Below are 105,739 nucleotides of genomic sequence, written 5' to 3' on the forward strand. Positions count from 1 at the left end.
CAGGAATCTCATTTTGTTAATTGTGGTGGCCCTAGAAGCTACGTTCTCAATAAATGCACGTCACAGGAAGGATTATGATCGGTTCATCAGGTTGAGTCATCATTCTTTTAAAAGGACCTTCTCCCCAGGCAAGGGCTTTCGGCTGCCATCCCAGGAATTTCTCTCTCCTTCTCCTAGGGTGAAGCATTGTTTGTTGACCCTCTTCGCCGTTAACTCAATGCTTAACACCTGCTTGAGGCCCAATTACCCTGAGAAATCCGAACATAGTTCTTCAGGCTGGACCTCAGCCTTCTAGTTCTCAGATGTTGGAATTTGCTTCCCAGCCTCATAAAAACAATAGCTGTGGGTTAGGAACGATCCAGCCCCAGCCTGTCCCTCCACGTCTTCCCACGAGCAAGGCAGCCATTGGCCGATGTGCCACGATGGGGCTGCAAGTGACCCAGCAGCAGCTTAGTCTCCCACTGACTCCAAAACATCTGACACCCAAACACGCGGAGAAAGAGGCTCCACTCTTCCTAAAAGGGCATTTTAACCATTAACTTGTTTGTTTTTAAAAAAATATCTTCACTCCCCAAAAGTAATCTAATAATTCTAGAATGTTAGCCAGGGGAGTCTAGAGCATAGAAATAATCAAACTAATGGCTTTTGAACCTCAAAAGTTTTGTACTAAGTGATAAAGTGAGACAGGAGAGGTCATATATTATATGCTTCCATTTATATGGAACATTCAGAATGGGCAAATCTGTAGAGACAGAAAGTACGTCAATGGTTGCCAGGGGCTGGGGGAGGGGTGCATGGGGAATGACTAACACGGGTACGGGGTTTCCTTTGGGGGTGATGAAAATGTCTTGGAACTAGATAGAAGTGCCGGTTGCCCAACATTGCAAGTGTACTAAATACCACTCAATTGTACACTTTAAAATGGTTAATAGTTGATCTTATGTGATTTTTACCCTAATTTCTTAAAAAAGAGATGACCTTTTGCATCTAGTTTTAAAAAAAAAGGTTTATGTTTCTTGAGCACCTACTATGTGCCAGCCCTGTGCTAGGTGCCTACCTGCATTATAGCATGTAATCCTCACAATCAACTCTCTGAGACAGGTGCAATTTTTATACTTAGTTTACAGATGAGGAAACAGAGGCACAAAGAGGTTGTATAATTAGTCCAAGGTCACATCATCAGTAGTTTTCAGAGAGGGATTGAAACACAGGCAGTCTGCTCCAGGGCCAGCACTCTCTCTTGATCACTGTGCTTTGTTCATTCACTGCCTTCAGAGGGATTCTACTCCTTAAGTTTTGTCAAAGAAGAAAGGAAGCTAATATATATGGGTGGGAGGGGTGGGGCTGATATTTTTTGCCCCCTCTTAACATCCCACAGAATAAGCATTGCCATCCTTTGATGTGACCCCTTCAGGGTTTCAGGTAAGTTAGTCCAATTGCAGAAGACTATGGAGTTAGTTTCCTTTAGCCTCTGTCACGTGCATATCTACTGATGAATAACTAGTAACTAATTTATGACATGTTAATTACCTTAGTCCTAAAGGGGAATGCAGACACAGGGACAAGCCCTATAGCTGTATCTAAAACTATTATTCAATCTCCTGTTAATGTGATAGACAACATTCTATTTCTTTAGGAAATTTCAGAATGCATGACCCCAGACAGGGTCCACAAATCTAACCTTTGCTAACAAAAGAGGACAGCAATCGCTCAGAAATCCCATTTGGTCCTAATTCAGCACAGCTTTAGGAAATAATATTCTAAACCACAAATATATATTTGCCACGCCACCCTGAATCTCTATGTCTTATTCCAACCCATTTAAACTGTAGTAGCCAGAGAGAACAGGACGTGAAAAGATATGCTCATAAGTTCCCATGAGAGCCTGGTTAAAGCTCTAGCGCATCTTACAGAGTCGGCTGCAAGCCTACCCAGGGAACTGCAGAGTTCCTTCTGCATGCATGTTCAGAACGCTGGCTGCACGTGTGCTGCATGCTGCTGGGGCCTAGGAGAGGAAAGGGAAAGCAGGGAAGAGGTGAGCAAGGTTTGCAAACTCAACGCTCTCAGATATCACAAGCACCACACTAGTGAGTGAGTCTGCGTGGGTGCTGTCTATGTGGGCTGTAGCCACCTGGCTCCAGCCTATAGTTTTCATGCGAAGACAGATGCCCAGCACCATCAAACCTACCATTTTTTAAAGAAAAGCCCCAAACCTAGATATATATGTAAAATCTGCTGATTTTTAACTTTAAAAATTTCACCATCCTATGTAGACCAAATAAAACATGTTTGTGAGCTGGGTTAGTGGCATGGGTCTGCTAGTTTGCAGTCTCAGCTCTAAAGTGCTTTAAAAAAAATGCAAGTTAGAAAACCATGCAACATGATAAGCAAACTATTTTGAGATCCTCTAGAAGGGACTGCTAAATGGAAAGAGAGGTACACTGGACTCAGAAGCAGGGAACTTTGTTTTGAATCCAAACCCTGTGTGTGATTTATTGGCTGAAGGACCATGAGCAAGTTGCGGAACTTAGGTGTGGGTGAACATGGTCACACCTGCCATTCTTCCTATGCAGGACTGTTATAAAGAACAAATCAAACTATCAATTCTGGAAATTGTATCATAAACTCTAAAGAATAGTGCAAATAAAAACTTTTACAATGTAAACTTCTTAAAGGCAGAGAATAACTCATATTCAGTATATGGTGCCTGCGTTTAAATGCAGACAGTGGCACTCAGTAAATATTAATTGACTTGGCATGCCTTCCTGTTATAATCCAAATTTAGAGAAATAATATGACCTACAAAATAGTTTGGGTGATTATTAAGCACAATAATTCCATAATGACTGCTTAGTGCTAAAACTATTGATCAGAGTTCCCAGACTTAGTGAAATGACGTATTAATGTGTAGATTTTTGTCTGGTAGAGAGGCAAAGAATTTCTGTCTGGTGGAAAAGATAATCTACAAAGGTTATCATTTATTGTTCTGTGGGTCATTAACCAGTCTTGTATTAATTCAGAATTCTTATCCTAATTCTCCTTAACTAAATTGCTTATATTACCTACTTCTTCAAATGCTCTTTGACCCAGTCTTAACATCTTACTGGTTCCCTCATTAAGTAATGAGTTCATTTTGTATTTGCACGAGAATTATAAGTTTACCCTTTTGAAAATTATCCTTTAACATTAGCCTGCCTTTTCCTGGTTAAATTAAGTTCTTAGCAGTTTTTCTCCACTTGTTTTACTAATGTTCTCCAGTTTATATCTATGTTCTCCAGTGCTAGCAGTGTTGAAGTTTAAACTGGGCATGATGTCAGAAAATCATATGTCATTGACCCAACTCTTTTGTGATAAAAGCAGACATTGCAATTCAATTTATTTCTCCATTCACTCCATTTTTCCAATAAACATTTCTGGAATATATATACATATATATGGCACTGATGAGGATACAAAGATACATACAGATTACCACCCCCCCCATCCTGCCACACACACACTCCTTAGTGGAACTTAGAAATGAGTGGGAGCAGATTTGTACATCAGTAACTAGAATGCCAGAGGATACATTTAATAGATGAAGGGTTATGGGAGCTTAGTGAAGGAGTCAATGACAAATTTGATTGGAGGCATCAAAGAAGGCTTGACAGAGAATGTGACATAGTTGCTGGACCTGGAAGGATGAGTAGCGTTTTGAAAGATGGTATAGAAAAGGGAAGGAACAGCAGAGAATCCAGAGTGTACTGGGGGCAAGTGCTCCCACATACTTGAAACATGCATGAGTTTTGTAGAAGAAAGTTACCTAGAAAAGAATTTGGGGCATTTTGGGGTATATTATTGCACAGCAAACTACTCCAAAACTCAGTAGCTTAAAACAACCCTTGTTTAGTATTTCTCATATGTCTATGGGTTGTCTGATCTAGAGTGGACTCAACTGGAGTGTTTCTGCTTCACGCTGCTCTTGTCCTGCGCTGGGCACAGCAGGCCAGCCTGGGGAATTTCCTCTCTTGGATGGCAGAGGTGCAAGAGAACAAATCACAAGGCCAATCCAAAGCCAAGGGGTGAGGAAATATATTCTGACCTTTTCAGTGGGAGGAACTGTAAGGTCACATGGCAAAGGACATTGATACAGAGAGGGATGAAGAACTGGGGCCAATGATGCAATCAATCTACAGTAGGGACAGAGAGTAGAAAATCCTGAATGCCATAATACAGAATTAAACTTGGTTCTAGGCCAGGGGAAGTCATAACTGTTTTTTAAGCAGGAGGGAGACATTCTCAGAGCTAAGTTAGAAAGATGATCTGCCTGGTAGCTGGGTGGAGGATTAGAGAGTTTACAACCATCTGATCTAGGGTAGTGGCTGTGGGAAAAGGGACAGAGGGACAAATTAAAAATAGTTATTAAGTAGAATAAAGTAGGTCATCATTTGAAAGAAAAGTAAGAAAATCAAAGACACCACTCAGGTTTCTAAATTGGTATGGTGAAACCATCAATGAAGATAAAAGCTACTTTTATTGAGCATTTATTTTGTGCCAGCTACTATTGCAAAGATTTTATGGATGCCATTTACTAAAGTGCCACAAAAAGCTTATGTCATAGTGTTAGTTACAGTTTTCTATCCCTATTTTATGAATGAGAAAACTGAGGCTTAAAACCTTTGAGTGGTTTTGTCCAAGCTTTTATAGCTAGTAACTGACAGAGCTGGGGTTTGAAGGAAAATCACTTTGATTCCAGAATATGAGTTCATAGCCCCTGTGGGCTGCCTCAGTGGGACAAGGACAATAACAAGGGAACCAGCTTGGGGGAGGAACTAGCATTTGATTAGGGTAGGGACTGTGTTAGTAACTTTTATATTCCAGCTCTCCATACTGTTTTTAAGTAACAAAATTCAGTGTATTTATAGATGTAAAACAACATCTTGATATTTGAAAATACCTGAAGTTTGAATAATTTCCATATTAAATTTGCACAGAGAATCAGATGCTTCATTTTGACTCAAAGGTGCATTCATTTGGAAAGCATTCAGAATCTGTCCCTCCCCTGTTCAAAACCCTTCCAAACTGTCTTGCTGTCATCCCCAATTCTCCGGGCTTCTCCCGAGGCTGAGCAGTGTTTCCTACATGGATTCACGGTTTCTATTTCCCACAGAGCCTTTAGTGGGCGTTTCTGGACTTCCCAATGGGATTATTTGAGAATGGCGGTGGGTGGGGGCGTGGGTGGCGCGGGGAGCAGAGAGCAGGGAATTAAAGCAGCAAAGAAGGAGCCTGTGGTGGGGGATTAGAGAAGCCAGGGGCGCAAGGGGATGGGAAGTTCTGCTCAGCTCCAGCCCCTCCCCTGCTTCCTGCAGCTCCTAGTTCACTCCACGCCTCTCTCCCTGATCCTTATCCTCGGAGACCCGTCTGGACGCTCAGCCTCCGCATCTGCAGGGTCTGCATCCTTGCACTCAGCCAACCTCAGATGGAAAATATTCAGGGAAGGCGGGGGCGCGGTGGCTCGTGCCTGTAATCCTAGCACTCTGGGAGGCCGAGCGGGTGGATCGCTCGAGGTCAGGAGTTCGAGACCAGCCTGAGCAAGAGTGAGACCCCCCCGTCTCTACTAAAAATAAAAAGAAATTATCTGGACAACTAAAAATATATATAGAAAAAATTAGCTGGACATGGTGGCGCATGCCTGTAGTCCCAGCTACCCGGGAGGCTGAGGCAGGAGGATCGCTGAAGCCCAGGAGTCTGAGGTTACTGTGAGCTAGGCTGACGCCACGACACTCACTCTAGCCCAGGCAACAAAGTGAGACTCTGTCTGAAAAAAAAAAAAAAAAGACAGACAGAAAGAAAGAAAGAAAGAGAGCGAGAGAGCGAGCGAGAGAGAAAGAAAGAAAGAGAGAGAGAAAGAAAGAAAGAAAGAAAATATTCAGGGGGAAAAAGCAATCAAAAATAACAATGCAACAATAAAAATAATACAAAGAAGACAACTATTCACATGGCATTTACATTGCATTAGCTATTGTAAGTAATCTAGAGGTGACTTAAAGTGTGCAGGAGGCTGTGTGTAGGTTATATGCAAAGACTGCACCATTTTATATCAGGGACTTGAGGATCCACGGATTTTGGTGTCCGTGGGAGGTCCTGGAACCAATCTCCCTCAGATACTGAGGGACAACTGCACTCCCAAAGGTCAATCCAGCTCTCCCAGGATAACTGATTTCAGTCAGGATCTTCTTCCCCCGTTATCCTTCCTGGAGAAACTCAGACTCAGAAGGACGGAGGTACCTGGATTTGGGCCCTTTCTAAGGTGGAACAGCATCTGAGGACAGCGCAGAAGCAATGAAACCACATCCCACCTTTTATTGCACAGAATAAATAGCAATTATTATTGCCATTGCAGCCACCAGTTGGGGGAATATAAAATGTGCCAGTTTTATATCTAGATATAGATAAACGAGATTTAAAATAAAAGGCAGGATGAAAATATGTTTTATTTATAACTCTATATACACAAACATATATCTATATATTATTTGCCATTCAGCCTTTTAAGTTTCATTTATTTCACTAAATATTTTAAAATGTCAAATATTTTATTTTTATTGGGATTTCAATTCTATTATTTGAATAGCCCTCATTTTTGTTTTCTCTTTATTTTTAAGGCTTTTCTACTCATCAAAATTAAATTTGTTTTTTTAAAACAATATACATATATAGTATATGCATGTATAGAACATATAAATATCATATAAAATCCATACATATGTATAAATATATGTAAATAATTCTCCCTTCTTCTGGTTTGTTCATTCATTCATGCTTTAACACTCTGAACAGTAAGGCTGCCCGGTGGCCCACATGGGGCATGGTGTATTGTGACGGTTAATTTTAGGTGTCAACTTGGCTGGGCCATGGTGTCCAAATATGTGGTCAAACATTATTCCAGACATTTCTGTAAAAGTTTTTTTTTATTTTTTAAATGAGATTAACATTGAAATTGGCAGACTTTGAGTAAAGCAGACTGCCCTCTAATTGGATGAGGTGGGTGGGCCTCATCCAATCCGTTGAAGGCCTTAATAGAACAAAGACTGACCTCCCCCTATGTAGAAGTCCAGACTGCCTTTGGACTTGGACTCAACTCTTCCCCAGGTCTCCAGCCTACTGGTCTACCCTGCAGACGTTGGACTTACCAAGCCTCTACAATCGTGTACACCAGTTCCTTAAAATAAATTTCTTTCTATTATACACACACACACACACACACACACACACACACACACACAGTTGAGCCTTGAACAACATGGGCTTGAACTGTATGGGTCCACTTATACTCAGATTTTCTTCTGTCTCTGCCAACCCTGAGACAGCAAAACCAGCCCTTCCTCTTCCTCTTCCTCCTCAGCCTCCTCAGTGTGAAGGTGATGAGGACAAAGATCTTCATGATGATCCACTTTCTATTAATGAATAGGAAACATATATATTTTCTCTTCCTTATGATTTTCTTAATAACATTTTCTTTTCTCTAGCTTACTTTATTGTAACAATACAGTCTATAATATATACATAACATACAAAATATGTGTTAATTGACTGCTTATGTTATCCATAAGGCTTCTGGCCAACAGTAGCTATTAGAACAAATAGTTAAGTTTTGGGGAGTCAAAAGCTATTCATGGATTTTTGACTGCACAGGGGTCAGCACCCCTAACTCCCGCCATGTTCACGGGTAAACTGCACAGACTGTTGTTCTGTGTCTCTGGAGAAGCCTGACTAATGCAGGTTTGAAGATCTTCCCTCCCCACTCTCTCTAGGGGATATTTCTCTAGTTCTTCTAACGTCTCTCCCAGACCATCCTAAGACACTACACAAAAGCAAACTCTGACCTTGGAGGACTCAGTAGATTCATAGTCCAGTCATGCCTTGGGCCCTCTTTTTCCTGCCTGAGGGCACCCCAGCTTCCAGTGATCTTTCCTGACCTGCTAAACCATGCAGGCCTTAGCAAGACACTGAATGTTCTTCAATACAAGGTCTGCAACAGACATAGCTATTGTATTTGGGGCCACTGAGCCAACCGCATGTCCCAAGCCAGCCGTAGCATTCCAGCCCTGGGGAAGTGCCTTCTTCCCACACTATTAGGCTGATGCTATTGAAGAACCAGTTCGTGTGGAACCTTCTCACACCAGGGCCATGGCAGGATCCTGTCACCACTGGATACACCATCCTGCCTCCCATCTGCTTATGATCTAAGATGGGTCCTCTTCCTTCTCAGCAAAGCCACAGGCCTGTGGGTGCATGGCTCTTTCCCTCCCTCTTCCTGCAGTGTTAACAGTGAGAAGGCAGCCCTACTAGGAGGCTCTTGGTCCCCCAAAAGGGTCTACATTTCTCCCCAGGAAACCTCTCAGGATTTGAGGAGGCAGCTGAGGGAGGGCTCCTCATGTCCTGGAGCTGGCACATGGCAGGCACTTAACACAGTTGATGGATAAACCAATGTGTACTATGAACACTGTGGGGACTGATGGTTCATTTCATGTACACGTAAGATGTTGAGTCATCTGGCAAGACCCTGGTCAGAGGTCATTTTCTCCTGGTTATGTGTCCCAACCAATTCTTTCACAACCAAATAGATGGTATCTCTTGTGTCTCCTGAGAAACAGGACCTTCTGTTCACTCCTACCCTCTGCAGGGTATCGCCTCCCTGGTGATAGCCCAAGCCAGCCCCAAACGTCTACAGGTCCCTTCCCAGTCAGTTGAGATGGGACTTGGACAAAACATGCCTGCTTACCAGATCTCCAAACACGACTGTGGCTGTGGTTGCTGCCAACCTGCATTGTAAGTCTGAGAGGTTGCACATCTTCAGGTCTAGAACCCACCTTGGAATGGGACCCTCAGCAATTAAGATTCTTTCCCTAGGACATAATCAGTGGGATCCTCAAGAGACCCCGATGTGTTTGCCTGGCATTTCTATTAAGTTTTACTTGCCTAGAATAGACCTGAAACGTTCAACTCCCATATTCAAGCTGCCAGGGCTAAGATTAGACAGCGGCACAGGAGGATGGGTGCCCTTCTGTCAGGTGATTACAATTTATCCCTCCCAGTCCACCAGTGCATTGTCCATCTGGATACAGGGCCTCTCTCTGATGACCTTCTGTCTTCCTTATTCTCTGTGTCCCACAGCAGTTAATCCATCTTTAAGGATCCCCATGCTAGAACTGACAAAATGACCCCAACTGGAAAAGGGGTTATGAGGGGAGAGGGGATTTGTTTTACTGGGAAACTTTCTCTTAAAAGACAGATGTAATTGCTTAAGTGGACTGTTCCTGACCAACCTTTCTTCATATAAAGAATTTGTTAATGCTAAATGGTAGCACCTGATGTCATTCTGGTATCACCCCTGTATCTACCCGTGCTAGAAGCATAGACATAATTCTATCATAGTCACAGATGCTGCTGGTACTTCCTGGACCCCTCAGGCCCTCTTGGGAAGTGCTGCTGGGTGCTTCAGCCTTTCAACAGCCAGTCTCTGCATTTCTCTGCCCAAGGGAGGAGTCCTGACCACACCTGCCCCCCAACACACACACAGAGCAGCCCTCAACCAAGGCTGAAGGCAGCTGGAGAACAAGTAGCCCAGCTTGCTCATGCCTTGAATGGGAAAACTCTAAGGCACACTTTCCATACCGTTCACCAGCATTTCTTAGTGAGATTAAGTTTGTCTCCCAATGCAGAGTTTCTTGCTCTTCCCAAATAAACCACTTATACTCTAAGCCTGGTCTTGGGTCTGCTACCCTCGTTAAAACCTCCCTCCAAACCCCCCAAAATCACTGCTGTTCATTCACCAAACAAAATCACAGTTGAGAGAACCAGTGAGCTTAGGGATGGACTGAGGGTTCCATGGCACTTCTCCACCTGCAGAGGAGGCTGAACTGCTCCTTAGGAGGTCTGACTGCTATCTGGAAGGTCTGAGTCAAGGGCATGGAAGGAGTAGCCCAAAACTTCAATCAAGCCCCATGTTTCATTCCTACAAATTCGTGTGGGGTTTGCATTCTGATATATCATCTACCCTACATGTGGATGTAAAACACCCCTCCCCCAATGTGGGAGTAACATGGATTCCTGGAAAGACAGACAACATGTTTACCTTAGGGTATCATGCATGTTATATTCCTATCTGGGAGGCACTGGCCCGAAATACTCCAGAATGGATCTCTGGATTAAGCCAGACTGCCGAGTGGTGCTTTTACACTGCCATTTTTGGTCTTTTCTCAAGAGCTTTTGCTATATGGCTCTTCCAGTTGTGCTACTGCCCTACATAAAAGAACACGGTAAGAAAGAGATCTCCAAACTCAACTGGGCAAGTATGCGGTTGCAACATGAGACCCTGCCAAAGAATAAAACCAATGCGGAAAGGAAGAGAATTCCTGAACAACTTTCTCCCCCTATGGATGCTGAATCAAGTCATGTACCCAGTCACATCTCGGGTTCCACACCAGCTTCTGGAGAGCCGCGCAGTCCTGAGAGTGTGTGGAGTGAATACTACCCTCACTCATGGCTCCAGCTTCCCTATTTTGGTATTCTTCTCCCCTTACCTCATTTGCTTAGCACCAGCATCTTGGTTACAGTCCATGTGTCTTGTAGGCAGCCTTAAGTCCTTCCCAGAACAAAGCAGAATGTGAATAAAAAGGGGTGGGGATTGTGCTGGTGGTCCAGGGGGCACTTTACTGGGTGATCCCAGGAACAGAGGTGCTGCTTGTCTGCACCATTTAATGTGTCACAAAACTGCTGGAACCAGATGACAGCCCAGCTCTTGCTGAAAAGCCTCCTTCTGTCCCCTCCCTATGTTTGCCAAAGAGCTCATTCCTGTATTTAAAGGACACACACGAAACTAACTCAGCATATATTTAACCAGTGTATTTTTTGAGTTGTAAGAGTTCTTTAGCATATTAGCCCTTTATCAGATGTGTGACTTGCAAATATTCCTCCCATGCTGTGGACGGATTTTTCACTTTCTTCATGGTGTTCTGTGATGCATGAAAGTTTTAAAATTTTGATGACATTCAATTCATCCATTTTTTTCTTTTATAGCTTGTACTTTTGATGTTATATCCAAAAAGCCATTGCCTAACTCAAGGTCTTGAAGATTACTCCTATATTTTCTTCTAGGGATTTAATACTTTCAGCTCTTGCATTTAGGTTTATGAGTTAATTTTGTATAACATGTGTAACTCACATATCTTTGAGTTAATTTCTGTGTATCATGTGAGGTAGGGGTCCATCTTTATTCTATTGTAGCACCATTGTTGAAAGACTATTCTTCCTCGTTTGTTGAAAACACCATTCTTTCTCCCATGCAATGATCTTTGCACCCTTGTTGACTATTAATTAACCAAAAATGTAAATGTTTATTTCTGGTCTCAATTCTATGCCATTGATCTGTATGTCTACCCTTATGCCAGTACCACACTGCCTTGATTATTGTAGCTTTGTAGTAAGTTTTGAATCCCTGCTTCCTTGGCCATAGATATTAATAATTGAGTCTTTTGCCTCAGCCATGCCCTGAGTTAGTGAAGGTAATCCTGTATTTCATTTAATTCTTACAACCCTGTGGGGTAAGAATTATCATTTCAACTTTAAAGATGAGTAATTTGGGGCTTACATAATTGTAATTGCTTTCCAAAATTTATATTGTCTTTGCTCTATAGGCCCACATAAGGGTAAATTTACAGATTAAGGTAGGGGTTTATCCTTCTCTAAATACATTTATAAGTTCTTACGCCTCTTTCTGCAACTGTTTCTGAATAGGCCTCTTCTAGACCCTGAATAGATCTTATAATATTTGCCATTCTTACCTGTGACTGTTAACAGTTTTTCTTACTGCAGAATTTCCCAAGGCTAGTCATTATTAACACCTTAGTGACATTGACTATGACACATCTCTTCCTCTGTGAGTTGGGGTCTTCCTGCTATACAGCTCATACCTGAATTTATCAGGGTATCTGGGAATATTGAAATGTTTATGTGGTCAGAGGCAGAAATTCAAATCAAAATCGACAGAAAGGGAGAATTTGTTGGAAAAATATTGAGATATCCCATGTAATTGAAGGAAGAGTTGAATAGCTGGACGGCAGGAAGTGTGACATGCAACTGGACCTCAGGAACAGCTGGAACCAGGACTTGAATGCCACCAGGACATATACACACACACACACACACACACACACACACACAGACACACACACACACACACTGTCTCTCTCTTTCTCTGGGTCATACCTCTGTTTCTCTCTGCCTGTCACCCTCACTCCCCATGCAAGCTGGATTCCTTCGCATAGCCCAAGACAAAGCCAGAGACAGCTCACAAGATACTAGACTCCAATCTCTCACCGCCAAAGAAAACCAACTCTTTTTCCTAGCACTGGTTTGGAAAATTCCAGGCAAGGACTCTGATTGGCCAGGTGAGGCCGTGTGCCCCTCCAAACTGTTTAAGTGACCTTTATTGTAACAATGAGGGTGGGTTTTATTTGGAGAAAAGACTCTTCAGAAGTTTACTTTTGGTTTAAACAACTTGTTTTCAATTTATTATTGTTCTACCTCTTACAGAGCTTTCATTCTATTTATAAATCTAGCAATTGTTAACAATCACTTTTTAAAGGATATTTAAATATTGTTTGGTCTGTTTAAAAGCTCAGTTAATTAAACTGTTTCAACTTTCAAACATAATCAGTTTAATATATTATATTTTCTTCTTAAATATTTTAATTGCAACAAATTTTCCTGAGCACTTAAATAACTAATATAAAATAATAAATTAACCTTATAAATAAGGGGAACCTAAAATTCTCTTAAAGATGTTCCAGTACTGTGAATGAACTTCATAGGATTTTGGCATAACATTGTAAATCTAACAGTTACTCAGTTGTTTATTTTAAACCAGAGTTACAAGACTGTCACTCTACTAGGTCAAATTCTCTTCCATATTACAAACACACAGAATACCAAATATAGACAGTCTTTCTAAACAACAAAATATTAATGCCATGGTTTTGATCCCCTTGAACTTTTTTATACTTAATTTTAAATCTTCCCCAAATTAAAACTGTACCCACTAAGGAATGCTAGTAAAATTCCAGAGAATGCAGAAGACTTAATTCTAAATTTTCCCAGGGTGAGAAGATGTTCACCTACTAACGAAGTTTCATCTATCCTAAGATATACTTTTTTCCTTTTCACGTTTTCACATCTCTGAAATTGGGATGTGTCTCATACTCAATGGCACCGCACAGTTAATTTGCAGCAGTGAGTCTTTCTTCGTGATGCATAAACTAATAACAATGGTGCCTTAAATTAGATAAGACATGGTGCCATAGCCCATCTTAGTTAACTGGGATTACTTAAATCTGGAAGTTAAGGCTGGTTGTGAGACATGGAGCTACAGATGTCCAGGTGTCGACACCTCTGTCCTATTGATGTGCCTTTTTTTAAATAATAGTTTCTGTGGCATGGCTTCAAAACTTAAAAAGAAATGTGAGTGGCATAGATGATCAGCTAGATTCAGTTTATTGAAATTCTCGAGTCTCTGCCTACTCACAAAGTTTACAAGTTCGCCTCAGCTGATCATTTGGTTTTGCACTTGTATAACTTTTAGTGTACATAAATGTCTTTTTTTCCTATCCAACTTTGAAACTGATGGGAACCTATGAAATGTGTTTTTTTTATGTAACTTATAAGATATTTGAATTTGATGGATTCTTCTATTCTTTCATGTTCTGGATATTTAGTGTTATTCTACTTTTTTCCCAGCCATAAGTCCTGTATTATTTGAAACTATGATAATTATTCTCCTTTCAAATACTTGCCATTTCTTAGCTTAAAAGCCTAGAAAAATATTTAAAGTGTTTAAACAGACATTCTAAGCTTATTTCTAAATTTAATAGAAACTGTTTTGTATGCTTTTGATAATTTGAGATAAATATAATGTTAAGAGATTATGTCATTTATTTTATTAAGAGATTTAAAAGCAGGAGTGGATTTTGAACAGTTTTATTAAGATATAGTTTAAATACTATGCAATAGGCTGGGCGCAGTGGCTCACACCTGTGATCCCAGCAACTCTGCAGGCTGAGGTGGGAGGATTGCTTGAGCCCAAGAGTTCCAGGCTGTAGTGAGCTATGATTGCACCACTGCACTCCAGCCTGGGTGGCAGAGCAAGACCCTGTCTCAAAGAAAATACAACAAACAAACAACCCCCCCCAAACCTCAAATACTACACAATTGACCCATTTAAAGTCTACCAGTCAATGGTTTCTATTAATAGTATATGCACAGGTATGTGTAACCATCACCACAGTCAATTTTAGAACATTTTTTATCACTTCAAAAAGAAACTCCATACCCTTTAGTTATGCCCCATTCCCCACCAACCCTAAGCAACCACTAGTCTACTTCCTATCTTTATAAATTTGCCTTTTCTGGACATTTTGTATAAATGACATCATATAATAAATATGTGGTCTTTTTGTGATTTTGTTTTTGATTTAGAGGAATGGATGTTGAATTTTATTAAATATCTTTTTAGAAAATATTAGGAGGGACATCCTACTTTGTGGTTTGGACATCTCCCCCAGATTTGTCTGACTTTCAGTCACAATAATGAAGTCATTCTACTGCCATGAACCAACCCACAAGAGAGGTGCTAAAGGGCCTCCTTAGGTCAGGTGCCTGCCCCAGACCTGATCTCTAGACAGAGAGGCAGAGTCAGGCAGGAACATGGCAGCCCTGACCAGGACACGGCTGGAGTGGGGTGAAGAGTAGGTCATAGGAATGGGACAGGCAGACAGAATTGAAGGTGTTTTCTTTAATCAAGCCATTCAAAGACCCTCCTCCATGCATTCCTGAATCATGAATGAAGGTGCGTGCAAAACGTTGCTGTAGTGTATTGGGAAAGAAATGGAATTAGAAGTCAGAAGGCCTAGGTTTTTGCTTTGGCTTTGCAGTTTGACTTTAAGGAAGTCACTCTGTCTCTGAACTGCAAGTTCTTTATCTTTAAATGGGTAAAAGTTAATTGCCCAGCATGGTTGTTGGTGGTATTACATGAGGTAATGTGCCTGATCTTATACAAGCATTAGGAGACGTAAGTGTCCAGTAACTATCTTCTGACCCTGTCTTAGTCTTGATGTCCTGAATGGTTGCTCCATGGGTCACTGCCTTCTGGAGCTGTTCCAGATTTCACTCTCAGTTAAGTCCACTCAGCGTTTCTATCCAAGTTCTATCCAACTTTGTGCTGCCATTGGAGTCTCTGTGTACAAGGTCCATGGTTGGGGACTTTATTTTATGATGTCGGCCTCCAGGGTCTTCAGAGGTTTTCCCCGGACTGCATCCACCCACCACTTCCAAGAATGCTGAAAACCAGGCCCCCTCTCCACTGTGCCCCCACCTGTTCCTTAGGTTTCCACTCACCCTCCTGATCCCAGCAAAGACGGTTTGGTTGGTGGTTACAGACATCTTTCATAGCTAAGCTCATCCTTAGTCATAGCCTAAGCTGCAAAACCTCTGAGTTGAGGAGAGGACATGGTTCCTGCTCTCTGGGGTTAGAGTTCCGAGGCTGATAGATAACACAGCCTCTGTGAATGGGACACCTGATATTCCAGCGGCAGGTAGCTTGACACCAGGGCTGCGGAGCCTGGGTTCTCTTTCAGCTTCATTTATAAACACACACACACACACACACACACACACACACGCACACACTCATCTTTCTTTGTATTTTCTTAGGTGACGATTTATAGTCAGGATATTCCTATTCAAAGGGGACCAAGGAACTGTTTTATGACAAGAGAACAAAGATCTACATCTTACTGGCATTTAGAAGTACATGTTATAGCTGAAAAGACCTTGGACATAATCTAGGCTAAACCCCTCCCCACCCTCCCTTTACCCCACTTCCATTAATGGAAAAAACTGAAGCCCATAGAGGTGATGTGACTTGTCTAAGATCTCTAAATAAGAGGAAAAGCAAAGACCATTTACTCATTTATTCATTTGATAAAAGTTTATTGATTCCTATTTGTCAGACACCACTCTAGGAGATTAAAGGAGATTATAGACTATAGGATTATGCGACACAGAGTCCTTGCCCTCATGGAGCCCTTGTGGACCTTACATTTGTCATGTTGTCATGGAGACTATAATAAACAGTGCTATGTCAGATGGTAATAAGTAGCAGGAAGAAATCCAGAATAAGGGGATAGGGAGTAGAGAAGGAGGGGAAGTGCCCCATTTGATAAAGATGTCAGAAAATGTTTCTCTATGAAGTAAACACAGCAGAAGAGCAAGACATATCAGGGGAAGAGCATTTCAGACAGAGAGAACAGCAAGTGCAAAGGCCCTGGTGCAGCATGGGACCAATATGACCAAGATGTCTGGATTTGCCATGTAGAGCTCCTTCACCAAGCCACACTGCCTCCAGTGTGGAGTCTTCTAGTGTTTCAGAAAAGATTAAGTCTTGACCACACCACAAAAATACCAACTACCATTTATTTACTGATTGTCTCCCACATTTGGAGTCTAAACAAGGATCTAAACAAGAAATCAGGATATCACAACATGGTGCAGTGAGAGCTACGAGGGAAGCAGAGAGTGATATGAAACACAAAGCAAGGACACCTCACCTGCCTCTGGGGCCAGGTGGTGGGGGTGTCAGGGAGGACTCCCTGAGGAAATATGAGCTCAATCTGTAGCCTAGGGATGAGTAAGAGTGTCCCAGAGAAATGTGGGTGTGGGTGTTGGGCACTGAGTATTCTTGACAGAGGGAACAGCATGTTTAAATGCCCCAAAGTAAAAAAACGAGCCTGAGACAAAAGACTGATATGCATCAGGACGCCTATTTATTAATTAGAACAAGGTGGAGGGTGGGTGTGTCTGTAAAAGGCTTTCTAATGCACAGAACTCACATGTGCTACCAAGGGCAGCTGTTTCTTGGATCAGAATAGCTGGACAGGTGATTTCATACCATAGAACCGCTTAGAGAACATCCTCATTTTTCTGCTGCCCTGTGGACGGCTGAGAGGCAGATGGGAGGGACTATGGGTGCAAGAAGCACAAAGATGAATACTTTTCCTTCTGATCTTATCTCTTCTTTTCTGGCCTAATTAAAACAAAGACCTACCTGATAGGACTATTGTATTAGAAATAACGTACACAAAGCCTGGGCATAGCAGGCAGTCGCAACCAGTAGCTTGGATTACCAGGAGGCCCAGGTTGTTCATACACCCTAAACTTCACTTTCCTCAGTTCGAGTTTTCTGTTCCAGGAACAACTTCCGTCAGGATGGTTAACAGCAGTTATGCCCTCTCCTCTCAGGGGAGACCCCACCCCTTTCTCCTTAGATGGCTTTGTGGCCTTCAGCAGGCCAATGGCTAAGACATTTTAAATTCAGTGAATTTGTACATTTTACACAGTTAGAGTTTATCAGTCTTGAAAAACACAGCATATGGGGATATCTATAGCTCAGTCTGTGTGAGCTGAGCCCAAGCCAGGTCCCTCTATTGTGTCTCTTCCAGCCTGACTGGAAGGAATGCCATCCTCTATCTTTGGGGACCCAATGTCCTCTCTTCCATGAATAATGGCTGGAAAGAATACACACACACACACACACACACACACACACAGACTTGAAATCCCTACCTGGGAAGGGAATATTGTCTCTGAGATATGGCTTTAGAGGACAATTTGTGCATCTCAAACCTCAGGAGGGTTACAGCGGTCCCCAACCTTTTTGGCAGCAGGGACCATTTTCATGGAAGACGATTTTTCCACAGACTGGGGTGGGAGGGAAAGATTCAAGTGCATTATATTTATTGTGTACTTTATTTCTATTATTATTACATTGTAATATAAAATGAAATAATTATACAACTCACCACAGGTTGGGGACCCCTGTTTTACTAAATACATCTCCATGGGCCTCACCCCTCTGCAGACCTTATACATTAGCATTAATATGTCAGCAACTGGGAGCTCTGAAATTGTATATAGTTTTTAAAGCTTTCCTGATAAGTCTGCCAAGCCCCTCAGACCAAGAGCTCCTCAGTAGGGGGACAGGCAACCTGCTCACGCCATTCCAAGAAAACCTCTCTTGTTATCATACAGCTTTTTCCTAAACATCTGTTTCAAAGAGTATATCTTCACATTTGATTTAACTGAAAGTGCTGTTCAAGGGATTTCCCTAGAACAAAGAAACAGTCTCCACTTAAAGGTGAATTTCAGCTTTGACTTCTACAGAAACTTGAAACTACAGGATGTTCTGATATTACAAGGTTACACACACACACACACACACACGTATTCATAGGACACACTTTATTACACATATATGTATAGCTTATCGCCCTTATAAATTTATGGGCCATAAATAATTTTTAGGGCCAGCTGGCTTGAACTGTCTTTTCTGGGATTTGCATTATAGGAGGTTTTCAGTATTTAATTTCAACAAGAAAAGTATGGCTGTAGCCCTTCTGCTTAACAAATAAGTTTGTCCTGGGGCCAGAGGTGTTAGAAATCCTTACCAACCAGCCTGTACGATTATTTCAGGAAAACATAGTGCCTGATTTGCCCAGCTCTGCTCAGAGTTTTTTTTTTTTTTTTCATTTTCTCTTTCTTAATTTAAAAATAAAAGCTACACAGCCCTTTCTCTGCCAAGTGAAATGTTATAATTGCTGTTAACATTCATCCATTACCCCCATGTGATTTCTCACACAACACAGTAAAAAAAACCCGAGACCATGGAACCTGAGGCCTTAAAGTTTAGAAGAGTGAGTTTAGGGTTTTGTCCCAGGTATTTTGGGTCTGTAAGTTTAACTATTCCACACCCAAATTCACCTTCTGTTCTTAGTCCTTGTTCTCTTGCTGGTCATCTGAGAAACCTTGGTGATGAGAATGGCTGAACTTCAAAATCGCATGCCTAGGGAAATGCAAATGATTGCATGGCCCAGCCTCAGGCAGATGAAATCTCATGCACCTGCATTTTACAGATGAAGAGTTGAAGCCAAGAAGCTCCTGACTTGTTCAAGAGTGCAGTGTGGAGGAGGGGCTAGAACTCAGAACATCTGGCCCCTTGGATGGTGCCTTTTCCATTAGAATCCGGTGGTCTACATCCTTCCAGTGCATAAAAATCACCTGGGCAACAGTGCTTGGCTTGGGGGAGACCAGTAAAGTCCCTCCCCCATGACATAGTTCCACGTAAGCTTCCTTTCAAGCCAAATCTCCTACCTTCCCCTTCCAATAAAATTGCTGGTCCTGGTCCCCTCCTATATAAAAATTCCCATATAAAAATTCTGGAATATGAATAGTACCATATACTAATATTAATTTATGGTTGCTAAAATGCAAGTTTCTAGGCCTCCAATGTGGAGTGTCTGATTCCATAGGTGTGGGGGGAAGTGTGTGAACTTGCATTATGACATGCCCCCCTCCACCCTCCAGCATGGTCCTGCGGTCCGTGGAGCACAGTTTGAGAAGCTGCTCCAGAGCCGCCATGTTAGCTGTGGGCTTCTGGAGTCCACACTACCTTAACTTGGAGAAGCACTTCTCCTCTTGTCAAATGTAACAACTCGAGGCAGATTGCCAGGGAACATGATGTGAGGAAAGAGTTCCTTCAGCAGCTCCCACTCTGACAGGGAACAACCTTCTTTAATTAGCTAACAGGTTGGGTCTTTTGAGACATGTGGAAGGAACTAAGGCATTTATTTAAAGGTGTCCAAAGAAATCTGAGTAGAGAGCCTGAACTCCTCAGCGGAGGAGGCTCTGAGGGCAGGGAGTGGAAAACGAGGTACAGGGAGGAGAAGAGTTTGTGGGAAGTATATAAAATGTTCTTGGAATTTAGCTTTTATCTTGAGGAAAACTGGTAGCTGGGTTTCACCAAACAATACAGCTATTGTTTCCTTGAACTTTCACTTACATTAATTAAGAATCTGGATCAAGTTTTCCACAAGTTCTTCCTTACTTTATTTTTAATTTTTTTGGTAACTGTTTCATTGAGGTATAACTCACATGCCATACACACAATTCACCCATTTAAAGTATACAATTTAATGGCTTTTAGTACATTCAGAGAGTTGTGTAATCATTAGTACAATCAATTTTGGAATATTTTTTATCACCTTAAAAAGAAACCCCATGTGCTTTAGTTATCACCCCCAATCTCCCCATTTCTCCAGCCCTAAGCAACCACTAAGCTTTTTGTCACCATGAATTTGTCTATTCTAGACATTTCACATAAATGGAATTACATGAGATCTTTTGTGACTGGCTTCTTTCACTTAGCATAATGTTTTTGAGGTTCTTCCATGTTGTAGCATGTATATGCACTTCATTCCTTTTTTACTGACAAAAATATTCCATGGATGGATATTCTACATTTTGTTTATCCGTTCATACACTTGGTTGACACTTGGGTTGCTTCACCCTTTTTGGCTATGGTGAATAATACTGCTATTTGTGTAGAAGTTTTGGTGTGGATATATGTTTTCATTTCTTTTGGGTATATACCTAGGAGTGGAATTACTGGGTCAAATGACAAATCTATGTTTAGCCTTTGGAGGAATTGTGAGACTATTTTCCAAGTCCTCATTTTATTTTTTCAAGTTAACCTGAACAATGGCTCTGAATCATCCTATAATAGCTTAGTTACATAGAGCTTGACCAGGTATAACTAAAGACTTATTGTAAGCACTGTTTGGGGAATGCAAAGAATCAAGCTTGGTTTACAAAAATCCCAAGCCCAAATAGTTGAGGGTGTCATTTGACATAACCTTAAAGGTCGGGCAATGTTACATGAATTCCTGTGTATGGTAACTAGAAAAAGAAACTCACAGCTATAAATGTGGCCAGTAAAAAAAAAAAAAAATGACAGCAAAACAACCCTTAATTAGTAGCTTTGGAAAAGGTTTAATGATCTTATAAAATGAGTAAAGCTATTAGATAAAACCATCTATGGATTTCAGTTCCAACATCTGCTATCATCTGTCTCTGCATAGTGAAAAAGACTTGAAAAAATTTAAGAGTAAAGTACTTAGAAATGCTTTAAAGTATTTAAGTATAAAATACAAGAGAAGCGCACCAATCATAAGCGTAACTCCATGAATTTTCACAACATGAACCTCACTCATGTAATTAGCACCCACATCAAGAAACATCGTCACCAGCAACTCTCAAAACTCCTTTTCCAGACATAACCATCCCCAAGGGATGCAGGATATCCTGACTTCTAATACCAACATTCTTAGACACAAATACATTTTTAATAGTACGTTTCAGGTGTCAAGGACTAGCTAATGGAATAGATTTGTTTAGCTGGGAGAATTTCTTAAGACTCAGTCAGACTTACTACTTGCATGGTGTAATACATTCTTAAAAATTAAATACCTTTAAGCTTGTATATAAAATAAAGGGTATGACCTCAGAACCCAAGAAGCTTTTAATTTAACATCATCTGCAACTTAAGAGCATATACTATAATTTGTTTTTTTAAAGAGCATGAAACAGTAGACTTTAAACATTTATTTTAAAAGACATCTTCTTTCCCTTCTAGAATTTGAAGGTTATTCCTGACAGCCGTCTGCAAAGGAAGTCCTAGGGACCATTAGTCACAGGAGCTTTAATAATTTAAAAATTGTATATGTAAATACACGCATATTGGCAATACATCACATTGTGGGTTGAAGTAATTACCAAAATAAATATAGCCTTCACAAGCAGAGCATAAAAACTGATACACGGTTCCTGGGGCAGGAGGATGTTAAATACCCCCACCTTACCGATAAGACAAGCTTTCTAATGCTGGAACTAACTGACGCTGCTCTGGTTCTTATCTGGAAAAAAATCCATTATAATCATTTTATGTATAACACTTTGTTCGCATTAGAATTCTCATAAGGTGAAAAGGTAATACTATTAGGGGAAATCATTTTGCAAAGGCGGATCATTTTTCTTTTTTTTGAAAAAGCTCTAAAGATGTCTCAAATTACCAAAGTAGATTAGGATTTTGTTAGGATATTTCCTTGGAAGCTTGGGATTCTGTGTTCCACCAGGTGATGCCTAGTATGAATCAAAGCGAGGAGGACTGAGAGTGTCTAACCCTTGACATGCGCTCGGGGCCGCCCCAGGTACTTTCTTTTTGTGTGGATGCTGGATCTTTCCAAGGTAACCTCGTCCTCTCATTCTGCCTGGGACAGGGGAGCCGGGAAAGCACCTGGCCCGCCCACCCCCTCCAGACAGCCCGGCCGCAGCGCAGTCAGCGCCCGGAAGCCCACGCGGATGCGGTGTGGGCAGGTCCCGCGCCTCTCGAGCGGTAACTTGGCTGGGCCTCGTTCTTCCCGAAGTCCTTGGCTTACACCTCTTCCCTTCGAGTCGCCCCGTAGCCCCTCCTCCTGGCACCCCCTTCTCCGGAGGCGGGCGGGGTGGGGGCAAAAGTTTAAAGCCGGGCTCCCTTCTCAACAAAGCTCGCCGGGGTCCCTCTCTCGGCTGGAGCGTAGGGGGGCCGAGGGGCCACGGTGCTTTCCTTGCGCTCCTCTCCAGCCCCAGCTCGGCGGGTGGGGACAGACTCTTAGACTGTCGGCGGCCAGCTCCGACGCGCCCCGGTCGCCGGATCCCTCCCAGTCCGAGGGACTTATTTAAAAATTTGGAGTAGGGCAGCACCCTTCCTGGGCCCCAGGGAGCGGGCGCAGGTTCGGCGCTGTCCCCGAAAGCTGAGGCGCACCTGCCCGCCGCGCAGCGCGAGCACAGGGTGCGCGTGGCTGGGAGCGAGGGTGCGCCCCGGGCCAGCTGGAGGCGGACCCGCCGGGCGGCAGTTGGGTGCGGCCGGTGGGAGCCGGGGCGGCGGCGGCAGCAAGCGGTTGGGCGGTGCGCATTTCCTTCCCTCCCCCTCGGCCTCGGCGCCCGCCCGCGGTGCCCAGTGTGCGGCGCCCTCGGCTCCGCTCCGCGTACCCTCCCCGCCGCCGCCGCCGGCCGCTCCCTTCCCCGCCCGTCCATGTCCCTGCCTGTGGTGCTCCCGGGCTCCTGCTGCCCCGTGGCCGGGCTTTCTGGCGGGCCCCAGGCCGGGGGCCCGGGCGCCGCGGCCGCCGCCGCCCAGGAACCGCCGCTGCCCCCGCTGCGGCCGCGCTGGCCCCGGGGCGCGCTGCAGCCCCCGGCGCGGCCTCGCTGCGCGGCCCCCGGCGCCGCCGCCCGGGTACTGGCCGCGCCGCCCGCGCTCTCCTCCCGCCGAGCCGCCGCCGCCGCCGCCGCCGCCGCGGCCCCGGGCTCCGCGCTGCTGCCTGCCCGCCCGCTGCTGTCGCTCGGGCTGCTGCAGCTGATCCTGGGCTGCTGCATGGTGGCGTTCAGCTTCGGGGCGCTGTCGCTGAGCAGCTCCCCGCAGGTGAAGAACTCTTGTCCGTTCTGGGCCGGCTCCTCGGTGAGTACCGCGTGCGCGCGCGGGCGCGCCTCGCGCTCAGGGCCCACCCCGGGGCCGGGGGCGTCTGGCCAGTCCCCTCCATTGCCCCGTGGTTGGCCTCCAGGGCTGCAGTTGGGGAGCACAGCCCCTCAGGCCACTTGCAGTTTCTGGAGGCGTTGAGGCTGGAGAAAAAGATTCCAAGACAGTGGAGTTCAGGGGCGAATTGGGTTGCACCTGGGCGGTGTGTGTTCCTCCCAGCTAAGGGGTTTTATTGTCCCAGTCAAGCTCGTAGAATAAAACAAAGATACCTGGCTCTTTGGTAGATTGGAAAGATGGGGTGGGTGGCAGGAAAGTGGGAGGAAAATGATTAAACTTCTTTTGGCCATTGCGTATTTAGTGAACTGACAGTGTCTGCCCCTGGGGGGCAGGGATTTTGATGTTTTTTCCACTGATGTATCAACAGGGCCTGGCAGGTAGTAGGTGTATTTGCAGGATAGATGAAGTGACAGGTCGACTGGGGCATGTCACTTGTTTTATTCTGCATCTAAGACACACGTAAATGTGAAATGTGTAGGGTGGCTCGACCCCCAGACGAGTTCAGGAGGTAATGAGAGGGTGTGTGTAAACGGCGCTTGTACCTGGTCATTACAGGAGGGCCCCAACTCCCCTGGGTCCCTGGAGCCATGCAGGCTACTGCGCAGAATTTAATTCTTGAGAACCCGAACCTGTCATTATGGATGAGCTGGCCAAAACTTCAGCTGGCGGGAGATGCCTGCCCGGCTCCAGGACGTAGGCCTGCCACCTCCGTCTGGGAAGGCTGGTCCCAGGGCAAAAGGGTGCTGGGACTTGGGAGGAAGGCTGCTGCCAGTGAGCTTGGTGGCTGCTGGGTGGCTGCTCGCCCCTGCCTCCTAACAGTTTCACAACTTCCAAGGCATTCCGCCCCTTGAGGTTTGCTGAGTGTTGATAGGCTTGAAAACATGTCTTTGTGGAATGATTGTGGAAGATGGGTACAGTAAAGTAGACGGCCTTTCTACAAATGATGTAAACCTGAAAGTCTGGCAGTGCCCGTAAATTTTACCAAGATCTGTACCAAGCGTATGTCTTGAATGAATAAAAACTATACTTTTTCAGGTCCATACATACCCATATTCAAGACCAAAATTTAAGAATGTAGGGAGAACAATTAGACCCAACGTAATTGTTTGAATAAGAACATTAAGAACATTAGGTTCCTTGAGCCTAGCCTGAAATTTTATACTTCAGCCGGAACCAGTTTGCTCTCCTTTTGAAATGCTTTGATGTTGGAGGATCTTATTGGGGTACATCCTGTGCTATGGTGAGGGAAGCTCACAATTTGTGCATCATGTGGACAAAATACCACCCTTGTGGCCCTGCCCCTGGACTCTGCGGCCGGCCTCTATGAGTGTTCTGGAAGACTCCAGAAGGTTGGGTATTCCAAAGAGGGTAGAAATTAGATCCCTTATGCTCTCTACTACACTTTTCAGACTAAATTCAGCCAAACAGTTGGTACGTTTCATTTCTCTAAATACCATGGGCCAGTAATGAATCTTGCATAAATTTTTTGGGATTTGCTCTTTGTAAAATCATAATCTATTGTCTTCTCAAAGATAGCTACTTTAGGATTATTAAAAACTATTTTTTGTTTTCTAAAATTAAAACCTGAAATCAGTTTACTATTGTGAATTATTTCAGAAGTAAATGCACTTAGATCTTTCAGTCAAACCACAGTTGGATTTGATGAAATACACACAAAAAAAGGCCATCAACTAGAGGATGAAGGCTAATATCCTGGCCTGTTGTCTGGGCATATCCTTGGATCCTTGGGCAGGGAGAGAATCAATGATTTGGAACTAACAAGTTCTCTTCTGCATGTCGTTCCCCCAACTCTGTCCCCTAGGTCTGTATGCAACCCTGTAACTGTTGGTTATATTCCTATTTTTTTGACCTCACAATTTACAAAGTGACAACAGAACCAGTGATACCGTATCTATAGAACAACTAAATAACAATTGTAAGAGAATGGCATTAGATGCCATGATTCTTTTGGTGTTTTTAGGAAAAAAAGTCTGATCATGTTTTGAATTTATGTCTGTGAGAGAGGTGGTTTTTTTAAAAACCTTGCATTGTGGAAAATTTTAAATTTATATGAAAAACACTGTACAAGGAACCCACATATACCCTTCAACAATGATTTCATCTGTACCCCCTTCCTGGGCTCTGCTGTGGGCCCTGTGTATTCTAATAAACTCTAAAAGGATGGGTATTCCAAGCAGCATAGGAATTAGATCCTTCATGCTCCCTAGTTCATTTGTCATATTAAATTCTCTTATTATTTTGAAGCAAATCTCAGGCATCACATATTTCATCTGTAAATATTTCAATGTGTTTATATTTAAATCTATCTATCTATATAACTAGCATAGAGAGATAGCATAGAAGTGACCAGGAAGACTTAAGAACTTCCCGCTCCACTTCTAACCTTTTATTATGAATAACTTTAAAATCTCAGCAAATGTAGAAGAGTGTAAAACCCTCATTTACCCATCCCCAGCTTCAGTAGCTAACACACGGCCACTCTGTACCCAACACCACTCCCCTTTTGAACACCCATTAGATTAGTTTAAGGCAAATTCCAGGTATCATAACTTCAGCCATTAAATATTTTAGTAAATATCCCTAAAATAAAGGGGCTTAATAGAACATCACAATTAATTTGAAGATAGCTAAACTAAGGGTTTTATGAAAAAAGCTGAAAGATTCTGAGGACTGCAGAATTTAAAAAAAAGCTTTGAAATATAGTTCACATGCCATACATTTCATCTATTTAAAGTGCACCTTTCAGTGGTTTTTAGTAAATTCAGAGTTGTGTAACTGTCCCTACAATCGATTTCAGAAAATTTTCATCACTCCAAAAAGTTATTAGCCATTACTCCCCATTCACTCCATCCTCCCTTCCCTGGGCATCCACTGATTAATGTACTTTCTGGCTCTATAGATTTGTTGATTTTGGGCATTTCATATAAATGGGATCATATAATATGCGGTCTTCTATGACTGACTTCTAAGTCATTCACTTAGCATATTTTCAAGGTTCATCCATGTTGTGGCATATATGAATATTTCATTCTTGTTTATTGCCAAATGATATTCCATCGTGTGGGCATGCATGTTTATTTATCCACTCAGAAGTTTTATTAGCTTATGAAACTAGGTGGTTGTGTGGAAGTGCCAGCTGAAGTCTAAGGTTACTTCAAACCCACTTAGGAACACACTAGAAGAATATCCTCATATTTAAACTTCGAATGACTCTTAGGCACTTTGGCCTGTTATATCAACTAAAGTGGAAAATCTTCTTTTGACTTCACTAAAAATGTTGCTTATATATTTGTTACAAAATTAGGTTGAAGAGACAAATATATTAATTTAAAAGGACTATTTTGTTAAACATGGTATAGTTTAAGGATATTTTTCTATACATGCCTTTCTGTAAGAGTTCTCTCCCTGAAACCTGAGGTTTTTGAGGCTTATTACTTTTGTCTTAATCTTGAGGGTATATTTTATCTCCTTAAAAAATTTGAGCATTAACAAGTCCTGTAAAGTATCTTTTTACATAGTTTACATTCATACTTTCAGCAACTTGTAGCAAGCATTTTTAATGTACTCTGTGTTTTTGAGCACTCTGTAATCGTTTGTTTTCCTCCTGGTATCACTAGTTAATGACTCAGTGTATTATTATTCCCAAAGTTCATGAAACTAAGAGATCAGCCACCTTTAAAAACAACCCGAAGTTTGGCTGTAGGTGGGTGGCTGAGTAAGGATCTCAGTATCAGTGTTCAGACAATGCGGTCCTAGCACTTAGCATTGGGGGTGCTTGATTTGGGTATATGTTTAGTTAATATTAATTAGAGTCCACTGGGATTGTGGGAGACCCAGCCTACCACACTGCGCTAGATTTAATTAAAGAGTAGACAGAGTTGCCATGGTCTGTCTCTCCTACTTCCAAAATAAAATTCCTAACTTTTATGACATATATGATCCTTGGGAGATATTTCAGGCAAGTTATAGAGAATTGGTTATTGTTTTTTGTTCTCTTCTCTGGGTACCCTAATGTCCTTTTTATCTACATACATTTATGTCTCTCTGCTTTAAGTCACTGATCTAAATTCATGATCACCCCTCCATTGAGTACATGATTCTTCAGCAAGATTCTACTTTAATATAAAGGGACAGACATTGGTGAACTTTAGGGTTTTAAAACAGTTTTAAAACTGTTTTAAAAAAATTGCAATGACTAAACATAAAAAAGAATGAATGGGCCAAGGGAGAAACTAATGTGAAAATTCTGACGTTTCTACCAGTTAAACAACAGTAAATATATATTTTCTATTATACTCATCAAATATTACTTTAATATTTAAGGGATATTTTAAATATAATTTGGGGGATGAATTTTATTGATTTTCTTTGGCCTTTTATTTGCATAACAGCAGAATCACATGAGTTCTGTGCTTTGAGCAAGTCATTGAGCCTCTGAGCATCAGTTACTCATCTGTAAAATGGGTGGGATGATTCTGGCCTCAGGACTGATTTCATGAGGGTGTAATTAGAGAACATATAGGAGAGTGTTTTGATGATGATGAGGACCTAGCACCAGGCCAGGCATATGCTGGAATCTCTGTCAGTGTGTGTGTGTGTGTGTGTGTGTGTGTGTGTGTGTTTAAATTTTAAAGTATTATGGGGGTACAAATGTTTTTGGTTACAAGGATCACTTGAGTCAAGGTTATAAGTGTGTCCGTCACCTGGTTAGTGTTCATTGTACCGATTACGTAGGTTTTCGCCCATCCTCTCCCCCCGCCCCTTGATTGGTTTCCATTAAGTTTTACTTCCCTCTATGCACATGTGTGCTCATCAGTTAGTTCCAATTTAATAGTGAGTACATATGATGGTTTTTTTTTCCCGTTCTTTAGATACTTCACTTAGGATAATGGTCTCCAGTTCCATCCAAATTGTTGCAAAAGGTATTAAGTCATCCTTCTTCATGGCTGAGTACTATTCCATGGTATACATATACCACATTTTGTTAATCCACTCATGAATTGATGGGCATTTGGCTTTATTCCACATCTTTGCAATTGTGAATTGTACTGCAGTAAATAATTGAGTGCAGGTGTCTTTTTGATAAAATGACTTATTTTCCTTTGGCTAAATACCCAGTAGTGGGATTGCTGGATTGAATGGTAGACCTACTTTTAGTTCTTTGAGGAATCTCCATACTGCTTTCCGTAGAGGTTGTTCCAAGGAATGTTTTTATGGGGGACTCATCATCAATCTCTATCAATGTTTTTTAAACATCAAGGCAATATTTAATCAAAGTAAAATGAACAGGCCACTTTTTTTGTAGGACATTACGGTAATCATCACATATGTGTTAGAAATCTTTAATTGCCCACTTTCTAAGTTTTTTTAATGAGTCATGCTAGATAGATAGGGAAGAATCACACACACACACACACACACACACACACACTTTTTTTTTCAGTTGTCAGTGTAAAAACTATAGGGCAAGATAGGTTGTTGAAAGGTTTGATAAATTATTTTGTGTAAACATGGAACATTTACAACATGGCTCTTTTAATCTCTATGTTTAGATACAGCAGCTTTTGACAAATGATCCAGAACATTTTTGCCCTGAGGCATGTTAATGGATTAGCAAAGGAAAATAGGGCAGTAGAATTATAAGCTTTTGATCTTAATGATTTGATTTTTAAGCTGGAAAATTAAGGCATATTAACCATATATTGTGGGTAACAACCACTCTTGCCTGGAGTATATCAGAGCCCTTTTTTGCAACATCAGAAAAAAAGGCCTCTGCTTTTTCCTATAAACTACAAGGAATGGGTTACAAGTGAGTAAAACAAAAATTGTAATAAATCTCATTATAATAATATAGAGAGAATTTGGTGTTAGAAAATAGGTTCTCGCCTGTTCATTTAGGACAAGTTGCATCTTGCGCTGGGTGGAAAGAATGTTGATAGAGTTGCTTTTCGCTACTGGTATATTCTATTTGGAAGCACAGGGAATGTGCTTAGGTTTACATTGTTAACTCTGAGCAAGTGCATCTTCTATTTCTGGTCTCCATTCATTCATTCACTCTTGCCGTAACTGACTGAGTGCCTTCTAAGAGCCTTCAGTGGTACTTAAGTGAGTACTCACAGGCCCAAGCCCCAAGATAGATAATTAAATAGGTACTACTAGCATTATGGTGTAATGGGAGCCATGGAAGGTCACTGTTAAGGGACCTTCTTGACTCCTTGCTGGTGGAGTTCCAGTTCTTGCTGCCACTGAGGGAGGTGGAGGGATCGTATACTCTGCCTCCTTCTTTTCTCCCTCCCCCAACCCCTCTCCCCATTCATGACTTCCAGCCCTCCTTCAGATGAAATGTGAGTCTCATTCCCTAGTCTTGAGCTCTTAAAAGATTCATCCCCAGCTGCAGCACCTCTGTTCCCACCATTCCAGAGGCTCACTTGCCAGCCCTACTTCCTGTTTCCGTCTGTCCCCCTCACCACTCACAGGGTTCCCCAAGTGCCTTAGGGCTTCATTGGGCTTGAAGAGAGGGAGAAATTGAGCAAAGGCAGGTGTGTGCCTTTGTTGCAGGGTTTGGGAATGAGGAGGATGCAGCTCCAGCTCCCACCTAGAACTGGAATGTAGTATCTTAAAGCATCCCTATGAAGAAGGATGGTTTACAAAAATCCTGCTGGGATTTAACTTGAGTTTGTGCTGAGTCTATAAAACAGTTCAAATGGAAATGACATCCTTAAATAGTCTGTCTTCCAATCCATGAACCTGGTATATGTCTTGACTTATTTGAGTCTTTATTTAATGTTGTTCAGTAAGCTTTATATTTCTCCCCACTGAGGTCTTAAGTATCTTTGGCATGTATACTTTGAGATTATTGCTATTTCTTATTTGTCATATGTATTTTATACATATTTTTAAAATTACAGTTTCTGTAGTTTGTTGCTACCATATGCAAACAAAATACCACCTCCCAAAGGAAGAAATAAAGATAGCTTATTCTTTTGTTTCAGAGACCCTTCATTTGAAATGACAGTTGTATCTGTCATGAGCTATTAAAATAAAAAATATAAATACCTTTCAACTTAGAAACCCCACTCCTGGGACTTTATGCAACATAAATAAATGCACTTGTTTTTAAAGATGTATGTTCATGATGTTTACTACAGCATTGTTTGCGGGGGCAAAAAACTGGAAATAGAGTGGATGCCCATGAATATGAGAATGACTGAATACATTAGGTACAGCCATACAATGGAATGTTATGGAGCCATTAAATTGCATGAATTAGAGCTATTCCAGTGGACATGAAGTGATTTCCATGAAGTATTTATTTAGAGAGAAAAGGAAGAGGAGGGAAAATTGTGTCTTTTATGACCCATTTTTTTGCAAAAGTCATACGCCTGTGCATGTGTGTATACACATGTACCTATGTGTATAGTGATAAAACTTTAGAGAATAATATACATTTACAAAATATGTAAACCTGTTAGCTTGTTAACGTAGAGGAGGGTGGGGTGATGTGCTTTGGTAAAAGAGGTGGGAAGGACAGTTGAGGCGTATCACTATTTTATGGGTTTTTATGCCCTGTGCTGGACACCTCCCCTTAATACTGTTCTAGTGGAAAAAATATATTTCAAAAAGCTGCACCACAGGTTCTGTATTAAGGGAGACTGACGGCATAAATGTCAAACACTAACTGATAATTCACATCATATTTATTTTTTACTAAAGTGGGCATTTTGTGTCTAACCCAAGGGCAGTCAAATTTTCAGTTATGTTTTCGTAAAAACAGCTTGCATTTCCTCAGCAGAGCTGGCAGGTGGGAAGCACACGCACGTGTGGACACACACGTACACACAAGCACGTGTGCCTGTACCCTGGATCGCAGGTTTCAGAGGGGCCACTCTTATCATAGGAAGGTAAATGTTTTGAGCTAGAAGAAACCCACAGATGGCTTCTGGAGGCTACTGACCTGCCTATGATATAGATTTATGATACCATTTATCCTTACAGGTGATACTTTCTGGAATCATAGGATTAACAACTTGGAAAAGGCCTATGATACTCCTGGTATGTACCGATCTTACAAATTGTTACCCTGTATAAAATGTGCTATGTATGAAGTTTGTTTAAATAAACTGTTGAAGAAATGCTTAAGCTTCCGTTGTTCATTAAAAAAATAAGTTAACAATGGACAACATTAGAAGTCATATGATCTTATAACACTAAATTAAGGTGCTAATTTTGCTGGTTTTCTGATTCACTTTAAGCTTCTTAGGTACCCAGTGCTATACATGTGTTTCTAGCTCAAGGATTAGACCCAATCTAAGAATATAATTTTTTATAAAACTCTTTACTATGGACAGTTTTAAACATACGCAAAAGTGGAGGGAATAATATAATGAACTCCCTGTACCCGTCACCCAGCTTCAGCAGTAATTAGCTTACAGCCAGTGTGTTCAGCTCTATCTACCCATTTCCCCCCCATATGCTTTTTCCTTCCTTATTGTTTTGAAGCAAATCTCAGATATTAATCATGAATATGACTTTTTATTGTTATAATGTTTTGGTTGGACAGCCTCAGAATTTTGTTGCTTAGATTTGCTATATTGTCCATCACATACATATTATATTTTCTTGGTAATACAGACAGACATATTACTGGTGACGTTTTTGTTGTTATTAAGGCAAAATTCACATAAAGTGAGCCATTTTAAAGTGTACAATTCAGTGGCATTTTTAGTACATTCCCAGTGTTCATCCTTTGTTTTTATTTGCTCTGTCATTTTGATTCAGGGAATACTATAAAAAATAGACAATTGCTGATGGAGTTTTCAACTTTCGAGGATACAATAGAGGGTCTAGGAAATTGCATTTGAATTGAAGTATACTTAACATTTTTTTTTTCTATATAACATCTCTTCTTTTTATTTTTCTCTCATTCATCTTGAAATGGGGTTAAATAATTTTCTTAAGTCATTTTTTATATATACTTAATAGTTCATCTTAAACAGACCACTGTTTGTTAGACAATGGATAATCAATACAAAACTACTTACATTCTTGGTTACAAGGAGAAGCAGCACGTTGTATTATAGAATCTTTGAATGTCAGAATAATGGATCCCAATATTGTGCTGATGATCTTGAAAAACTGAACTAAAATGTTTTCAGGCCCACAAGATGACATAGGCAATATTTTACAACTCCATCAATGATAACATTGAGCGAAAATCCTTTAGTAATTTTTGGAAAGAGTAAATTATCAATATAGCATTTTAATATATTAGATAACAGAATAGGAGAAAATGAGGCTTTGGGTATGTTTTGTGGCCTGTGTTATAAGTGGCTCAGGTTTGTTTTGCAACAACTCTGTAGGTTTACAGTCTCTGCAGAAAAATTTTGGATGTTGCTTATTATTTATGCTAAGACCAGATTATAGGAATTTTGCACTATCTTTTCCCATTGGATGATATTAAAATACTCAGAAATACAAATCTCAAGCATTGAAATTGAATTAAAATAAGAAAATCTCTAATGATATTTGTACTTTGGAAATTCCAAATGGTGAAGAGAATATGAGCATGTGTGTTCTTAGGTAGAGTTTAAGAAAGTCCACCTTTTAAGACATTTATTTCTTTAACATTGTTTTGTTTTGGAAATGTGCCTTATATATTTATTATGTGAGCTTAAGCAACCTTAAATGAAAATGACCCTATCTTTATTGCATTCCTTTCAATTTATTTCTCATCCTTGTTGGTAAGTATATGTACTTTGTCACAAAGTTGTAACCAGTGTATACATACTATGTTGGGCTCTGCTTTTTTCTTTAACATTAAATTTATTAAGTTAATATCAGTTAATATTATGTTTTCATGTATAAGGAGTCTACACTTAATATCGCTAAGCAGGTTTCTGCCGTATTTTCTGTATCGTCTTCAGTTTCTATCCTGTTGTTGGACATTTGAGCTTCTATATTTTGGCTGCTATGAATTATAAAGGTCACATAGAGATTGTTTTGAAATGTTAATCTGCATCAATTTATAAAGAAGATTAATTTTTTAGGAACTATACAAGGAAAACTTTTCTGAGTCTATCAAAAATCATTTGAGCCTTTGTATCATAAATGAAAAATCATCAGTTCACATGAATCTTGGTAGTATATACCATTATAACGTGTGCCAAATATTTTGTTAAAAAAGGAAAAAATCACATGATAAAATGAAAGAAACTGGGCATGCAAGTCAGATTCTTCTAGTCCATCCTCTTAAGAGCTATGCAAGCCACTTAACTTTTCTGAGTCTGGTTTTCTTTTCTGCACAGAGGTGATAATTTAGTGATACCAAGGGTGGTTCTACCACATCTCTCCCTTAGTGGATATTTTTCTTCTTTCCTTCCTTTCTTGTTTCCTCTCCTCCTCCTCTTCCTTCTTCTTCCCTCCTTCCTTCTTTCTTCCTTCTTCCTTCTTTCTTCTTCTTCCCAATCCCCTGTCCCTCAGCTTCCTGAGTTTAGGGAATGTGCCATTGGATGGTTTTTTGGTGAGAAGCTATGTTCCACCAAGGAAGCCACAAGGGTGCCCTATAGGCTGTGTTCTTACAGACCTGGCTTGGCTGATCAGAGCTCTGTCCCCCTCCCCTTCACAACCCATGCTGTAGACACAGTGGCACCTTCTGACTTGGGACTTTCTTCTCCTAGCTGGTTGCTTGGCTGGCTCCTTCTCTTCTCCCTTTCAGCTCAGCGGTCACTTCCTGACAGAGGCTGTTCCTGACCATCCTGATTGCAGTGGTCCCTAGTCCCTGCCCCTTCCATAGCTCAGCAATGAAGCTGTTGGGTCCACAGGCTGTGATTAGCCTATGTACTTGTTCTTTACTATTTGCTGTATGTCTCCCCCAGGAGAGAGAGAGTTCCATGAGGACAAGTACCTTGTCTCTTTACCTTCTATCTCTAGGGCCAATGTGCTCAATATACATTTGTTGTTGACTGTGGAGATAATTTGGCAGCAATAAGAAATTTAGGTCCTGGGTGAGTTCTCCAAGTTTCTCTTTTACTTTTGTCTTAAGTTTCTCTCACTTGCTTTTGTTCTCTAAAACTGGGATTCGTACCCTTTGAACTTCAAGGTTGTTAGGGAGTATTTTGGTGGTGGAGCTAGGGAGGGGAAGGATGGTCTTCGTCAGGGCCATTTGAGAGGCAAGCTGTCCTCATTTTGAGCTGCTGTGTGTATACCAGTCTAGAACACGTGGATATTCCCTTTTGAGAACCATTTACACTTGTGCTGCTTCTTTTGTGATTGTTGCTGTGATTACACTAGGTTTTTTACTGGTTTGAACAAAGAAGGATCAGTTTGACCTAGTTCCTTCAAACTCAAGTTTGCATGGAAACTCACAGTTGAAAGCTTTCCTTCACTGGGTCCTCTTCCTTCTACAGATAGCATATGCATGTGTTCAGAACAGAAATCATGATATTGGAAAGTAGTTTGTAAATATTTATAGCTATTTATGGCTGTGACTAGGATTAAGTGAAGGAGTATGTACATGTGTGTGTGTAGTATTCTAGGTTGTGTATTTTCCATAAAAAGCTAACATTTTCTGCCAGGCATGGTGGCTCATGCCTGTAATCCTAGCACTCTGGGAGGCGGAGGCAGGAGGATCACTTGAAACTGGGAGTTTAAGACCAGCCTGAGCAACATAGTGAGACCCTGTTTCTACAAAAAATAGAAAAATCAGCCAGGCGTATTAGTGCATGCCTGTAGTCTCAGTTACTCAGGAGGCTGAGGCAGGAGGATCGCTTCAGCCCAGGAGTTGGAGGGGGAGGGGAAAATTAACATTTTCCATTTTTAAAGTATGTTTTTATTTCTTGTGGACATCATTCCTTTTTCATTCTAATAAAATATTTATGTTTATGCATCACATACAGTGCTAGAAATGGCCTCAAAGATTGTCTGGTCTAGGCACCTCAGTAAATAGAATTGTCTTTTTTTTTTTTTTTGAGACAGAGTCTCTGTTGCCTGGGCTAGAGTGCTGTGGCGTCAGCCTAGCTCACAGCAACCTCAAACTCCTGGGCTCAAGCAATCCTTTTGCCTCAGCCTCCCGAGTAGCTGGGACTACAGGTGTGCACCACTATGACCGGCTAATTTTTTCTATATATTTTTAGTTGTCCAGCTAATTAATTTCTATATTTTTAGTAGAAATGTGGTCTCGCTCTTGCTCAGGCTGGTCTCGAACTCCTGAGCTCAAATAATCTGCCCGTCTCAGCCTCCCAGAGTGCTAGGATTACCAGAATTGTCTTAATAGGATATTTTCTTATTTTTCTGTGGTGGCATAGGTATTTTTTGTGGCAGGTATAATATTTTTCTTTGGCAGTACATTTAGTAAGAATCACCACTGTGAAAGTCCAGCTGGCCCACTGCCTATGATTTTAGTTGCTTATGAAGTGGTAATTTGAGTGATTGTTATTTTTTTTCCTGTCAGTTAGGAACAGATGGGATGACACAACCTAGAAATGATAAAAGGACAGCTCTGTTCTTCAACATCAAGAATGAAGGTTCTTCCCCAGTGATGTGCTTGTGTCACTTGTGGTTTATTCTCAGGTGTGGATCCTGTGGATTTGCACCCCAGACTAAGAGTAGAAGAGGGTAAATGTAAATACACTGGCTAATTTTAACATGGTCCTTCAGTTTCTTTTCCAACTTCAAGATTATATTATTTGGAATAAAACCTCCTTACCCAAAGAGACTGAAAAATGGCTTAAGATATACATAATTCTGTTTTCTCCATCTCACAATCCAAGTAGGCTAGGCTGGTAATAGTTCTGCTCCATAAAGTTCCAGCATGTTCTTTCATATACAATTTTATAGATAAGGGCACAGTAGCTCAGGCATTAACTGGCTTGTCCAGTCCACAACAGATGATCTATTATGAGAAAGAACCCAGGAGTTTCGGCTCCTAGTTTAGTGCTTCTTTCATTGTAACATTTCACCACATCTTCCATTAGCAAGTTGGTAGGTACTTTGCTGTTGCCAACAATGGCTTCTTTTGTCTTTTTTTGGTGTGAAGTATAAGTTAAATTTTTTTCTTATTTATGACTGTCCAGTTCTTTTTCAAGATCTGAAGTGACAAAAGTTTTGGGAATTTTATCCTTCGCTCAAAAAAGCCAGAAGCAGAAATGACCAGGGCTACACAAAGTCCAGTGTTGAGTCTCAGTCCTGTCCATTTCAGTCCGTGAGTGGCCACGGAAACAAATCTAATCAGTTCCCTTATTTCTACAATGGGTATACACCTATCCCTCAGGACTGTAACGAGGAACAAGACATAAATGCTTATTGAAACTGCAAAGTGTAAAATGGAATCTCAGGCTAGACAAGCACATTATGGATTATGTTTTATCACCCATTGAGAAAATCTCCAAGAGCACATCTGGTCTCTCGGTTTGGTGTGTTGTTAAGTAACCCACGGCAGCAAAATGTACACTTAGGTATTGTGAAGGCACCCTGAGCTGGGTTCTGGCTTCTCTGTGACCACAGTGGGGTTAGTCTTTTGGCAACAGAACTTTGATTTCTCCTCCTGATCATCTTCTCCCAGGAACTATGCATTGAGCAAGAACCTAGGATCTAAACAAAACAAAACAAAACACCCTGGGATCCTCAGAAATTGAAAGCACTCTTGGGCAGTCCATCTCTGGGCAGCATCAAGACCCAGGCAGTACCTTGTTTTGCAAACTGACCAAAGCTAATTTGGGTATGCTCTAATTAGGAGGTTTAGTTTGCTAGCAGCAGATAATTGCCAAAGCTTAGAAGTATTAATAACTTTCCTGCAAAGTCAATTTTAAAATGAAATTGATTCTCAGATCAAATTCTGCCATGCGTATACTTATTAGCCACCAGACAAAAAGAAACTGCTCACACCCTCTGTTCTGAAGCTTAAAGGATAGAGAGATAAGATTTGTATCATGCTTACAGAATAGGAGTGGACAATGTTTTTGTCTCTCATTTTTGTATCCACTTGTCTTGAATACCACTGTTGATTCCCTGAAAACCTGTTGATCAAGCAAAGCTGTTTATGAGACCTAATTTAGTAAGGGAGAACACCTCCTTGCCAGTCCTCAGAAGAGGCGAGTCAAAAAGAGGATATTTATAGAGTTTTAGGGCCCCTGTCGGGCAGCGATTTTAAGGTGAGTCTTGCAAGGCAGAGAACTGGTTGGGATTGGGCAGAGTTTATGACATAGAATAATCCGTTATTATTTGCAGTTTTGCTTTCCCTGGTTTCAATTATCTGTGGTCAACCATGGTCTGAAAATATTACATGGAAAATTCCAGAAATAAATAATTCATCAATTTTAAATTGCTTGCCGTTCTGAGTAGCATGAAGAGATATTTTGCTGTCCCACCCAGGACATGAATTATCCCTTTGTGCAGTGTATCCATTCTGTCTACGCTCTCCGCCAGTTAGTCACTGAGTAGCCATCTGAGTTATCAGATTGTCACAGTATCACAGTGCTTGTGTTCAAGTCACCCTTATTTTGCTTAATAGTGGCCCCAAAGCACAAGAGTAGCGATGCTGGCAATTTGGATATGCCAAAGAGAAGCCATAACATGCTTCCTTTATGTGAAAAGGTGAACGTTCTCTACTTAATAAGGAAATTAAAAAAAAATTGTATGCTGAGGTTGCTAAGATACAGTAAGAACGTATCTGCTATCTGTGAAATGGTGAAGAAGGAAAAAGAAGTCTGTGTGTAGTATATATAGGGTTTAGTGCTATCTCTGGTTTCAGGCATCCGCTGGGGGTCTTGGAACATATCCCACACAAATAAGGAGGGGCTACTATGGGTTGGGGGCACAGGGAGAGAAGGGTCTGGATCTGAAAGAAAGGCTTGATGAATAAGCTGTTAGTCTTGATCAATAAACTATTTTAGTTAGTTCACAGTCTTACTTTTGAGGAGCAAGTATTTCCTGGAGCAAGTAGCTATAAGTTATTTTTGTTTGTTCACAATATTGTTTAACATAGGGTCAGAAGAGTCTGGCTGGTCCCAGAATTGATTAACACAGGAAAAAGAAATTATGTTGGTTTTAGTTCTCACCACAAATTTCACAGAGAACCCGTTTTTAACAACCATTATGCTAATTATACAAGCTAATAATTTCACCAATGACATCTCACTTCCACATTCACTATAGCAAAGTCGCTTGGATATTGTTGGGAGATATAAAGGCTTTTGGAGTTTGGCCTTTTCATAAATGCTAGCTGACCATGCTGGAATATGAATTTCTGACTGTCCTTAGGGTGTAGCTTGGCCTAAGCAATATGTACATACTATCACATTGTCAGTGCTGAGGTATTTTAAAGGGCATTACAGACAAACTCTAGCAGTGTGTGCGTACCTGGGTTGCTAAAGGGAGCCCTCTGGCAGTCCTGCATCCAGGCTGTCTGGGCCCAACAGACCGGAGTGGTCAATTTCTGAATATGACTGTGAGAAAATTCACCAACTGTGAATGATTTGGTGCAAGAGGGCAGATTACTTTGAATTGGGGGAATATCTTAAAATAGATGTGTTGTTATATGAAAAGTCGCAGAATAGTATGTATGGCCCTATTTATGTGTGTATGTGTGTTTTAAAAAACCCTGGGTGACCACACATATGTGTTTGTGTTTTCTGGAAGGATGTACAAGAAATTGTTTACAGTGGGCACCTCTGTTGAGTGAAACGGGAATGGAAGGAGAAAGGCTTTTTTCCTTTCCAGTTTGTGTTTGGAGAGGACAGTATTGCATTGTGTGACAAGGAGACTTTTAGTTTAGTTGTGTTTTCTTTGATCTTTGGCCACTCTGTATCTGCAGTATCTGAACTCCCTTTTTAGAGTGGGTGTCCCTGCCTTTGTGGGAGTCCTGGTGAGAGGCAGGGTCTGCCTCTGGTGGCGGGAGCTTCTGAGGCCACAGGCTTGCGCTTCTGAATGCCAACAGCCGGAGTGTGAGCCGTGACCTCCACCTGCTGGAGCTCTAGCCCAGGACTCGGGGGCTGGAGCTGTTGATGTGGAGAAGCCCAAAGCAGCTTAGAGTCCATTAGCCTGAGGAGGCAGCTGGCGTCCAAGGCTGGCAACAAGGAACCTGATTTTCCCATGGCGTGACCTTGGTAGACGTTCCAGCACCCTGCTTCCTCGGCCCCTTCCCGGGTTCCTGAGCTTGGTTCCTGTGGGTTCTGTGAGCTACTTGACAGCCTTGTGAAAAATCGCTTTTCTTCTTTCCTCTTAAATAGACTGCGTTGGTTTCTCTTATTTGGAACATAATCAAGAACTCTGACTGCTTAGGACCGTGATTTTTCTTCCGTGAATGTAACTTTTATAATAATTTAAAAAATAGTTAAAAATAAATATATTCATTCTTAAACATTTGGGCACTTATGGTAACTCAGTTGAAAACGAAATCTGGTGGGCACTCAAACTAGATTGATTTATGGTGGGTGCCTGGCATTGGTGGGAAGTGTCGGGTCAGGGAGGCGGAGGTGGGGGTGGAATTGGGTCTTACTAGCTGTAATTTCTCAGTGAAGATACCACAGAGTTGCCTGGTAGAGATCTTTAGTTAAAAGAAAAGAATGATCTCCAAACGGACATTGTGTGTTAGCAGGTATTTTGTATGTTGATGGAGGGGAAAGAGTATAGGTTTGGGTCAGACCTGGGTCCTCTAGTTATTTGTGTAATTTGGGGCATAATACTTCACCTCTCTGAGACTATTTCCTATTTATTTTATCTCTATGTGTCTATATTTATATTTATAAAGCTATTATCTATATCTCTAACACATCACTATGACATTTTATAATTTACGAAATGCTTTTTAAGAGGGAAAAATCTTTTTTATTTAAAAAAGGAGGAGCTCACTAGTCTTCTTACTCATATTAAAAATAATAATTTGGCTGGGCGCAGTGGCTCACGCCAGTAATCCTAGCACTTGGGAGTCTGAGGCAGGAGGATTGCTTGAGCCCAGGAGTTCAAGACTAACCTGAGCAACATAGTGAGACCCAGGCTCTACAAAAAAATAGAAAAATTAGCCACATGTGGTTGTGCACTCCTGTAGTCCCAGCTACTCGGGAGGCTGAGGCAGGAGGATTACTTGAGCCCAGGAGTTTGAGGTTGCTGTGAGCTAAGTTGATGCCACTGCACTCTAGCCCAGGCAACAGAGTGAGACTCTGTCTCAAACAAACAAACAAACAAGCAAGCAAGCAAAAAAATTAGAGTTCTGTGCATTTCTCCCAACACCCAAAACTTATTATACTCCCCAGAATTAATCATTTCAAATGCTTTCTGACTTTAGTATTCTTGGCAGTTGTCTCACCTTGTTAAAGCAAGGGATTTGTCACACTTATGCTAACCCACCTTCCCTCCTCTCCTATTTTTTAAAAAATTATTTTTATATCTCCTATTGATGACTTTATAATTTTAAATAACACACTTCTATTACTTAAATCCTTTACTTTGGATAGTATCTTTTGACTCTTTTATAAGGTGAAGAAATTAGCACTTCTCTCTGCTTCTTTCCCCCTTCAACTTCCCAGTTTTTGATAGTAACATTATTACATTTATATTGTCAGTGCTTAAACATTTATGTTTTGCACTTAAACTATGTCTTTGAATTGTTTCTCAAATAATGAAAACCAATAATGGCATTTATAGGATTTTCATGTGAATGTTACTGTAATAGGACGGTAGAATTGGATCCTTTGTTTCCAGATTCACCTGAGGCCTCGATCCAAGAGATGCCACCTGCTCCCACGTTCCAGCGTGTGTGTTAGAATGTCTCCAAGCAGGACTTGCAGAGCTGCGTGGTGAAAACCAGTTTTGTAACCCTTAACTGATCTCCATCTCCCAGCCTATAAAAAGATTAGGGCTTAAAGAGACACATGTTTTGAAGAAAGTTACTGAATTGCTATGGCATTTTGAGTCCCACCTTTTCATGGGGGAAAGGAGGGTGCTTAAAGATAAGCACCTGGAGAACCTGATGTCCTGGGTGTTTGCCTGGACTGGCGTCAGACAAACACGCCTGGGAAATCAAAGAGCTGGCTGGCACATGCTGTAGCCTCAGAGTTAAAGACTGCAGTTGGAGAAATAACTGTACGTTCGCAGACCAAGCCCAAGGGCCCTATCCTTCCAGCTGACCAGATGGGCTTCACAGGAGAGAACAGGCCTGGGGCGAGTTACATTCCGCCCAAAGGGGCCGCAGACAGTGAGCAGCCCACAGCAGAAGGAGGCTGGGTGCTCATTAAGGAACTGTAGGCACAGCAGGAGGTATCTCAGAGGAGCCAATGGGAACCCATTCGGGAGGGAGTCCCCTGGAAACACTTGCCAAGACCAGATATGAACAGCCAGGTGAATTCTCCTTGCCTCTTACCTTGCCTACCAACATGGCCCTGGCCTCCCCCTTACTCCCTCGTATCCAAAATGACAGAACTCTGGTTAGCAGGTTGCAGGAGAAATGCACACACACACACACACACACACACACACACACGCACACACACACACACACACACACACGAAATAGAGAAGGCTGCAGTCATGCCCTTGCCCTTCCCACTGCAGGCTTGCTTGCTGCCTACAGTAATAAGCCTGACACCAGGGAGAGAAGCTTAAGTTCAAATGCAGTTCCAAGTTTTGACTGGGACAGAGGAGGTCTGTACACATTTTAATTACTAAAATGAGTCCTTTTGTGACTTCAAGTGACTGAAGGACTTTCTGTATCTGTCATTGACCAGAGAAGTCATGGGCCTGGCCTCAATTTTTTTCTTAAAGGGTCAAGAATAACTAGCCCTACAAAGCAGCCTTGAACAACATTGGGGGAAAAGAACAAGGTAGTTTTCTGTTGACGCCATGAACCCAGCTTGTTCAAGAGACCAGGTACATTATTTACTGCAACACCAGGAAGAATGATTGATTCTAAAGAGAAGAAAATATCATGTCATTCAAAGGAAGACTGTTTCCTTTGCCAAGTCAAATGCATTATTCTTTCCTGTCCTCTAGTATTTGCTCCGTATCATGCCCTATCTTAGTTTGCTTCATCTTTGGACCATGCCTTTGATGGATAGCTTTACATTTTTCCTGGAGGTTCTAAACGATTTTTTTCTTGTTGATAAAAAAGGCACCTAATCTCGGAGATCATCTGTCTTCTTCTTTTTTAAATAACTTCATTGAGATATAATTGACAGACTATAAAAATTCACTCGTATAAAGTGTACAATACAGTGTATATTCACAGGTATGTACAAACATCACCACTATCAATTGCAGAAAATTTTCATCACCCCAGAAAGAAGCCTGTACCCATTGGAAGCCACTGCTCATTTCCCCACAATACTGTCAACCCTAGGAAACCATTATTGTACTTTCTTTCTTCATAGATTTGCCGATTCTGTATATTTCAAATAAATGGAATCATATAATATGTGATCCTTTGTGAGTGGCTTTTTCACTTAGCATTTTTTATTAGAATAATATTTTAAAGGTTCATCCTTGTATATCAATACTTTTTCCTTTTCTATTGCTGAATAATATTCCATTATATGGCTATAACACAGTTTATTTATCTGTTCATCAGTTGACGGATACTTCCACTTTGGCTATTATGAATAACGCTGCTGTGAACGTTAGTGTACAAGTTTTTTTGTGGATGTGTTTTCATTTCTCTTGGTTCTATGCCTCGGAGTAGAATTGCTGAGTCATATGGTAACTCCATGTTTTGCATTTTGAGATATTGCTAAACTATTTTCAAAGTGGCTGTGTCATTTTACCTTTCCATCAGCAGCGTATGAAGGTTCTAATTTCTCCACGTTTTTGCCAACACTTGTTGTCTGGCTTTTTGATTATAGCAATTCTTATGAAAATGAAGTGGCATCTCATTGTGGTTTTGATTTGATGTTCAGTATCTTTCCATGTGCTTATTGGCCATTTGTATATCTTCTTTAGAGAAATGTCTACTCACACCTGTTTCCTATTTTTAAATTGGATTGTTTGTCTTTTTATTGTAAGTCCCGTATCTGATACAGATGCTCCTAGACTTGCAATGGAGTTATGTCCTGATAAACCCGTGGTAGGTTGAAAATATTGTAAGCCCAAAATACATTTAAGACTCTAACCTACTAAACATCATTGCTTAGCCAGTCTATCCTATCTTAGATGTACTCAGAACACTTACATTAGCCTAAAGTTGGGCAAAATCATCTAACACAAAATACTTATTTTATAATAAAATGTTGACCATCTCATGTAATTTATTGAATACTGTTCTGAAAGTGAAAAGCAGAATAGTTGTATGAGTACTTGAAGTACAATTTCTACTGAATGCTTTCACACTATTGTAAAGTCAAAAAATCATAGGTTCAACCATCATAAATTGGGGATGTATGTATATGATTTGCAAATAATTTCTTTGATTCTGTGGGTTGTCTTTTTACTTTCTTGATGGTGACTTTTGAAACACAAAAGTTTTTAATTTGTCTGTTTGTAATTTTGTTGCATATAATGTTGTATTTAGTAATGCTTTGTCTAACCCAAGGTCATGAAGTTTTATTCCTATGTTTTTTTTTCCAGGATTTTTATTGTTTTAGCTATTCTGCTCACTGTTTTAATTTTTGTGTACATGGTAAGGCAGGGGTCCAAGTTTATTCTTTTGCATGTGAATATCCCGTTGTACCAGCACCATTTGTTGAAAAGACGACTCTTTTCCCATTGAATTATCCTGGCACCTTTGTTGAAAATCGAGTGACTCTAAGTGTGAGGTTAATATATCTGGCTGCTTGATCATACCATTTCTGCTAGTTGTTCCACTTTTCCCCTTGGACATTTCTTGCCGAGACCACTAACTTCCTGTTCTCATTTGGGCTTAATTGTTTTCTGCACAGATGTCATCTGCATATTTCTTTTCTTTGCCTTCTTAAATTAGATCCATTGTTTCATAGATCTCATGCATTTTTTTCCCTTGAATTCCTTTTTTTATTGACAGAGAACATTCTCAAATAATAATTTTCAAAAAGAATTGAGGGAAGGGAACCCTTTCAAGGTTTGAATATCTTGATGTAGTTTTGTTTTTACCCTCTTATTTGAATAATTATTTGGCTTGACATAGAATACTCGGTTCAAAATAATTTTCCTTCAAGATTTGAAGTCATGCCTTTTGTCATGGACGAGAAACTTGATGCTGATCTGACTCTTCTTCCTTGGTAGACAACTTTTTCTCCACCCCACCCCCTAATCTGGAAACTTTAGCATCTTTTCTTTGCCTTTATATTGATAAAGTTTGATTTTCAAAAAGAATCACCAATCTCAGGCAAATATAAAATGAACACATGTCATTAATGAAAGAACACTGGTTCAAAGAGTATTTGAGAAGCTAAGTATTACATTTATAGGCGATTTTAGGGGAAGATTGCTGAGGTAGATACAAAACTCGTTAATGTACTGCAAGGCCATAAACTGCAACTTCTGAGCGTTTCTATTCCATTGGACAGAACTTATTTTCACCTCTACTGAAATAAAATCTACAACTTAACTCTGTCCCTGGAGAGTTGTAAAATAGCCAATTACAAACATAAAGAAGTAAATGGAATACCCAGTAATCTCTTCTGCCTATTTCTAAGTTTCAGATAATTTTCCTGACGATCTTCTGAAGTTACATAAACATATGTCTAGGAATGGGTCTTTTTTCCCTTCATCCTTTTGAGTAGTGAGCTCTTTTGATTTGAATATATGTCTTTTTTTTTTTAACACTGAGGAATTTTCTTTATTGTTTCCTTCCCTCCATTTGTTCTGCTCTTTCTAGAACATCTAATAATCAGATGTTGGACCACTTGGGTTGAACCTCTTTGTTTCTTAACTTTCCACAGTCTCACATTTTCTAATATTTTGTCCTGTTTATTTATGTTCTGGGTGTTTTCTTAATTTTTGCTCCTGCCGTTCTATTGAAGCATTTATTTTGATAATTAAATTATATTTTTAAATAATCAGGAACACTTTTTTGATCTTTGATTTGTCCTTTTTTATAGCAGCTGTTCTTGTTTGATGTGTGCTGTATTTTTCCCTCTCTCTGAAAATGCATATGAGATACACTTAACATTTTTCTTTCCTATTCTCTGAGTAATCTGTTTTCTTTTTGGGGGTCAGTGGTGCTGGTTGACATCTAGGTCCTTCTTTCTTGTGCTGTTAGATGTTTGAATGTCTGCTGGTCCCTGCTGGTTCCTTCTGGTTATGACTGAAGAACTAGGCTGGTAATATTTTTAATATTTATAATAATAATAACACATAACTGAGGTATATGTACTGGTCCGCTAATCCTATAGGTGTTATTAGTTTCCTTATTCTGAGGAAACCAGGGCACAAAGAGGTTGAGTAATTTGCCCAAGGTCGTATAGCTGGAAGTGGCAAAGCTGGGCTGCCCTCTCAGCTGGTCTGTCTCTGGAGTCCGAGTTCTCACCCACTGCCTTGCTTGTGCGGGTCTGGTTCCGCAGCAGGCTTGACTGGGAGGGAGAACTGTCTGAGAGTTGTTTGCAGATGAGTGGACCAAAATGATTGACAGGCTTCATTTCAGGGTGTGCTTGGGAGAAACAAGCAGATGACCCCCAATATGCCAGAAAGAAGAAGAAAACACCCACCAACACCCGGGATTGGGGGGACCACTGTGCCCCCAGGCAGATTACTCTATTCCCATTAAACAACAACTCTCCAGTTTCCTCTCCCCTCAAGTCCCTGGCAACCACGATTCTACCTTCTATCTCTATGACTGTGGCCATTCTAGGTACCTTATATAAATGAAGTCATAGAATATTTGTCCTTTGGTGTCTGGCTTCTCTCACAAAATGTTTCCAAGTTCATCCATGTTGCAGCATGTGTCAGAACTTCATTCCTTTTTATGGCGGAATGATATTCCATGGCATATATGGGACTTCGCCTCTTGCCGTGAGGAACGGCCTGTGAGCACAGGCAGGAGAGGACTGGGTGGCCATCTCTGCAGGCGGCTGACTCTGGCTAGCAGATTCTTCTCCAGACCTGTGATCTTCATGGCTGGGGAGTCATAAGATCTGGTTCTTTAACTTCCTGAACCTTGAGAAGCTGAGAGCAGTGGAGAAGGGGCCAGAAGTAGGGAATGAAAGAAAATTAGAGAGACACAGAGGAAAGGCTAAAACAATAATGAAGTAAGGAAAGTGGAGTCTCAAGAACCATAGACCTGAAATTTTGTTTAAAGCCAACTTTCTGCTGCCTCTCTAATCTTCAGATCCAAACTTACTTTTGGCATCTTATTTCCAAGGAGCATAGCAGATCGGGTTCCTGGCTTGTTTGCCTTCTTAGAACAACAAATCTCATGTGTCACGTGATCCGCTGACTGTTGCTCTTGAGACTTGCATTTAGGAACTTTCCTCCTGTTGCTTAGCCACACTCCTGACGAGAGCATGTTAATTTAGGGGTGACAGAGCTGTCCAAGTTGGATTGAGGAATTATGGAGCCAGCCCAGTGCTGAGGGTGTCCCCTTCTCTGCCAAGCCTGACTGGTTGGCTAGTAAGAAAAGTCGCTTTCCTGAGAAATGAGGGACAGTGTGCTGAAAAGGGGTCTAGGGCGAGTCTGCAAGAGACCCTGGGAAAGGAAACCCCTGGTAGGGAGAATTTGCTTTTCACAAATGAAGAGGCTTGAAAGTGCCCCTGAGATTTATGTTTTCACCAGGAATAAGCCACTCCTGGTTGTAAGTGCTTTTAGCTCTCCTCAAAGCTGTGTCCCCAACTGATCAACATTTGTGTCTCACTCTGGAGGGGAAGGCAAGAGACCTTTCACCCCTGTTGACAGAGGAATGGGAAAGAAATGTTATTATTATATCTCAGATGCTTTATAAAAAGAAAATCAGGGGACAGCTCTAATATGAGGAAAACTGGCACTTCAACATCTTTGAGAGGAAAGAGCGACAGCTGGTTCTGTTCGTAGCAACAGGCCTGTGTTTGGCTTATTGGCAAGGAGAGCTGGTCTGGATATATCTGCCAAATTTCTGGAAGAAGTTTAAAGGATGTCAAGGGACTGAAGTTAGAAGTAGATTCTCTTGGGGACCGAGGATTAAAGGGGCACAGACAAAGCAAGACAGCGTGTGTGTGAGCTCCTAAAATAGGTTGACAGTAGTAAGAGTGTGGGCTTTGTCAGTGCTTGTGATTTACGATGTTTTGTTGGTTGCCCTGGTGCTGGGTAGTCAATCCAAGCATTCACTTTGCTAAACCAGTTCGGAAAGGTTTTAGTTTGGTGTCTTGTCTTCAGGTTTTTTTTTTCCCCGAGTGACATTGTGTTGTGTTCAGATAACTTTGTTCATGATTCTAGAGCTTTGTATTGAAATGCTTCCCCAAACTGAATTGAAATTTAAAATGTTAAGAGTTAAATAAGTGGTCATATTAAGCTATTAAGGGTACTGTGCCATTTGTCTTATTAACCAGTGATTAAGGAGTGGTTTGGAACTTGGACTTAATGTCTCAGAGGACATGATTGTTAAAATGGTGGTTAGAGTCCCAGCAAGACCACACCATAATCTTGTTTCAGTGGGAAAATATAAGCTGGATTCTAAGGACTGCTACCCTCTCTTCTTCCTTTGAAACAATGGAACAGAAGTCCCAGCCCTTCCCATCTTCTTCCCCCAGGAAATGGTGAGCTCCTACCAGGAGGGGTGGTGGTAGTCATTTTCATGCTAACAGTGGCAATGTGTCATGTTTTCATCTTTTAAGGCCTTTCTCTATATGTTCAAGAATATCAGTAAGAATGCATGATACCTGTATATAGTGTTTATCAGAATGAATTGATTTTCTATTATTTGTTCATCGACTGATTAATTCATTCATTCACTCAATATTATTTACTACTATCTATATTTTTGAGTCGTTGGTTCAGATTTTGTACCCCACTGTAGAAAAATGTATTTTTATTTTTTATTTATTTTTGAGCAGTCTCAAAGGCTGCATGTGGGGGAAAAAAGGCATAGTGATTAAATGAGTACCAGTGATATTTTCTCTGGAAATTAAAAGGTTAATGTGAGTGTGAAAGAGAAGGATTCTGAGGTGGTATTAGTATCTTTTAAATTAAAACTTTCTGCTTTTTTAGAAGTTTCTTTTCATGAGGAAATAATTTGGTGAGATGTTGATATTTAAATAAAAGCAGTACAAACACTCATTCACTCTTAACATTTAGGGAAAATATGCGTTATTTCTGATAGTGTAAAAGGAACATTGTATTTTATGAACATGTTTAATTGTTAAGGGAAGCTTTTTTTTTTTTTTTTTTTTAGCATTAATAGAGCATTTCTCCATTAGAGCACTGTATGTTATGCCCAGCAGTTGTAAGGGAGGCAAACCGAGGCGGGAAGGCTGTGTAGACACACATCCCCCAGTGAGCATACCTCAGAACTTGGGGGGAGAAGGTTAGGATTAGGGACAGGTGTGGGAACGAACCAGGGAGTGGGACAGTGAGGGCTAGATGGGGCTGGAGAGTGCATGAAGTGAACATGAACAAAAGGGCCAAGCTGGAGTGATGGGATGGGAAGAGAGAACAGTGGCCATGGTTCCTGATTTATTAAAAGTTTGTGAGTGGACAAGTGTATTTATTGAGGAGAGACATATTAAATATGGTCTGTGGCACTGCTGTGGGTAGTTTTATGGACATTGTCTTTTTGTTGTTCTTTGCAACAGCCATTTGAGGTAAGTATTGCTCTATTTTACAAGTAAGTAAGTGACAGCCAGAGAGATTAAATAATTTGCCCAAGATTACTCAACTGGCAAGTGAATTGGCTGGAAATTGAACACATTTATCCAACTCCAAGTTCATCTCTTTTATTTTGTTTTCCGTTTTAAATTTAGTTTTCATTTTTATCAAGAGCATATATGCACACAGTTTAAAGGGTCAAGTAATGCTTTAAGTCTTAAAATCTTCAGTCCCTCATCCCCTTCTCCAAAGGCAACCACCTCAATCGTTCTTTTGATATTTATCTTCATATTTCTAAATCAAATGCTGATATTATGCTACTTGTTGATTTTTCAGTGTTATGTATTATAGACAATTAGGATATCTTTCTCTTTTACAACACTTTGCCTACTCCCACTTGTCCCCTACATACTTTTTATATTCCTTCTCTCAATATCTTGATTGTAGTCACAACAATATTCAATGTTTATTTTAACTATGACTTTTCCTCTTCTGTAAAGTATTTTATTTTTTCTCAAGTCAACAGTGGTCTTTCCTTCCCTATTTGCTTAGTGTTTCTGTGTATCTGTCATTGATTCAAATGTCAACTTTCCTCTCATGGTTAAAGTCTCTTTATCAGATATGCAAGCACATCCACTGGATATTGTGTCACCTCCATCTTCTTAGAAGATTCCCTCTTGGAGCCTTCTGCCTTGCTCCTTCTGGACTGGCTGCCTAGTGGGCCCGCAGAGTACTGTCATCTTTATCCCCACCTCACCATTGTGCTGGGGAATTCCTTTTACCTCTCTTTTGGGTGGGATCCCTGTTTCCTAGATTCCATAGCTTCTTTTTTTCTTAGTTCCTCCTCATTTTGGTGGAGCATCCTCTAGTAACTTTCTAAGAAGAGAAACACATCTTTTAAAAATTGTATATAAATTGCAAAACTATAAAGACATTTTTATTCTACTCAAACTTGCTCAGTAATTTTAGTGGAGTACAGAATTCTACATTGGAATTCTCTCTTAAAAATCTGAAGGCATTGCTCTGTAGAATTTTGGCTCTCCAAAGGAAAATCTTTCAGTCTTTAGCTGTGGTTGAGGAAATATTTTCTTCTGGGTCTACATCTGTGGTCAGAAAAAGGAAGCAGGAGTTCTAACTGACATTTTTAAAGGGACAATTTATATATAATACGATGCACAAGTCTTAAATGTATAGCTTGTTGAATTTTTACACGTGTACACCTGTATAATCATCATCCAGGTCAAGATACAAAACTTTTCCCGCACCTTATCAAGGTCCCTTATGCCCCTTCCTGGTCAATTTCCCTCCCTTTCTTCAGGGGTAGCCCCTGTTCTGATTTTTTTCCACCTTAGGTTAGTTTTATGTGTTCTTAAACTTTATACAGAATCATACAGTACGTGCACTTTTGTGTCTGGCATCTTTTGCTCAATGTAATGTTTCTGAGATTCATCCATGTTGTTACACGCATCAGTGGTTTGTTCGTTTTATTGCTGAGTTTTATTTCACTTATGAGTATACTGTAAATTGTTCATCCATTCTTCTGTTCTTGGCATTTGGGTTGTTCCAGTTTTTGGCCATTATGAACAAGTGACTATGAACATTCTTGTCATGTCATTTTGTAGATATATGCTCTAGTTTGTCTTAGGTGTATACCTAGAAATGGAATTGCTGGGTCATAGGGTGGTATACATTTAACTTTATTAGAAACTGCTGATCTTTTTCCATAGTGGTTGTGCTGTTTTTAATTGTCCCTTCAATAGACTTGCAGTCAGTCCTATTTTTAGGCTCACTTTTATTTCCAGAGGTATCTGGTGCCACCCGTTTCTGAACATCTGGGGATTCTGAAGAGTAGATCCCACTGAGTTTTGGTTTTCCTCATTGCTGTCAGGGGATTCAGTCTTCTGAGGACCACTGAATCAATTCACACTCGTCCACCAGCTTTCTGACTTCCAACATTTGTTGCTGTTCTCGTGTTCTCTCCATCCTTAAGGATTCCTGCACTTAAAATTTTTCCTTTCCTGCCATTTTAGTGGGTTTGCAGGAACTAGCAGAGCAAATGCTTGTGCTCAATTCACCATTTTAACCCTGCTCACTTTTCAACTGTTCTGCCTTCCCACGATTACTGCAGCTACTTATTTATTTAAACATGCATAGGGAGTTTAAGTCACAACTTGAGCTTGGAGCAGTAGGGAAGCAAGGAGCAAAATTAAAGTCCTCAGGCAGTAGGGAAAGGTCAGCCTATTTAGAGAATAAAATCTTGTCTCAAAAAAGATACTCAACGATACCAAGCTGTGATAGACGTAATTATTTAATGATACTATGTGGTAGGGATTATGAGGAACTTTCAGCAGGTAGCAATAGGCAAATTGAGGGCAACATTTCTTCTTGATAGCCCCAGGTTTATCAGACATTCTTTTATTCATTTACTAAATTGTTACCTGGAATGAACTGGGGGCACAATTGCAAGAGTTCAGAGCTGAGGTGAATACCAAACACTAAATTGAAAAACATAATACCTTTTGTGTAAAGGCATCTAGCATAAATATCATAAACTACTTATGCTTCAAGTTAGTAACAAAAAATGAAACGAAAAGCAGAGAGCACTTAACTCAGGTTGCCAGTCCTTTTGAGAAGACTCATTCTTTGGATCTTGGATTTTGCATCTTACCCTTAAAGACCACAGGGCAATGTGGGGCAAGCCCTCCACTTTTTCGCTCTCACTAGCTCTCTTGATCTAAAATGCAAGTTCTAGAAAGACATTTCTCTGTCAACTCTGGGCTTTTATTTTTTTTCTTTCTCTTTCTCTCTTTTTTTTTTTTTTTTTTTTTTTTGAGACAGGGTCTCACTCTGTTGCTTGGGGTAGAGTGTAGTGGCGTCATCATAGCTCACTGCAGCCTCAAACTCTTGGGCTCCAGCAATTTTCTTGAGAGTAAATCCCAATGATGAATCAGTTTCAGTAGAATTCAGGAACAGTAACCCATAGTGTTCACTTCACTGAGCAGATGATGATTAATGTGAGGTGAGAACAATAGGAACGGGGCTTAAAGAGCAGAAACAATTTAGATTAAATACACGGAAAAAGTTTGTAGAGGAGTTACATCAGTCAGGCTCTCAGTGGGAAACAGACGGCAGAATATAATTATCATTTGATGAGAGGTTAATAAAGGGATGATTCAGAAAGGTGTGTGCAGGGTGTAGGGAATGGCGAAGCTATGAACCTCCCCTAAGCCTGAAAGATGGAGAAGGGTGGTTGCCAGAATCTGGAAGTCAGAATCATGTTCAGAGAGGACCTGTGGCTTTCCATTGAAGGGCACAGCCAGCCTGAGGTTGCAGAGAAGGAGCCAGAATGACATCCCCAACCTCAGTCTCCCCCCTCCCTGTGGTCTCCTGCCAGGGCTCCCCATTGGCTGAGCTCCACTGGAGACCAGAGGGCGAAGGAGCCCCCCTGACACAGTCTGCATAGGTCAGCCTCCCACTGGTGAAGGCTGGAGAGAAGCTCTGGTGAAACAAACAGGGGATATCCCGCACACAAATGTCAGGGGTCCAGTGTGGAGCCAGTTGCTAAAGTAGGCCATAGGAATCATTCGTTTTGGAGAAGTTTTGGAAATAATGCACCTGCAGATTATTCTCACAATTCGAGTATCCTTTCCACCTGCCATAAATTCAGGTGTGTCACAAGAGAAAGAATGAAATGCTGGTACCAGACCTAGTGAAATTCATTTTTTTAAAAAAATTCAGTTTGTAATAACAAGATGTTCATGCCTATTATTAGTAATAATAAAACCGTTTGGATAGTATTTTGCAGTTGACAAAGGACTTTCATGTACATAATTTTGTGCGATTCTCCCAATAATCTGGTGAGGTAGGTAGGAAGGTAGACCCATTTAATGGATGAGAAAAGTGAGTGTTCCAGAGGTTGCTAAGGCATCGCAGCAAACAAGTGGGAAAGCCTGAATTTAAATCAGGCTGCCTGATTTCAAAATCAGGTGCTTTTCACAAAGAGAAACTCAAATCACCTGCAATGATTTTTTTAAAAGGCAAAATGATGACATTATAAAAAATATAAGAAATTCTTCCGCTTCCCAGATATTGTTGAGTGGCCTTTGTGACTATGTTGTTCTTCATCGGCAGCTGATGTTTTACTGTCTCCAGGTTGGGGGGATGCCATCTGGTAAAGGTTAGTGTGGAAATCTGGGTCTTGGAAGTCATACCATTATAGCCAGGCTAAAGCTAGATGGTTCCTTCTGAAGATCTCTGTAATCTCTGAGCCCCTCATAGCACCAATATTTTATACCCTGGAACATGGTCCAACCTCTGAAAGAGGTGTCCTGGTAGGCCCCATGTATGATATATGCCACAGTAGTCTGTGCTAGAGTAATTCAGGTGACTATTTGGCCAATTTTGATCAGAGTTTAACAATAACAATAATAATAATAATAATAATAATAATAATAATTCTATATTCAGGAATAAAGTTGAGGAACAGTGCCTGGTGATTTTGTGCACAGTCTATGTGCCATGGCCCAGCTCCTCATTCTGGGCTTTGCAGGTGTGGCGTTCTGGTGATTTGACTTTGACTTGTCATTGGCAGCCCCTCGATACAGGAGGGAAACAAAGCCTACCAGGCAGTGAATCCCTGGGGTTTCTCATCTGGTTGTTTGTCAATCAGACGTTTTAGAAGTATTCCCGTTCATTGTATGATCTCACAATCCTGCTTTGGCAGCTGGATTTAGAATTTTCTTTTTTAAAAAATATAGTAAGTATAATTTATATACAGTGGAATCCCAGATTGTAAGTGTTCAGTTACCTGAGTTTTGATAATTGGAATCATGTATACAACCACCACCCTAAACTAGACATAGGACATTTTTATAACTCAAAAAAAATCTCCTCTTGTCTCTTTCCGGTCAGTCTCCTCCCTCCCCACCCCTAATAGGCAGTCACTCTTCTAATTTCTATCACCATAGAATTTTGTCTGTTCTGAACTTTACATAAATGAAATCATATAGTATCTGGCTTATTTTGCTCAATGTAATATTTCTTTATTGATACATAATATTTGTATTATACATATTTGTGGTATACATGTAATATTTTGTTACATGCACAGAATGTGTAATGATCAAATTAGGGTATCTATCACCTCAATGATTTATCATTTGTATGTGTTGGGAACATTTCAAGACATCTCTTCTAGCTATTTTGAAATATACAATACATTGTGGTTAACTATAGTGACCCTACTCTGCTATGAAACATTAGAACTTACACCTTCTACCTAACTGTATGTTTGTACCCTCTGCCTCCCACCCCCACCCCTTTCCCAGCCTCTGGTGATCATCATTCTGCTCTTTGCCTCCATGAGATTGACATTTTTAGCTCCCCTGTCTGAGTGAAAACATGCAATATTTGTCTTTCTGTGCCTGGCTTATTTCACTAAATATAATGACCTCCACTTTCATTCATGTTGCTGCAAATGACAGGATTTCATTCCTTTTTTATGGCCACATAAAAATTTCATTGTGTATATATACCACATTTTCTTTATCCATTTATCCATTAATGGACACTTAAGTTGATTCCATATCTTGGCTATTGTGAATAGTGCTGCAATAAATGTAGGGGTGAAGGTATGCCTTTGGTATACTGATTTCCTTTCCTTTGAATAAATACCCAGTAGTGGGATTGCTGGATTGTATGGTAGTTCTATTTTTAGTTTTTTGCAAAATCTCCATACTGTTTTCCATAATGGCTATATTATTATAATTTACATTCCCATCAACAGTGTATGAAGTTCCCTTTCCTCTGCATCCTCTCCAGCATGTTACTTTTTGCCATTTTGGCAATAGCCACTCTAAATGGGGTAAAATGATATCTCATTGTAGTTTTGATTTGCATTTCTCTGATAATTAGTGATGTTGAGCATTTTTTCATATACTTGTTGGCCATTTTTATGTCTTCTTTTGAGAAATGTCTATTCAGATCCTTTGCCTACTTTTTAATGGTATTATTTGTTTTTGTCCTATTGAGTTGTTTGAGTCCCTTATGTATTCTGGATGTTAGTCCCTTGCTGGATGAATGGTTTATAAACCTTTCTTTCCATTCAACAGGTTGTCTCTTCACTCTGTTGCTTATTTCTTTTGTTGTACAGAAGCTTTTTAGTTTAATGTTGTTCCATTTGTCTGTTTTTGTTTTGGTTGCCTGTGCTTTTGAGGTCTTAGCCGTAAAATCTTTGTCTAGACCAATGTCCTAGAGTGTTTCCTTATGTTTTTTTCAAGTAATTTTATAGTTTCATGTTTTATGTTTAAGGCTTTAATCCATTTTGAGTTGATTTTTGAATATGGGGAGAGATAGGGATCTAGTTTCATTGCTCTGCATATGGATATCCAGTTTTCCCAGCCCCATTTATTGAAGAGACTGTCATTTCTCCAATGTATGTTCTTGGTACCTTTGTTGAAAATCAGTTGACTGTAAATATGTGCATTTATTTCTGAGTTTTCTATTCTGTTCCACTGGTCTATATGTCTGTTTTTATACCAATACCATGCTGTTTTGGTTGCTATGAATTTTGAAGTCAGGTAGTGTGATGCCTCCAGCATTGTTCTTTTGCTCAGGATTGCTTTGGCTATGTGGGCTCTTTTTTAGTTCCATACAAATTTTAGGATTGGTTTTCTTTTTCTTTCTTCTTCTTCTTTTTTTTTATTTTGGAAAGGAGGTCTCACTACATTACTCAGGCTGATCTCAAACTCCTGGCCTCATGCCTCAGCCTCCCGAGTAGCTGGGACTATAGGCAGGAGCCACTGTGCCCAGCTTCCTTTTCTATTTCTGTGAAAAATGTCATTGGTATTTTCATAGAGATTTCATTGAGTGTATACCTACCCTATGTCCTGCAATTCTACATCTAGGAATGGACCCAGAGAAGTACAATTGTCTGCAAAAAGACTTGTAGAAGAACATTTACAGAAGCTTTATTCATATTAGACCAAAATGAAAAAGAACTCAGTATCCAACAGAAGAATGAATAAACCAGTTGCAGTGTATTCAAACAATGACATACTTTCAGCAATAAAAAGGAAGGAACTACTAATGCAAAACAATAATACGAAGTTCAGAAAGATTACATTGAGTGACTAGAGTAACTTGGCATTCTTCTCCTCCATGAAGAAGAACCAAAATGGTGAGAAGATAATCACATTTTGAAGAGAACATCTAAGAGAGAACACTGAATTTAGCAGAGAAGTGACTGAGAACTCCTGAGGCAGGAAAGCAGAGGGAGGCAAGGCAGCCAGCCTAGCCAGAATTGGCTGGGAGTCCCTACAGAGGCTCCCCAGTGCAGGGAAAGGGTAAGTGAGAGATCACTCTCGGTCGACATTCCCACTGCAGACTGCTGCAGTCCTAGCCATGGAAGAACCTCTTAACTCTCACAGGCTCTGAGACCACCGTAGAGAGCTACCTGGAGTCCACATGACAGCACTGCTCCAGAGAGGGAGCTCATGCTGGGTCCCACGCACCCCCTGAAACCCAATTAATCCATTATTCATATGTGAGGGCTTATTCCTCTCATTTTATTAATTGCTTTCTGGTTGTTTTTTATATCCTTTGTTCATTTCTTTCTCTCTTACTGTCTTGTGGTTTGGTGGTTTTTGAAGTAGTAACATTTGAGTCCTTTCTCTTCCTTACTTGTGCATTTACTCTAATAGTGGGTTTTATACTTTTTTGTGTTTTTAAATGGTAGATATCATTCTTTTGCTTCCAAATGTAGGACTCCCTTAAGCATTTCTTGTAGGGTTGGTCCAGTGGTGGTGAATAGTCTCAGTTTTTGCTTGTCTAGGAAAGACTTTATTTCTACTTCATTTATGAAGGATAACTTTGGTGTGTATAGATCCTTGGCTGGCAGTTTTTTTTCTTTCAGGACTGTGACTATGTCATTCAATTTTCTCCTGGCCTGTAAAGTTTCTGCTGAGAAATCCACTGTTAGTCTATTAGAGATCCACTTATATTTGACTAGATGTTTTTCTCTTGCTATTTTTAGAATTCTCTCCTTGTCTTTGAATTTTGACAGTTTGACTATAATGTGCCAGGAGGAGACCTTTTTCAATTGTACCTATTTGGGGATCTCTAAACTTTCTGAATGTCCAAATCTCTTGCTAGACTTGGGAAATTTTCAGTTATTATTTTATTAAATAGGTTTTTCATGCTTTGCCCTTCTCTTCACCTTCTGAAACACCCTAAATTCCTATATTTGGTCACTTTGTGGTGTCCCACATGTCACAAAAGCTTTCTTCATTCTTTTTAATTATTTTTTTCTTTATTTTTGTCTGCCTGGTTTAATTCAAAAGACCTGCCTTCAAGTTCTTAAATTCTTTCTTTTGCTTAATCTTGTCTATTGAAGCTCTTGATTGTATTCTTTTATTTCATTCATTGAATGAAATTCAGGTCCAGGATTTCTGTTTGGTTCTTTTTATGATAGCTCTCTCTTTGGTGAATTTCTCATTCATATCTTGGATTATTTTTCTGATTTCTTTGTATTGTTTATCTGTATCCTTCTTATATCTCACTTAGCTTATTTACTATCATTATTTTGAATTCTTTTTCAGGCATTTCATTAATTTCTTTTTCATTGGAGTCTGTTGCTGGAGAATTATTGTACTCCTTTGCAGGTGTCATGTTTCCTTGCTTTTACATGTTTCTTGTGTCCTTATGTTTATATCTGTGCATTTGATGTAACAGTCGCTTCTTCTAATTATTTGTAGGAGAAGGCTTTTTTCTGTAGACGTATCTATGGTCTTGGTTGGGTAGGGCACTTTAGCTTTGATTCTTGGTGCATGCAGTAGTATAGCCTCCATATGATTTCTTCTGCTATAAACAGCATCAGTGATATCTGTGACTTCCTCAGTGGCATAAGGCTTCAGTTAATGGAGGCTGTGGTAAGACTTGCTGTGGACAGGGATGCCAGGTGGGCTAGTTCTCCAGCTCCAATAGTGGCAGCAGTAGTCTGAACATGGCTGTCCTTGGGCCCTCAGGCAGTATACATGGGCACTAGTGTTGATGGGTCCAGGTGGACCAATTCTTGGGCATCCAGGCAGCTTTGTTGGATGTCAGAAGTGGCAGCAATGGGCTGGGCGGGTGGATGGGTCCTCAGGCCCCTGGGCAGTGTGCATGTCCTGGGCAATGGCAGTAGTGGTGGTGGGATAACCCTTGAGGTCCCAGGCAGCATACAATTGTGTTAGTGGTGGCTGTGATGAACTGGGCAGGCCATTCCCCAGGCCCCCAGGTGGTACATGCCAGTGGGTGCTGGTGATGATGGTGGCAGTGACCTGGGGTAGGCCCGTCCTCATGCTCCCAGGAGTGCACAGATACCAGTGGTGGTGGTTGGGGTGAGGCAATCCCCAGGCCTCCAGATGTTATGCTTTGGTGCCAGCAACAGGTGTTCTGGGCCTATTGTTAGGCCCCCTGGTGATGTGCACATGCACCCAGGATGACCATCAGGGCAGGGTGATCATCATGTCCCCAGGTGGCATGCTTGGGTGACAGAAGCAGTGGCAGTGGTGGGCAGGGAGAGCCTGTCCTCAGGATATGTGCATGTGAGTGGTGGCCACCCTGCTGTGGGGTGGGGGGGATGGGGTTGCTGTCAGTGACAGCAGTCCAGGCAGGCAGCTCTCAGGCTCTGGGGAGCACATGCATCAGTTCCCTTTGTCTTGGGGGCAGCCTTCCCAGTGCACTGTACCACCTGTCCCCCAGAGTGTAGGACATTATGTGGGCTAGAGTGCTGGGCACCCTGCTGCACTGCTGGGGTCATGCCACTGCAGTCCTCTGGGTAGACATGGGGGGATGTCATTGGGATTCCAGGGATTTGGAGATACTTGGGCTTTTGGGCCCCAGGGCACGATGCAGTCTGGTAGGGCTTGTGCTCTCAAAATGGCACCATGCTGCAGCTGCTTGGGTTTCAGGGGGTGCGTGGGACCCAGCATGAGCTCCCTCTCTGGAGCAGTGCTGTCATGTGGACTCCAGGTAGCTCTCTACGGTGGTCTCAGAGCCTGTGAGAGTTAAGAGGTTCTTCCATGGCTAGGACTGCAGCAGTCTGCAGTGGGAATGTCGACCGAGAGTGATCTCTCACTTACCCTTTCCCTGCACTGGGGAGCCTCTGTAGGGACTCCCAGCCAATTCTGGCTAGGCTGGCTGCCTTGCCTCCCTCTGCTTTCCTGCCTCAGGAGTTCTCAGTCACTTCTCTGCTAAATTCAGTGTTCTCTCTTAGATGTTCTCTTCAAAGTGTGATTATCTTCTCACCATTTTGGTCTTCTTTGTGGAGGAGAAGAATGCCAAGTTACTCTAGTCACTCAATGTAATCTTTCTGAACTTCGTATTATTGTTTTGCATTAGTAGTTCCTTCCTTTTTATTGCTGAAAGTATGTCATTGTTTGAATACACTGCAACTGGTTTATTCATTCTTCTGTTGGACACTGAGTTCTTTTTCATTTTGGTCTAATATGAATAAAGCTTCTGTAAACGTTCTTCTACAAGTCTTTTTGCAGACAATTGCACTTCTCTGGGTCCATTCCTAGATGTAGAATTGCAGGACATAGGGTAGGTATACACTCAGTATACACTCAGTTATTTTGCAGTTTTTAAAATAAAATTTTTATTTTAGAATAGTTTCAGATTTATAAAAAAAATTGCAAAGATAGAACATAGAAGTCCTATATCTCCACACTGGGTTTCCTCTATTATTGACATCTTACATTAGTATGGTACATTTGTCACAATTAGTGAATCAATATTGATACATTATTATCAACTGAAGTCCATTACTCTTCAAATTTCCTTCATTTTCACCTAATGTCCTCTTTCTGCCCAGGATCCCTTCCAGGATACCACATTTCATCTAGTTGTCTGATCTCCTTAGGCTCCTCTTGGCTGTGGCAGTTTCCCAGACTTGCCCTGTTTTTCATGACCTTGACAGTTTTGAGGAGTACTCATCAGGTATTTTATAGGGTTTACCTCAGTTGGGATTGTCTGATGTTTTTCTCGTAATTAGACTGAGGTCATTATGAGTTTTGGGGAGGAAGACCACAGAGGTAAAGTGCTGTTTTCTTCACATCGTATCAAGGGCACGTGCAATAGACATGACTTCTGATCACTGATGTTAACCTTGGCTGATGTAGTGTTTGTCAGGTTTCTCCACTGGAAAGTTATTCCCTCTCTCGTTTTTATGCTGTATTCTTTGGACAGAAGTCACCCGGTGCAGCCCACACTTAAGGAGTAGGGAATTGAGGGTACAGTATCTCCATAAATTATTTGGAGTTCTTCTGCACGGAAGATTTATATTTAATTTTTAAGAAACTGACAATTTGCAAAAGTGGTTAAACACTCTTACGTTTGCACAAGCAAAGTGCTCCTCTTCACTGACACTTGGTATTATTAGTCTTTTAAATTGTAGCCATTTTAGTTGGTTTGAAGTGGTAAAATGAGCACCTTTTCATGTGTTTATTGGCCATTTCTTTTCTGTTTTTTTTTTTTTTTTAACTTTTGGGTCATCCTTGCATAGGGCCCATGCCAATCTTCTCTTCATTATTCCAGTTTTAGTATATGTGCTGCCAAAGCACACTATTGGCCATTCTTATATCCTCTCTGTGTGTGTATATGTGTATGTAATATCTGTTCAGGTCTTTTGGCCCAGTTTTTAATTGGGTTGCTTGTCTTTTTATTATAAAGTTGAGGAGTTATTTGTGTATTCTGGATACAGGTTGTTTGTTCAATATATGTATGAAAATATTTTCTACCAGTCTGTGATTTGCCTATTTATTTCTTAACTGTGTCCTTTGGTGAGCTGGATTTAAGATTTTCATGAAGAGATTTGGGGTCCAGTATGGGGAGTAATGGACGCTCACCCATTTTCTATTTGGTAATGTTAATTTTTAGTGGTGCGCTGGTGGACATAAACATTGTAATCACACTTTCTTTTCAAGGCATCTCATATTGCATTAAAAAAACTTTTCCAAAGGAAAGTTCAAGAGTTTCCCATAGTAACAATGATTGTGTTGTTGGGTGTGAAGATTCAGCTATATTAGATCTCTTTGGATAGCAACTGCCAGTGTGTAAAAGAAGCCTATGTGGGAGGATCATCTTCTGTCCTTTGCCAGTTATTCATTCTCCCTTTCCAAGAAGCTTTGGCATAGTCATGAATGATATAGTACAAGAGGGACATATAGTGCATGCTGTTCAAGTTGAGTCCTATAGACACTGAGGAATCCAGCTGGGGAAACAGTCACAACAGCAGCCGCTGCTAGCATTTTCCCAAAGGTTCAATGACAGGGCATGTACAAATTAACAATAAAAGAAGCCAGACTTGTCTTGGAAAGAAAAAGGAATTCTCGTTAGGAAAGGTGGCATCATGTGATATTAAATCTTGACTCATAAAAGGGATCTGGGGAGACGCTTTCAAGCTTGACTTGGAGTAACAACAGTAGTTAAAGAACAAGGTTTCTCCGTTAGAGTTTGCATGTGAACTCATTTACCAGCCAACTCTGCATACCAGCTACCTGAATTGGTGCTTGGTGCTAACCCTGATAGTCGTTGGCTCTAGTCTTTTATATTTGCTTTTGTATTTGTGATAAGGTTTTATATTTATAATAATCATAGCTCTCAAATTGAAAAGCCCATATAGTCTCTAATTTTACTAAATACTGGCTTCTTGGTTGAGCACTGTCAAAGTTTAATTATTTGGAGTAATATTTGTGCTATTTAACTTTGGATAAACGTACATGGAAGATCTTTGTTGTACACTTACTCTTTACTACGTAAACTGTTCTGAACTGAAAAAAGACCCATCTTGATGTTCATTTGTATAGTGTGGTTCCTGGATTGTAATGGCTCTGAGCGCCTTGATTTTCCTGGGTTCCATGTACATTTGAGAGTTCTCCATTTGTCTACTTAGTGTTGATCGCACAAAAATTAAAAAAAAAAAATTAGAATGGCTTAAGGAGGAAATAGCCAGGGCTTAGTGTAATGTAGAGATAAAAGACAAGGGAATAAGAACTATTTGCAAAGAGGGAAAAAATAGGGACTTGAGTTTACTGAGATGACTTGAGAGTCAATGGCATTCCTCAGCACAATTTTAACAATTCTAAAATATGAGAAAAGTTAGTACGTTAAAAACACACTTGTGACCTTTTTTTAAAAAAAGTTTCCTCTTGGAAGAGAATGAGAGTTTTTTTTATTCAGACAAAACTATGGATTTAGCTGTCATCTTTTTCTAACTACCCATTCTCTTGCCGTTTCAGGTAAACCTCTTTGTGCTGCTCTCTGTGGTTTGTGTCCTCCTAAATCTAGCTGGATTTATCCTAGGCTTCCAAGGGGCCCAGTTTGTGTCCAGCGTGCCCAGGTGTGATCTGGTAAGCCGTCCTAAAACGTCACTCTGCATCCAGGCAGATCCTGGCCTGTCCGGTGTTCCTGGCGTGACTTGCAATAGTCAGCACCAGGCAACCATCCTGCAGCAAACCCTGAAATTGGTAAAAGGAAGTGAAAAAACAAAACAAAGAGCTGCCTGCTAATAATTCCACTCAGGTTGTCAATGATTTTTTCCAAAGCAGGGACCAGCCAGCTATAACCCCAGAACCACAGTAATATAATGCATTGTTAGTGAATGGATGGGTCAGGTGTCGACAATCAATCTCTGTCTGCCCTCATCTAAGGAGGAAAAATGGATATTATCTGCATACAGGTCAATAATCCTTTACCTGAAATCCTTGGAGGCCAGGTGTGTGTCAGAATTTAGAGCTTTTCCAATTTTAGAAGATGAATGTGGTGCACATACCATTTATTATGTAGCACACCAGTGGAGTCTGGGACAGCGGGCTGGAATCAAGACTGGTTTTCAGAGCTTTTTGGTTTTCAGAATTGTGGAAAAGAGGTTATGGACCTGTACCATCTCAATTTTAAAAGTAATTTTTTTTTTTTTTTTTTTTTAAAGTAGAGATGGGGTCTCGCTCTTGCTCAGGCTGATCTTGAACTCCTGAGCTCAAGTGATCCTCCTGCTTTAGTCTCCCAGAGTGCTAGGATTACAGGCGTGAGCCACTGTGCCTGGCCTAAAAACATTTTAACTGTGGTAAAATACACATAACTTAAAATTTACCATCTTAACCATTTTTAAGTGTACAGTTCAGTAGTGTTAAGTGCATTCACATTGTTGTACAACCAATCTCCAGAACATATCTCATCTTGCAAAACCAAAACTCTGTGTACATTAAACAACTTCCCATCCTCCCCTCTACCCAACCCCTGGCAATCACCATTCTACTTTCTGTTTCTATGAACTTGGCTTCTGTAGGTGCCTCATACAAGTAGAATCACACAGTATTTGTCCTTTTGTGACTGGCTTATTTCACTTAGCATAACATCCTTAAGTTTCATCGATATTGTAACATGTGTTAGAATTCTCTTTTTATAAGACTGAATAATATTTCATTGTATGTAAATGACACATTTTTTTTATCCACTTATCCATTGATGGATATTTAGGTTAGTTTCGCCTCTTGGCTGTTATGAATAATGCTGTAATGAATGTGGGTATGCAACTATCTCTTTGAGATACTGGTTTTAATTCTTTTGTGTATATACCCAGAAAGTGGGATTGTTTAATCATAGGTTAATTCTGTTTTTAGTTTTTTGAGGAACTTCCATACTGTTTTCCATAGTGACTGTACCATTTCATATTCCTACCAATAGTGCACAATGGTTCTGATTTCTCCACACTTCACTGACACTGTTATCTTCTTATTGTTTTGATAGTGGCCATCCTAATGGGTATAAGATGGTATCTCATTGTGGTTTTGATTTGCATTTCCCTAATGGTTAATGACGTCGAACATCTTTTCATATGCTTGTTGGTCATTTGTATGTCTTCTTGGGAGGAATGTCTATGCAAGTCCTTTGCCCATTTTTAAATCAGGTTATTTTGTTTTTGTTGGATTTTAGGAGTTCTTTATATACTCTGCATGTTAACCCCTTATCAGATACATGGTTTTCATTAAGTGTATTTTTAATTAAAATTTTTTTCCCACCAACAAACCAAATCTGTGATTATTTCTAATGATATAATTTTAAAAATTTGGGAAAGCCATGAAAGTATAGGACAGAACTTAAAAATCATTTGAATTGGCCAAGAGCAGTGGCTCATGCCTGTAATCTCAGTGCTTTGGGAGGCCAAGATGGGAGCATTGTTTGAGGCCAGGAGTTCAAGGCCAGCCTGGGCAACATAGCAAGACTCCATATGTAAAAAAAATTTTTTTTTAATTAACCTGGCATGGTGGCATACCTGTAGTCCCAGCTACTCAGGAGGCTGAGGCAGGAGGATTACTTGAGCCCAGGAGTTTGAGGTTGCAGTAAGCTATGATGATACCACTACATTCTAGCCTGGGTGGCAGAGCAAGACCCTGTTTCAAAAAAAAAGTCATTTGAATTTTCACTATTCTGGGATAGCACAGTTAACCATTTAGCCATATTTTATGTATCTGTTTATGCATAACACACACAATGAGATCATACTGTAATCAACAGGATTATACCATAATTGCTTTTCATTAGGGAAGCTATTGACAAAGTCCTTTGGGGGAAGGGGGCAGGCTCGTCTCTCCTCTTTCCCTTTCCACCCACATCACTCACCCCAAATCCATAGTGACAAGCTGATGAAATCTTATTTCATAGTATTTTAATCATACAATTTTATATAAATATGTATGGGGTAAAGTTATTCATGATTTATTTTTTTTAAGAATGGGATATATTATATATACTTCCCTGCCTTTTGTTTTTCTCACTTAAAGTTGTACCATTCAAAGGTATACTAGATAGAGATGTAATGCCTTATTTTCTTGGAACAAGTTAGTTTTCTATTTTGTTGTTGTCTCTTGTGGCTTGGATTTTGTCCAGTAGAAACAATGCTGCCACGAATACGGTTCTACATACCCTCATGGGGGCTGTTAGTCCTAAGTGCAATAGGTTACCAGGACAAGGGATTGTGCTTAGCAGTGTAACTTTTCTTCTGCATGTCTCATTTATTATTACAGATTCAACCATTTTATGATTTTATCCATTTTTTAAACATTAAGGTAAAAGTTGCAGTGAAAGGCACACATCTTAAGGGTGCAGCTCGCTGACTTTTGACCAATGTATACACTAATTTTGACAAATGTGTGCTCTCAGCTTATACTCCAAGCAAGATCTAAAACAGTTCCATCACCCTAGAAAGTTCTTTGGTGTCCCTTTTCAGGCGGTGTCTACTCTGTCATAGGCAACCACTGTTCCTGTTTCTTTCAGCATAGATTAGTTTTGCCTGTTCTGGAACTTCCTATAGATGGAGTCACGTGGTATGTATCTTTTCTGTCTGACTTATTTTGCTCAGTGTAATGTTTTTGAGATTCATCCATGTTTATATATTGTATCAATTGTTTGCCTTTTTATTTTTATTTTTGCAGAACAGTATTTCATTGTATAAAAATACCACACTTGGTTTTATCCGTTCTCCTGTTGATGGACATTTGGATTGTTTCCAATTTGGGGATATTATGAACTAAGCTGCTGTGAAAATTTCTGTATAGGTTTTTGGAGGGGACTGTTTTCATTTCTCTTTAGTAAATATTATACCTAAGCATGGAATTTCTGGGTCATGTGGTGCTGGACAGTTTTCCAAAGTAGTTGGGAAAATAAGGTTTTTTTTTTAATTCAAAATAAGTGGTCAATTCCTTTATTAATGGGCTTAAACACACATTTCTACCAGTGGCTGTCTGCCTCTCCACCAGCAGTAAGTGTTTCTTTCTCTTTAATTTTTTGCCAGTCTGATGGGGCTAAAGCGAGAGCTCCTCGTTACTTTAATTTGCAGTTTCCTGATGGCTAAAGATGGCGTTGTTATTTTTAAAAAGCTATCCAGAAAATTCTAATGTGCAGCTAGAGTTGAGAAACCATAGTGTTGGAAGACGGAGGAAGGAAGACAAGGATCTGACAGCTTTGGGTGAACAGTGTGAAGTTGGAAGGGTGGATGTTTATCATTTAGAATTGGGGAGACTTTTGCAGGTTCGTTTGTGGTTAGGTTAAAGAGATTGGAGAGAAGTTAGAATAAGTCTTTAGAAATATTGGGCAGAGATGGGATTAAGAACAGAGGTGAAAGTTAGATTTGGCAAGGCTCAGGAACAAAGGGAACAAGGAACACACAGTGCACATTTACCTGGAATCATTTTGCACAGAGCCTCAGGGCTTCCTTGTATCCAGTGGGCAAAGTAATTGATATTGATGATCATTTGTATAATGATTAAACTTTCAAATAGTCTTGTTTAAAGGGATTAACTTTCAACCATCTGGAAAATTTTGCTATCCGGACTAGCTCACCCCAAAGGTTCCAGATAGCTGAAGTTTCTGTGTGCTTAGACATCTAGAGTGACAGAGCCAGGTGTGCGCACCTCACACAGGCTGGTTTCTCGCTGAGCGCCTTGTACCAATAATGGACTTGCGTGGGAAGGGAGCACTTTGTAAGGTGACACCCAGTATTCTCTGAGGGAAGTAGAGTCCTCAAGTAAGATTTGTGAGGCTCGCACCGAGTACAAGAAATAAAAATCGCACAGTGTGATGTTGAAAAAGGTGACTTTGGTTCCTGTGGGGAGGAGTGGAGCTCATCTACATGAGCAGAGTCTTCTCCACTAGCTGCTTATTTCTTACTAGTAAATAGTGTTAGTATTTTATTTTTATTTTTTTATAGCAACCGCCACCCCCCCCCCAGTCTGTTGTTAGTATTAAAACAGGAGCTTCTCAGTTCGAGACTTTAAAGGACAAAGGAGGAATATTAAAGGAGTGATATTCACCTGCTGACCTTAGCCTGGTGTATGGGCTGTTATTAATCATGGAAGAGGGCAGAGAGAAAGCCAGCGATCCCCGAGAGGAGAGAAAGTTCCCACCTGTCTAGACCCTGCCTGGAGAAAGCCTGTCTGAATCAGGCTGAGGTAGTTTTCCTCTAGAAGGCGGGAGCTAGCGTAGATATTAGCAGCAGGACGTATCTTCAAAGATGTGAGCCGAGGGAAGAAAGATTCTCATGGAAACAGCCTTGTCTGTGTGCGGGGTTATGGGTTTAGGTGACAACCTCCACAGCAAAACCAGGAAAGGACAGAAACCAAGTGGGGACGAATTGAGAGAGATCATGGAGCCCACAGAGGTGACTCTAGATGTAATTCCTTATACCAGAGAAAGAATTGATAGCATAACATGACGTAATAACACATCCCTTTCAATGTGGTTTCAGGACAAAGAATGAAAAATCTTAGAGAATCCATGGAGTTCTAGAAAGGGCAGAACTAATCTGTGAGGGAAGAACATCAGCACAGTGGTTGCCTCTGGGAGGGTGGGGACAGGGCTTGATGGAGAAGGAGCATGAGGGAATTTTCTCCGGAGATGATAATATTCCGTGTATTGGTGAGGGTTTGGGTTACACTGGTGTTTGCTTTACTCAAAATTTCTCGAATGGTACACTTAAGATTTGTGTATGTAAATTTTTTTTTGTGTGTTTGTGAATTTTTTTGTGTGTATATAAATTTTACCTCAAAAAAAAGAGGAACTATAACCAAACCAAAAAAAAAAAAAAGTTATGTAATCCAGTAGTGGAATTTTTTTTCTTAGCTTTCTAGGCAACTTGTATTAGGAAGTTCGAACCAAGTTTTCTTCTGATTTAGAAAAACATTATGAAATCTATTATTAAAACTGGAGGTTAAAAATCTTAATTAAATAAGGAAAAAAAGTTTTTTTCCCCCCATGTAGCAACTAAAACACTACAGATGTTCAGTCATTCTTAAAGATTCCTGAAGAATTTTTTGTTTTTTTTTTTGAGACAGAGTCTTGCTCCGTTGCCCAGGCTAGAATGCTGGGGTGTCAGCGTAGCTCACAGCAACCTCAAACTCCTGGGCTCAAGCAATCCTCCTGCCTCAGCCTCCTGAGTAGCTGGGACTACAGGCATGCGCCACCATGCCCGGCTAATTTTTCTATATATATTTTTAGTTGTCCATATAATTTCTTTCTATTTTTAGTAGAGCTCTTGCTCAGGCTGGTCTCGAACTCCTGAGCTCAAAGAATTCGCCTGCCTCGGCCTCCCGGAGTGCTAGGATTACAGGCATGAGCCACTGCACCCGGCCAGATTCCTGAAGAATTTTGCAGCGAATAAAGTCAAAGTTGCCTGATTAATTTAACAATTAATGGAAGAGGTATAGCTTTTCGTTTTAGGCAAAATAGAGTAATCAACTTCAGTAGCTCAAGCAGCAGAGCAAGTAAGACTGAAACTGTGCCCTAAAATTATGGGTCTTATTAACCAAAATCAGGTGTTATCTATATTCACAACCTGACTCAAGGAAAATTTGGAAAAGTGACCAAAAGTTTGCAAAGCATCTCACTAAAAGTATATGAAGTTACTCATCAGCAATGTTATCACCTCAAGTAAAACAACAAGAATCTATGACTATACTGAAAATGTGAACTAAGAGGTCCCTTTAAGCTTACATGGTCTAGGGCTACTGGTCACAGAATATACCATGTGCTTCTTACAGACACGTGGTAGATCGGACTTCTCTGCCTTCTTGGAGTTAGATGGGACCATGTGATTTGCTTTAGCAATGACATTGTGAGCTAAGGTGACGAATGTCATTTGCAAGAGGAGGCTTCTAGCTAGAGTTGCCAGATTTAACAGGTAAAATTACAGGACTCCCGGTTAAGTTTGGATTTCAGATAAACAGCTAATAATTTTCTGGTATAAACATGCTTCATGCAATGTTTGGCGCATACTTCTACTAAAAAATATATCTGGGTCCCTAAGGAAGTCTGATGAGCAGAGTCGCCTGCTGACCTGATGTGTAGCATATTTAGGAAATAACCTTTGTTGGGTAAGTCGCTGAACTTTCGGTTTTGGTGGTTGCCACAGCACACGCTAACCTATGTTGACTGAGGGAAGCATTGCGTGCCGGGGAGCCCTGCCATGTCTCATTCTGCGGGATTGGTGCTCTGTGCGGGAGCCAGCGTATTTTTTTTTTAATAATTAAATTATTGTTCTACCTTTTCCCCTTAAGGTGGATTTAGGTGAAGGCAAGATTTGTTTCTGTTGTGAAGAATTTCAACCCGCCAAATGTACAGACAAAGAAAATGCCTTGAAACTCTTTCCAGTCCAGCCATGTAGTGCTGTGCATCTGCTACTTAAGGTACCTTGCCTGGATTCCCACCCGCACCAGTAACACGCCCCTGAGTCCCCAGAGAAGGCCAAGTTACTTGAAATATTCCTATCTGTTACCTCCCTCAAACAATTAAGCTGCTGAAAGCATATATGAGCGACCCCTCATTAGTGACCCAGAGGCAGAATTGAGTACAGAAAGAACCACAGATTATGGTGTGTGTTAAATTATGTATGGGTGGTTTTCTTTGTGTTCAAGAACTGTAAGATAGTAAAAAATGGAAAGAAGCCTGACTATATATGTATATGCACACACTTACACACATACATGTATATACATGCACACATATATAGGACGTAGCTTTTAGCAAAACCTTTAAATTGCATGCTCATTTGTCATTGTTCTTATGCTCAAATTTGTTGGTTTCAGTGAGTCCCGTGGGCTGGTGAGTGCTACCTGTCTATGACATGTAGACTAAGGAGAGATAGCGGACAAAAAATGTAGGGAAAATGTAAGCACTTTATCTCTTGTTTAATAAACAACAACTATAATAAGCAAAAGAGATTTTAAAAACAAACAAATGATTCCAGTTGAAGAGAAATACACAATCAGCCTTTATCGGGGAATTGGATGTACATTGTGCCCTGACTTAAGGAACATTAGCCCAGTGAGTGACAAAATCAGCTGGTGAACCCTGAGGTGTTGGCTTGTGGAGATGCCACTATCGCCGGCTTTCTTTAGATCTTGTCTTGGGTTTATTTTTGGTGGGTGGGGCGGGGGAGGAATCTCTAAGCAAAGAGAGAGGACTGTTCAAGCTCCCAGCCCTGCGTTATGTGGGATGTAGAAATGGCCTGCTCTCTCTGGCATCTACATTTTTGGTAGCTGAGTCACCCCCAAACTTTCTGAGCCAGGCCTGAGCCTGGGGAAAGCCCCGCTAAGGAGCCAGGACTGTCGCAACAGCAACTTTTGGAATGGTCTTTGCTGCTATTTTGAGACATGTGTTTAGAGGAGAGAAGTCCTATTTACACTGGGGCTGGCCTGGCCCCTGCAGCGTCCTGGTTGGGTGCTCAGGGCAGCACGGCCAATTGGTCCTGAAATAGAATCAGTGGCCACAAATGAAGCAGTGTGTGTCCTGGTGGGAGGCTGGAAATTGCTGTCCCTGGGGACACCAGTTTCAGAAGAGAAATGGGTTGCTCTCCTGGAAGGAACGTTTCTAGATAGTATTGTGATGCTTGCAAAAAGGAATCCTGTAATACCAGGTCTTTCTGGGACAAGAAGCTTCTAAGATAATTGTTTGAAATTAAGAAGTACACATTAGTGCATGAATGTCATAATAATAGCCAGCATTTACTCCGGCACTTTCCATGAGCCAAACAGCACCTACATTCTTTACACACATTTTCTCATGAGAATTGTCTTATTGGGACAATATTATTATTATTTGTAACACTTTTTACATTGCATTCTGGTCGTCTGTGTTGAAGTACGTAGCGGTGTCATTGTTCCCTTGTTCTAGAAAGTCCTCTTCGCCCTCTGTGCCTTGAACGCCCTGACCACCACGGTGTGCTTGGTGGCTGCCGCCCTCCGCTACCTGCAGATATTCGCAACCAGAAGATCCTGCGTTGTAAGTCTGTGCAGGGCGGCGTCGTGACCGCCTTGGCCGAGCCAGCCTGCAGACCCTTTTGCGTAATCCATTGCTTTTCTCCCCATGCCTTGGTAAGGAGGGCTGTTGCCTAACCGCGTGCTGTTTAATCAGGACGAATCCCAGATTTCCGTTGAAGAAGTGGAAGAACATGGCCGTATCCCGGACCCGGATGACTTCGTGCCTCCCGTGCCTCCCCCTTCCTACTTTGCCACGTTTTACTCGTGCACACCCTGGATGAACCGCAGGTATCGTTCCTACGTTCCCCTGCAGTCTTGGTGGGGTGCTTGGGTTTGAAAGACTGAACGGTCTCCAGAAATCATCACATGGGCTCTGACTTTTCTTTGAAATGTAGATAGATTGTGTTGTTTTATAGGGTTTTCTATTCTCTCTGTCTCTCTCTCCCCCACTTTTTGCCTGATAAGCCAGATGAATCCAAAGAAAAGTCAAACTTTGACCTAAAGATACACGTTTTCAATTTCAATTAGCTTTCTAGGGAAAACTGACACCCAGGGAGATAACGGCTGTAATTTGACATGATTGAGAGTCACTGTTGCCCTGGAAACACTCCCAGTTATGCCAAATCGATGTTTCATTATAACACCATCAGCAGGTCCCTACAATCATGAAATTCTTCCCACCCATTAAAAAAAGATTAATTATTAATTGCATCTCCGTGGTCTGGAAAAAATAGATACCATGCTTATTTTCCTTTTCAAATTCTAGTTTTGACTTTCCTTAAAATTTTGACTTTCCTTAATCTCAAGAATTATTATTTGTATTATAGAATGAAATGCCGCATGCGTTCATCTGATTGTTATCGACCTCTAGAATTGAACCTTTCTAAAGAATGACTTCATTTATTCATTCGACAAACATATAATCAATCCTCTACTGCTTGCTAGTTGCTATGCTGGGTTATTGAAATGCAAAATGCCTTAGACCTGCTTCTTCTTCTACAATTAAGGAACTCATAGTGAAGGTCATTAAAATTAGTGTTGGAAGGATCACAATAGTACTCAAAAGAGAGATTTTGGATGCACAAAGTCCACCTAACCCAGAGTAGTGAGATGGGTCAGCCAGCCAGGGATGGTTTCCCAGACGAAGTGACCTTAAGCTGAGTTTGAGGAGTAAGCAAGCCTATCTTTAATTTTCCAGAAGAAAATCTTTGAATTCCACAGAAAAACTAGTGTCTTAGCCTAGTAATTCAGAGGACCAGAAATTTCTATTTTTTATCCCTGTAGTACATACAGAGACTTGTCAAATAAATTTGGTGCTAGGCTTGAGGTTTTCGGAAATCCATTTTCCGATGTTCACGGCAGCCATATGTGACTCTGACATAGGTCACCAGTACAAACTATCACCCAGATGCTGTTGGTGTTCTTGTCACTGGGTTACCTTCCTGACGTGTCCCTCGGAGACATACCTGAGCCCCACCCCAGACCCTCCCCTGCTCACCTGCCCAGGCAGAGGCAGAGATGACCACTAAGCCAGAGGGGGTGTCAGCTGGGCGGACAGATGGCTTGGGGCAAGCCTGTGGGACAGCTGAGCCTCTCTGTGGGTCAGGGAGTGGCCTACTGAAATTTCGAAGTTTCATGGGCCAGGATGGCTTCCCTAGACTTTCAGGAAATGAGCCAAGAACTACACAGGCTGAAGAGATACAGCAAGAAAACACATACTCTCCGTGTACCATAGGACACATCTGCTAAAACCTTAGCCCAGTCTCAGGCTGTCAGTAGAGGGCATATCGGAGGATGGTAAAAATGACTGTTACTTTGTGATTGGGAAGAGAAATGCCCTCTCCGATAAAAAGAATTCCTTGGCTCTCTGAGGTTGTGGACGAGCACTTGGTTGACCTAAGAGGAAGCGACAGACAGATTTAATTTCCTGCAGTGGCAGAAAGGGAAAGTGACTCATGTGGGTTTGGGAGTCGTGCTGTCCAGCTGCGCGTCCTGTAGACTCCCTGACCTTCCTTTCTCCTCTTTCCTTTCTCTTCCTGCTGCACCATAAAAATGCTTATCAGTGTGGGTACTTCTGCTCACTGGGGACCTGGGTTCTTTCTTGGATTCGTGCCTTTGAGTTCTAAGACAGCCTCCGGCCAAATCCAGGTTGGAAGAAGACAAGCTTCTCATCAAGGGCTTGGTAACTTCAGAACTTTCCAGGAGGAAGGTGGAAGGAGAAGGTTAAAGCAATGAAAGAAGAGAGAAAGAAGATGCTGCCCAGTCTAAAATATATGCCTAGAACATGCCACCAATGGGCAAACACCTTCATTTTTCCAAAAGTCTACAAATATCAGAGTGCAGCCTACTTTCCTTTTTAAAATGGCTAAATTTATTCACATTTAGATACATATTCTATCAAAGATATTTTAAAATCTGGTTGACTTTAACATATTCATGGTAAAAATCAACTTTATATACACTAGTTGCTTAACCCCAACTGGTCATTTTCTTTCTTGTAAGCAGGCAGGCAAAAACAGTCACGAATGTTTTTGTTAATATTTCCACAATCAGTTGTGTTAGGAGTTTTCACACAATAGTCTCCCCATTTCCTGTAAGGTATTACGACCTCTCACAAGAGCTTTATTTATTTAACTGCTATAAATACAACCACTTCATGCATTGGTATCTCCTTGAGAAAAAGCTTCTCGAGTTACTGTCATAAACAGAAACCCGATTTCCGTCAAGGCTCCTGTCCAAAGATGGGTTAGCTACTTAGGGAATTGCTTTGTAAGTAGAGGAAGGGGCTTTGCGCCCCATCTCCACTGCGCTGGGGTGTTGCACATTCTTAGAAAGTGGCTTGAGCCAGGAATCAAGCAGGACAGTCTCCCGCCTGTTTCATGAATGTGGATCTGGTTTTGACTCTGGGGATGTTGCCTGTTAAAGAAAACTGAAGACTGAGGGGGTGCGACCGGGTTGTTGTGGGCATTTCTTAAAGTGGAGGATACTTTCCTGTCCTAAAGAACTTTAAACCTAAATTGGGTGGTGCCTGGGGCTGAGGGGAGGTGCCTCTGTCCCCACTCTGCAGGCAACAACCCAGTGACAGGAGACAGCTCTCTAATAGTCAGAGGAGGATCAGTCTTTGGCCAAAGGCGTATCTGTTGCGGCATCACCCTGGGATAAGTTTTTAAGGTCTATTTGTAGCATTAACGCAGAACGTGTTTCGCGTGATCTGTTTGAATTTCCTCTCAGCTTCCGTGCTTATCAGCATGCGTCAGGGAAGGTTTTCTGGAGACTTTGGAATGAACTTGAAAAAGCCCAGGCTCTGGAGTCTCTGCAAAGAAGGGTGTCCCTGGGTGGGTGTCTTACTGTTTCTGAGCCTCAGTTTCCTCATTCACCCGCGTCGCCCACATGGCTACTGGGAGGATGGTTATGAGATAATGGACGTGAGAAGCTTTCTAAAAATAAAAGCTTAGACCATGTTCTCCTGTTGTTAGTTGCACAGTTTAAAGCGTTCCTGGTGTGTGTCCTACTCTTAAGAAACACTTAGCTCTTAATCTTGCCTCTACCTTATCAGGCAGCAGTTTTCTGAAGGTCCTCATTCTTAATAAAAATTTGATAAACTTTCCCAAATAGAACAGGGTTTTAATTTCGGCCACCATGGTCCATTTCCTTTAGCAGTGGTGCTCAGTCCTGGCTGTGCGTGAGAATCCCCTAGGAACACTGAAAACAGACAGATGTCTGGACCCCACCACAGGCCATTAGGGCAGAATTTCTAGAGGCGAGGCCTGGGCCAGCCAGAGTTTTAGAACTTCCCAAGGTGATTCTACTCTGTAACTACGGCTCTGAGTCATAAGAGATCAGGGGGGAAAAAAAAAACCCCAAACCAACCTGCCAGTCTATAGTGGCCCTGTTTGCCTCTGTGGACCCTTAATTTACCCAAATGAGGGAAAATAAGAAGTTGCTTCATAGGAAGGAAACTTTCCTTTTATGTCAACTCTAGCAGCATCTTCCATCAAAATGGGGCTTTTATGGTCATTATAATAATCTCCATAGAAGCTGTTTATTGTGTGATGAACTCAAATATAGTAAGCTCTTTCTTCCCCCCAGTGGTTTTTCTGGGAGAAATTGTGTGGTATTTTAGGATCTAAAGTGGAGCCTGTTCCTCTGGCATCTTGGTCTTCAGTGAGGATGTGCCCACCACCGAGTTGGGAATGCGAAACAGAGACCATCAGAGCCCACAAACACACAGGCAAACAAAGCTGGGGGTATTAACTGTCTAGGCAGGGGACACAGCAGTGAGGAAATACACGTGTCAGTGGTTGAGAAGAAAAAGTCAAGGGTTTGTAAGTGCTAGAAAGATGGCTCATGGGGCTTATGTTAATTCAGGATTGAAGACTGGCCCTCCGGAGAGGACAGAAGGAGTCCATAGGTCTCGTTGATTAAAACAAATTGTGCTGTTCATTGGCCGGAAAGAATCTTCATCCAGTTGGGTCCAGGAAGGGTCTGGCTTCTCAGAATCACTCAGCATTTACAATTCTTACACTACTTCTGTTAGATAGGAGGGCTGGAGTGGAGCCCTTGGCCCGTCCTGTTCTAAGGGGAGAATATCTTTTCCGTGATAACTTTGCCAGGACCTTCACACTGGACGCCTGACGTGTCACATGCTGAGCCTGAAAACGTCCCCACTTCAGGTGTCAGCACGTAACCTTCTTTCTCTCTTCCCTTTCAGGTCAAGCAGGGAATGAGTCTTGTTTATGAACAAATATATAGGAAAAAGCGGGAGAGCTTTCTCATCTTTTCATTCAGGCTGCAGAAGTCTCATTCTTCTAGATCCCAGAATTCTGGAAGTTTTTGGTTGTTAGGAAGCAAGAACATCACATCTTTTTCTACTTTTTTCTTCCGCCAATCACATTTTATAAATGAGCACAAGAAATAAAATGAAACAACTGTAAGATCAGAGACCACCTCTCCCCTAAAAGCAGTCCCCTGCATGCAGCTGGCCCCAGACTGTGTCTGTTCATCTATTCCTTTTAGGGATTTTATTCTTTTTTGTATTTCAAGAGCAGATAAACTTTTGCTGTTATTTATTTTTTTCACTCTGTCATACTCCATAGCCTGAATATAGGCTTTCTGGCTTTTTATGTATTTTATAATTATTTTAAAATTTAGTTTCTTCATTATGTAGATTCTCTTTTGTAGAATTTTCTGTGAACATTGGCCAGAAATCCTGTAGGGGATTTTGTTTTCGTTTTTTATTTTGCTACTGAGGGTCCCTTACCCACAGGGCAAAACAAAATCAAACACACACACACAAACAAACCACTTATCTAAGAAGCACTTAAAAGGAAAACACATCTGACTTTATTTGGGTGAGGGAAGGCAGTTGGGAAAGAAAGTCTGTAATTTAGTCACCATATGGGGCTAGAACAGTTTCATTGGTAAATATAGCCAATGTAAATATTTAATAATGAAAGAATTTTTCAGTCCTAAACTATCTCCACTTAAAGGAGGGGGAGGTGAAAAGTAAGAAGAGAGGAGAATGAGAAAGGACAGAGTGGACATAGTGAAAGCCAACAGGGTTGGGGAAAGGAAAGAAACTCAGAGGAGAAATCAAGTCAAGAACAGCAGCCACCATTTTAATGAAGTTAGCAGGACACAGAGTAGATTTGTCTTCTGAAGTTCAGCTTCTCTCCATCCACATTGTTTGTTTCGGCGAAATGTGAGAACCTTTAAAGCTGTCTTGTGTACTCTGAAATCTTGAGTTTGTTATAGCTTTGTTGTTGTTGGTGGTGGTGGTGTTCGTGTTACAAATCAATGCAAACCATTTTGCCAACTTGGCTGAGTTGACTATATCAAGGTTAGGAGAAAACAGAAAGTGAACCTTCCTTTCTTTTTCTCCCTGGCGTTACCCTTAACATAGCCCTGTTTTAAAAAATCTGTCAAGTCCCCAGCACCTCGCACAATTCCTGGCGTGGAGCAAGTTTCAATCAGTGTGTGTTGCGTGGCTGGCTTTGGGAAAAGTCACCCCTACTGCGTGCTGCTTTGTCTCTGAGCTAGGATACTGCTCACTTTTTGTTTGAAATTAATTCATCCTTCCAAATATTCTCTTCACAAATACAGATTCAGTATCCATTATCCGAAATGCTTGGGACTACAAGTGTTTTAGATTTCAGATTTTTTTCAGATTTTGGAATATTTGCATAGACATCATGCACTGTCTTGGGAATGGGACACAAGTCCAAATAAGAACTTCATTGATATTGTATGCACATCTTATACACATAGCCTGAAGGTAATTTTATATGTTATTTTAAATAATTTTGTGCATGAAACACCTGTCAGGTAAGGTCAGGTGTGGAATGTTCCACTTTTGGCATCATGTTGGCACTCAAAAAGTTTTGGATTTTGGAGGATTTTAGATTTCGGATTTTTCAGATTAGAGATACTCAGCCTATAGTGACTTTCTGTCATGAGTCGGACATTAGGGAAATCCATATAAGAATTTTGTCGGGTACTAATGTAAGAAATAATTGAGTTTTTCTGAGTCCTTAGTTGTTGTTTTTAAAATTGAGGCGAAATTCATGTAACATGAAATTAACCATTTTAAAGTGTACAGTTAGTGGCATTTAGTACATTCACAAAGTTGGGCAACATCACCTTTATCTAGTTCCAAAGCGTTTTCATCACTTCCAGGGAGATCCCGTACCCATTCAACGGTCACTCCCTGTCCCTGTCTCCCCACAGCCCCTGGCAACCATTAATCTGCCCTCTGTCTCTGTGGATTTTTATTTGCCTTTTGACAGGTGGGTTTAAAAGGAATGGAGGGGGTTGCGTTTTATACGCTGTCACTTGCCCAAGGAACTCTGGGCACTATGTCAGAGAGCAGACTGTGTTCTCCTCTCCTGGCCTGGGAGGACGTGGTGTGGAGGGTGAGTGGTTTTCCCCACAGTCCAGCACGGGTCAGTGTCTGGGAGCTGCTACGGCCATCTGGCCAGTCTGTAGAACATGCTCCCTGATGCCCAGGTGCTTTGCCTAGGATGGTTGGTCCCGATGTCATTCCACTGCCGCATATCTACGGAGCGCGCATCAAAGGCGTGGAAGTGTTCTGTCCTCTGGACCCCCCGCCTCCGTACGAAGCTGTGGTGAGCCAGATGCACCAGGAGCAGGTATGGTGACTGCAAGTAGGAAACACAGCACGCCTCCCAGAGAACAGCCAGCGGGGACACTATGCCCCGCCCGTCTCTTTAGGGAGTTTGCTGGGGTCTGACGAGGGGTGAGCTGAACATCAACAAAATAACCCTCTTTTTTCCTGTGATGCAGGGGTCTTCATTCCAAATGCCAGAAGGGTCAGAAGCTGCTGCGAGCCCACTGGAACCAGTCTGCACACAAGTGACCCAAGGTAATAGATATGTTATTGCTGTCCAAAGTCATGGTTCAGTTGATTAAAACATGATATAGTAATGATCTGTCTGGTGTTTTGCTGGAGGTAAGGTATTCTTGGAGCAAAACATTCAAGCTACATCCTGTTTTCCAGGTGCAGAAATACTGTCAAATAGTAGGGCTTACCAGTGGGAGATAATATGTGAACAGAAAAAAAAGATATCTTTACCATCTTTTATGAATAACCAGACTGTTCTCAGGAACCCATGAAATAGATGGCAGAGTTTAATTTGGCATTCCTGTGTTTTCTGAGCTACGATTTTCTTTCTCCTGTTAAAATTAGATGGACTCTTTTGCAGGGAAAAAAGAGTTTCATTTACTGCAGAGTGGTTTGCTGTGAGATTGTGCTGTGTCATTTATAACCTGGGGCCCGGTTCATGCTGCCTGAGCATCTGGTGAATCCTGATTTTCAGTCCCACGTGAAATACTGGAGTCAGTTTACATTTATCCTTGCAATTTAAGGGAACATGGTTATGGCTTTCTCTCTTTGAGAAGGTTTTAAATGGCTCAGAGAACTGTCCACCAGGACAGAATCGCAAATGGTAATAAATAATGGATCCACGAGCAATTTTAGATGGAGGAGATTTTTCAGCAGCACCATTTGGAACAGCTTTCCGTTCTGTTCTGTTCATATTCCGTCTCAACTGGAATTATGAGGCAGTGTTCTGTTCTTCTAAATATGTTTGTAATTTTTCCATTTTTAAAAACAGTTTCCCAAGCCACAACGTGGGCTCACAAATGATGATTTTATTTTCCTGAGCAGAAGTCATTCAATTCCAGAGTGATTTTACTGATCTGTTTAGTGGCTCTTTAACTCAGCCGTCTGGGAGTTTCATAGCCTGGCACGCACTCCGATAAGTCCTCTGCCAGCATTTGCTCTGCAGTCCACAGAGTGGCCACCTCACCTGGGCAGGTGTTACCTTCAGCAGAACCAAGCTCATCCTGAATGATCAGAAACTCTAAAATGCCTGGGAGTTTTTCAGTATTGCACCAAGATGCTTCCATGGATAAGATTGGAAGCACCTTTAGAAAAAACTGACATTTTGGCACGGCTTATTTTGCTCTAGCATTTAAATTTTTTTGTTTGTTTGTTCTAGGTGTAGAGGCCTGGTTTGGAGAGGCAAGTTTTCCCACAGTGCTGGGAAATGAAAACTTACTGGGCCTGCAGCCTAAATAAATGTTATTAACTTTAGTACCCTTGCTCCGGCAGGTTTGGGCTCACAGGTGTTTCCTGCCCAACATTTTGAAGACTGCAGTTGGTGAAATAATTTATGTTTCTCTTTTTTTAAAAAAAAAAAAAATCAGGTGGGGACATTCCTAACACACCTGGAGAAGGAAGCACCTCCATTTCAACGCCCAGCTCAACCCTGGTGCAGCCGGTGAGAAGCCGGAGAGCCCTCCCGGCCCTGAGGACAAGATCAAAGAGCGACCCTGTGCTCCATCATTCCGAGGACAGAGGTGATGTTACTCCCTGAGCTCTTCGCAGAGCACCGTGCTTATTTGCCTAAAGGTGCCAGGTGAAGGCAGGTGGCTCCGGCCAGCCCAAGGCCCTGCAGTTTAAGTAGCAACTTGACAGAGGTTAAGAGGTCTTGGGAAAGTAAAATATTCTACACACACACTGGGAATATACGTCTACCACATCTTTTAAGGATGGTAGGGTTTTTTTTTTTAATCATTGTCATCCAAAGCACTTGGTTTCCATGACACCGTGCTAGGTACTCCATGAGGACAATCATGCACACCTAGTTTGGATTCCTAGATGTTACAGTCCTGTGGGAATATACATTCTCCCTAAGGAAAAAGTCAAAGGGAGGTAATTTTTTTACCCCATTTTCTATAATTTAATGTTTTGTTGTCTTTTTACTGGGTATGAGTAGATGAATGATTGAAATCTGACCTTGTTTTAAGAACTTCAGATAGAGTGAGACACAGAGGTTCATACCCTTCATCTCTCTCCCTCTCCGTGATGAGTTTGTTTGTGTGTAGACGTTATCTGAATAATTAAAAATGTAAGCGTTTTAAAATAACAACATGGAGACCTTTTTTTCAATCTATGAATGCCTGAACATCTCCAAATATCTCTTCATTGTAGAAAATTGTAAAAAATAAAGGAAATAGAGGAAGAAAATGAAAACCTTCTATAATTCTACCAGCACGGGCTTCCTTTTGTGAACTAGTCTAAGAATGGGCCTCCGCTCTTCTAAAACTCTATGCAGTTAAGACTTTGATGGTCCTCCCACCCTGCTCTCTGTCAGCTCCCGCCTTGAGCCTTTCCAGTCTCTGTCCTGCCCGTCTCAGCCTGTGTTGTCTGCCACAGCTCTGGACTGACGGTGTGCGAGCCAGAGAGAACACTCCTCTTGTCTCTGCAGCGGCTGCTGAGTGGGGAGGAAGTCCTCCTGCCTGGGACTGAGTGCGTCTCCACAACCCCAGCGGCCGGGCAGCCTGGCCTCTGAGTCCCAAGACCCACCTTCCCCGAGGGTCTCCTACACCCTACCCGGCAAGTGGAGGACTCCAGCCTAAATGGGAACTTAGCTGTCACACAGCTTAGGGAAATCTTTCTGGAAGCCCTTCTCATGCTGCAGCCCTGCAGGGCCGAGGACATGCGTTTGCCTGTTGGAGCCCCCCACTGAGGAAGGTGTCAGGTCGCCTTCACGTGGACGAGTATAGACCCTGACCCTGTCCTCATACATGAGTGTTTTCAGCGGGTATTTCTGGAAGACTCTTGTTCTCTGTGACATGCACAGGACACCCTGGGCAGCTCCCCATGCCTGCCTTTCTCCAGAGGAAAAGGGGTGCTCCCCTTCCTCCACCTTTCCTCCCACCCCTGCTTCCCGTCTTCCTTGAATACCTAAATTCCTGCTTAACAGGCCTTCGCAGACTGACGGCACCAATGTTGTGCACACTGGAGGCTGCTGGCTGGCTTACGGACACACAGAGACCAGACGTGGGGTTCACTTCCCCACTTCACAACACAGTGGCCTTCTGCTGGTCATTACACCCTTGCTGATATAGGGAGCCGTGGAAATCAGAGCCTGCAGTGGATTTCCCAGGCCCTCTGTTGACGTCCAGAATGATGTGTACTTTTTCTGCACCTAAATTTCTCTTTCTGTAATAGCCATAGACCTACCTCCTAGCCCTGGTGTGAGCGTCAGTATGTAAGTCAGTACGGTGCCCGTGAGGATGTTTAGGACGAAGGTACAGTCAAAGTGAGCCGAGCATTACATGCATCCCTCGAGTCTTGTCTCTCTGCAGCCCCTTCCTCTCTACGTGACTCCTTCATCCCCACCCCTTGGAACATTCTCTCATCAGTCAGCTGTGTGTGTTCTGCTCTGCCCATCTGTCCCCATTATTTGCCACACCTCATGAAACTGGCTCCATTTGGTTTGCATTCTGGGATTCTGTGCTCTATCATATGTCATTACCTTGGGGGTTGTGTCTTACGTGACACAAGGAAATGTTTGGGGCCATATCCTTATTAGAAATGCACCTCAGGGAATAAGCTGGTGTCATAGCTGTTTCTGTTTCCCCTTCCTTCTGCAAGATGAAGAGCAAGATGTGCATGGCTACCAGCATTTGTCGGGTATTTTCCATGCTGACTTTTGTGGTCTGTGCTGATTCAGGTACAGGCGTGTGTTCAGAGGAGCTTGACCAGTGGGTACATGTTTTTGTCTCTGCCCACAGCTGCCCCGGTGCTCAGCTCTGAAGCCGCGACTCAGACGGAAAGGAGACTGGATCTGGCTGCGGTGACTTTGAGGAGAGGCTTGAGATCGAGAGCTTCGCGATGCCGGCCGCGGTCGCTGATAGATTACAGATCTTACATAGACACCAAGCTGCTAGTGGCGAGGTTCCTGGAGCAGTCTTCGTGCAGTATGACCCCAGACATCCACGAACTTGTAGAAAACATTAAATCTGTTTTGAAGTCTGATGAGGAGCACATGGAGGAAGCTATCACCAGTGCCAGTTTCCTGGAACAGGTAGTTTTATTATCAATATCAGACGTGAAACAAGTAACTCGTTTCCATAGCAGCTTAAGCGGCTTCTCCGATTTCCTGTCCAAGGCAGAGTAAGTTCATGGGCACAGTCTCAAGGGAAATGGGGTTAGGAGGTCAGGGGAGGGGGAGAGAGGAAGCAGAGAGCTTTCCTTTCAGGTGTGGAACTTTTCCACAGTGTTCTTGGCTCAAGGGAAGAGAGCCCAGTTTTTCCGGGATGTGGAAGCACACCTGGAAAAAAGGAAAGAGAGCAGCCAGGGACTGAAAGCAAAGGGTACGGGCAGTGTGAAGCACATTCAACATTTGATTTTTCTAAACTGAAGGTTTCTCTTGATAAGGGCATGTTGTCTCAGCCCTCTGAAATGATGACATAGGTGAGCTGTAATATTGACGAGATTCTGGCAGCTGCTCACACACCCATAAAATGTTTGGCAAGATAAATAAGCCAATAGGACTTAAAAGAATAAATACCTTTTTTCCCCCTTAGACTAAAAGGTACAAGGCAATCTCCCAAACTGAAGCCACCCAGAGTGAAGATAAACTTGGTCATGAGCATAATCCAGTTGGGACTCAGGTTTCTCATCTTTAAGGTGCAGAGTTGGACTTTAAGGTGGAGGGTCATACCTTCATCTCTGAATGAACGGAATTTCCTTCTGCTAAGAACCTTCTCTCCACCTCTTTTAAAAGTCATTACCTTTTAGGTGTTTGTGTCTTTGCTGTGTGGGCTGGATATTGTAGACATCACTGCACAACAGCACACAAGTGTCACGTGGCTGTATCTTTGTGCATTAAGTGCCCAACGGATACTTTTTAAGTGCAATCGGGCTGATTCTCAGGGTGATGCCCAGCTCCAGGATCCTAGGTAAATTTTCAGGTCAGCTTGAAAAAATACCCTTCTCACTTCCCTTTCTGTTCCCCCTTTCCATGTGCTAGCCTCTTCGTACAGAAGCCAGATCTCCTCCCAGTCTCTCAGGGGTTTCCAGGGAGAAGAGTGGTCCGATTACTTGCACAAAGGGGTTCGTGAGCCAGAGACCCTTTTGTGATCTGCTCACTGAAAGAGGGGTCAGCCAGGGATTCTGGGTCAGGCTTGAGTTACTGGCCCGTGTAGGGGAAACATCCTACACCCTCCTGTCCCTCACCTACTCATTCCCTGCCATCTTCTCTCTGTCTGGCCCCAGTAGCCCAATAAACAGGAGCCACTTCTCACAGGCCGCTGAGCTCTGATGGAGCATTCACCCGGTAGTTGGTCTGTGCCTTCTGTAAAGTCATCATTCCTGGGAAATGGAGAAAAAGAACAAGTACTTACGGTTGAACAGATGCTATCATTACTAGTGTTTGCTAGATCCTTGTACCCCAGACGGATGAAAAGTTCACATTCTTAGATTGTTGTGATAGACTGTGGGCCATCTACTGGGGCCTTCCAGGACAGGCCCCCCGAGGCGAGGTTTCATAATATCACATCCCTCCCTAGACAGAAGGAGGCAAGGACAATGGAAGGGTGACTCTACCCAGCTTTGCACAATTTTCACTCCCTTTAGTATCACTAGAATGAATTTTTAGATCCATTTTAACTTTCATCAATATCAAAACCACTTGTCCTAACTTACCATGTGACATAGTCAACATCTATGAATGCTGGAATTTTCTTCTTAGGAGACAAAGATAGGCCTTATGCACAAATATATTTAGTAGACTGGTAATGAAATTTAATATCCCATCTTTTGGGGGATAACCTTTTAATAACTTTAAAAGCTCAGAATGGTGTAAACTAAACAAAAAGTCATCCAATGATTGTTCTGTGACATTAGGTGGTAATAAAGCACCTGAGTTTTTCCCAAGGTGCTAACAGTATTATAGGCCACGTAGACACGGCTGTGCAGTTTTTAAAAATTGTATTAGCTGGACAGTTCTCTTTTCTTCAATCCCAGTTAGATAAAAAATTTCCCATATTTTTGCCATTTTTACAGAGTGATAGCATATGTTTAAAGTTACATATGCAACACACTACAAAACAGATCTAGCAATAGAATGATTCTTAAAGAGTTTTTACAAATAAATTGGTCTAGTTATGTTGTTCATTGAAAGATTATCAGATCCATTAGACACGTCATCGATTTTGGTTGACATTTTATAGACACATGACCTGGTCACAGTCCCAGACCAGTGGGTCTCAAATTTTCAAATGCATTGGTCTCACTTTGTGTTAAAAACACAGATGCTCAAGCCCCTGTCCAGACTAACCGTCAGAGCTGCTGTGGTGGCAGCTGGGAATCCATGTTTCTGACGAGCCCCCGACCCCCACACCACCCCAGTAATGCTCAGACTCCAACGAGAATCACTGGCCTAGACCTCAGGGAAACTGGAGGGAAGTGATGAAAAGAATGTTAAATATAAAGCAAGAAATTTCAGCCGACAAGTCACTTAAGTGTGGCCTACAGGTCTGCCATTGAAACAGCAGAACACAGAACTTTGGGAAAGAGGCAGTAGGTTCAAAGCACCTTTGGAATGCCAGGTGGCTTTCGCGTTGGGAAAACGCCCTTTTTACTTTTCCAAAGCAAATTCACGTGGACAGACCTAAGGGGCAGGTCAAAGGGCCACGTCGGTGAAGCTGACTTAACTTCTCCCCACCCCCCCATTCTCCCAAAGATCATGGCCCCGTCGCCGCCCAGCTCGTCCAGGGCCCTCGCGCTGCCCCCGCGGAGACGGCCGGGCCTGCTGCACCTGCGGAGCTGCGGCGACCTGAGCACCTTCACCCCGGCGGGGAGGCCCCAGGCCCAGAGGAGGCCCCGGCGAGCGGAGGCTGAGCGGCCACACAGCCTCATCGGGGTCATCCGAGAGACTGTCCTGTGAAGCCTGGAAGGCGGACGGAAGGCCACTCCTGGGGGAGGATCCCCGTCCTCTCTGTGCCGTTTCCTGGCCGGGAGTTTGGGGCCTCCCTCTGGGAACTCCTCAGAAAGAGGGGCATTCTGGGGGACATCTGTTTCCACTCTTTGACTCCTCTGCTTGCTGACCAAGAGCATTCAAGGGCGAACGCGTGGGGTCTTCCAGGCCCACTGGGTTTTGAAGCACCGAGTCTGAGGTTGTGGAGGCAGCGGCCGGGCTTTGCAGCGTTCCCGAGCGTCACTGCCCCGGTGTGGGCGGAAACCGGGCGAATGGTTCTTTGCCCACCTCACCCCTCGTCTCTCTTTGTTGCTAATTCTTTCCCTCTTGGAAGGACAGACTGCTGGGCTGCTATTTACAGCTGCCCACAGCCTTTCCCTGCTCAGCAAATTGGCAGGAAATGGGGTGATTAACCCCGATGTGCCCACAGTCCTCAAGCCTCATTTCAGGTCACCCTCAGAGCGTACTCTCTTTAGGAAAAACAGGACATTTTTAAGTAACAAATTTTAATGAAAGGCATTTAGGGAGAGAATTGTTGATTCCAGTTATTCATGCTTGCAAAACTAGAGACGCCTAAGGCAGAACTGAGAATAAAGATGTTTACTTTGGACCTCTGGGCTCAGTGTGCAATATTTGTTTATGCTTAGGTGGCCAGGCTTGCCGCACGGAGGTTTGGGAACTTGGAGCCGTGGTGGTCGGGTTTGCTGGGCAGGCCACCAAACCACCTTAATGTCCAGAGCCCCTGACCCCCATGGATAACAACGTGTCCTTCATTCATTCAGGCGAACGCTTGGCTCTGTGGCTTCAGGGAGCTGCATTCTAGTGGGGCCGTGAACAATAAATCAATCAAGTAATTCCAGACTGGGAATTATTACTAAGAGAAAAGGGGGTGGTTGGGGGGCTTCTTTGAGGAAGTGACATTTGAGCTGGTATGTGACTTGTGGAGGCTTAAAGCACCAGAGGCCACTGTGACCACAACTCAGGGGAGAGGTGGGCAGGAGGCTGCATTTCATGCTGCCGATGAGATACCGTGGAGGTGTTCTCGACAGAAGCAGATTTAATTACATTTTCAAAACCCAGCACACAGCACGGAGAATAGTTTAGGCCAGCCGTGAGCGGGAGTGAGGAGCTGAGTGAGGAGGCTGCACGCTAACTGGAATGCTGGTTCTCGCTGGGCACGACCCGTGCACCCGCTGCCCTGTGGAGACTTTGCTCACACCCTCATTCCGTGCTCACAGCAGCCTGGGAGGTGGGAGCTGTTATTGTCCCCATTTTACAGATGTGGAAAATGAGGTTCAGTACCTTGCCTAGGGTCCCTGAGAAGCTAAGGAGTAGAGCTGACATTCACACCCAAGCAGTCCAACTCCAGAAACCACTGCCTCCCTCAACCTCCCAAATAGTAGCGGTCTGCCCTCTCATGTTTCTATGAGATAGTGGCTAAGACTTCTCGCTTGGCTCCCCAGAGCGCAGGGTCCCCTGGCTCCAAGCCAATGAGCCGTGCCAGAGTGGGGCCAGGGGACTGAGAAAAGAAGAGGGAAAAGACTTGTTTGGAGGCACTGGGCTGGGGTGGAAAGGGCTAGGGAAACATCTGGAAATGGAGAGAGATGGAGGGCCATGAACGGGCTGGGGGTCTGGCCTTTTTAACTAGGAGGGGCTGTGTTTGGGGAGACCTATAGGGCTTCCAGGATGGCACTCTCTCCGTTCTCATAGACCTGTCCCCAGACGTGACTTCCCCACGCAGGCACACGGTCTTCCTGCTTCTGCAGAAGTCCTTGTTGTTGGCACCATCGCTGCCCACTGGGGCTGGCCACTGCCCTTGGGGAAATCTTTGAGCCTCACTGCAGCTCACTGAGCCTCCGTATCTCGCTAGCCCCTGTGGACTGGCCGTGCAGCCCGGTCTGGCTGCTTCCCTGCTTCACAGCTGCTTGTTTGCCCCCAACCTGGTTCTCCCTGTGAGGCCCAGCAGCTGGGAAGAGGAGGGGCTGACTACCTTACCTCGCTCAGGCCTGGTCGGGCCCCTCTTGCCTTTCTCAGCTTTTGTTTTTTTCCCACTCTGGGAGGACATCCCTTTCCACCTTCCCTTCCAAACCCTACTGCTCCTCTCCAACTGCCACCGCAGGCCTCTCTGTGTACCTGGAAGGCTCAGGGCAGGCAGGTGGGCACCGCAAGTGTGGACTGTGTCTGACTTCCAGCCTTGGGAGAACAGGCACAGCGATGGCCTCAGCCATCCCGAGACAGGGCAGTTGTCAACAACAACCAGAAGAGGAAAGAAGGCATAAAGCCTTAGATGGCTTCCAGGAGGAAGGGGGACCTGTCTCGGCTTTGCAGAATTGACTCTGCAACTTGAGGAATGTCTCATGTAATTCCAGAACCTGAAGTTCTTGGTAAAACCAGAAAACTGACTTCTGTCTTGCTTCCCTAACTTTAAGGACTATTAATATATATATATATATGTATACACAAACACACACACACATATACACACAATTGTATAGTACAATATTTTATATATATTTATCATGGGAGGGAACTCAAAGGTCATGATTTATCTTTCTGCTAGTTTGGATGGTAGTATACTTTTAAGTATAATATACTAATAATATAGTATAATATACTTAAGCATTAGTAGTGTGATATCCATGCTCATAGGTTAACTGAATATACATAGAGAGGGCAGCTATTTTGCCATTGGAGTACCTTAGGCATCTATAGTACAGAAGTGATGAGTAAGCATTTCAAATGTGGTTATCAAAATTACACCAGAGGGTTGATTAATTAGCATGAGGGATGTTTGAGGTGAATGACGTTCAAGACATGTGCCTGGCTAGAAGCATCATACAGTCATCGTTGCCTCTGCACCAATGGGGCATAAGAATCTGGTCCCCACTTCATGAGATTGTCATGGGTGGGACCAGGATCTGGCTGCTACTTTAAAATGTTGTCGCCTCTGCCTTAACCTTCCAAGCAAGCTGTGTGTCCGAGAGCCTGAGGACAGAGAGGAGTTTCCCAGGCTCACGAACTGTTTTGTGCAGCCCTGCTGGTGAGTGTGTCTGGCTGGCAGAATTGCCCCACGCCCTGCATTCATTGGAATGTCCTGATGGTGAGGTTTGGAGGAGGAGTCTATGGCCTATCATTGCCTCATATTTACCAAAAGCACCGGACAGATTGGCTAGGTCAGGTCACGATACCCCCTCAGTTTGCAGATGAGGAAATTGGGCCCAGTGCTAAGGGCAGAACTCTTGGAGTTGTATGTGCCATGCATTTGGACAGTGTATAATGACATGTGTCCACCGCTGGAGTACTATACAGAGTAGATTCGCCATCCTACAAATCCTCTGTGCTCAGCCTGTTCATCCCTCCCTCCCCGTTAACTCCTGGCAGCCAGTGATCCTTTTACTGTCTCCATAGTTTCGCCTTTTCCAGAGTGTGACATAGTTGGAATCGTATATTATACTAGGCAGCCTTTTCAGACTCACTTCTTTAACTTAATAATATGCATTCAAGCTTCCTCCATGTCTTCATGGCTTGATAATTTATTCAAACCCCTTTTTAGATTATTCAATTCGATAGTCATAAAAGTACGCTATCAAGTTCACATCTCAAAACGCTCACCCTCATTTTCTGAACTTACTCTTGTCGGGGGCCGGGGTCTGTGGCCCATGCTGGATCAGTGCTATTCTGGGTTCCACCCCAATTTTGTGGAGCCCGTTCTGTGTGGTAGGCCCTGGGGACATTGATGAAGAGGACTGGGAGCCAGCGGGCGGGGAGACAGCCTTCCCTCTGTGCCCCGTCTCCGTGTCCCAGGCCACCTGTGAGCCGAGGCTCATCCTCAGAGAAACGCCAGGGGGCACGAAGGTCCTAGGCATGGGTGAGTCCCTCAGGATTGGGAAGAACTGGCAGAGGCAAGGAGGAGCTGCTGCCAGGCCTCTGGCGGCAGAACAAAGGAGCCCATCTCCGCCTCCCCCAGGCCACTGCAGGACGCAGACGAGAACAAGGAGGCAGGAGGGATGGACAAGGCCATCTTTGTTTCTGTGCTGTTCCTCCCTGAGGCCTCCGCAAGGGAAGCCAAGTCTGGGGCCAGAGGTTCCACTTTTCTTCCATTTCTCTCCCTCTGCAGGAGGCTTCGTCCTCTCATTCCTTCAACAGGTATTTACCGAGCGACAGAGTACCAGGCAGTGGGCCAGCTGCTTCGCTTGGCAAGAAGAGGGGACGCACACAACAGGAAGAAATACTAAGTGCAAAGTCACCTTCCTCTGGGCTGCTGCTGAACTGAGCCCAGGCCCTGACAGGGAGGAGGAGCCAAGAAAAGGTGACCTTGGAGACGGCTGGGCCTAGGCCTGACTTATTAGAAGCCTGGCATGAAAGGATCCCTCATCCCTGATGACCAAACAGGTCCTGGCTGTGAACGCCCCAGGGTGAAGATCTGTAGACCTGGGCTCATGACAGCAGGTGGTTCACCATCTTGGGAATTCTTCAAGAAAAATTATGCATGATACTTGTTAAGGATAAGGAAGGAAGGCTTTATTCAAGAAGGGACTACCACAGCGGGGTTTTGCTACAGGGCAGAGAGGGCAGACTCAACCCCACATACAACAAGGACCAGTAGAGATTTATAGCCACAGAGCAGGGTTGGGGTCAGGGGGTGGACAAGTACTAAGAGGAGATGTTAAGGCTAAGGTAGTTCTCGATAGACCAACTCAGTAGGATTCTTGCAGAAGGCAGGCCAGGGTGATAAGTATCAGGGTAGGGATTCAGGAATTTGATCAGATACCAAGGGTAGGAGACTTTTGCTAAACTGACTCAGCAGGATTCTTGCTGAAACTGGACTAAGCAGGCAAAGGCCAGAGCCCACAAGAGTCAGAGGAGCCTGACTCGAGTTTGGTCAGGGGAGAGTCTTTGTCAGAATCTGAAGAGCACCCCCTTTTCTGAGCAGGAACCTCTCACCACACTGTGTCTCTTGCTGGTCACTGTCTTCAGAAAAATGCTCTTTTCATTCCAACAGCTGGCAGGCTCTCTGGTGTTTTGCCCTCACAAAGGAGCCAGAGCCAAGCTTCAGGATGAATTATCTATCATTCCTTGCACAAAGTGGCTGTAGGTCCCAGGTCCACAGAGCATTCCCAGCATCTTTTAGATACTGTACATGAATTCTCACCCAAAAAGGAGCATTTCCTTGGCACAGATGCAGAGAGAAAGGAACACACTGTTGGTGGGACTGCACATTAGTACAACTCTTATAGAAAACAGTATGGAGATTCCTCAAAGAACTAGAAGTAGACCTCCCATTCAACACAGCAGTCCCACTACTGGGTATCTACCCAAAGGAAAAGGAGTCATTTTTAAAATTTTTTTTTAGTGGAAAGCTTTCTTTTATTTAAAAAGGAAATTCGGCTGGGCAAGGTGGCTCATGCCTGTAATCTTAGCCCTTCGGGAAGCTGAGGCAGGAGGATTGCTTGAGGTCAGGAGTTCTAGGCCAGCCTGAGCAAGAGCAAGACCCCGTCCCTACTAAAAATAATCAGCCTGGCATCATGGCATGGCCTGTAGTCCCAGCTACTCAGGAAGCTGAGGCTCAGGATCACTTGGGCTAAGGAGTGTGAAGTTGCAGTGAGCTGTGGAGCTGTGGTGACACCACTGCACTTCTAGCCTGGGTAACGGAGCAAGACCCTAAGGAACGTGGGGGGTAGGGGGAGAGGAAAAGGAGGAGATGAGGAAGAGGAGATGAGACCAGACAAAGAGGAGATGACATCGGATGAGGAGGAGCAGACCAGACCAGACCAGACCAGTCCAGGAAGAGGAAACCAGACCATATGAGGAAGAGGAGATCAGATCAAAGGAGGAAGAGCAGACCAGACTGGACGAGGAGGAGGAGACCAGACCTAATGAGGAAGAAGGGACCAGACCAGATGAGACTGGACAAGGAAGAGGAGACCAGACCAGACAAGGCCAGAGGAGGAAGAAGATAAAAGACTGGAAGAAGAAGAGGAGACCAGACCGGACAAGGAAGATGAGACCAGACCAGACCAGACTGGACAAGGAAGAGGAGACCAGACCAGACCAGATGAGGAAGAGGAGATGAGATCAGATGAGGAAGAAGAGACAGGACCAGACTAGACCAGAGCAGTCGAGGAAGAGGAGACCAGACTGTATGAGGAAGAGGAGACCAGACTGGACAAGGAAGAGAAGACCAGACCAGATGAGACCAGAGGAGGAAGAGGAGACCAGACTGGACGATGAAGAGACCAGACTGGACGAGCAAGAGGAGACCAGACTGGCTGAGGAAAGATGAGACCAAACCAGACGAGACCAAACTGGAAGAAGAGAAGATACCGTATGAGGAAGAGGAGATCAGATCAGAAGAGGAGACGATACCAGATGAGACCAGACAAGGAAGAGGAGACCAGGCCATAGGAGACTGGAGGAGGAAGAGCAAGAAGTCATTGTATCAAAAAGACACCTGTGCTCTAATGTTTATTGGAGTATAATTCAGAATTGCAAAGATCTGGGATCAACCAAACCCTAAAGGCTTCCATAACATGTAAACTTACATTAAATAAAGTCTGTATGCTTTGCTCTCATTAATCTGTCTTTTGTTATAAGGGCTTCTGTCATGAACCTCACAATGGGTGGAAAAAATTTTTTCTCTCTTACACTGTATTTTTAAACCCACCAAAGCAGTACTGGCTGTATATGAAGACCCTTCAGAGTCTATCCCTGCCATGGGATTTGTGACGAGGGGATTTTGCCTAGGCTGAGGCCATCCTCCAGAATCTAGGCCTCATCTTGTCCTGTGGTCTGTAGAGAAGCAGTCGCCCTCGTTCACCACACATGCACGGATTGCCTCACTCAGCAAATATTCATCAAGTGGCAACTAGATGTTGGGTACAGCCCCAGCTACTGGGGATACAGCAGTGGACAAAGCACATGAAGTCCCTGCCCTCATAGAGATTACATTTGAGTGGGAGGAGCCAGACCATGAAGAGAAAGATAATTAACACATTAACTGCCATGTGAGTTGAATTTAACTCACGCTAGTTTTGAGCCCAGGGCCTCGTGAAGCATATGTAACTCACACATCTCTTCACCTTGGGAGCCGCATGAACTGTTTTTCAAGTTGCATATAATTCACACACAGAAAAAAATAAAAAATAACAAATTTTTCATTAAATTAGAAAGGATTGTTTTGTTTTCAAAGTTTTTATTCTGTTTTCATAATAAAACAGTGTGGCTCCAAGGAAGAAATTTTTTTTTTCTAGTGTGGCAGTCAACGTGTTAAAACAATAGCAATGGTAATGAGGGCTGTGAAAGAAAACAAAGCCCCATAAAGGACAGGAGGTGATGGGCGCTGCTGCTGTAGAGTGACCAGGGCAGGTCCTGCTGCACGGTATTGGAGGAGGTGCGCAGAGAAATCTTCTCTGCTGATGTGACATTTCAGCAGAAATTTGCATGAAATGAGAGTAAGCCATGTGGATTCTGAGAGCGGGTACAGCCATGGGCAGAGGCCCCCAGGCAGGGAGTTCTTGTTGGGTGTTGAAGGAGTAGTGTGTTTGCACTGGAGACCAGAGAGGGAGCCAGGAGCCAGATCACACAGGGGTCTTGTAAGGTCCTTGGATTTTCGCCTATGTGTGATGGGACGCCTTTGGAGGGCTTTGAGCAGAAAATGCAATGTGATTTCATCATGCTCCTGGGTTCACTCTGATACATGGGCTGGAGGAGGAGGAGAAGAGAGGAAACGGGAGACCAGCGAGGAGGCTGCTGCAGTCATCCAGGTACAGATGGTGGTGGCTGTTCTAAGGACACAGTGGAGGTCATGAGACACGGTGGCTGCCACAATTGCTGTGTCCAGGAGGTGGCGCTGCCGACATGACACAAGGACATCTCTGCCGCTTTTGTGCTTCTAGCTGTTACAATTGGTGGCCGTTCTTGCAACAAACTCACATGTTATATATCACGTGCCAGGTGCTAAATGCTGGAAAAAGTACTAGAGGGATCACAGCGCAGCAAGCAACCCATTCTGGGAGCGGGCACAGAGACTGAGTAGGATTTGCACAGGCAGGAATGGGTGGCAGGCAGTACAGGCACAAGATGAAGCCGTGGAGATGGGAAAGGCTGTATTTGAGGACAGTCTGTGTCCACAGAAGCAGTGAGGAGCTGCGGAAGATGAGGCAGGACGAAAGTTAGAACCAGACTCGTAAAGCCCCGGGGATGCCACGCTAAAGCCCTTGGACTGTGTCCCGGAGGCACATGAGGACTCCCCGAGAGAGCCCAGTGGCAGCAAAGGGCATGGGCTGGAGTGGAAAAAACTAGAAATATGAACTCTTTTTTTGATATTATTGCTAATACCATTTGTAAAGATTTAGTTTTTAAGAGCAAAGATATCAATTGCAGCACAAGTTAAAATAGCAAGAAAAAAATGGAAATAGGTCTAATATCCAGCAAGAGGAATAGTTAAATTATTTTGCACTAAAATTTTAAAAACTTGTATATAAGGTAGCATAACATATTGCCATTAAAAATGTTTTCAAAGAATCCTTAATGACAGGTTGAAAAGTTTACAATACAACGTCAAATGAAAGAAGCAGGACCTAGGACTTGCGTTCAATCCACACAGCCTAAAAGGAACATACCAAAGGGCCGAAATGATTCACTCTGGGTATTGAGATTATATGTGATTGCTGTTCCCTTTTTTTCAACTTTCCTAAATTTTTGAAAATTTTCACATGAATGTGCATTAGTTTTGCAGTCAGAAAAATCAGTTCTAAATCTTAAAAATCAATTTAAAATAAGGACTTACCCAATATGATTAAGAAGAGTGGCCCGAAGAACCTGATTTAGAGCAGAGGACTAAATACTTTGGAAGCAGAATGGGCAGAACTTGTTCTCTGGTTGGATACGGGAGAAAGAGAGAGGCAAGAGTCAAGATACATTAAGCACCACCCCTTCAGTCCCTTCTCAATGCAACAGCCAGACCAACCATGTTAAAACATAAGTCAGATCTATGTCCTCTTTTGCCCACCACCCCCCAATGGCTCCCACCTCGCTCAGCTTCAAAAACAGTATCCTTAGAGTCACTTCAAAGCTTCATGTAAAGTGTCCCACCCTGCCCTAGGGTTCTCTCTCGACTCATAGTTTCTCACCCTCCCCATCCTTCCCCCCCTCTGCTCTGGCCTCTGGTCTGGCTTCCTCACTATTCCTGGAACAGGAACACAAGTTCCTGCCTCAGGGCCTTTGCACTTGCCAGTCCCCTGCCTAGAACACTTTTCCATGTCTGTTTGTCTTGCCCTGTCACTTCCTTCCAGTTTTGACTCAAATGTCTCCTTCTCCGTGAGGACTTTTCTGGCCACCTTCTCCAAAATTGCAGCCCTCTGGGACTCTTACCCTTTCCCTGCTTATTTTTCTCGTTAGCAAACCTCATGACTCACTATAACTTTTACTTTTACTTTTTAAACTTGATTATTTGTAGTGCACAGGGACTCATTTAAGAGAAGGAAAAAAATAAAAAAAAACATAAACTTGATTATTTTTTGTCTCCCTCACTAGAATATAAGTCACAGGAAGTCAGGAATTTTGTCTGTTTCGTTAACTTCAGTCACCCCAGCTTCTGTCATGGAATTAACACAAAACAGATGCTTGTTGACAGACTGAATGACCATAATCTAAGAAATAAACCGAAACATTCCATATGCCACCCAAAAACCGTCAGATTTACCATCGCTTAGTACAAGGCATTTGGTGGCCAGACTTCTTTCGGTAGTAAACTCTCTTGGTACATTTAACCTTAGACTATTTCTATATTATTTATTTTATTTGTCAGTCAGTTTCTTTGTTTTCAGGAACAGTGTAACTCTATGTGTGGTTTAGAGATTGGGGGGGTGGCTGCGGGTGAGGGGGTGGGACTCAGGTAGATGCAAGGGGGTCACACCTGGGCTGACCACTCGGGGGCGCTGGTGCCATCGGAACTCTCGGTAAAGGTGGGAAAGGCGGCAAAGGCACAGTCCTTGTGCTCTGGTCCCGGCGCTGTCACTGCCCGCCGGGGTGCGGAGTGGCACTGCTCGCAGGGCCCAGATGCAGCCACTGCAGCCCATTTAGGACGTCCCTGTGGCAGCAGCGGCCGGGCTGCTTCTGGCTGGGGAAGCGCAGGTGGGCAGGCGCCTAGACCATTTTCCCTTGGGGGGCTCGTGGGCATCAATGTCCAACATCCACTGGAAAGGCGGCTCCGGACTGATGTCAGAGCCACCCGGGTGGACTGTGCTTGTGCTCTCCCAGGGCCCTCCGAAAGCCTAACTCATTGTCTCTGAGAGTTCGTTTGCAAGCCTGGAAGAGCCCTAAGCGGACGGCAGGGGTAGGAACTCTCTGCCTCAGCCCCTACCAGACCACATGTTAAGGATCCTGCTAAGCTGGCCTCACAGAGAAGAAAAAAATAAGTAAAAGGCAGACACAGCAGCTCCACAGATGCCTGCTGTCAGCTCACAGCCATAACTATTTTTTTCTTCCTCTTTGCCCCCAAAATAAAAACCCCCAAATCCTCCACCCTCTCTGCGCCAGCTCCTCTTTCTTTCTCTTGTGTCGTGCCCTTCCCACCTTTGGGAAGTAAAGTAAACTTTCTTTCTTTAAAACTATTCTACTCTCTGTGTGAGAACTCTTTCTCCAATCCGCACAGCGAGCTCCTCATGAGTTCCCACCCTAAGGCTTTCTATTACTAAAGAGGGATGAGGACGATGTAGGCCCTGAGCAATCCCTGGGTAACAAAACCTAATCCCTACCAGCCCCCAGAATCACTTCCCTCTGGGCCCAGAATCGTGGGGTTTCTGAGTTAGTTGCAATATCCCCCTGTGGCCACTGGGTGGCTATAGAATATCTCATACCCGCCCAGCAAGCAGGGATGGAAGCCAGGTGCCCAGAGATGCCTGGTCCAGCTCCAAGCATCACCTTGACATCTTGTCATGGGCATTCTGCTTGCTACCCAGGTGCATGCAGGTCCCACCCCCGACCATACACCCCTCAGGAAAGAGAGGAAGGCACTGCAGTAGTCTGGAGAGTGCAAGGCAGGACTGAGTTTGAATCAGTGCTCTGGTGCTTTGGGCAAAATTCCTACCACACCCAAGTTCCATTTCTTCATCAATAAAATGGGATAATACCTGCAGATATGGTTTGGATGTTTGGCCCCTCCAAATCTCATGTTGAAATTTGATCCCCAGTGTTGAATGTAGGGCCTGGTGGGACGTGATTAGGTCATGGGGGCAGATCTCTTATGAGGGGCTTTGTGCCCTCCCTGAGATAATGGGTGAGTTCCCAGGACAGCTGGTTGTTTAGAAGAGCCTGGCACCCCCTCCTCTCTCTCTGGCTCCTTCTCTCACCGTGTGACACACTTGCTCCCCCTTCACCTTCTGCCTTGATTGGAAGCTCCCTGGAGCCCTCGCCGGAAGCAGATGCTGGTGCCAGGCTCCTGGTACAGTCTGCAGAACTGTGAGCCAACTAAGCCTCTTTTCTTTATAAATTACCCAGCCTCAGGTATTTCCTTTATAGCAGTGCAAAACGGACTAATGCACCTGCTTTGTGATATTGCTGTGCAGATAAATGATACGACATATGCAGCTCGTTTGCCTGGCATCTCATAGGTGCTCAGAGAACATTAGTTCTCATTACAACTATTAGTGGGCCTGGCTGGAATTTATCAAATCCTGGCCAGTGGTGAGTGATTTTTTTTTTTTAAGTTACTAACAGAAATGGGATATTGGAGGATTTCCAGTGAACATGTGAGGGTGATTAATAAAAAGATTGCATTGTTAACATCTCATTGTGTCTATGCTGCAGCCGGGGACTTCAATACGCTGGGAGCAGGACAGAGGCCTATGCTGAGTCCCGTGAGGCCACTGCACAGCAGGGACCCTCAGATGTCACCCAGATGCCTTTCTCTTCTCCCCTGGCCTAGGCAGATCCTTGGGCCCCTCAGAGCCTGCTCCCTAATGCTGTGACAAACATCTAACATGTTGACACTTGGACCTGTGTGCTCCCCAAGGGACCCTAACAAGATTATTGTTGATTTTATTAATAAATACTTAGAGGCCAACCCTCCACAAGAAAGCTTAGAGACAGTTCAAACAGCTGAAGCTGCGGGCTAGAGCGGGCGTGCTGGTAAGTATTAACAACCAGCTCTGGGGGGCAGGGGAGTGAGTGTGTGTGTGTGTGTGTGTGTGTGTACATATACCCGTATATATATATTATAAATGTAAGTGATATAAAGGATGTGTAGCACACAATTGACAGATAATATATTCAATAATCTTCATTGCAAATGCCATCCGCCTATAACTTCAGTGTGACTTGACATTTCTTGCAAACTCCACCATCAGTTTTCATAATTCTATCACCAAAAATAGTGTCACAAAGCTGGACTATAAAGAAATGCTTGACTACCATCCACGTCAGCAAAGATGTCACTCACATCACTAACAAATACGCGTAGCTCTGACGTGGATGTTGGTTGATGTTTTTGTTTACATTAACAAGTAAGAGAAAAGTAAAACCAAGATGTATGTCGGAATGTGAGTGACCGACCGACTTCTTTACTGAATTGGATAATGATTTTTGGATGCTGAAAGACGACTCCCTCAAATTTTGTGCTGCTCACAGTGTAATGGCTACAGACACAGAACTTTTAAGTTTAATCTGTATTATTACCACTTTCTCCATCACTTTCTTAAGTTTAGACAGCCAACAAAATAATATATCAAGCCCTGATGTGTAGCTTTTGCCAATGTCTGTGGTGTAAATACTCCCAGGGCCAATCTCAAGCTACCAGTGTGATTCGCTGAAGTTGGAGTTAGGAAGAGATGTGTGCAGCACAGACATGATAAATGTAAGTAACCTAAAGAGCAGGGACTAATAGTAAAATATAGTTAAATAATTAGGAAATGACAAGTTTGGATGATTTATTACTTTGTTTTTAATATGCTATTTAATTTGATTTCTTAATAATGACTGTTCAACAAGACGATTCTTGAAAAACTAACAGTTGGTTCTCACAGGTGCATACTAACTATCCAGGATGTCCGGGCAGCTGCAGTGGCCGCTGCATTGTGCAGCTTCCAAGGCAAAAGCAAGTCGTGTGGCCTTAAGATCTGTGGCCCTCAGGAGTCATTAAGGACCTTGGAGGCCATGAGCAACCGACAGTTCATCCTCCATGGTGTGTTCAGTGTTTTCTCTGGCAGGTGAGGAACCCAGGGCCATGCCCAGGGAAAGGCTAGATTTGGGGACGTAGAGGAGAAAGTTTCTCTGTTGTCCTGTCTTAGGAGATACGTGAATTTCCTCCTGGCTTTCTCTTGTGGGCTGCTCTTAGCAAGTGGAAGTACAATCCCTCGCCCTCTGGGCTGGAGACACCTGAATTCAAGTCTGGGCCCCTCTACTGCTCTGTGTCATTGGGCCAGGTCTCCACCTGAGTCTCCAAGTCTCAGTTTTGTGGCCCAGCGCTGTGAGGCCCCAGCTGTGCCCAGGGATGGAAAGCGGTGGAGTACCTGGTCCCACCCTCCACAGACCTCAGGGGCTCTCCTTCATAGGGGCTGGAGTAGTTTTTCCAGCATCACAGTTCCTGAGAACACGCTCCAGGTGGCGAAGTTCTCCCATTTACAGACGCCGTAAAGCAAGGCCTTTGTCTTACAAAACTCAAGAGTGGGGCGGTGCCCCAGGGACTGCACATTCTCAGCGAAAAGCAGTTGGAAGGAGACAAGGCTGAAGCTACTTCGCAGGCCTTCCAAGGCGTTCGTGATTAGGCCCAGACGGAGCTGTCTCCTCCTCACTGGCATCTCCTTCTCGGTCTGTCTGGCTCTGGCCGCGGCGAGCGGTGCGCTACCGGCGTTAGTGCAGGGATTAGGCCGCGTGCAGTTGTAGGAGCTGGTGACCACGCCTGTGGGAGGCCGTGCCTTTGGGTCTGGTAGGGCTGGCCACCGTCATGCACAGGAAAAGCTGAGGTGACCTGGGGGACAGCAAGTAGGGCTGGAAGCTGTGAGGACAGAGTGCCACCAGTCTGTCGTTCACTGATGCCCACTTCAATGACACAGGGACCTTCAGCAGGCATTGGCCACACACGCACCTGGCCCAGGGCTCAGACGCTGCAGGAGGATCTGGAGGGCCTGCCGGCCAATGCTGCCCGAGCCAGCCACGTAGACTAGCAGACACCCGGCATCTGGCGGCACCTGACACTACATGGACCCGCAGTGCACATTGGCTGATGCTTCCTTTCTGCCTTCCAAATCTCACTCAGACTTCTCCTGTGACCAGCCCTGATTTGGTATTGTACAGGGGAGAGAATTCTAGAAAACAAAGTGTCCATTGTATGGATGAAGAAATAGTGGCTCAGAGTAGTCAAGTAACTTGCCAAGGTCACACAGCGACAATAGTTAGGTAGCAAAGCTATAATTTGAACCCCTGTCTGTGACTCCTAATTATAACCCACAGTGACTAGAAAGTTGAGGAAGACTTGGTTCCTGCCCATAAGAAACTCTAATTAGTGAGGGGGCAAGAGCTAGTTAAGACAGTTTAGCAGCTGGTGAATTGCACTGTGTGAGGTTGCCAACAGGGCAGAGTGTGGAGTGGTCCCTGGGGCAGGGCGTCAGGGTAGTGATGAGGCTGTGTCGCCCACCTCCCTCCTCCTGCAAACGTACCTTCCATCCTCTAGGAATCTAGAACTGGCTTCTACCAGCCTAGAGGAAGGGAGGGGAAAGGATGCTGTTTGCTGCTCAGCTCTCGCACAGGCTCTGGAGGTGGCCTGAGAACCGAGGTCACGACAGTGCTCAGCCTGGCTCCAGGGTCCCCTGGGCCTGGCCAATGTGAAGATGAGACACCAGATTGTCTCTTCTGCCAGCAGCTGGGATCACACAAGCAGTGGCCTGGGAGCCGGAGAGGGAGGTTCCAGCTGCCTGCCCTCCCTGCGTCCCCAGGCCCCAGGCAAACCCTAAGCCTATTTGGGACTTTGAAAAATAAGGGGCCTGGCAGGGTGGGCGGCTGAGATTCCTCTTTCACCTGGAATCTAGGCAAGTATCTGGATTTGGCATTTCTCACATTATTCCACCAGAGGGCGCCAAATCCTAGCTCTTGCCAACTTGGTTTCCGAGGGGGTGATTTAGCCCTGAGAGCGCAGAGGTGATGAGTGTGAGTTGAGTGTGATACAGTGTGTGGTGTGTGTGAAGCAATTAACAATTAAGTGCATGATGTGTGTGTAGCATTGAAGTTCTTATAACCACCCACATCTACCACCACCACCTTCTGCCTCCTGGGCTCATCTCCAATCACGAATTCTATCTCAGCTCCAGCCCCACTTGCCCGAAAGACCCGGCCCCAGGTGCCTGCTGTCCCTTCAGCTTGGATAACTCATCCCTTAGACACCCACAGGCCTTTCCTAACCAACCAACCTACGTACAGCTAACTCATTCCATGCTTTATTAAAAAATATTTTTTAAAAAACTGGTAAAGTATACCATAACATAAAATTTACTATTTTAGCCATTAAGAAATTTTTAATTGTAGTGAAAAACATATAGCATAAAATTTATCATCTTATTTATTCTGAAGTGTACAGTTCAATAGTTAACGTACATTCAGACAACCCATGTAATAAAAACTGCCCCTTCCCTCCTCCCCTTGCCCTTGGCGACCACCACTCTACTTTCTGTCTCTGAATTTGGCTGTTAGGTACCTCGTATAAATGGAAACATACTGTATTTGTCCTTTTGTGGTTGGCTTATTTCACTTAGCATAACGTCCTTAGCGTAAGGTTCATCTGTGTTTGTAGCATGTGTCAGAATTTCCTTCCTTTTTAAGGCTGGATTATATTCCATTGTATGTCTACGCTGTGTTTTGTTTACCCACTCCTCCACTGATGGACACCCGGGTTTCTTATATCTTTGGTTGTTATGAATAATATTGCCATAAACATGGCTGTGTAAATATTTGTTTGTTTCTGCCTTCAATTTTTTTCCATGCTTTATTTTTCTGCAGAGCACTCACCACCCTCCAACTGCCCTCCTCCTACCCCCAACTAGAGATGCAAATGATTTCTGTTTGGTGGAAAAGATAACCCTAAATATCATCAATGTATTGCCTTAAAGTAAATTAACCAGTTTTATTTCTAACCTAGCAATTTTATTCTAACGTTCCTTTCCAAATGTCTGTACTTTGTTCCTCAAAATGCTCGTTGGACCTGCTTCACCATCTTTCTTGCTTCATCATTGTTATTATTGTTGTTGTTGTTATTTAGACAGGATCTTGCTCTATTGCCCAGGCTGGCATGCAATGGTGTGATCGTAGCTCTCCAACTCCTGGGCTCAAATGATCCTCCTGCCTCAGCCTCCTGAGTAGCTGGCACTACAGCCATGCACCACCATGCCCAGCTACTTTTCTTCTCATTATTTTGTAGAGACAGAATCTCGCTATGTTGCCCAGGTTGGTCTCAAACTCCTGGCCTCGAGCGATCCTCCCACCTTGGCCTCCCAAAGTGCTGGGATGACAGATGTGAGCTTTCTGCCTGGCCTTGTTTTGTCATTATTGAGTTAATAAATCTTTGATACATGTTCATTCTATATTTGTATGAGAGTCATGTTTCTTTTTTTAAAAAAAGTATACATTGACATCCAGACATTTTTACCAGGGGCTTAAATCTGAATTTGTGGGATGAAATTTACTACGTCAGTAGTTTATAATGGTTCTACTATCAAGCCAGGACTTCAGGTATTCTGGGGCCACCCGAGCTAAGCAGGACAAGTGCTCGTTGTGCTTGGGAACTTCCTGAGATGCAGCTCCTGTTTGTGCACTCCAGGGTTCAAGAAATTCTGGGACGTTTATGAGGCCCTGGATCTGGCGGGCCCTAGGAAAGACGGCGTGCCGGCTCTAATACAACAGTGACCGGGACTTCCTCTGCGCTCTCTCTGCACCACGAGGAATCCGAAAGCTTCCTGCTGTTACCTTATCCTTGCACTGCGACCGTGAGATGGATACTGGTCTGCACGTGAGTAAACAAGCTCAAAGGGTTTCAGGAACTCTCAAGATCATGGCTTAAGTGACAATTATAGAAGAAAGACTGAAATGAAACGGTTCTGTGTGCATCAGGGTGGCTGAGTGGATTGTTTTCTCTACTTCTGCAATTTTAGCTAAGATAGAAGCTGAGAGGGGAAAGCATGAGGCATTGTCCGTGGCAGGGGCAGTCTCCTGCGTGGGGGCAGAGCCTACCCACGGGGACAAACACCACCCAGCAGGGGACGTTCATTTCCCCCAGGGACAGATGCACCTTCAAGGGGCTTTCTGAGAGGTGCCAGTTCAGAGACGGGCTTTCCCACCCTCGTCCTGGTGACGGGAGAGGTCGATAGAGGGGTGCTGGCATTTGGGGGCGTGCAAAATTCAGGAGCTGTTTACACCCGCTCTTCCTGCCTGTGGGGTGAGTGAAGAGGGAGGCAAACCTGGAGAGAACCCGTGTGACAGCTCAGCACTGGAGCCTCCCCGTCTTCCCGACACTGACGTGGGCCCTGGTGACCATCCTATCTAAATGGCCGAGGGACGGGAGGCGCAGACTGGGGGCGTAGGGGGTGGCCAGGAGAGAGAGGGTCAAGGGCGCCCTCCCCATTTCCTCTTCAGGTGAGGAATGGGCGCCAAGCGGGCTTGCTGGCTGGTGAGATGGGGGCGCAGACCGCTGGGGACCTGGCTGAGGTTGAAGAGGTGTGCTGTGGAGGACTGTGGCCTCAGGGGTCAGCTGGGAGACAGGCCCCCCACTGTCTCCATCAAGCCCCTGGCGGTGAGCTAGATCAGCACAATGAACCGGCAAGGAAGGGCCTGCGGCCTTCCCAAGGGCAACTGCTAATGGAGGGAACCTGTGGCCACCTGCCAACCACGCCCCTTCACTCACAGGGAAGTTGGAAGAGACAGCGCGGGACCAAGACCCTCCCCAGTCCAGAGCCAAAGTCTAGCCTGGGGCAGGAGGAGGGGCAGCTGTGGGTCAAGCAGAGACTGAGGTTTGCAAATCAGTGAGAACCTGGAACCCCGCCTCCTGGGAACTAAAAGAGACCGGAAAGTATAATCAGTTCCGCCAGCGTGTGATGGAACAAGGGAGTCCTAGCACGGTAGGGAGTTTTAGGAAAAATAAGCATAAGTTCTTGAGTGCTCTGTGCCTCAGTTTCCTCCTCTGTAAAATGGGATGCTCATACAGTAACAGCACCTACCTCTCAGAGGTGCTGTGGGGTTCATTGAGTTAATCTACATGAAATCCTTGGACTAGGCCCTGGAAAGTTCCATAGAGACAAGCTGTGAGTCATTCTCCAAATTGTGACCTCCCCATACATCAGCTACACGTGTTTTCTTCCCTGCAAGAGGGGCGAAGGGGGAGGAGGCCCCCCAGGGCCAGGCCAGAGGACTGCGGGTACAAGGCCCAGCCTCTGCCCCTGCCTCCCAGGGCTTTTGGTGGCCCCACTCACGGCCCCGGGGCTATGGCAGGCCACTTGCAGGGAAGACAGGCTGTGGCATATATACGCAGAGAAAACGCGTGAAGTGCATTTTGCTTTGGAAACAGGGCTGGATACGCTGTGTTGGGGAGCCCGGCACCCCCAGTATGCCCCTGGCAGCAGGAGGTCATGACTGGCAAACTTCACAAAGTGGAATTGTAAAGAGCACCAGGAGAAAATGTTCCAGAACCTTCCCACAGACCGTTCTGGTGGGTGCCCCAGGGCACTGCTTTCCAACTGCCCACTTGGGTCTCAGTCCCTTAACTAAGGGGGGAGTTTATGGAGGGAGGGGGTGTGGGGGGATTAATTCCCGTTTTCCTTCCCTCACTGAGGGTGCAGAGTGCGGAATCCGGAGGGTGCTCTCCCGTTCAGTGTGCTCAGAGGCTGACAAGACCACGGAGCTGTAACAGCTGAACCCAGCCTTTCCTGTTCAAAGCCAAGTTGGTTCCACAGGGTAAAAGCCCATCTAGAAAAGCCCCTGGGCTCTGGGCAGCACGCAGTCCCCGCAGGGTGGCCAGGAGCTGTCCTGCTAGGAAAAAGGCAAACTCGTCCCCGCACACGGTCCCTTCCTCCCCTGGACCAGTAAAACACTCAGCCGGGCCAAGAGGTGAAGTTCTCGTTTATTGTTGCGGCAACTCTTATACAGACATTAGCGTTTCGTTAAATAAAGGAGGATAGCACATTGAATATATCACAACCCCAAACCAGACGACTGTGGCCACGGGACGGAGGGAGGGCGGGCGGGCCGGTGATCGGACTGTCAGAGGAAGTACATTCAGCGGGTGTGCGATGTCCACATTGCAGGCTCACGTGTGTAGATATAGTTCATTTATATATTTATTTATATTTATATATAGAGATCGTTGTTTTGTGTATACAAAGAACGCTATTGTTACAAATACAATACTATACTTCTCCCGACGCTTTACAATAAGCTCTATTTCACCCTCTTTACAGAACAATAGTACAGGTTCATACTCTAGGTGCGAAGTATGTACAAGAAAGTTCATTCCCACGCGGTCTTCACACGCTGCCTCGATGGAGGGGGAAGTCAGATCAGAGTCGCGTGCTCAAGTCACCCAAACCAGGAAAGCAGACAGACGAGAAACTCAAACCGACAGGAGCGGCCTTGTGGATGTGAGTAGCACATCTAGGGAGAGGTGGCCCCCGGTTGTAAACATTGGTAACAGCTACACCGCTGGGTCGAGGGACCCGGGGAGGGCTCGGTGGATGGTTTTCATCAGTGTGCGACAGGGAGTGTCAGTGCCGAGGGGACTGAGGGGGAGGAGGAGCGGTGGGGGAGGTAGTAGGTTACTCTGGGACTCCCTGAAGGCGGCATTGAAGGGCAATGTTCAGAAAGCAAACCCGTCTGCAGGGACACAGCGCCCGGTGATGTGCGCCGGCCCGAGGAGCCCGCTCTGGGGAGGGAGGGAGGAGTCGTGTGAGAAGTGGGCTCCAGGTACTGGTGTCTGGGGGTTTCTTCCTCTCCCGAGCCCAAGGCTGACGGTGGCTCCCTGAAGTGCTCACGTGGAGAAGGCAGAGGCAGGGTGGGTTCTGCCGCATCCTGCCTGGACCAGGTCGGGGAGGTGGATCTGGGAGTCTGTCCCCAAAGCTGAGTCACCAGCATGTCCCAGCCCAGTGGCCAGAGTGGCTTTGTGCCCTTGCAGTGTTTGGGAAGGCTGCTTTGTACATAATCTTCCCCATCATACGGGGTATTTAGATATTTACATATATAACTATATATACTGGGATGTTGGAAGGGAGAGACCACCATGTCTCTTGGGACTTTTGGAAACAGAGTGACTCACTTTTAGGACTCCGCCTCCCAGGTTAACCGCGCCTGGGCTCACTCCATCCAGTGTAGCAAGGGGAAAGGACACACTTTAGCTGGGTGGACCTGTCCCAAGCTCCGGCAACTTCCACTCTCCAGGTGCGAGGAAATACTTATTAACACAACAGAATGAGGTGGATAATCATCTTACTCTTATGCTAAAA

At 43.1% G+C, this 105,739-nt stretch overlaps 1 protein-coding gene and 1 non-coding gene across 2 annotated transcripts; one reads left to right on the forward strand and one right to left on the reverse strand.

The window, feature by feature from the left end:
* The first annotated feature begins 22,916 nt into the window (after positions 1-22,916).
* FAM189A2 (family with sequence similarity 189 member A2) lies at positions 22,917-85,878 on the forward strand. Its single transcript, XM_045562406.1, has 11 exons — positions 22,917-23,419; positions 31,511-31,567; positions 62,467-62,577; positions 69,277-69,405; positions 70,892-70,999; positions 71,132-71,265; positions 77,996-78,125; positions 78,280-78,358; positions 79,705-79,857; positions 82,081-82,373; positions 85,035-85,878. Exons 1-11 carry the CDS (start codon positions 23,000-23,002, stop codon positions 85,236-85,238), a joined length of 1,818 nt encoding a protein of 605 aa, XP_045418362.1. The 5' UTR covers positions 22,917-22,999; the 3' UTR covers positions 85,239-85,878.
* LOC123646745 lies at positions 60,687-60,789 on the reverse strand. Its single transcript, XR_006738003.1, has one exon. It is a non-coding gene; the product is annotated as a U6 spliceosomal RNA (small nuclear RNA).
* Positions 85,879-105,739: the final 19,861 nt, after the last annotated feature.

This window comes from Lemur catta, chromosome 10, assembly GCF_020740605.2.
Source record: "Lemur catta isolate mLemCat1 chromosome 10, mLemCat1.pri, whole genome shotgun sequence".
NCBI lineage: Eukaryota > Metazoa > Chordata > Mammalia > Primates > Lemuridae > Lemur > Lemur catta.

Excerpts from the sequence above, each read along its gene's own strand:
- FAM189A2 (XM_045562406.1), top strand. The coding sequence starts at position 23,000 with ATGTCCCTGCCTGTGGTGCTCCCGGGCTCCTGCTGCCCCGTGGCCGGG. Across the intron at positions 71,266-77,995 it reads ACACCCTGGATGAACCGCAG|GATGGTTGGTCCCGATGTCA; the intron begins GTATCGTTCCTA and ends TGCTTTGCCTAG. Across the intron at positions 79,858-82,080 it reads CCATCATTCCGAGGACAGAG|CTGCCCCGGTGCTCAGCTCT; the intron begins GTGATGTTACTC and ends CTCTGCCCACAG.